At 51.4% G+C, this 142,627-nt stretch overlaps 1 protein-coding gene across 2 annotated transcripts; it reads left to right on the top strand.

The window, feature by feature from the left end:
• Window positions 1-94,365: 94,365 nt before the first annotated feature.
• HIVEP3 (HIVEP zinc finger 3) lies at window positions 94,366-140,188 on the top strand (the record flags this gene model as incomplete). Of its 2 annotated transcripts, none has more annotated exons than XM_081144378.1 (6): window positions 94,366-99,459; window positions 102,688-102,833; window positions 125,653-125,828; window positions 132,045-132,131; window positions 136,502-137,355; window positions 138,560-140,188. In XM_081144378.1, 6 exons carry the CDS (start codon window positions 94,384-94,386, stop codon window positions 139,364-139,366), a joined length of 7,146 nt encoding a protein of 2,381 aa, XP_081000504.1. In that variant the 3' UTR covers window positions 139,367-140,188. The 2 variants fall into 2 exon arrangements, with proteins under 2 accessions (XP_081000504.1, XP_081000503.1); XM_081144377.1 differs by having other exon boundaries at window positions 94,384-99,459; window positions 138,563-140,188.
• Window positions 140,189-142,627: the final 2,439 nt, after the last annotated feature.

The following is a 142,627-nucleotide window of genomic DNA, read 5'->3' as shown; positions in this document are numbered from 1 at the left end:
ATGCTCCCGTCCCTTGAGTGATTTTGCATGAGCCTCCAAGACTGTTATAGCAAACACGTATTAATGTTTGTTGGGAGACAGGCCTTATGCTAGACTCTTAGGAAGACTGAGACGAATTTGGAATGGTTTCTGCCCTCAGGGGCTCACAAACTAAGAAGAGAAGTGATACTAATAATTAATAACAACAACAATTACTGCCAATTATTGAGCATTTACCACATGCCAGATACTGTGTTGTGTTTTATATACATTACTTTGTTTAATTATTTCAACAATTTCATGAATTACTAAAACCACTGTCCCATTTTACATTTGAGGAAACAGATGCAGATGGGTTAGGTAACTTACCTAAATTCACACAACTCTGATGTTATAGAGATGAGAATGAACCTGAGAAAGAAAATGTATATACAAAGAACTCTATAGTAAGGTAAAAACTACTGTGTGTGTATCCTACTAGAGGGGCAAGGACAGGCTTCTTGGGGTTCAGGAAGAGGAGGGAAGCAGGATGACGGCAGTGGTGGTGATGGCGATGGTGATGCTGCTGCTGCTGCTGTTGATGGTAACAATGACCATGGTGATGGTGCTCATGGTGGTGATAATGTTGATGATGGCGATGATGGTGATAATCCTCTGGTGCCCATTTGTTGAGCTTCTACTTTATGCCAGGCTCTGTCATGAGTGCTTTCCATTGTCTTGTTTCATCATCTTAACAACTTTCCAATGTCAGGAGCATCATCTCTCTTTTACTCATGAGGGCCCTGAGTTGGAAAAAGGCCAAGTGACCTTCCCAAGGGCTCACATCCAGTCTGAGCTGGGCTTGACCTCAAGCAGGCCTCGTTGTAGAACCACCGCTCTTCCTCCTACCAGGGTCCCTAACCTGTGGTCCATGGGGCAGGCATCTCAGAGATGCGTAATAAATACCTACTGAATGAATATTGAATGAATGGATTCCCAAGGGGTCAAAACCGTCAGCCCAGAAGACACAAATAACATGTCTCAAATGAGTATGTGTAACCATTATTTAAATATATGTGGTGGTGCTGTGATTACTAAAATATAAGTTAATTGTAAAGCATTATGTTCATGTGGCTTTTGTCTTGTTGTTTATTTTCCCAATGAGAAGATACTAAGTGTACAGTTACCATTAGGAGGAGTTTTAAGAAATATTTTCACACAAAAAGGAGCCCTTGTGCGGAATATTGTGGGAAGCACCATGCCACCTTGCACAGCATATATAAGATGCTCCGCCTGGTGCCTGGCACAGATCACTCAGAAGGAGGAAACCACCGGGCTGGGCGTTGAGAGCCAGTGGCATTTGTCCTGACTCTACAAGCAACTATCTTGCTAGACAAGTGCTGTCATTCTCAGTGACTTTATCTCTGTAAGAGCTGACAGTAGCACCTAATGGCTTTTCCAAATGGCTATTGAATGCTTGCATGAACGAATGGATAGTGAGAGAAAGAATGAGTGAGTTATGGTGAACAGTGCTCAGGGGACACCAAGGAGTGCTCGAAAGTGACAGTTTCTCAGCTACGCTGCATCTCTGGGGGAGCCTGCCCTTGACCCTGTGTTCACCATGTTGTAGAAGAGGTGCTAATGAGGGCTGGGCTGTGAGGCCACTCTTGCCAAGGCTCTGCTCATCATTTGTGGAAGCATTTTTCAAATTCAAGTGAAGGTTGACAGATGGTGTGGTCTAACATTCTCACTTTCTCTACTTCCCACAGGTCTTCTCCAACACAATCCTCCAAGCTCCTAGAAATCTCTGACACATCTTGACCATGAGACCACAGCTAGCTTTTGACAGGTAAGCTCCCCCATCTCTCCTCACACCACAGGACACAGAGCGATTCCAGCCCAGCCCAGAGATCGCTGGGCCATGTGTGGTCAGGAGGTAGGTGGGGCTGACTTCACCCTCCACAGGAGGTTGGACCCCCACACTTTACTGAGACTCAGGGAAAACCTGCTAAATGTCCAGAGCCTTCAACTGGCATCTCTACAGATGCAGCCTACGGTGATGGGCACCTGTCCTGGAATGGAAGCCAGGGAACTGGTTCTGACCCTGGTCTGCCTTTACTGCGCAAGAAAATCTCAAGCAAGAATCTCCCTTTCTGTGTCTCTGTTTCCAGTGAGGGAGTGGGACTCTGAACTGGCAGGCCTTCAGCAGGCTGTTCCAGCTCTGGTCAAGGCCATGGCATGGGGGAGGGGTGGTGGGAACAGAAGCAATCTGCCACTTCCCCAGGACTCATCTCCTGGGTGATTGCTTCATGGATCTCACATCTGTGGGGAGCCTGGGCTGGGCTGTGTGTATGCCATGTGTGCGCATGTGTGCATTCAGGGGCCCATGTCCCTTCCAGCAAACTCTGCTTAAAGTCAAACTCAGATATGGACAGTCACAGCCCCACACCTGCCCGCTCATGGCTGGGCAGCACACCACGGAACTATAGGCTGCCAGTGCCCAGGCAGGGCAAAGACTGCCTGCACACTGAGACCTGGGAAGGTCCACAGCACAATGTGGGTGTGACAGTCAAGCTAGGTGAGGGCATTGCAGGGTAGGAGACCAGGTTAATCTAACAGCGAGGCCCTCATTTAGAGCAGGAGTGAGTATAGGGCCACAGCTCATGGGCAGATCTGCAGGGCAGGCTGGAGGAGCTGCCTGGGCAATGAGGCCTAGAGGGCATGCGGGGGCCCTTTGCCCAGCAGTTGGAGCTGTCTGGCGGGCCGGAGGCTGCCTCACCACGCTGCCACACTCAGTCCTGAACAAGGCTCAGGTGACACATGCCAGGAAATCAACATCCTGTCCCCAGCCTGCCTCCAGGCCTCTGCCTGAGTCTAGCCAGACTCGGTGCCTGCCCACTGGCCCAGCAGGTCTGGCTTCTGATGGAGGAGAAGGGCCACCCTGAGTGCCTCAAGGTGGTTTGAGGATGGGCATGTGAGTGCCAGCCTACAACTGCTTCCTCAGCTGGAGCCCTGCCCAGGAGGCTCCCAGGCACATAACACTGCTTGGCTGGCTCAGCTGCAAAGCATGCTGGGAACTTGGGGGTCTAGGGACTAGGAGGAAACTAAAAGCAGCTGAGACAACCTAGAGGGATCCTCTGTGACTTGGCCCTGCCCCTCAGCAACCTAATTGCCTCCACACCCAGCTCTCCACTACCCGCAGCCCGGCCCCCGGCCCCCGGCCCCATGAAGGCCCCTGAATGGAGCAGCGTTTCTCCCCTTCTTGTTTCTGCCCACCCTTTTCCTGCAGCCCCTCCTCTGCCCTCCTATCCAGACCAGAGGGCTCTGCTGGACCTTAAATCTCGGTTCTCTGGGGAGCCTCGCTGCCAACCCAGCTGGCCTCAGTACACAGTGCCTGCCACACAGTATGCCCCACCATCACTTTCACCTCCTGGCGCTAGACGTGGGTTTCCATGTTGTCTTCCCACCACAATGACTTTCTTGAAGGCAGGAGCAGCATCTCAGGCAATTTTAGAGTGAGCTGTGGAGTCCCTGGGAGTGAAATGCTATGTGGGGAAACTGAGGCAGGGCCTGGTCGCCTGGACGTACTTGCCTGCTGTGCTCTATCCTCTGTGCTGGGCACTGAGGTACAAAGATGAATACGCTTCCCATCAATGGAGATGACACACAAATAGCCACAGCACAGGAGACCTGTGAGGCAGGAAGGGTCCGCTCTGTTTGGTTTGGTTGTGGGGGTGGTTCAGGAAGCCCATTTGAACTGGGCTTTGAAGAATGAGTAGAAGTTCACCAGGTGAAAGTGGAAGAAGGACAGTCTAGGGTAAGGAGAGAGCAGGTACGAAGGTGGACTGGCCAGGACTCAGGCACAGAGAAGGAGCATGTGGAAGGGAGGCTGCAAGAAGCGGGCAGCCTTCGAGTGTCATTCCTTGGGGCTTGGGTTGGGCCCTATATGAGCAAGGAAAGGAGATAGCTTTGTGGTGCCAAGAGAAGTCTTTGGGCTGAGGGGTGAATCTGGGAGCCAAGAGGAGGTACTTGTGTTAGAAGCTACTGAACCAGAACGGGGGGACGGGGCAGGGCTCCTCGCTGAGGTGTCTGTGGCCCAGAGTCTCAGGAGCTCAGGGGCCCCACTGAGTCCCTTCACATCTCCTGACACAGAGAACCACAGGCACTCTGGGTCCCTGTCCTGTGCTGGGGGTCCCTCTGGTAGAGGGCTGCTTGGCTTGCCCTCAGAACAACTCTTCCCACCACACCCAGCTCTCTTCCTCCCAGGTCCCTGAAGGGCAACAGGCTGCCTCCCCTGGGGCAGCAAACTAAGAATTCCATGTTTACGAGTGCCCCTTCAGCCCTCTCCTCTCTACCAGGTAATAACCAGGTGGCTCCTGCCCTAGAGTTTTCTGTGTGGTGGGTAATCCTTGGTTATTTTGTAGATTTACAGTTTCCTATCTTGGCAGAACTGAAATCACTTTCACATCTGTCATCCCATGGGATAGCAGAAACAGATTCTGGGGCCCCAGGGAGCCAGACTCTAGTGCTGCCCTGTCACCCCCTTGGGGAGCAGTGTAACTGGTCTTAGCCTTAGGGTCTTCGTCTCTAAAATACCTGCTTCCTCAGGTGGTTGCAGATTAAATGCCGGAGCAGGTGCGAAAAGCCAGCTCAGTGCCCACCTTGTAGTTCGCACTCACATCCCACGCTCCTCTGTCAACTTGCATCCCTGTGATGGGCAGCGGTGGCCTAGAAAGGTCTGTGAGTGTTTTGGTGCAAGAGGTGGCGTGAAACGTTAGCATATGTGCCTTAGCAGGAAGGCAGACCAATTGACTTGACTTTCCTTTAAAAAGTTCATCCCGCAGAATGCTGAAACCCCTCTGTTGCTGGCACTGGCAGACAGTGGGGAGCTGACAGGAGTAAGATGGTCCCTTCTGGAGAAGGGACACATAAACAAATGAATACCAACACACTGTGAGAAAGAGTCACAGCGGAAGCACATACGAGACACAAGAGAAGTGGAGAAGAGAGGGGGCCACAAACTCCGTAGGGGGCTGTGATTCAGAGGAGGGGCGTGTGAGCCGCCACCGAAGGATCTGGGGGGGCTGTCAGAGCAGGGGGGCTGCGGGAAGCGAGAGAGGGTGTTCCAGGCAGAGATGTAGCGGTGGGAAGCATCCTGGGGCGGCAGGGCAGCGGCGTTGGCGTTAATAATGACCTGCCAGGCAGAGCGCCCCATCACAGAGGAGCATTCAGGGAAGCCTCTGTATGCAGCCGCCCGCCAGCTCAGGCTGGGCTTAAAAGGAGCATCGGTGAGCTCTGTGAGAAGGCCAGATATACAGCCTCTGGTGCCCAGGCAGCCAGGAGCCTCTAAGGTTTTTCTTGATTGGAGTTGAGGGCTTGTGTTTCCCGCAAATTCATCGTCCTAGAGATGTGATTGCTGCATTTTTGCTGGGGGCTGGGGTAGAGATGACTAAAACTTGGTCTCTGCCCAAGTACAGAAAGGGAGGTAGGCAGACCCTCTAATGCCCATACTACATAGCTACTGATGCTTTAGTGGGGAGGCATCCAAGTGCCATGGGACCATAGAGGAGTGGGCAGCCAGGGGGCAAGGGGCATCGTAAGGAGGGAACCTGGGCCAGATGGTAATAATAAGAATAATTAAGGTGGCTAATGAGCATTGAGGACTTATACGTGCCAGGCATTGCTCTAAGAGCTGTAGATGGATTTTCACTCTACCTGCACAATTCTGTGAAGCAGGTGCTATTGTCCTCTTTTAAAGATGGGGAGAACTGATACACAGAGAGGCTGAGTAATTGTCCCAAGCACACACAGCAGGAAGTAGCTTGGCCAAGCTGAACCCAGGCATTCTGGGCCTCTGAGTCCATGTTTGAATGACCCAGGTAGCCTAAGCACTAAGCCCTCTTTAAGAACTAGAGGCACTGACAGGGTTGGGACTACATCAGTCTTGCTCTAGCACATAGTAGGCACTCATTAAAATTTGTTCGCTAACGAGAATGCACAGATGCGTGGGTGATTTAGGCCCTGAAAGAGTTGAGGCACAAGACAGGGATAGGGATGGGCACTGCAGACAGAAGTTCAGCTGGAGCGAAGGCTCTGGTCTGAGCAGCTGAGGGTGCCTTGAGGCACTGCCAGGTCTGGGGCACGGCAAGGCTGGAGGGGACCAGATAGGGAGAGTTTTGATGGCAGCCTCTCTGGCCAACCCTCCCTGTCCCTGAGGCCTGGTACATGCCTGCCTTCTCCTGCAAGTCTTACCCGCCCACCCTGTTCCAATCAGGAAAGGGATGGTGCTGCGCCCTTTGTGTCCCCGTGCCACTATTTTTTACCCATTCCCTCAAAGGCTCCTGGGGGCTGATCTGGCAACGCTTCTTTCTTCAAGCTCAGGGGGCTGTGGATGGAAAGCTAGAGCTGGGGCTTGGCTCTGTGGCTTCCTAGCAGGGCGCCCTCGGGTAGATCAGTGCACTTTTCTGTACCTCAGTTTCTGTCTCCATAAAGTGAAAATACAAACAACTACAAAATTAGGGGGGCAAGGTTAGGGAAACTCCAGCACAGGACCAGGCTCAGTGAAAAGTAATTCCCAGGCTTATTGCTTTGCTTCTGGGGCCTCTGTTTTCTCCATAAAATGAGGAGTTGGAGAATATTGATCAATGCCAGCCAGCCTTGCCAGGCCAGGACTCCAAGCTGCCACCACCGGTGGACTAGATAAACAAATACATTTGTGCACACATATACACTATATGCCCATGAGCATGTACAATTTAATCATTTTATAAATTTAAAATATATATTAAATTAATTCAATATAAATACATACGGCATCTTTTATTGTGTTTTCTTCTGATTACAAAAGTAATAAATATTTATTGAGAAAATTTTGGAAAGTACAGAAAAAGAATTCACCCACTATTTCCACATCTGTAACTGAAATAGCCTCTAGATATTCAGTGAGGTCCTCTCCCACCATTTTCCTATGCATGTACACAGATTATTTTTAAAATGTATTCGGGATTTTACTCCGCCTTCTGTTTTTTAACTCAAGCTGAGCTCCTGAGCCAGGCCTGGGCAGGGCCGTGGTCCCTGTGCCCGAGAGGACCCGGGCAGCTGCCGCCCGGCTGTTGTGTGCCCGCCCCACCCCTGCCCGGGGCTGGCTGCAGGCCTCTGACCTTCGGATGTTCTGCATCTCTGGCGGGCGCACCTTGTACACTAATTTTAGCTTAGCCGCTCAGGCCCGCCGGCCTGGGGGCCGCATATAATGGACGCCTTATGTAGACAGCTGCCAGCAGTGCAGGAAGAAGCGTCCCACCTTAAAATGTTCCCCGTCGCCCGCCAGTCCTCTGCCCCGAGAACAAGCCGGCTCCCTGTTCCTCCCCCCACCAGGAAGGGGCCGCTGTTGACGTTCATGGCCCAGCAGGCTGGCCCTGGCGGGCAGGTGGCCGCCAAACACATGGGCGATTGCTTCTCTGGACGGGGCCGTGTTTTTACAGGACAGGCTTGGGTTTGAGCTGGAACAGCTGGGAGAGACTTCCCGAGAAATCGCTGGCTAGTGCGCTTGCAGCTGGGCAGCTGGGTGACCGGGAAGTTTGCAGAGCCTTCTGAGACCTCACCTTAACGCTTTACCTTTGCCCGGTGTGGACAAACGTTACACTGTCTTTTGACATCCCATTTTGCCCTGATGACAGCCCTGTGTATCAGGTGACAGCGTTCCCATTTTACAAGCAAGGGAACCGAGGTTGAGATGGGGAAGGAAGCAGTTGGCTCAAGGTTGCCCAGCAAATCCGTGGCAGGGACTTGAACACGAACGTGGTCTCTCTCACTCCATGTCCAGGTCAGCCAGGTTTGTATCCATCGGCTCTGTGTTTCCTTGTCTTTGGTATTGTTTTTCCAAAATGGAGATACTTTCATTTTCACTTTAAAGATCAATGTATTGAAAATAAATACACCTAGTTGATCTGTTTCTAAAGTACAAATCTGATCATGAGAGACTTACTTCAAAATGTGGGAAGTCTCCCTTTGCGCACAGGATGAAGTCCTCACGCATTAGTCTAATGCCCAGCCTTCTCAGCTTGCTACATGCTGGGTGGACCCTCCCCCCCCCCCCCACACACACACATACTCAGCCCTAGTCTAGGCTCCCCCAGCACTTAGGTGGGGCTGGGAAGTTTTCCTTATGAGCTACTTCCTGACCAGACAGTGCCACAAGGCAAGAGCCCCGTGTGCTGCTCATCTCCATGTCCCTGGGGCCTGCAGTGGGCCAGACACAGTGTCCAGGTCAGCAAATGAACTGGTCCTCACCCCACGGCTCTTCACAAGAAACTGGAGCTTCAATCCAGGCTGAGAAGTGAGCTGAGGCCTGCCCAGCAGCTGCCAGCCCAGTAAGGAAGTGGCTGCTTGGCTGACTCCCAGGAGGGGCCTGCAGGGCCAAGTCAGGATACCCTCACCCTGGATGGGCTGGGAGGAGGCAAATGGAAGAACGTCCCCAGATGTGGGCTGAAGACCAACCCCCTCTCCCGTGGCACATCTCCCACCTCTGCCATCCCTCCCCTCCCCAGTCCCATGGTGACAATACGATCTGTGTAGCATGTCCCCAGCTTGACCCAAGTCCGATGCTCTTCAGGAACAACCTGCAAGCATCAAATGCCGCTCTGGGGGAAGAACAGTTCTCTAGGGACTACCTTGGCTTAGTGCGGGCAGGGCCCTGTCTCTCCGACTCCTTATGGGACTCCTCTCTGGGCCACTGCCCCTCGGCCTCCCAGACTCTGCTGCTCTGGATGTCATTGTGGCAGAGGCGAGAACTTTAGAGTTCCATAGTGTCAGCTCCCGCCAGGCCTGCCACTTACTAGCTGGGGTCTCCATCTCTTTGAGCCTCAGTTTCCTCATCTGCAAAATGGGACTAGTGATGCCAACAGGATTGTTGTATCTTAAGGGAAAGTGCTTTTCAAAAAGTATAACAGAGTGGCAGGCACACAGTAGGTGCCTGAATTCCTTCCTCCAGAGGGCTCTCGAGGCCTCAAGAGCCTCCCTGAGAAATGCTGGGATGTCTCGGTGAGGGCGGTGGGCTCTGCGAAGAGGTTCTGCAGCCCATTGCACATGGCACATTTGTCTAGCAGTGACCACTTCTCTGATTCTGACATGTCTTGGGGGTTCAGCCAAGGGCAAAAAGGAGGAGACATAAAACTCCTTATGTTTTCTATTGAAAGCATGTTTTCTATGGAAAAGTAGATTTTTATAATGGAATCGGTTCACTTCACTTTCAGCTTCCTAGGAAAAAGTCTTGTTCATTATGCAAGATATTGCAAAATTTTGTCATTTGCTCATTCATCCTACAAATATCTTCATGGTCTCAAGCACCTACCAGATGTGGCAAGAGATGTACAAGCAGGCCACACAGTGACCTGCCTTTAAAGAGCCTACCGTCTAACCAATAATTATAATTCATCATCAAAAAGTAAGAAGTGACGTGAGCGAGGCACGGTGTTGGGGGAGTGATTGTTTCCTGCAAGGTTTGAGGAAAAGTTTCCGTGAAGAAGGTAGCGCCAAAATGAACCAGTCAGAAAGCATAGTGGGAGAAGACCCTAACAAAAGAAATAGAAGCACAAAATATCTAAGAATAAACTTAGGAGGGTATTGTGAGTTGATCTATAAATTAAATTAAATCCCAATTAAAATCCCAACAAATATATTTAGTTTTTAATATGTGTTTATTGATTTCAGAGAAAGGAAGGGAGAGAGAGAGAGAAAAACATCAATGATGAGAGAGTCATTGATCGGCTGCCTCCTGCACACCCCCCACTGGGCAACCCGCAGCCCGGGCATGTGCCCTGACCAGGAATCGAACCGCGATCTCCTGGATCCTAGGTCGGCGCTCAACTGCTGAGCCACACCAGCCAGGCCAACACATACTTTTAATAAAATGATTATAAAGGACATCTGGAAAAAGAAATGTGGGTGAATAACCTAGAAAAATTCTATGTTGGCAAAGGAACAAGCCTGTGGCCCAATGGACTGGAACAGAGCACCCAGAAGTAGATATAAGCGAGTGTGGTGTTTAGAATTAGAGACAAAAAGGCAGAGGATTTCTAGTGTGTTCTAAAGACAACCAGCGAGCTAGCTATGAGAGAAGAAAAAGAATGAAACTGGATGCATACTTTAGTCCTTACGCCAAAATAAATTCCTCGGTGATGAAAAAGCGTGAAACCATAAAAGTGCTAGAAGAAAAACAATGAGGGAATAGTCATCATATTGTGATGGAGAATACCTACTTACTTATAAAACTAAATCTAGAAATTATGAAAGAAAATGATTTAAAACCTCATGAGCAAAAAACCAACAATCAAGTTTAAAGGGTGACGAGCTGAGGAAAGTATCCCAACATATGTATGATAGGTAGAGAGTCAGTAGCACTAGTATAGAAAAAGTTCATAAGTGAAGCAAAGACAAATTGGCAGTAGAAAAATTGTCAGAAGATGTGGACAATTTGCAAAGGACAAAATACAGGGCATAGTAAGCATACGAGAAAGGCAGTCACCAGTAGTCAAAGGATACGTGTTAAAGGGTCAAGCTGTTCGTTTGGGGGCCTATTTCAAAGAATGGGGATACTTGGGAGCTAAGGAACGGGAGCAGGGACACTCGAGCGCTGTTAGTGGGTTGTAAGTTGATGCACATTTGCTATGGGGTAGATTTAACAAAATGTACTAACATTTTCAAATGTGCATACCTCCCAACTCAGCAGTCCACTTCTAAACAGATACCCTAGGGAAACAATCAAAAAGTGCCTGGGCCTGTACGTGTAAGAAGCAGCAGAGCACCTTGGTTACGAGTGAGGTGTCAGAGGCCAGAAAGACCTGGTTTTAAGCTGTATGACCTTGGAAAAGTTGCCTAACATCTCTAAGCATCAGAGTTCTCATCTTTAATGTGGGCATAATAATATCACCTTCATAGGCTTATGGTGAGGCTTAAATGAGATAATACTTATAAAACTCTTAACAGAAGGCTAGGCCCATAGCAAGTACTGAATAAATGTTAGCTATTCTATTAGTGCCAATAAGGATGTTCATCATAGTATTGTTTAGAATTAGCAAATAGTAGGAAGCAACAAAATGGTCCATTAGTCGGGAACAACTGGTTAAAATTAAAGAAATCTTCACAGAGATACAGCCATCTGGAGACCTGCATCTATGGACATGGAAAGATACCTTTGACATAGTAATGTATGATTTTTTTAAAGGTGTCAAAAGAGTGTGGAAGGCATGTTCCAAATTGCGTAAAAGTATACAACTGTGAATCTAGAACAGGACAGCCGATTCTTATTCACAGCAATATATTCCGTAAGTCCCGACAGGCACCGAGTTAGTGATTACTGAACCATTACTCCTAGTGAAATACAGTGTTAGGTTCCCACGAGCCTCTGGTCACAGCACTCTTGTCAACTGATCAATACATAACCTTGTTTCGTGTGTGTTTCTGTAAAAAATAGCTTATTTAATGTGCATTATTGATTCATTAGCATTGAACTCATGGCCAAGAGCACTGTAACTCGTCCTTAAAGGTAGCCGATCGTACACACAAACTTCTGTGTAAAGCACATCATAGCAAAATCACCTGCAAAAGCACAAAAATGCAGAAAGCATGGCATTAACTAGCTGGTTACAAGGACGCTTGTTTACATAGGACCACCGAAACGAGAAAGCAGCACATCTTTTCTAACCTCAGCTAGGAACGTGTACGTTGGGCTGCTCAAATTTTTTGCTGCTCTACTCATGTCTACAAATGATCCCCAAAGCACTGTGAGCATTGCTTTGGGGGTCAAAAATAAACTTTAGCAAGTAGGTGAATTTGCTAGTACTGAATCCATGAGTGAGGATTGGCTATATCTAAAAAGATGGTCATGTTAATGATAGTGTTCTGAGGGTCAGATTTAAGGTGATTCCTCCCTTCTTCCCTCCACTTATAATGCTTTAACTTTTTATAGTCGACACATATAAGTAAAATCAGCAAAAGCAATCAAGTTCTTTTTATTTTGGAAAGAAAAATTCGTCACCGATGGCAATCCATTGTCAAGATAAAAGTCAAACTCATTATAATAATAAAAAGAGCAAATAATTGCCTGTTACCTGTCACACAGACTTCTCAGCCTTTTATATTATATGTATATATATTAATTCACATACTTCTCACCAAAAGAGATAAGTACTGTTAATGACCTCATTTTACAGGTGAGAAAACTGAGGCAGAGAGGTCAGATAACTTCCCCAAAGGCACAGGTAGTAAGAGGCAGAGGCCAGATTTTAACCCAGACAGTCTGGCTCCAGAATCCATGCTGTTAACCGAAAGCCTGGCACTGGGTCGCAGAGATGTCCAGGAGAACCTGACAAACCCTTGCCTCAAGGCACTTCCAGTCTAGATTGAGGGTGGTGATGGGACACCCCAGGCATTGTGGGCTCATGGAGGGGGAGGCTTCCCAGCCTAGCCCGAGGGCTCAGAGAAGGTGGCACTAGCCCCGCACCCCAGGCTCCCCCAGCCTGGCTCCCCCTCCCTTCTCACCTCCCACCAGGGCATCCCACCCCAGCCACGCAAAACCACCCCCTCTCCTTGAGCCTGCGGTGCCTCTTCCCACATACTGGCCTTCTGCTCATCCCCCAAGGCGCTGCTAAAAATTCCTCTTCTTCCCCAAGCCATCAGCAAGAAGGAGGGCTCCTCCTGATACCCCCTCTCGTTCTAAACTGCATGGCTATTGTCTCTACTCACTTGTCCGTCTACTCCCCTCTGATACACTTGTCCCAGAAACCTTGGAGTCCCCAGCACCCAACACATTCCTCGCACATTTTATCTAGCAAGGAACGCGCGCTGAATGAATAAATGACAAACAAATGGAAATGCCTGAGATTCTGAGACCCCCCAACGATCCAGGCCAACTGGATGTAGCGTGGTTGCTGTGGAGGCTGCCAAGGCTCTGGAGGACTCTGGAGGGCTGAGCTGCCTGGCAAGGAGCCACCGTGACCACAGGATCAGGAGGCAGAGCTGACAGGGCTTCAGGACCAACATTAGCTGGGGTGTAGTTTCTGTGGCTTCTGTAAAACCCCACCCCAGTGGGAAAGACTAAGAAAGGTCCCATTCAGCTTTGCTTGGCATTTCCAAGGGAAAGGATGGGGTCTGGATTGGCCGGGCCAGGGACATCTCTTCTAAAATAGCCTCATGCATATTCAACTGCTCCCTGAAATAGTCCGATGGCTATTTTAAGCAGCTTCTACTCAGATGCCCACACATAATGGCATCTACCTTGAGCGTGCAAACCAGCAAGAAGCAAAGAAAAGGGGACGGGAGGACAATGTGAGGAAGCCTTTGACGGATTCCTGCCACTCCTCCCCCACCCCTTGTGTGCTTTCCTCTCAGGGACTCTCTCGCATGAAACTGAAAGTCCTGGTTACTATGACAACTCACTGGAGGAGTTTTCCCATCTAGTGACCTCACCTACCCGGATCTCAGAAAGCGCAGCTGCACCAGGGCAGCTAGAACCTGGCGCATAATAACGCGAGTCCACAGTGTGAGTGGGCTAGTCTGCTCCTGAGGGTCCCTCGGTGCCCGCTGCCTCGTGGTCTACACGCCATTCTAACAGGTTCCAAGCAGATTAGAAGTGGGGCCTTTGGGAGAGCAGTGAGAGGTGGGACCCTGTTAGCAGTGTCGGGGAGCAGGTTGAGCTTCCAACAGACAATCCAGCGGCAAGGGTAAAGAGAACAACTCTACAAAGGGAACGTTTATTAACAAATAAGCACTAAAATATCAGTATGTACCCTGCTGTGCTGTTTGCTGGGGAAAGAAAGATAGACACAGGTCAGGAAATGACATGTAAAGAAACAACCGTAAGTGTATTTATCTAAGTTCTAACTTTGTTTCCCCCAAAAAGAGTCAAAAAAGAAGTTGAAAGGCGATGTACTAAAGGCTGAAAGTTGGAAAGGCAATGTGATAAGTGCCATGTTGAGGTGAGAACGCGGGATTCACAAAGGAAGGAAGCAGGCCTGCGTGGGGAGGTTGGGGAGGGGAGGCTTGGGCCGAGATAAGAGCTTTCTTGTCAGGCAAGCAGGTGGTGGCCTCTGTCCCAGGTGGCAGGCACAGCACATGCATAGAACGGAGGTAGGAAGGAGCAGGTCCGTTTGGGGAACTGCCACTCGGGGGGCTGGAGCTCGGTGCCCGGGAGGAGGCAGAATGAAGACAGAAGAGGCTGGAGAGGCCTCAGAGCCACGTTTCTAGGGCCTTGGGGGCTCTGCTCCAGCAGGAGACCTCTCTGGGGCTATTGTGAGTTTTGGTAGACATTCCTACACACCCCAGTCACATCTGAAGGTCTCCCTGTGTTATAATATACAACAGTGACTGGGGAAAACTGGGATTAGGTTAGAAGCTTCGTAGTGAGAGGTGTGACTGTAAGAATGAGTTAAAAGTTCATTCCAGCTTTTCAGGAGCTGTATCAGAAAAATAAAACGAACCTGGAGGAGTGACGTGGGAGCCCTGGGCCTCAGCTGGCTCAGCTGCACATCATGAAGAACAGATTGGTTACTTTGAGATGTCTGAATTCACATTCACAATGGTGTCCAGTAGTCATCCAGAGAAGGTGCTGCTTTGTTTTGTCCAGGGCACCCTGAGAAAGGCAGGAGAGGACCTGATGGCTTTTAGAAAGATAGTCATTCAGAAGGATTGGACGAGGTGAAGCTTAAGGCGGTGGGCTCTGCCTCTCTGCGGGGTGCCTGGCAAACAAGGCCAGACCACACATCCTTCTTGTCAGCTTCTTTAAAGGTGTCAGAAACTGTCACCAAGAATCCTGGTGCCCAGAGGAGGCCGCATCTGTCTGTCCTGTTCATCCCCTTTTTTTGCTCCATCTGCATGCAGCTGCATTATTCTCCGTTTGTTTATTTCTTCATTCATTCATTCATTCATTCATTCATTCACTCATTCATTCATTCAGAGCTACAGATTGGGAAATCGTTGGCATAAATGATGGTTTCTTCCCTGAATTTTCAGGGATCTGTGAAATCCCTGAAATTACAGGGGAATGAGTGCATACCCTGTGTTCGTTTTCTGAAGAGATAGCGCATAGCTTTGAGCAGATTCTCAAAGGGCCAGGTGACCCAAAAAGGTTAAGAAGCACTGATAGAGATGAGAATTGTTTTATTTTAAAACAAATGGTTTCACCTTTTGGTAGACAAGCAGGCTGAGGGAATGCCGTTTGAAATTCCCAGTTCCCCATGGAGCTGTCTCAGGTGATGAAGTGGCACCAGGAACTTTGTTAGTGTCCCCAACATCACTCTGCACCTCTCGAGCGCATGTGTGCTTGCAAATGTGCAAGTGCACACTGCTCCTGAGCCAGGCCCAGAGGCCTTCTGAGCATCAAGGGAGGGCAAAATCTCCAACCTAAGACTCCAGTGCTTCTTTCTCTTCCCAGCCACAGTCTCCACAAGTCTCCCTTCCAGCCTGCACTTGGCAGAAAGTAAGAAGCACCCCCTCCCCAGATTGGGGGTTAGAAATCTGGAAGAAATCTTAGCAAGGAGAAAACGTGTGAGCTTCCGTTGCAGAGGTCTGGGTATTGAACAGGCTTTGAAGGGAAGGGGCAGCTAAAGTTTATTGATCAGTTATAAAAGGCTGTATCAACCCTTGTCTGGAAAGCTTCCAAGGGCTTCCTGTCTCTGAGTAAAAGCCAGAGGTCTTATAAATGCCTTCACAGCTGCAATGATGTGGCCACAAATGACTTCTTACACCCCATATCCTCTGACCTTCATACTGTTTCTCCAACTCTGGCCTCAGGGCCTTTGCACTTGCTGTTTCTTCTGCTGGGAAAAATACACACAGGGTTCACTTCCTCACTTCCTTCATGTCTCTACTTGAGTGTCCCTTCTTTGTGAAGCCTTCTCTGGCCCCTATTTAAAATGGCAACATCCTACTCCACCACCCCACTCCCTGCTTTGCTTCTCTTAATAGCACTCCCCACCATCTAATACGCCATTGTCTGTGCATTATTCCCATTGCCTGGAGCAGTGCCCGGCCAATAGGAGATGCTAACTTAGTATCCGTGGAATGAATGAATGGACGCTTACCATGCCCTGAGACACTAGCATCCCATACTGACCCTGTAGTAACTGCAGGGCGGGTTTTATTTTCCCTTTTCACAGATGAAAACCAGAGCCGCATAGCAGCTGGAAACACTTCCTGGGTCCTTGGGGCTCAGAAGCTCCTGCTCGTTGTTTGTCGCCCCCCCCCCCCATTCCTGGAAGGCTTTGATACTGCCTTCCGCAGGGCTCCTTGGGCCAGACGAGAGGCTGGGTTTGCACATGGATCCAGTCAGTTAAGAGTCCACAGCAAACTCCCACGATCCAGCCATGTCCAGGTCAGACAGCACCTGCTGTGCCCTGGAAGCAGGCAATCGCATGCGCTCACCAGAAGCCACTCGAAGGAGAAAAGAAGACAAGTTTATGGGGCTTTTGGTGGATTCCTACTCCTGATCGCCACCCCATATTGTATTTTAAACATCTTCTCACTTTTCTGGAAGAGATGATGTAAACAAGGACCCTGCTCTTTGAAAATATAGCCCCAAACCCAAAAGTAAGCCCAGAGTGCATCAAGATAGCCACGATGTGAGGCAATTTCCATGAACAGGAGCCAGTTCACTCGCTTGTTGCTCTGCCGGAGCCCATGTCCTTTACTGTTATGCACAATTCTAACACATGCCCAGCCTGTGACAGCAGGGGGGTGGGAGGATGGTGACACAGGACGTGGGCTGCATGGACAGAGAGAGAACCAGGCCGCAAATCCCCCAGGTGCCTTGTGCTGGTTATTGAGAATTACAAAGATGAAGACACAGAACATGCCTTTATGGACCTCACAATCCAGCAAGAGATATGAATGGAAAACAGTTAAGTTTCAGTGGAGTTATTTATTCAAACCCTCACCTTGTTCCAACAAGGGTTCAAGGTAGAAACTGGAAATATGACATAGTCACACGCTATAGTTGAGGTGGGGACTCCGCTTACAAAGGAGGGGATGGTCTCTCCTCCCAGGAGAGTCAGGGAGTCTCATGGAGGCGCTGCTGGAGCTGGGCATGGGGGAAGCAGCCTGGCCCCACTTAGTGACTCAGCAGAAGGCCCATGTGGCTGGAGTGTGGGGCAGACGACCGTCCATCCATGATATGTGCTGTGAGCCAGTCCTGCCCCTTGACGAACTTCTAGTACAGAGAAGCAAAGGCTAATGTGTCTACAGCCCCACCCTACTGGCTCCCAGAGGCCTGCTGTCAGCCTCTGGAAAGCCCCCTGCTGACGGAGCAAGTGGCATCTCCTGTGGTGGCTGAGGCAGCAGGCCCCACACACTAGGTCCTCCTGGGTCCCTGACTACAGGCTGCACTGAGCACAGTCCCAGTAGAGGTTCCAGCCCCAGGATAGCACTGGGCACTCAGACCACAGGGAGCAGCAGCAGGGCTCCACACGCACACATCTCGGTGGTTCCTCCGTTCAGAAGGCTGGGGAGCGTCAGGTTTTCAGTGTATGGATGGGACTACAGAGGCTCAGGGACTCCCAGCCTCACTCCCAGGAGGTAGCAGAACCAGGATAGGAATCTGGGGGGAAGGGACAGGGACCCTGCCACACAAGCATGCAGCTGGTAGGGCAAATACCAGCATAGGACCACCCAAGATGCTGCCACTGACAGAAAACATGTGAGTTCTAGAATCAGACTGAGGCCGGTTCAAATCCTGCCTCCACAAGCCATAGCTCTCACCTCCCTGAGTTTCAGGTGTCTCACCAGTTAAATGAGAATCATCATATATTCTTTGCAGGCTTGTTGTGAGAATTAAATATCTACCTAGCAAAGTAAGCAATGACAAGAGCCAGCGCGTGTGGCTTAGTTTGTGGCTGGCTTTACTGTATCATCTCATCTAATCCTCCTGGCAGCCTAGAAAGTAGATAATATCATCTCGTTTTACAGATTTATAAGGAAACCAAGTTAACCAGAGCACTCGTAGCCAGCAGATGATGAAACTGAGCCCTGGCTGCAGAGCCCCAGTTGTTAAATATGAGGCTATAATTACACCACACCTCATTTCACTTATGAACCTTTGGCCCACACAGGCCCGGCCACTTCCCAGGTCTATGGAGGTGACCCCCTGACCCGGCGGGAGGGAAGCACCATGGGACAGTGCAGCAGAGAGTCCCTGGAGATCCAGAGAGGCCGAGTGAGCTTGACCCTGGAGGAAACGATCCACAGCTGTGGCCTCGGGAAGGAAGGGCTGCGAGGTCACAGGCGCCAAGCAGACCCTCATGGCTAAGGTGGCTGGTGGCTTTGCACTAACCAAGTGGTGACCTGGAATCCAGCGGGCTGGGCTTCCCTTTCCCACTTCCTTCCTGTGCCGACTGTCTCTCTGAGTCACCTCCAGGAAGTCGGGGTGGTGAGGTGGAGAGTGAAGAGCCTGGGTCCTCCCTCGCCCTTGCCGTTGCCTCACTGTGTTACCCTCAGCCAACCACTTCCCCTTGCCTGGCTCAGTTTTCACATCTGTTGCTCCGGAGGCCTGGTGAGATCTCCAGAGTCAGGCCACGGGCTTTTTCAGAGGGCAGTGCCTCCTGGGAGAGAGGTCAGGACAGAGGACCACTCAGCTGTCCATCAGGAATTTAATGGTCATTGGGCTCCACGGAAACACCCCTGTGCTCCCACTCAGCCTGCTGTGTTCTTCTATGGGTCCTGAGTGTCACCGTCAGGTGGGGGGACCAGGAGGGTGGTGGAGGGCAGACCCTCTAAGCCCTGGAATGGAGATGGCCACAGAGGCAGCCACCTCCTCCTGCCTCCGTGTCCTAAGCCTCTTCTAACCTAGATCCATCCTCTGCCAGTCTCCTGTGGTGTTTGTTTCTGAACTTTTACTAAGTCTTGGGCCCTGGTGAAGGTCTGGTAGATGCTCCAGCGTCCTCAGTGCAGGTACAATCTTGTGGGAAAACGCACAAGGAATGCACACCTTCTCTCAGCTCCCAGCAGTGTCCATCTTGTGCCCTGGGCCGTGTAATAAGCCTCTCATTCACTCAGCCCCTGAAAAAGCTGCTTGGGCTCTACAAAGTCCCAGGTATGTTTATAAGCCTTATTCTGAGGACCCCATACTCTGAAGCCAATGTGAACTCATTTCTGCAAGATCAGTTCTTAGCAGATCACAGCTCCAGCTCTAAGACACAAAGTCATCTGGGGCTAAGAGGAGTTCCTGTGAGTTGAGAAGAGTTGGTTCCAGGATGTGGGGGTCACCTGGGTCAGTGACCGAGTGGGGTTATAGCATCTCTGTGCTTCCCACCACTCTGGAGATGGTGGGAACACAAAGCGGAGGGATTAGAAGGCACCTGGACTCCACATATAACGTTCTTTACCTACAAGCTGGAGTCCAGCTGGGTCAGGCTGACTTTTGAGCCCCTCCTGCTGTGGCCTCGCCCCCTGTGCCAGCCTCAAAGTACAGGTCCCCCTGTGCCTAGGGCTCCAGCAGCGTCCCATCTCGCTGTGTCATTTCGCGTTTCTCTGACTGCACCAGCACTTCCTCTCCTCTCCCGTCTCTGTCCTCGTAAACTCCCCTCTCAGACGCAGTTTGGATGTCACTTCTTCCAAGATGTCTCACCCGGCCCCTCCTGACTTCCTGGGTGGCACCCCTGTAGACTTTTTTGTTATTTCCTTTTCACCCCACTTTACAGCTCTTTGGGTCCATGTCTGCGCACTTCCTTGAGCACCGGGCTGCGTCTTGGTGGCGTTTGTGTCCCTGGCTGAACCCAGGGCCTAGTAGGTGGTGGGTTCATTTCTGGGGAATGAGTACCCCAGAGCCTGTTACCAAGGTCCAGAGCAGTGTGATGCCAGGGAGAGGCCTGGGAGCTCGGTAAGCGCTTGGCTCTGCCACTAACAGGCCGTGCATCCTTAAGTGCTTCCTGTGCCAGCTGGGCTTGAGATTCTCCTCTGAGGAATGGACTAATTTCCTAGGTCCGTCTAGAGCTGACATTCTGGGAAGTTTATAGGGCTGCTTTTGCAGAGTGCCCAGGTCACCAACCGGAGGACATTCGGTGCGATCCTTTTTTTCATCCACTCACCTAGTCCATCTACCCTCCCACTCAGGGCCAGGCCAGTTTAGGTGCTGGGGGAACAAGGGGGAATCAGGCTGGGTCCCTTCCCTACGGAGGTCATCGCCTCGTTAGGGAGACACCCACCCACGGCACAATGAGCTTGCAGACTGTGGGAGCCAGGGGAGGCCAGCCCTATGACTGCCAATGGTGGTGGTCAGAGAGGGCTTTCTGGTGGGGGTGGCCCTGGAAGACCCCGGGCAGCATATTTTACAGTGAGCACAATGCATCTGAACCATTGGGTGTGGCCAATGGCATGGGCAAAAGATGTGGCCTGGGCCGCTGCAGTGTGTGCTGAGGTATGTTAATCTGTGTGCCTGGGAGTGTCTGTGTGTGAGAGAGAGACCACAGTGGGGCTTGAATGGTAGGAGGGCCTGGGCTGGAGCAAGTTCTATCCCAAGGCCCTTGGGAAAGAGCTTTCCAATTAAAGGCCTGGCTGGTGGGGGCTGGGCTCCCTGGCTTATGTAAGAGCTGGGGAAATGTCGTCTGGGAGAGCATTGGAGGGAGGCCGGATGTGTCTGAGCAGGGCTCCACCATTCCCAGAGGTGAGCTGGGGGCAGATTGGTAAATGAACCGGATTCTCAGATAGTCAGAAAGAACATGAACGCTGGGCAGTCAGCCCACATTAGGAGGAGCAGACACATTCGTTGCAAGATTGTGGCAATTAGATTCCCATGCCAGACACAGGTCTCTCTCCTGGCTCCTCCCTCCCTCAGGTAGTACCAGCTGGAACATCCGCCCATCCTGTTAGGATAGTCCCTGGGGATGAGTGGGAGGGGACAGGCCAGCTCTGCGCGAGGCTGGCCCAGAGGACATGCCGGGTGGACTGTGTCCATGAGGGAATGCAGTGCAAAGGCGCCTTGTCTCCTGTGGCTCACAACCTGACCCCAGGGTCAGGGGGCAGGAGGCATGAAGCCATGTGAACGCAGGCCGAGCACTTTCCTAGTGCTTGCCGGGAGAGAGCACATCGCATCTTAGTTCAACTATGAGTTGCCCTTGGGCCCCCAAGAAACAGCTCTTGAGGCCCATTGATAAAACACAGATTAGTCTCAGCTTGGGGCTGAGAAGGGCTTTAGAGTACGATGGACTTTGAGCCTCACTTTTCTCATCTGTAAAGTGGGGATAATATTAGTACTGCCTCCTAGAATTAGTGTTGTGAGGATTAAGTACACGCGAGATGTTCAGCCTGGAGCTCAGCATGTAGCAAGTGCTCAATAATTGGTAGCTATGATTATTTGTGTAGAAGGCAAGTTTCCACAAGGGGGTCCTTTTTGACCAATTCTCCATATACTATTTGAAAAGATTTGGGGTGCCCTCCAGGGCGTAAGTAAGTGGCAAGAGAATCAGGTGGCACAAAGCAGTTTCTGGGCAGGAGAGTGAGTTGCACCTCCAGCACCAGCAGAAAAGATGACCCTTTTCCCTGGGCTGGGACTGAGACAGCCCTGCGGTCAGTTCAAGGGTCTATGACCTCGGGTCTATAGGCTGAGCCAGACCAAACTGGACTTTAGGATGAGGCTGAGAACCTGTAAATTATATGCCTGGTGTAGCCTCATGCCCCAAATCCTTCCCACTGTTTTGGCACTCTGAGTGACAACCTCTGGAGCTAGAATTTGGGAGAAGGGAATGAGAGGGTATGGACAAGGGGAAACTGGCAAGGGGACAGGGGGATCTTAGCAGCTCAGCCTGAGAGGAATGGCCCAGTTTCAGGCCTCCTCCCCTCAGAGAAATGATGGTGTCCCGGCTGTGGCTGTCCGTGCCTTTGTATGTGCTCTGGGTATGACAGCCAGTGTCTGTTAGAAGGGGGCTCAGCAGCCCTGGTCCATCTCCCTTCATGGCAGGTCCAGACATGGTTGCCATGAACATGAAGCCCAGGGCCCAGCCCACGGAGGGAATGGCTGTGAGGTGAGGCAGATACCAGACTCCGCAGAGTGAGCTGGACCTGAAGTTCAAAGGCAGCAGGACTGGCCACAGGTCAGACCCACAGAGAGATGCCCTGCCCCCCAAGGGCACTGAAATAAGACCACAGCAGGTGAGGAGAGGCAAGCCCAGGGCACCCACAGGGCATGTGGCTTATGGTGAGAAAATTAATTCTAGCCCTAGTTGGAACTGGGTTTCCCACATCCTCCCAGGCCTGGGCAGGATGAGTTCAGTGATGGACAGGGCTGCACCTCCAGCTGCTGAGCCCAGAGCCTGGGGCTGAGTGGAGCTGGGCAGAAAGGGTGTCGGTCCACACAGTGCCAGTAGAGCCACAGCTGGACATTGGTGCCTTGTGGATTGGCCAGGGGTGTAGACTGTCCTCTCATCCCTGCCACCAGTCCCCTTCCCAAATGCATGCAGCCAGGCTCTGGACCACAAGGAGAGGGTGGGAGAGACCAGCAGCTCCCAGTGCAGGTAGAGGCCAAAAAGAGTCCCAACGTCCGTCCTTTCTTCAACAGGAGCCATGGTGCTGTGTAGTGAGTCCTGGACTTGTGTTCTGACCAATGTGTCTAAGTCCAGGCTCTGCCTCCCCTTGCTCTGTAACCCTGGCATGGACCTCGGCCCCTGGAGGCTTCAACTCCCTCACCCACAAACTGGGGTGGGGTTCCAGAAGCCCACACTGTGGTAACTCTAGGACCCACCAGAATTAGATATATGTCAAAGGAGCTAGGGAGCGGCTTTGGGGAGGTAGAAAAAATGGGAGAAAGAATAATATTTACCCAGCTTCAAGTTGTCTCCACAATAAGGGCCTTTAACATTCTCGATGCCTAGTCATGATGTGAGCCCCCTACCCAGGGTCTTTGTGGTCCATCCTGGTAGAGCATATTCTCCCTGGGCCATGGTTGCCATATTGCAAGCACCTAACTCAATGCCTGGAAACCTCACTCCCCCCATCTTTCGTTGCTTCTCTGTCTTGGTTGCCAGAACCTGATCCCAGGAACCCAGCTCTCCCTGGAGATCTGGCCATGGCAGTAGGGAGTGGGGAGCAGGCTCCAGGATGAGCTGGCTCAGGGGCACGCCTGCTGCCCTCGCCTCTCACCTTCTCTTTGAGATTGGGGATGGCTTCTTGGCTGGAGGGCTGTCGTGATCCCAATAGGCACAATCTGAGTAGAGCCTTGGCAGCCCTAGGAACCTGGCCTCAAGGGGTAGGGCAGTAGTCACAGTCACCGTAACCAGGAGACATGGTATGCTTGGGCCCCATGGGGATGGGGCTTCTCTCAAGAGGGTGCTCAGAAGGGTGGGGGATGGGTGGGAGACAGTGGTCTTGCCCTGCCTGCACGATGCCTGTCATGGCTCCAAGGAAGGGGTGAGTGGGTGGAGAAGGTGTGGAGCAGGAGGCCACCCTGGGGGAGAAGAAATGAATGAGGCCACATCTCTAGGCCCGCAGGAATCCTAAGCCCCTGGCCTAGAGCAGCTCAACTGGTTTCCCCCAAGTTGGTAGGAATGAGACCCCTAAGAGAGCGCCAGCCGTGGCCAGGCCTGGCTAAGGAGGGCAAGCTGAGCTGAGGAGCGGGGAGTGCCTGGTGGCCAGCTGCCTAATGTGTTGTCACAATCAGGCCCTGTGAGGGGCCTGCCGGCTCAGCCTCCCTCTGGAGTGGAGCGTCCAGGTCCCAGCGGCCCAGGAGTGCAGCAGATGCAGATGCCTGCCAGGAACAGCTGTGGGATGGCGGGGGGTAGACAACAGGGAATGGCCCTGTGAACCACACTCAATGGAAACCTTCCCCACAGCCGCGTCGCAAAGAGCAACCAAAATATTGCTTCTGAGTAGCAGTTTTCAGAATTGCTCTTTGGAAGATGACACAGTCTGTCCCATTTCCCAGAAAGCACAGCACAGAGGGGCACACCCTACCCTCACCCCAGTAAAGCCAGCAGTCTATTAGATGGGGACTCAGGGTCAAGTTCAGCCTTTGTGGAGACCTGGCCCATCCTTTCAACGTTGTCCAGAGGAGACTGGAAGCCACTTAGACTCATCTGGACACTGGAAACAGACTCCTTGCTTTGGTGACTGTCAGCATCCAGCTGGAGCTGCCATCCCTGGGGACACACCTGACTGCCCAGGGTATGGGGAAGCTGACCCATCAGCCAACCTGTGTCACTGCAGAGTCCACAGCCAATGACCAATATTGGGTGTTAACTGGACCCTGAACTCTAGCTGGGAGGTTCTCACACATTCCTCTCCATTTTCACCTGTGGCCAACACTAAGTCTTAGAAACAAGATGTAGAGAACTACCTTTCTAGAAAGGACTTCTAGATTTGACATGCTCAGCTAATGTTCACTAAGGCCCTCCTGGCCAGCAACACTGCCAGGCTCTTTTGTTGATTTTGTCTCATCACTCCTCACGGCAGCCTGTGAGGTAGACATCGCTGCCTCATTTTATAGGGGAAGAAAGGGAAGCCCAGAGAAGTTTAGACACCAGCTCAACATCACACAGCCAGTACGTGGCAGAGCCAACATCAGAGCCCAGGTCTGTAGCAGCCTCTTCTAGGTTCCTCATTTCCCATACACCACATTGTATTTCTCTGTCATTGTGTGGGCTGGTCATGAGGATTAGACAGGATGACATGTGACACATGTTAGAGCGGTGCAGGGCTCTCCATGCACACTCATGTTCACCACTATCCTTTATTTCTTAGTACTATGGGTTGACCTTGGACCTGAGGGTATTAGGCAGCATTCTTTCCAATGTGAAGGACAGAAACTGGATTCTGTCTGGCTTAGCAAAAGAGAGGGTGGGGGAGGGGAAGATAGAGCTTGAGCTTTGTCTCATGGTCTCATTTTACTGGGATGGATGAGTGGGCGAACATCGGGCATGGCTAGACCCAGGAGGTCATGCAGTGTCGTCAGGTCATCAGACTCTTATTGGCCTTGCACTCTCACCGTTACTCTTGTTTGTTTTGGTCTCAGTCTCATCTGTTGCCTTTGGGCTCCCTCTTCCACACAGCATGACACATGGGCCATAGGGAATGGGGAAGGGCCATGGGCCCCTGGTGGCTCCTGGCCTTCACCGTCCCAGCTAGTGACTCTGGACAGAAAAGCACTTTTCCTCCCAGTTGTTATTGTGAGAAGGATCTCAGGGAGGTGCTCTGATGGGCCCAGCTTGGGTCACATGACTACTCCTGACCCAGTGGACTGCCATGGACAGGGTGGTGGGGTCCTGTGATGGGAAGTCCAGCCAGAATCATGATTGAGGGAGGACAGTTGTCTGAGAAACTCTTACCAGAAGAAAGGGAAGAGAGGATTCCGGATAGACAAAAGCAATGCTGCCCATTACCCTCAGGTTGGAAGAGTGAGCTGAATTAATAATGTGATATAAAAATGCGAGCCGTTCTACACTGGCACTTCCTTTCATTCTTAGAGATTAGGAAACTGAGGCCCAAAGCATTATGTGACCTTGTCATGCTCTCATAATGAATTTCTAAGACACCTGAGGCTGGAGCCTGAGTCCCCCACTCCTTCCACCTCGCCCTGCTCGGGAAAGAAAGTGAAGTCACAGGCACCTTTCCTGCCACCTTCTGTCTCACTCTGGGCCTCTCAGAGAGGGAAAACCTATGGGCCAGCAGCCACTGTGGCAGGTTCTGATCATGGAGCATACACGTCACCCTGATCATGGAGCTGGTGTTTCAGTGCGGGAGCTAGACACCAGACCAAAAAATTACACACAATAAAAGAAGTTATAAGTGTTGACACTTGGGCTCTAAAGACAAAGCATATAGTGCTGAGAGAGTATTCAGGTATACTGAGAGAATACAGAGAGTATATATAGACTCCCCAGGGGGGCAAGGAGAGCTTTTTTAGGTGAGGTACAAGGTGAAATTCAAGTTGGGAGGGGAGTTGAGTGGGTAAGGAAGAGCATTCCAGGCAAAGGATACAGCATGTGCTACTTGTGCCAAAATTGCAAGAATTCTGTGTGCTTAAAAATTGGATGCAGAGGATAGAATCACTAGTAAGGGGATGGGGCGCCGTTGTGCTTTTCCAATAAGTGTGGATTAAAGATGAGCCACTTCCTTTCACCTGTGGGTGTCCACTGGGAATCTCCAAATGGTCTGTGCAATAATCTCCCCACATATCTGACCACGAGAAAGGCTGTGAAAAAGTGACTTGATCTGATCCCAATATGAGGACACTATCCTGGTGGCCTGTGGCCAGGTCAGCCTGGGTTAAGACTAGACCTAAGGACACCCTGTTGATAAGTCATACAGGAAGTCCATCAGTGGTCAGATCTGCTGCAGGCCTTCGGTTGAGGTCCTAGGTACAGACAGGGAGGAAGCCTCAGAGCTGGAGTCTCACCCTCTGTCCCCACTCCCATGCCCATTTGTCTTTTCTCCCTAGTTCCTGCCTGGACAATTCCATGTTCTTGGAATATCTCAGGCTCAAAATCAGCACCCCAAGAGCTCTGGACAGGGGCTAAGTACGCATGCCATTGAACAGGACAGTGTCACGGGGATAGATAAATCCATGTGAGAGCCTTCACTTGTGCCCACGAAACAATGGTACTAGTGAGGGATGGGAAGAGAAGGGGAGGGAATGCCTCCTTTCTCTCTACCCATTGATTTATTTAATGATCATTTAGCAAACATCAGGTATTGGACTAGACACAGGGAACCTGGCCATGCAGGAGACACAGGGAACCTGGCCATGCAGTGCCCGCCCTCCTGATATTGGGCTGGGTGTATTTCTGTGTGGCATTAACTCTCCCAAGGACTTGCTTCTAGCTAAGCCGTGGTCACCTTTGGGGAGGGTGGGCTCCAGCCAGCAGATTTAGGACAAGTGCACTGGCCTGGAATCGGGGGGTGCTGGGTCAGAAATGCAGCTGCGCACTCTTGGGAAAGTGACCCAGGCGCTCTGCACCTGGGTTTCCTTCTCTTAGAAGAAAGGCAACTGCACCCTCTGCACGGGCTGGGGTGAGTGTTCAGGGAGGTGCCACGCCCCTGGCGCCCCAAAGACACCTGGCACGTGGTGGCGTTTGTTCTTAACTCCTCTTTCCTTCCCACCAAGACTTGACCACACAATTTTTGGTCTAGTTTTTCCCAAGCTGAGCATTATATACCCCCTCCCCCAGCTCAGCAACTCATGAGATTTAGACGCACAGCCAAACCTGTGTGTGTTTTTTGTATTTAGGGCGTCCTCAGAAACAACCTGCCAGCTAAGCCTTCAAACCTGGGGAGCTAACAATTGTTTTTAATGCTCAGAGTTAAACTGCACAAAGGTTCATATTTTTGGTTTACTTCGAGCAGTGAGGTAGAGTAGGAGTGACCCTGGGTGTGTGACAAGGATACCGAGGCTGTAGTCTGGTTCCCTGCAAGCCTCAGTTTCCCCCCTGTGAGGTGATGGTGGTAACTCTTTCCTCCCAGGTTACTGGGAGAGCTGAGTGAGGTACAGAAACAATTGTAGACGGACTTTGCTGCACCTCAAAGTGTCTGCCTACCCGAGGCTTCTCAACCTCGTCTCTTAAAGTGCCTACAGACCCCCTTGGGAAACTGGCATTCCCACTGACTCCTTCCACCTGCGACCACACATCTGGCCTCTGGGAACCCCCAGCCGTTCCTGGCCCAGCTGTTTGGCTCCAACTGTCCTGTGGTTAGAGCAGCAGGCCTGCTGTTCTGGGAAGTCTCTTTCTCAGGCTGGGTCCCCAGGGAGGGAGCTGAGCCCCATTTGGTGGGGAGAAGTCAGGGGCTGGGAGGGGATGGGGGTGGGGAGGCCAGCCTGGGAGAAGTTAGGTGAAGGCTGTGTCGTGTTTTCAAATAACTCCATGCTCACAAAGCTAAAACTGTGGTCTGGCCTTATATATTTCATATGTGTGTGTGTTCCCGGTACATTTCCTTCTAATTTTTAGAACTATACGTAACGTCAGGGACATTTAATCCATATGGTTCTGATTCCTTAACACTTAAATCATCCAAATGTTGTTTTGGAGGATCTATTTGCAAATCTCTTTACATAAGCTTTTAACTCCTTCTTTCTCCAGGGCATCAAGGTAGGGTCTCTGGGCGAGGCCTTGTCCTCTGCGGGTTCCCCGCTCCCCACCCCAACTGGCCAGGACTCTTGACCACCTATGCTCTGGGCCCTAGCTGCTCAGGCACTGTTCTTGGGACTGGCGGGCTGGTGGGAGAGGAAGAGAGACGCTGGGGTCCCTATCCCAGCCCCACCTCTTCCTGGCTCTGTGACCAGCCTCTAGTTCACCTCATCAGGCCCTTTTTTCCTCCTCTCTGAAAAGGGATGACAAATGTCTTACAGCGTTGTTAGAGGAACGATACAAGGAAATGTAGAAAGCCTGTAGCCCAGAGAATGCAGTTCGCCTTCCACAGACGGAGCCTTCCTAGGTGCTGCAGGGCAGTGCTGAGAAGTAGGAAGTGACGAAATGCAGGGTCATCAGGTGGAGAAACTGAATCCAGAGAAGCAAAGGGGATCCTGCCCATGGGAAGTGGGGATGCAGCAAGGACGGAGCAGTGACCATAGTGGCCAGGAGGGTGGAGGTGAATGGCCTGCTGTCAGGAGACATGTGGCTCAGCCCTCAGGTGTGACTCTGCATTTGGTGTCCACCCCACGTGTCCACGTGTTCTGGGGAAGTAAGGGACAGCCCCATAGGACCAGACAGGCCATGGAGGGGTGTGCAAGGAAGGCAGCTCTCCCAGATCTCAGGGGGCTGGGTTTCACACCTGAAACCACCCACACTCCTCTGTCAGAGCACATGCTACAAAGGGCCTTCACAGGCTTCCCCACCCCCAGGCACAAGCCCAACTCCTTAGCCTGCAGTTAGGGCCCAGTGACCCCCACCCCTCACACACACACACACACACACACACACACACACACACACAATTCCCACTTTCTCCTCTCCATCCCTTCAGGTCATTCTCAAACATTCAACACTCTTTTAAGCTTTTGTTTCTTCACCTGTTTTCCCTGCCCTGCGATCTTTTCTTGTCTTCTCCATTAATAAACACCTACCCATTGTTCAAAGTTCAACTCAAAAGTCACCTCCTCTGAGAAGCCTGCCTGGGAAGATTTGCCAACAATGGGCCCTTCCTGTGAGCTTGCCTCGTCTTGGTCTTACTGTGTCATACCTATCTGGGATGGACTCTTCAGGACCTGTGTTGGGAGCTGGGGGGAGGGCAGAGATGGAAGGAATCCTATCTTTCCAAGAGGCCCTCCTGTTCTGACTGAGAGAGACCCACTTCTGCCTCACCTGCCTGCCTTCAGAAAGGCAGAGTGGAAAACAAAGATGGCCCTATGGGAATCCATGGCCTTAGATGTGAGAACAACCAGTGAGGAGGGCACAGATGTCCTGTGTGGCACAGCTCCTGGGGGGCCTCCCCATGGCAGGGGCCTATTGGCCAGCTCTGATCTGGGCATCACCAGCCTCTATGCCCAGAGAACAGGATTTGTTTCCCTGACAATTCCAGACGGAGTGAATCCCAGACAGAGCTGCATCTCTGGGACGGAAGAGCAGATGCTCAATCTAAAATTAGTCTGCTGACTGTGACTTCATCGAGGCTGCAGGAACTGATCTGCTTCTTACATCTGTCATTGTGTAGTGGAGGAGCCCCTGCCTCCCTGGAGAGGCTGCGTGGTGAGCTGACAGCCAGCTGAGGTCCAGCACTCTACAGTCTACCTGTAGTGCTTTTCTGCCCTTTACCTGGTCAACTCCTCAGAGATCCCCTGAGAGCCTCGCTGCCCCTCACCCCCTCAGGAGCAGGATCTGTAGGATTTGGGCATGGAAGGCTTCCCCTAGGCAGTTAAATTACCTGTCCAGCATCCTCTCCACCAGTGAGGGTCCAAGCATGTCTGGTGCCCAACTCCAAATCAGGCATCAAGAACACAGGCCCATAGAGTGACACAGGTAGGAGCTAGGGGGTGTCTGGCTGAAGCTGAGGAGAATGGTAGTCAAGGCAAATCTCTTCCCACCTCTTTTTCATTTGCTGTTCCTTCCTCCATTCAGGCATCCCCTAAATCTCCTGTTGCCTGCTCAGGTGGGGTTCTGCTCTTTGGGAGGAGAGGTATCCATTGGAGCCTGCTGTGGGGGCCAAGCCCCCAGCCATAGCCTTCATTTACCTCTCCCAAAACCACAGCTCTCACAATGGCCTATAAGGCCCCAAGTAATATGCCTGACATACTCTCACCTCAGGGCCTTTGCACTGGCTGTAAAGCCCTTTCTCCAATTCTGCATTACTCAGTTCTTCACCTGCTTCAAGTAATTGCTCATACGCCACCTTCTCAATGAGACTGACTCTAACTACCCTATTTAACTTCGTGATCCACCTCCCACCCCTCATCCTTTATCCCCTTACCCTATTCTACCGTGTACTTTCTATCATGTATACTTCCTTCTAAGACATTCTAGAATTCACTTATTTATTGTGTTTCTCACTTATTATCTGTCTCTTCCCTTCAGTGTGTAAGCTTCCCAAGGGCAGGGACTTTTACGCATTTTGTTCAGTGATGTACTTATTCCGAGTCCCCAGAATGGGGCTGCGCTATAGTAGGTGTTCACTCACCGTTTGTTAGAGAATGCCTGTGTTCAGGAGGCTGAGAAGTCCCCAGATCTGTAGCTGGCAAGCTGGAGACCCAGGAGAATTGATGGTGTGGTTCTGCTCTGAGTCCAGAGGCCTGAGAACCAAGAGAGCCAATGGTCTAAGTTCTAGGCTGGAAGCCAGCAGGCCTGAGATTTGGAAAGAGCTGAGGTTTCAGTCCGCATGCAAAGGCTGGAAAAAATACTGTGCCCAGCTCTGCAGTCAGCTGAGGAGTGCCCTCTTGCTCTGCCTTTCTGTTGGATTCCGGCCTTCAGTAGATGGGGTGAGCCCACCACGTTAGCAAGGGCAACTGCTCTACTGTCGACTGACTTGAACGCTGATCTTACCAGAAACACCCTCACAGGCATACTCTAGGATAGTGTTTGGCCAAATACCTGGGTGCCCTATGGCCCAGTCAACATGACGCATAAAATTAACCATCACCCCCTCCTCCCCACCCCCAAACTGCTGTTGACCCTTCACCTCTGAGTCCACACCCAGCCGCCAAATCCACGTGCCCACATTTCCCTCCCCAGGCCCCCGGCTCTTCTTGTCAGCTCCCCTTGGGGACATTGCCTCTGCTCCCCAGCTCCTCTGACCCAGCCCTTTCTAAGTGGTACCCACTGGGTACCCCAGGATGCCTGCTGGGATTTTCATCCAGTCAGAGTCAGGGTGAGGGTGAGGGGCGGGCGCAGGAGGTAAGCAGGAAGGCCTGGGTGACAGCCCTCCGAGGGCTGGTTTTCAGGCTGGAGAAAGCATGGCTGACTGTGTTAAGGGCTCAGAACTTTTGAGGGGTCAGTGGGAGACTCCTCTGCACTCTAGGTGGAGTGACAGAGGCTGCCATAGTCCCCAGCTATGGGAGGCACAGGAGAAAGTCTTCCAGGTGCTCTGTTTGTTGAGCACCTATTTGGTGCCAGGCATACACCCTCAGGTCTCCCCCAGCCCAGTGGGGGGACCAAACGCAAATACTTTCCTATCACTGGGAAATGCTTTGATGATATATGCAAAGAAAGTTAAAGGAACATTGAGAAGGCAGTTTTTAATTCCACTGAGGGTGGGGGTTGGTTATAAATAAATAAGAATAACAGGGCATTTAAGGAGACCTAACAGGAGGAGTTCACTAAGCAGTCCAGGAGAGTTAATAGAGCAGCTGAAGGGAAGGGTGCGCCCAGGGACAGGAGGAGAAGGCGGGGCATTCCAAGTGGAAGGAACAACGTGAGCAAAGGCATGGAAAATTAAAATGCATATTGTGTTTAGGGAACTAGTGAGTGATCCTGCCCAGGCCAGGCCCTCCTTGCAGGAGGACTCCAAAGCCGAAGGATGGACGATTGGCGACCTCACCTCCTGCCCTAAGAGATGAGAAGGGCTGCATGGGAGGGAGCCTGAGCAGGGTGGAGCCAGACCATCTCTAGCTTTCCTTGCTGTTAGATGGAGGCTCCAAAAGGTGGCCTTCAAACCAGGCCCACCCCTCCCCATATTCCTCCCTGTTTCTGTACCTTCTGCATCATTCGTTTTTTATTCACTATTATAGTTATTTTCCAGTGTGCAGATCGTCTCTGGAGCCAGACTGTCAGATGCAATGCCCAGGCCCTGGCATGCCTCACTGGTCTAGCCTCAGGACTCTTACCTGACAGCCCCTTGCCCATCCCCGGCCCATTGCCACATAGGTGGTAGCAACCACTGTTGAATAAAAATCACACAAAGGAAAAAGGTTTTAAGGCCATCCCAGAATTTCCCTCTCCCTCTTGCTGCTCCCAAAAGTCGTTTCTTGCCATACTTATTACTGTTTCCCTTGTCTTAATGTTTATAAGCTCTGATTAAATTCTTATTCCCCCTTCCCTCGCTCTATGAGTTATTGTCAAAGACTAAGTCTTATGCTCAGAGTCTCCCACAAGAGCTTGAGTGGAGTTGGGAGGCTTCCTTTATTGAGCACCTACTGCACACCAGCTTCTGTTCTTGATATTTAAATGCATTTTCTCCTTTAATTTTATTAACTCTCATTTAATCTTCACAAGCCTTCCCTGAGATGTGTTATCCCCCCCCATTTTACAGCTGTAAAAACTGAGGCTCAGAAAAGTTAGGCAGCTAGTAAGAGTCAGAGGCAGGACTCACACCCAGACTATCTCAACCCAAGTCTTAGAAGTTGATGCTATCTGCTGCACCTCCCATTGGCAAGCACAAAGCCATGTGCACAGTAAATATTTGTTGTTATTGATGATCTTGCAAGCCGGTCCCTTGGCTTGGAGGGAACCTGTTCTCACAGCTGCCAGGGCTTGACTAAGCTTCTGATTTCCTGGCATCAAAGGCCCCGCCCTTCCCACCTGGAGCCCATTGGGCTCTGTGGGATCCCCAGAAATGCTGGTAAAAAGCCAGAATGAGGCAGGCACAGGGCTCAGGCTGAGCCAAAGCCTCAGTCTGAAGTGTAGAAATAGAGGATGCTTTTGTCATTTGGGGGAAACTAGTCAGCGGGCTCGAGGCCTCTCAGCCTCTTGCAGTTGTTTACTGGACAGGATGCCAGAGGGGCAGAAGCCTCTCCTTAACATGCTCCAAACACCTATGATGTTGAGTAAGGTGTGGTTGTGGTTGTGCACAGAGCTGCAGAATCTAAAGGGGCAACAGATACGTGAATAAAATGACTGTACACAGTGGGACACAAGCCCAGACAGTCCGCACCAAGTGCTGGAGTTCCATGGAGAAGGAAGCAGCCGGTGCTACCTGGGGGACCAGGGAGGCCTTCATAAGGGAAGCGACCTCTGAGCTGACCTGGAAGGCTAAATGGGAGCCAGCCAAGCAGATAGGAGCCAAGGGAACAGAACAGGGAACTGCATGTGCAAAATGCACTTGGCAGGCTCAGAAACAGTGAGTGACTCGGTATGGTGGGAACATAGGGTGGATAGGGATGGTACAGAGAGAGGGAGGCTTGGATAGGTAAACTGAGGCTCAGTTTAAAAAGGCACTAGTAGAGAGGGTAGCTTAGAGGGCAGGGAACCAGTTGAATTTGTCCTGGAGAGTTCCACCTTTGTGTAGGATGGATTGGAGGGGGAGGGGGACAGGAGACCAAGGAGAAGACAGTTGTAACTGAGAGATGAAGGCCTGGGATGATGAATGCTCCATTAATGAGGACAAGCAGTGTGGCAGGAGCAGGATTCTGGGTCACAATATGGGAACAAAGTAGCAATTGTATTGAGTACCTGCTAGATGTTGGGCGCTCTGTCAAGGGCTCTATGGCAGTATCTTATCAAATCTTCACAGCAGCCCTTTGAGATGAAGAAGTCAGGATGAGTGGCATCGTGGAACGTGCCCAAGGTCGCGCAGTGAGTGTGTGGCTGGGATCTGAACCCAGGTCTGTGGGGCTCTGAGGCTCACACTGTTACGAATAGCATCAGGTTGCAGAGAGTGAAGGATGAAGTGGTGCCGACTGAGTCAGGAAGCCAGAAACATGGCCCTCGACCTGGGGAGAGAGGTTGGGGCTGAATCTCCTGGAGCCCCCCGCCCCCCGCCCAGAGGTGTGCTCCATAAACTGTAAGAGTCCCAGGTCTTTATCTCAGGAGAGAAATGGCTGCCTCTGTGAGAAGTGAGGACTGAAGGTGCATGTGTGCAACAGATCTATTGAGAGAGTACCCACCACACACACACACACACACACACACACACACACTGCATACACAAAAACAGTAAAACAACACAATGCATCTGAGTCCAGGAAATCACAGCCATGGGAGATGGGGTGGAGGGGAGAGGGGTGGTTGGTAAGTAAGGACAAGATTTAAACAAGTAACCTGGAGGGCCCACGGAGTGGGTTGCTCAGCCCCCCTTTGAAAGCTCTCCCCAGAATGCTACGGTAGTGCCCAGTTCCTTAGGAACGACAGTGCGTTCCAAAACTGATCCATAATTTGGTTGTTAGGAGCTAGAAACAAAATTTCACAGAGAGACAGCCTCTTAGATGATAGATCAGATGCCAACCCTGCCCTCTGCTCTAATCTTTCTTAGCCTGTGAAGTCTCTACCACGGGATGTTGGCTTTAGAGCAAAACCAAGCCGTGTGTGTGTGTGTGTGTGTGTGTGTGTGTGTGTGTGGCATTTCCATGGAAACAAGCATTTAGCAATTACCCAATTAGCCTGGGACACCTGGACCACAGTCTCTCTGAAGTGGAGCCCCAGAAGTAGGATGAATCTTACCCCCCACCTTGTGTGCGTGCCCTCTCCCCTGCCCCATGCCCGGTTAAGAGCAGTGTAGCATTCAGCTAGCTGCACTGGGATGTCCTATTTACCTGCCAGTCTCCATCCATGATGCAGCTCCCAGAACACAGGTTTGTGTGTTGCATGTTCTCAGAACTGGGAAGGGGCCTGATTCATATTTGAGGAATGAAGAAATGTAGGAAGGCCCCAGGGCTAAACTCTGAGAATTTCTCAAGACCTGGCCCAGTTATAAGTAGGGGATGGGCTGATAGGATGGAACTGGCACCTGGCACTACCTCTTTCTAACCTGGGGCCCGTCCAGCTACTGGGTGGGAAAGGTGCCCTGGACCTGGGGTAGGGGTGATGGCTCATGAAGCAGAGTCAGGCTGTTAGCGTTGAAGTAGGGCCGCCTGCTTCCACCTGTGTCCCTGAGCTCTGAGAATCGGGTCCTGAGACCTTCTGGCCTCCAGTGAGAATTGGCACCAGCGTTGGGGGCTGAGTCTCAAGGTGGACACAGGTAGCTTTGGTTGTGGAAAGAGCTGGATGAAGGCTCCTGTGCTGATGCTCCTGGCCTGGAGTATGGGCAAAGGTTGATGGGGCCTGTGTGGTTTGAGGGGTCAAGGGCAGGATCTTTGAAGGGTTTAGGGGCATCAGGTGTGATTGTATCTGGCATAATATAGGTGCTTGATAAATTGCACTTCACCCCTTCCCTTCTACCTTGCTGTGGCCAGCTCAGGACTGTGTGTTTGGGGGTTGGAATGGGGATGTGCCAGGTTGCCTGGATGCGGCTGCACATGACTTTGCCAAGAGAAAGGAGGGGGAGACAATCTCAAGCCACAGAAAGTTCCGTCAAAGGAATATTCCGTGGAATGAGCCATCCAGAGAATGTGCCTTGGCCCAGGTTTCTGAGCATTCATTTAACCCTGTCTATCAGAAAATGCCACCTTCCGTCCCAAACCCTAGCCAGGCCTTTGGGGAACCTCAGCCACAGCTCTGAATTGGACCATTCTGCCCCTCCTGTGGTTAGCTGTCTTTCTATTTCCCTCCAGGATCATCCATTCACTTAAACATTTGTAAACTTCTCAGTCCTGGCAGGAAAGAAGGGCCAAGAAAGTTCCTTGCAACTCCCCATCTAGAGAAGGGAGGTCTCTCGCAGCTGATCACAGCTTGGGCAGGAACCATTGAGCTGCTTCTGGCAGCACAGGAAGGTGATTAAATCCTTGGGAAGTTCCATGACCACCCCCTCAAAGCCTGGGAGGAAACTCATCCTGGGGCAAGAGCAGGGTGGTCATCTGAAACTTTGTACAGATGACCAAAAGTCACCCCTCGGGGCATAGGAATTATAATGAGTCACCCACTTTCTCCTGCCTGGGGCTGCTCCCAGCCAGGCACAGTAAGCGGGGCATTTGGGGGCAGGGCAGGAGTGGACTGAGGAGAAAGGACCTGTCCCAAGTTTCACCCAGTCCCAGTTGCCCTAATCAAGAGAAGGACCTATATCAAGAGCAAGTTTGATTTGGGGCATGACAGACAGCAGGGGTAGAGAGGGCATTTCAGACAGAGGAAAAGTCTGTGCGGAGACCCCATGGAATAAAAGCTGGTGCAAGGTTGGGTTGGGGGTGAGGGGACTGGGCAGAAGGCACAGAGGGCTGAGCTGCAAAAGATGCAGCTGCCAGTGGGACCTTGCATTGCCGGATCAGGGAGTGTGGTCCTTCTCTTTGGGGCTTTGTCCGAAAGAGGGTGACCCAATTAGAGCTGGGATTGGGCTCTGGGAGCTGATGGAAGATGGGGGAGAATCGGGTGGTGGCAATCAACAGAACAACTGGAGGCTTGGCAACTGGCCAGAGTGTGCAACTGCACATGAATGTGTAGCTCCTGTCCAGCCACAATCACACCTCCCTTTACTCCTTGCAAGCCCTGGAGCTACGGCTTCCTCCCCCAGCACCTCAGAGTGTGGTGACCCTTCGGAAGTCAGGGTTCATTCCATTGAAGCTAGTGGTCTGGGAGGGGTTTGTTTGCTCTGACCTGGCTTGGGGGTGGGGGTGGAGGGGGTGGGGGGTGGAGGCTCTGCTGGAAGCTGTTGTATGGAGAAGGCACAGAAATCTCCAGGGCCACTAGCCCTGGGCCCTGGGCCCAGATGGCATCTAGTCAGAGGGAACCCACTTCCTGTGACAGGTAGAGCCTTGAATTTGAATCCATCACTTTGGAGCAGAGAAAGCCTGGAGTCTCTAAGAAGCGTTCTTGGAAGCCCTGGTCAGCATAGGGGTTGGTCAACCTATGGGTGGGTGAACTTTCGTGACCTGGAGAGGGAGTGGCATCCTGGGCACTTAGTTTGCCTGCGTCTAGTCCTGACTTTGGCCTCAGGCCCCATAACCTCCTGCGGCTGTTCCAGGCCAGCAGAGGCCATGCCGGGAGTCCACCAAAGCCAGAGTGAGCCCTGGATCTGCAGAGTTGACCTGGACAACTCACCTGGCATGCCTGAGCCTCAGTGTACAGAATCTCTAAAATACAGCTCCTTGTGAGTTCTGGGGGCCTTGGCGGGCATTCTGCTCTCTCAAGAGGCAGGCAGATGGGCGCCTGCGCGGGGGCTGACCCACGTGTGTCCCAGACTGGCCAAGCATGTGTGATTCAGGTCCCAAGACCTGGGATCCAGCGGCTTCTGGTAAAGTCAGCCCACTGGGAAGCCCCGGGTCGCCCCCCACCCCGGGCCGGAGCCTAGGGAGGCCCCGCCAGGCCCGCCGCTCCCCGCCCAGCGCTCGTTAAAGCGGATTCCCGCCTCGGGAGGCGCCGGCTTCCTGGAGCGGAGCTGGCACCCTGGAGCCAGGCGGGCAGCGCGCACTTTGGGGACGACGATGGGCGCCCGCGGGGCCCGGGCGCGGCCGAGGCGGGGCTCCGAGAGGCAGGGCCCCGGCGGCGGCGACCGGGGCTTCCCTGGCTGCCCTCCCCAGAGGCCCGGGAGGAAATGACAGCGAGGGCGCCGAGGCGGGCGCGGTGGGAGGGGCGGCGCGGGGAGTGACACGGCCTGTCACCCGGAGCCGCGGCGCGGACCCTCCCTCCCGCGGCCGCCGTCGGGGATTCCCCGGGCGCAGACCCTCCCGGCCGCCCGCCGCCGCGGCCCGGCCCGCAGTGACCCCGAGCGGCCGGCGCTGAGGCGGGACAGGCCGAGGCCGAGGCCGGGCTGGAGGAGAGGTTCCCGGGGTGCGGGCGCCGGGGTCCCCGCGCCGGGCCACAGGAAACTCTGGGGAGTGAATGGAAAGAAGTGGGTGGTCCGGCCCCTGCGACTTCCCCTGACATCACTGCCCAAATAAGGAGCTTCCAAGCGGCCGCGGGGCGGCCCGGAGCCTCGCCCGCCGCCGGCGCCAGCCCGCCAGCCCGCCCCGCGCCCGCCCCGCGCCCACCCCGCGCCGCGTGGGCCGCCGCGAGCGCCCGGGGCACCGCCGGGCGGAGCCGAGCCGGGCGGAGCCGAGCCGCGAGCGCAGCCGAGGCGCGGAGGCCGGCGCGCAGCCCCGCGCAGCCCAGCCGAGCGCAGCAGCGCCGCCCGCGCCGCAGGTAAGCGGGGAGCCGGCCCCGAGCGCGGGAGCGGCCCGGCGGCGGCAGCCGAGGGGCCGGCGGGAGCGGGGCGGCAGGGAAGGGCTGGGCGCGGCGCGGCGCGGCGCGGGTGCAGGAGCGCGGCGCTTCCAACTCCCGGCGCCCCCGGCCGCCGCCGTAGCCTAGGGGTTGCCCGGTGCACGCGCTCTCCTCCTGCGTTTCCCCGGCACTGCTCGTGTCAGCGTCCTGGGGTGACACTGGGGTTCCCGCGTTCACACTTCTCTCGCACATTCACGCCTAGCACAGCCCCGCTCGCCATTCGCCTGCGCAGCCTCGTGAGCTCGCAGCAGACCCTCACCCCCCGCTTCTCCCGGGCCTCACGCTCTCACGCACCGTGGGACACGAACACCCGTGGGAACTGCTGAATGGGTCTGGCAGCCCTGACCACGCCGCCCCACGGAGGCGGTGGCAGTTTCAGACTGTCAGAGCCACCAACCTTGGGCTCCTTGGGCTTATTGGGAGTGAGTTAAACTAGCATTGCCCTGTCCCCCCCCCCCCCCCCCACTTGCAGAATGGCACCTGGCACTGGGGGGCTGTACCTGGCTGGCTTGGTTGGGAGGGTGTGGTGGCTGGCAGGGAGCTGCTCCCAGCCTCCCAGCCTGGGTGTTTCCAGAGCGGCTGCAACTCCATGGGTATTCCTCCGAGCACCCTCCCCTCCCCTTCCCTTACCCACTGCAGGGTGCTGGACCCCAGACAGGAGTCGCGGGGGCTGCAGAACAAGTTCAGGTGTTGTCAGCCTCAGCATCTTTCGGGGGCTCTGCGCAGTGGCTAGAATTGCTTATATCTGTAAAACATATCATGTATTCATTGACGGTTTGATGAAGGACATGGGAAACTGATAAAGCCAAGTTATGGGCCCATCACTTAGTGGCTCTGGGCAGATTCCTTCATTTCTTTCAGGCTGCATTTTGTCATCTGAAAATGAGGATGCAGATCTTCAGAGGAATGTTGTCAGGGAGACTTGAGATCATATAAGTGAAACTGTTTTGTAAATATAAATCCCGGTGCACATGCCAGTTACTGTGGTTTAGATGCTTCTGTGCGGGTATTTTCCATGGCTTTGCTCTGTGACTTAGGGAGACTGAACACCATTTCTGTCCAGTCATCTGCAAGAAAGGGGGCCTTAATGTGTCCTGCGTGTCTGCTAGCAGATTCCCCAAAGTGTGTTCTGTGGAACATTAGTTCTGAAAGCTGTGCCATGAGTTAAGGTTTCCCTGTTCCAGTAAGTCTGGAAAATTCTGCAAGCTCACTATTATGCTTTTGGCCAATCATAATCGATATTGGCAAATTAAAGGCTCTGAGAAGTACTGCAGTAAAAGAACCTGTTTAACTTAGTCAAACCCAACATTTCCCTAGTTGACGTTCACCCTTTTCAAGTTACACATGCTTGCTCTTCCAGGAAACAGTGCTTCAGGGGCTACCAATGATGTGGTGGTGTAGAGTTGCAACCAAACTTTGAGATTGATGTTGTAATTGCCTTCTTTAATGAAGAGTAAATAGAAGCCCAGAGAAGTCAAGTAACTCACATGAGATCACACGGCTAAAGGGTGACCCGAGGTCACCCAGTAGTTAGTGGTAAAACAGGGACCAGAACCCAGAGTCCTCATACACTGCTCTCACTATAGTCAGTTATATCCAGAAGTTGAGAATTCTCTTCTTGGAACCAGTCTTGCTGCTTTATGTGGACACTCTGCAGAATGAAATTAACAAACATAAGACTTTAAATGATCTATTGTAGAATGAATTAAGTGATGATCAAGTACCTACTATGTGCTGTTTGTTGTGGGGACTTTAGCATGTTCAGTTCCACCAGACGTGGAATCTGTGGTGCAGAGTAATGGTACAGAGTCATCACAGACACATACATGCACACATGTGGATTCCTACACACTCACACATCCACTTCTACACACAAACCCCTCTCTCCCCACACTCTCACACATGCGCACACACTTGCTCGCCTGCTCCTATGCATGCTCATATCTCCTGTTCACACTCACACACATGTCTCTCCTGTTGTGCTCTAGGCTGCAGCCAGGAGGCACTCGTGGCAATGGGCATGTCCGCTTGTCCCCAGGTCCATGGAGCCTGTGCCTGGCCCCAGATCCCAGAGATGAGTATTGAGCATGTGAGAAACCCTTGCAGGGACAGTCTGATGTTTGCATTTCCTCAGTGTTTCCTCATTTCTCCCATTTTCTGCCATAGTTATCCCCCTGCCTTTTTTTGGTCAGCTATTGTTTGGTCACACATGGTGTGACTGCTACAGCTCTGGCTTCTGCAGAGTTCTGTCAGGGCAAGGACTTTGTCTCATTTGTTTGATTGGAATCCCCAGTGCCTAGCAGAGCGCCTGGCACAGAGGAGAGGTTCAGTGAGCATTTAGTGAATGACTGAGTGAGGGAGTGACTGCTGTCTTCTAGGATGGCTGTGACCCAGGCCAGCATCCAGCATCCAAGATGTTTGTGGAGTATCTGCTGGGTCCTCGGCACCTTTCTGGGGATTATAGCAATGAAAGCTATTTAATCCTCTGTTCACGGAGCTTGCATTCCAATGGGAAAAGAGAGCATGAATAGCAACGGACGAGATAATGCTAGTGTCACACACTATGAAGGAACTCAAACAAGGCAGTGTGAACGTTAGGGAGGAGTAGGGGGAGCTAAAGAGGGGGCCCAGGGCGTCCTCTATGAGGAGCTGACATTTATCCTGAGACCTGAATAATGAAAAAGTGCAAAGATTTGAGAAAAGAGTCTTCCCAGCAGAAGAACAGCAAGTATGAAAGCCCTGGGGCATGAAGGAGCTGGGCTCAGGGCACGCGGAGAGGCCGTACCTGCAGTTCACTGCCGAGTCCCTTACCAGTGCCCTTTGCAGGGGGCAATTGCTGAAGTCTGATCTGGGACCTAATTATCTTCATGGTTCAATCCCTAAAGCCAAACTCAATGCATCCTGGATTTGGGGGGCAGGGCTGCCTCTGCTATCTCAGAAGGCTGCCCTTCCCAACTTGTCTGCCCCCCACCCCTATAAACAAGGAAAGGGTTGGACTCCTAAGGCCCCCCCCCAGTTCTACCGTATAGAATGGGGTGCCCTGATTGCAGGAGGTTCGCAGCAATTCAGGTGGTCCATCTGGAGGGGTCGCAAATTAGTTGTGCTGCTTCCATTATTAATAACCATGATGTCATACATCTGTGCGGTTCCTGATCGGCTGCAGAGCACTCTCTCCTATTATCCAGTTCACTCTGTGGACTCATCTGCCAAGTGGGGGAGGGTGTGAGAAGGGGGGACGGTGGAGGTGGAGAGAGCTCAGCCACGGCCACGCAGCTGCAGGCCCCCCCAAGCTGCCTCACCCGAGTCCCTGCTTCCCTGCTACAGGGCAGGGTTCGGGAGAACCTACCTCCTGACACCCTGGGGTGTGAAGTGAGGACCTGCATGTCAGGTGTGTGGTACGTTAGGTGCTTCGTAGCTATTGGTTCACATTTAACAGATGAGGCGCTCAGAGCTAGGAGAAAGCATGGCTTTTTTTTTGGGGGGGGGGTCCACTTTTGAATCTTCAGTCTTCCCAGCCTAGGGCTTGTGAGTACATAGTAGGCTTTGAATGACTATTTTGTTGAATTGACTTGCCTTAAGGTTGCACAGCTAGTAAAGGGCAGAACTAGGACTCAAACCCAGGACATTGGGCTCTAAAGTCTTTTTCATAAACAGCACACTGCACAACATGTTTATGGATGATCAGAATTACTGCTGCTTTGTCGGGAATCCTAGAATTACAGGTCTTGGGTTCTGATGCATGGGATTCTTTATAAATCAATAAATGAATTTCTTAAGAAACATTTTGGAACCTTCTAGAAGAGGGTGTACATGTGAGAAAATGACCTCCTGAGATTTGAGAGCAGTGATTCTTAACCAAGGGCGTCCTTTACTGTCATCTGAAGGCTTTTAACAGATGAGTTTCAAGTTCCACCCCAACTATCTGATTCAGAGCCTCTGGGGATGGCATCTGGGTGTGTGGAAACACACCTGGTGCTAGAAGTTCAGCTGGGGATGAGAAGCCCGGCCAGCTGGATGCCCGGAAAGTCTGGCTGGCCTTCCATCTGCCTCCAGTTTTCATGGAACTGTGGCTCTATCTCCCTTGTCCCAGGCCCACACCAGCCACATGGTAGGAGCACAAGCTGTGGAGCCCCACAAACCTGAGTTTACATTTCCTGCTTTCTAGCATGTACCTTGGCCAAGTTCCTTCAGCTCTCACGAGCCTCAGCTTTCTTGTCTGTAACATGGGAATGCGCACACTTACCTACAGGGTGGCTATATCGATTACAGGTGACCATCTACATCAGATAGCTAAGGAAATACCTGTGCCTGGCACATAGTAGGTGAACAGTAAACAATAGTTTCAGTTGTTATTATGAAAAACGAAAGATATAATAACAACTGCAGTATTTGTGAATTAGCTGCTACTAAATAAAAATGGACCAATTTATGCCAAACACCAGACTTTTGAGAAGAGGGCACACTCCCTTTGTAAACACCAATCCTTGGGCCAAAGGATAGCAGCTCTGCCATTTTCCACACCTTCGTGGCATTACTCTGGCTCTTGTGGAGAGCTGAGGGCTGAATAGAGGCCATAGCCAACATCACTTTCCGTATGTCTGACAGATCCACGAGCTTCGAGAGAGGGGCATGAAGTGTGGAGGCCAGTGTTGAGTTCAGGTTGGGCTCACCTACATCAGTCTGGTCTCCCATTCCTACAGCCAATATATAGGGCAGTTATGGGGGAAACACCTGGCTTGTGGGAGTTGCAGAAAGTTATACTTCTAACCTACTCTGTCATTCATTCATTTATTCATCAACAATGGATTGAGTCCTTCTGTGGGCTCAGCTCTGGGTTAAGCTCAGAGTCTAGCAGATCCAACCACTCAGTAGCTACGTGGTCATGGACAAGCAGCATTTCCTCTCCAGATCTCAATTTTCTCATCTCTAAAATGGGGTTGTTCTGGCGACTTCTCCAGAGGAATATTTTGTGGTCTTAAGGACTCACCCCTTTTTGAGGTGCTGTCTGGGTTTGAGGGTCTCTACCAGAGTGGTCAGGCAGAGAACAAGGGCTTTGGAAACAGCAGAAGCTTTACTCTGCTGCTGGCTCTGCCACACACTTGCTGTGTGATTCGCTGCATCTCTTAACTTCTCTGTTTCCTTTTTCTCACTTAGATAATGTGGTTATGACACCTCCCTTGCAGGGCACTGTGAGTGTTAGGTGAGATGAGAGAGTTCCTGGCTCTCAACGAATGTGACCCCCACTTCCTTTCTGTCTGGCTCTTGGCTCTTCTGTCCTCTACGTTGCTGCGTCACTGTGTCACCTTCACCCATCTCTGCCCAAGCTTCTCAAGTGACCAGAGTGGGCCAGGTAGGAGACAGCCAGATTGGAGCTCAAGGAAATAAGTGCATGCCCCTGGCCAAGAGGAATCAAGAACCAGGGTGCAGAGCTGGGAGTCCTGGGTGTCGTACTGGACCTGCCACTGGGTCACTGTGTGCAGTTGCCAGTTCCCTTCCTCTCTGAATCAGTGTCCTCACTGAGGCCAACCTTCAGGGTCCCCTCCCTGGCTGTCTTCCTGCCCCCAGAAGCCAGCAGGCCTTTGATGTGCAAGTGCTGAGTGGCCACAGTAAGGGAGGGGGCCAGCCGAGTGTGGAGATTTCACTGGCTTTTTCCAGCCTGGGCTCTGCTGGAATTGATTGTGTGGCGAAGCCAGCAGACAGACGCTGGACAAGGAAGGGACTGTGGTTTCTAATTGGCAGAACCGCTCACGGGAGAAGAGGCAGGTGAAGGGGCATTAATGGGATTAGATTAAATTAAATTAAAAGAAGGGCATTTCTCCCATTGTTTTGTTGTTGTTTTTTCCTTCAAGAAGACCCAAGAAGGCTCAAAGCCACCTGCTTCTCCAATGGCTTCCCTCTTATTTGAATTCAACAGTATGTTTGGATATGAAGAGTTTGTTTTAGGTTATTAGGTTGGAGGCAAGAGGTTGCGGAGTAAAACTGAGTGTGCAGGTGTTCATTTCCTGAATATCTGTTGAACACTCACCAGATGTCAAGCACTGTTCTGGGCAGAGGGGTACAGCCGTGTCCTAAACAGACACCAGTCATTCGTCTCCTGGAACTTGTATGCTAGTGGAGGGAGGTGCACCGTGAGCAGAGGAGCATGTGAGTGTGTGACGTGTCCCATGGGGTGAGTGAGTGCCATGGAAGGGAGTAAAGCAGGGTGAGAAGTTAGAGAGTGCTGGGGAAGGATCGGGGTCTCTTCTACGTAGGTTGGTTGGATGAAGTGATAGTTGGTTGAGCAGAACCATGAAGAAAGTATAGAGCTGAGACTAATTAAAGCAGACATTTCTTTCTCTGTGGGGCATGCAGGGATCTATGGAAAGATCTCATTTGAGGCTGAAAAAGTTGCAGCTCAGCCAGGCAGCTCCTGGTTTAGATACAGAATATCAAGTCTAATTCATGATTGTCATTACAGCTGCATTAATAACAATAACAGTGAGCTCCAAAGGGCTCTAAGTGGATTTGGCTTTAAGCCTTCAAAATGCCTGTCCGTGTGACTGTCTCATTTAGCCTTCTAACAAGGTAGAAGGTGTCACCTCCATGTGGCAGGTGTGGAATCAGAATTCTGTACATGGAGTGACAAGCCCAGGACCGTATCCCAAGGGAGGGACAGAGTAGACACTCAAACCCCAGCTCCAGCTGCCATCGGATGCTGCATTTCTCCAAACAGGGTAGCTGGGCCCCCGGCATACCATGTTGCGTACAGTCGAGGATGATATTTATTTCATGAAAACAAAAACAGATCCAAAGAGCCCATCTGGCGAGGCTCAGTGGTTGAGCATTGACCTATGATCCAGGCAATCAAGGTTCGATTCCTGGTCAGGGTCCGTGCCCGGCTCGGGGTTCGGGCTCAGTCCCCAGCAGGAGGCGTGCAGGAGGCAGCCAATCAACGACTCTCTCATCACTGATGTTTCTCTCTCTCTCTCCCTCTCCCTTCCTCTCTCTCTGAAATCAGTAAAAACATATTAAAAAAATACATCCATAGACTAAGGAGTTATGATGTTGAATACGGGATTCTGGATTGGATCTTGGAACAGAAAAAAAGAATCAGTGGAAAAACCAGTGAAATACTGATAAAGTCTGTAGTTTAGTTAATGTACTACACCAGTCACAATTTCTTAGTTTTGACACGTGTACCTTAGTGATGCAAGGTGTTAACATTAAAGGAAGCTGGGTGAACGGTTTGTGAGAACTCTCTTATTTAGCTTTGTGATTTTTCTGTCAATATAAGATTATTCCAAAGTGAAAAGTTCATTAAAAATAAATGAATAAATCCTCACACACTCCAACTAGCTGGCCTCCTCATGGCTACTGAGGGGTCATCAAGTAATTGAATCCCTGCTGCTGCTAGTCACCCCAAGCATACTATCTAGAGGTGCCGTGTGAGAAGGAGCAGAATTATAAACCAATGCTCGTAATCATGCTCAAGAGGGGTGTGCTCTGGGAGGTATCTCCCCGGAGACTGCCCCCAAGTGAATTTCTATATCACCTATATTTTAGGCTGTTCTATGTGATGAAAGGTCACCAACTCATTTTCACCTGATGCTCTAGCAGACAGATGGAAACCAAATTTTATCTGTAAAGCTGCATCATGTGACTGTGTGAATCGTAGTGACTATTGACTATGAAGGAGTGGTATGAGGCAGTGAGAACAGAATGAGAGAACTGGGAAGGCATTAACAGTAATCTGGGTTTCTTTCATGGTAGAAAATATGGAGAGCCAGGGAGGGGTGTCTCCTGGAATGAGGGAAAGAGGCCGGGTCAAGGGATTCCAAGATCTGGTCCCTCCTTGCAGTGATTCCCCATTCACAAAACAAGTGAGCTGGCTTAGGTAAATCTCCGGGGACCCTCTGGCTGAAAACTCCCGAGCCCAGAGCCAGTGATTGGCCCAGGTTCACCACCCAGCTGCTGAGAGACGTGGCTTAGCCTGTCCGGGCGACCGGGCCTCCTAATGATTTCTGGAGGGCTGTGCCACTCATTCCATGCATCGCTTTTGCATATGGGTATCCGGTGTCCCCTTGACATACAGGAGAAACAAAGATGCTCAGATGGACAGGCAGCCATCCTCGTGGTCTGTTAGAAAACATTTAATATTTAAGAGCAGGAGAGCCACTCCAAGACGGCTCTTTATTTTAAGCAGGTGCTGCTCTTGTGAAATAAAGGCAAGCGTTTCTCATGGAGCGTCCCATAGGACGCAAGTGCGCAGGATGGAAAGGTGTTACTATAGGTTGAAATAGAAGTGCTACCGCCAAGTAAATGTGAGAAAGTTTAAAGGCCCTTATACTACAGGACTTCTGGGTTTTTAATATGTGAAAATACATTGGAAATCTCAAAAAAAAAGTATGTGTGTGTGTCTGTGTGTGTAGAGGGAGAGATTGTGTGCAGCTTTCCAATCTTGATTGATTAGAGAATATATACAGATATAAATGAGAGACTATCTATATATATTAATAATATATATGATGCACATATATGGGCATGTATGCATGTATATATATAAAAAGAACAGCCAGAGTAGGGTTCTGTTAGAGTTCTGTAGAAAAACATTTTGGGAAACACTAAAGTGATCTGAGGTCAAAACTGCAAAAAACAAAATGAATGCTAAATTGTGACTCTAAAATTTGTTTCTGCATGTCAGTTTCCCCATGTCGATTTCTCACATTTTTTCCCTAATCTATTCACTTAATTTCTTTTCTCTCAGAAGAAAAATGGTAAATGGCATGCAAATGATCCTTCCCCCTCCCCGTGTGCTGTGCCCATGGGAGACAGAAACTCATGTGACAACTCAGTGGTGGGTCTCTAACCCAGAAACCCACATGTGACATGGGTGTTTTTGGAGCTAAAAAAGAACCTCATTGAAAAATGCCACTAAAGGCCAAAATTCTGCCTTTGTCAAGTGTGGCTTCACATGAGGGCTCTCCCAGCACTTCCATACACACAGGTGTGCCTGTCACCCTGAAAGGTGGGCATCTTTACTGATCCATGTGCGCTGTCAGTGGACTTGCCCAGTTAGGGAAAAATGCCTTTGGATTTGATGATAATTTCTAAATAAGCTGACCTCCACCCCACTCCCTGGCTCTGGCCTGTTCCCGCTCCATGCTGTCTCTGAGAAGAGTCCTGTAAATTGCCCACCTGCCCTTTGAAGCCCTTCACACTGGGCCCCACCTCAGCCTGCACGTTCCCTGACTCCTACCCTCATGCATAAATCCTGCCCCCACCCAATCCTGTTCCTCACCCCTCTGGGCATGTTCCCAAGCACGTGGATATCCCGTCTAAGGTGTAGGGTTCATTCAGTTTTGTGATTGACGCGCTCAGACACCCAGCTTCAGTTTCCTTATCTGGCTGGTGCTCCCCTCTCAGGGTTTTGATTCAATGCTGTGAAGCTTGTGCGGAGCCTACAACAGTGCCTGGTGCTACGTGTTACTTATTATTATTTTTGAGAATTTCGTCAACTAACTAAAACAACAGGCAAGTTTTTAAAAATTGTGCGAAAGATATAAACCGGTAGCTCGCAGAAGTGAGAAAGGCCCATAAATGTGTGACTAATGCTCTAGCTACTAAGAAACAAAGGATTATGAGTAAAAATGCTTATAGATGGTAAAAATGTAAAAAGATGGGGATCTGGTGCTGGCAAGGGCCCAGGGAACTTGCAAGCCTAAATTGGTATCAATGAAAATTATAAATGCACATGCCTACTTTGATCCAGCAATTCCCCAGCTATAGAAAAATGTGTTCACAAAACTAAGTGTATAAAAGGGTGTTTCCTTGCAGCATTATCTGTAGCAGAGAGAAATTAGAAATGACCTCAATGCCCAGCAGTGACAGTGCTTAAAAAACTTACAGTGTGTTTCTGCCGAGGAATACTTTAAGCCATTTAAAAAGAAAGAAGTGAATCGACAGATCCTGACATGGGAGGACATTTATGACACATTCTCAACTGGAAAAAGGTTTTGTGTGTGATATGTTTAATACAATACCATTTTTGTGCAGAAAAAGTAACAATGGAATACGTGTGTGCACATGTAGGTATGTTTCTGTGCTCACGGAATATACAGGGAACTGTTAATGGTAGTTTCTTCTGGAGGGCAGAATTTGGGACAGTGAAGTAGGCTTGTTCACTTTTTACTTTAAATACTTCTGTATTTAAAATACATATATTTTAAACAAAGGAAACAAAAAAGAAAGTCCAAGGCAATGAAGAGCAAAGACTGAGCTCTATAGTACAGGATTATTGAGGAGATTAAATGAGATAATGTTTGACAAGCATCTAACACAGCGCCTGAGGCCTAGTAAGTGCCCAAGAAATGCTTCCATACCCGCCTTCCTGCCTCCGTAGACTCTGTGCCAGCCCCTGCCCCTTCCACGTCCGTCCCAGTGGGCCTCCCCCGTCATCTTCCCAACTGCAATCTCGGGAAACACGCTGTGGAGATTACAGCCCTGTCAGCACACCGGCCTGGAGAAGCCACCCTGCCTCATTTCCCTGCACTTCATGGCATCCTTTCTCCTTAGTGCCCTTCCAAACGCCTGCCATCCTTCACTGGGTGTTGTCAGCCGTGCCTCCTGTCTCCCCAGGGCGCCTCTCCCCACCTGGCAGTGTCACCAGCACATTCCCAGGGGAAATCTTATCATTTGGGTCAGGTCTGCTCACCGGTTTGTTTCCCTTCTGATTCTGCTCATGGCCATGCTTCCCCCCCCCCCCCCCAGCACTCGGGCTTCCCTGGGTCCCCTCCCCCCCGAGCTTCCACCTGGCCTGATGAATTCCATCATGTCTGCTTAAAATCATTTTACTTCCAATTTGCTAATTTAATTCTAGTCTTACAGAATTTTGGCAACCCTGCCAAATTGGGTGCCAGATGCAGATTTAATGAGCATATTTTCAGTCCTTTCTTTCCTGTCTGCATGAAGATGCTGGAGAGAACAGGGCCTGGAGCTAGTTTCCAGGGGGCTCCCTGAACATCCCTCCCTATGTTTGATCCTGAGCCACTGGGCATGACCCTCCAGCCGGGTCTCCGAGTGTCTAACGGGAAGAGCTCCGCTCTGCTCCTCCAGAAGGGAGCTGTTATTGCATCACCCTCCCAGGCCTAGAAACCCCAACCCAATTCCCATCATTTGGACTTCACAGGAAATGTATTTGGAGAAAATTACTTATTTCCTCTGGCCCATGTCTTCCTGAGCCATGTGCAGCTCAACAGATGTTCAGGGATCCGTCTATTTAACAAACACATATTTAGCACTTTCTAGAGTGATTTCTCAAAGTGTGGTCTGTTGACTGCCTGCCATGGAATTATGGTGAGGGGTGGGGCATTTGGGAAAATGCAGATTCCTGGGCCCTGTACCTCAGCTATAGAATCAGGCAGTGGGACAGCGTGGAGCCTGGAATTCCACTGCCCGGGGGATGCTTATACCTCCAGAATTTCTGTGGGTTACCTCATTTCAAATTTATACCAACCCGTTACAGAGACATTTTTACCTCAAAGAGTAAGACTCAAAGTAAGTTAGGTGGGTGGCTCAAGGCTCAGAGTGGTGGGATCAAAGCTGAGACTTTGCTGGAGGCTTTTGATTTGAAGTGTAGGGCTCTTTCCATCTCTGTCATAGCGGCTCAGGCTGAGCACTGTTGTCCATGATCACGATACACCACTCATGCTGGCGCGGGCACGTCTGCTCTGTGAGCCCACACGGGCCACTCCGCAGGCAGGGAAGCGGGGACGGGTGCCCGCCCTGCCAAGGCGTCACGTCTGGAGCACCGTGGAAGCACCAGCCGGGACCCACACCACATCTGAGTCTCCATCCCGTGCCAGGCAGTGCAGAGGGCTGAGTGGGGAATGAATGGAAGCTCCCTCAAGGAGCAAGGGAAGCAAGCGGAGCTCTCTGGCCTCAGCACCAGGGGCCTGGCCTTTGGGCGAGTCACGTTTGTTTTTGAGCCTTGGGCTTGTTATCAGTACAGTGACTCCCAAACTTTTAAAATAGTGGAACATACCCCCATCCTCATTTCCTTTCAGCCAAATAAAATCTTCCACTGAATGGTGACATGTACAAAGAGACAAAAGTGGAGACACCTTGCATGTATGTCTTAGTGCTTCCTAGGAACCACTTTGGAAACATGTCATTTAGCATTTAGCACAGGTCATCCGTGTGCCTCCTCCCCCCACCCTTATCCCCAGTGTGACATAGTGGCTACAGCCTCAGCTTTGGAGTCTGGCACATCAGGGTCCAGTCTGGGCTCTACCACCTTCTGGCTGTGTGACCTTGGGCAAGATGTTTGCCTTCTCTGAGTCTCAGTTTTTTCTCAGGAAAATGGAGATGACAATAGTTAAGTTGAGGTGATGATTAAATAAACTAGTGCATGCAAAATATTTAGCACAGTGCCTGGCGTGTAGAAGGTGAGTTGACTTATTTTCCTTTGACAGAATAGAATATAAAGCATGAGAAATTATGACAGAGATTCCCCTGGGTCCTAAAACATGTCATGAGTGAGTGGTGTGGACAGTGAGACCCAGACATTTGTCTGTCTATATATTTCAGGAAACTTTTTAGCCCCTACGAGGGGCAAGATCTTGTTCTAAGAGGAAAACTCCCTGGCAGGGGCTTTGGGAGGAGGCAGGGATTGGACAGAGCTTCCCTGGTGGCACTCCTAGGGCAGGGACATAGAATAGGCTGGCAGGACTCACCCCAAGCAAAGGCAGGGTGGGGAACAGCTGGGCTTGTGAGAGTGGGACTCTGGCCGCTTCCCTCTGTGGGCTCAGCTGCCACAGGGCAGGGCCTAGTCACATCCTGGAGGCCCAAGGAGGGGATGAAATGAGAGCATCATGGGCTTCCGGCCCAAGGGGGTGCCCATCGGATCCCAGTGCTTGGTAGCAAAAGGTAAGAGAAGGAAGGGTCGGGACACTGTAAGGACCTGCAGCTCAGGGGCAGTGAGGCTGAGGAGAGGAGACTTGCAGCACACCATGGACTGTAGAAGTGAGGGTTCCCAGCCCAGCCTGGCAGTCAGACCCCTGGGGGCAAACCCACACACCTGCGTTCCCCCACCTGGAGCCATGTTTCAGGAGGCGTGCACCCCAAGTCATCAGCAAGCCCTGGAAGGGCCACCTGAGCCTCCTGTGCCCACAGTGAACAGTGACGGGGGAGTGAGTATGCAAGAGCATGTGGCGCACTGAGGAGGGGATGTTTTCCATTTCAGTGCGGTTATTTCTGGCTCTGCTCCTGCAGTCACTGTGGAAACTGCACGTGCCCCGTGCAGTGTGGAAACATGGCGAGTTTTCCAAGGAAGATGTACACTGAGCAGGCAGCCAGGAAACTGCTAGCAGGGCGTGAGTGTCTGCCTGCCTCTCTCCCCACCCACCCCACCTCCCCGTCTCCTCTCTCTCTGCCTTTGTCCTGAAGCTGTATGTGGGGGAGATGTGTTCCCTGCAGCGTGGAAGGCAGAACAGTGGCCTCTGAAAGATGTCCCCATCTTCATGCCCAGGACCTGTGAATACGTGACTTTACGTGGCAGAAAGGAATCAAGGTAGCAGGTGGAATTATGGTTGCCCGTGAGCTGACTGTAAGACGGAGACTATGCGGGATTATCCACTGGAGCCCAGTGCTATCACAGGGGCCCGTAAACGTGGAGGGGGCAAAGGGGACTCGGTGTCAGTGTGTGGTGGGAGGAAGGCTCCGCCACGTGGCTGGCTTTGAAGACGGAGGAAGGGACCGTGAACCAAGGAATGCGGGCTGCCTCTAGAAGCTGGAAAAGGCGAGAAAATACATTCTCCCCTAGAGAGTCCAGAAGAAGTGTGTTACACCTTGATACAGGCCAGTGAGACCCACTTCGGACTTAATAAATGTGTGTTGTTTTAGCCACTCAGTTGGGTGGTAAGTGTTACGGCTGCAGCAGGCAGTACACCGGGAAGGCCGAGGGATACCAGGGAGCGGTCCTCAGAGAGGGGAGAGCAGGCATGTTCTTTATTTTCCTGAGATCCGATGGGTGCTGGTGCCTCGCTCTGGGCCAGCTCCCCACTAGCCAGCTCCCTGTCCCAGCGGGAGTGACTTCTGCTGGTTGGAACTAGTTCTGCCCCAGACTTGTAGGAGCCGTACTCCGCCGTGTGCTAAAAGGACCTCAACACGGGTGCCTAGGGTTCCGCCCTGGCTGTGGCACCTGGCCACACTCATCCTGGGCAGGTCACCTCCCTCCTTCCTCACGTCCATGCTGGAAGTAAAGAGACTCATGTGAAAGCCCGTTGACCATGCTGCTGTCCGGGGTAAGCGTCGCTGCCAGTGTTACTCTTCTGTCCCAGAGATGCAGTCAGGAGTAACAACTCCTCTCCTGCTGTGACATATGTCAGCACCCTGCCTGGGAGCCCTTCTCTTGCTTTACTGGGCACTCCCATATGCCTAGACCTGGGCGAAACCTGGAGGAAACATTGACAACCAGGCTTCGGACATGGGTGAGGTGAATGAGGTGCCCAGAGTGCAAAATTTAAGGAGGTTCCTTCCCCTCAGCATCATACACATGTGGTGAGGGAAATCTAACCCTCTCTCCACTTTACAGATGAGGAAACTGAGGCCTAGAGAGTGGAAATGCCTTGCTCGGGGCACATGGGGAACTAGGGGTGAGCCGGGACCAGAACATAGCTCTCTGGCCTTCAACTCCAGGGCTGGGCCACTTTCCTTCCAATTACATGCAAGAGTAAGTGGCTGAATGAGTTTATTTCTCCAACACATGTTTATTGAGTACCTACTTTATGTTGATAGTGTGTTAGGGGCTGGGCTACAGCTCGGTAACAAGACAGACAGGGCCTGGTCCTCCCCTGAGAATTCATATTCTTTAATCAGAGGCCAAGTAATTATGTACTAGTCCTTTCATTGCCATGGTGACAAGTGGTGTGCAGGGGGTGGTCAGAGGCATGGGCTGTGAAAGCTGTACAGGTTGTGTACCGCACACGTACATGTGAGGTCCTACTGCCCGGCCTCCATTTAAGACTTTATAGTATATTTTGAAAGACAGGGCCAGTGTCCTCCAAGTAATAGCACAAGACCACAGGTAACAACTGGGGAAGCCAGGCTGGAAGAAGGGCCCAGAACGGCAGCCCTGTCTCCTCTTCTAGTGCTCTTGGACCTCAATTTCTGTCCCTCCAGGTAGTATAGTCAGTCTTCATTGGGAGTTTCAGAGGAGGAGCCCTGAAGTCAGAATGGCCTGGGAGACCAGGAGGAATGGGGCCTGGCCCTGTCTTGGGAGGCAGAGCTTCTGTTGTGCTGGACTGGGCTCAAAGGCACGGAGGCCTGTGATGGCAGAGGGGCTGAGACCTTCAGAAATAAAGGAAGCTTGTCTGCCTGCACAATGCCCAGCTCTCGGCATTGCCTGTTATCTGGAATGTCGGGCCTGGAGGGAACCTGTCCTCCAGGAATTAGGCATCTCCCTTCCACCAGTGCACTGTGTGGCTTTGCGCCTTCTATCCCTCTGGGTGCTTCCCCGTGCATGAAGGAAGCACATGGAAGGGCACAGGGATATGGGGCTGCTGTGTTTGACTAATATATCCTGTCTGTTGGGTGAGACAAGCTCCTGTGCAGCTGTGGTGACTTCAGGGGGGCAGTTCCACCTCTCCCATACACTAGCTGGGGACTTGAACAAGCCACTCACCTCCCTGAGCCTCACTTTGTCAAAAATGAGAATGAGAAAGGCCTATCTTACCCAATGTTAAAATTTTAAAAAAAGAGCAGGTGTGCAAGGGTGTTTTAAATCCCTGGCTCATAGAACATAGAAATTGCCACCAAATGAAGGCATTCCTTCAAGGATCAAATGGGCATCTAACATATTCCCAGAGCTGGAGACCCAGACTGGCTTTCAGAAGGAGCTGACAGACAGGAACTGTCTGTTTTTCTTTAATGAGGAAGAATTATTCTGGCTGCTAAATAAATCAACTCCTCAACAGGGAGTCTGAACAGAAGGGGCCCTTAGAGATGGGCATATTCTAGTCTTTGGCTTGACAGATAAGGAAACTGAGGCCTGGAAGGGAACATGATTTGTTCTCAGTCACATGGCTGGAGCTGAGTCAGACCCCAGGTCCCGCTCACCTTCTGCCAGCCCCATAGTTCTGGGAGTTTAACGATTTAAAGGGCGGTAGGGAGAGATGGCCTGGGAAGGAGGCAGGGATGGTCCGTGCACAGAAGGCGAAATGTCCTTCGGATTCCCATCCTCTTGGAACCGCCCAAAGCCTCCGCCTATCTCCAGGTTCCCAGGCCACCAACACCAGGCTGGTCAGGGCCCTGGGGCTGCAGCGCAGAGAGAGACTGCGAGTTCCCTGGGAAAACCTGCCAGGCAAATATACCTGTTGCTTGTCCTGGAAAGTGAGCTCCTGCATGTGGTGATGTCGGGGACCACGCCCTGGGAGGGGGGCCAGTGCTGGGATGTTTATTCGTTGTTATTCATCACCCATCCATCCACGCGCCAAGCAGCACTGGATGTGCTCAGGCCTTACTTGTTGTTCTTGCCCTGAAGGCGCTCGCTGTCTGCTGTCTGCGGGCAGGGTGGACACCAGGAGGCTGGCACAGTGCGGGCTGGCCACTGTTCCAGCAGAGCTCCGGGTGGAGGGTCAGGAGAGAGAGGAGTGCCAGCCAGGTCCCTGGGTGAGGTGGGGCTGGGGCAGAAGGCGGGATTGCCAGAGCTGAGCTTGCAAAGATGGGCAGGAGCTCGCCAGGCAGAGGGGAGGAGGAACTTCCCGAGAGCAGGGACAGCGTGAGCAGGATTTGGAGCCTGGGAGGAAGGCGGCGTGTTCAGTATTGTCAAGCAGTGGAAGGGCAGGGGGTGAGGGAGAGTGTCAGGAGCTGCGTGAGGCTGGCAGGGCACAGTGGTCACAGGGGGAAGAGACGAAGGAGTCTGGATTTCTGGTGGTGGCCAGCAAGCATGGGGAGTGATTATGGAGCACCGTGCTGTGCGCTTTTTCTGTGCCGCGGAAACACCACCGTGTGCAGGTGGTGGGCCCAGGGCAGTGGGGCTGAGAGGAGCTTAAGCCTGAGAGATACTTATGGAGCCAATTCCCTGAGAACCTGGTGACATAAGGAACGTGGGGGATGAGGGAGACAGAGGGCAGCGATGGCTCTTGGACGGCTGGGGATTCCTCGCAGGACTTTCAAGGCCCCCATACTAGGAGTCAGTTTGCCCCACAGCTGTGGGCTGTCCACCTGGGATTCAGCCATGGAACCCTGGCTGGGATGGTCCCAGTCCCTGGCTGACACCCCGGTCTGCTGGTTCTCTCGAGAAGAACCAAGAAGGGCGTGTGGCCGCTCTGGGGCTGTTGATTCATCTTTACCCACACACCTACGGATATTTTCCCCTGTCACCCAGGGGTAGTACATTGAGAGAACTCAGTGTTTATTCACTCCTTTATTGTCACTGGTTATGCTCAAGGCTCTGTGATAGAGATGAATCACACACATCCCAATCCTGTCCTCAAAGATCGTGTGGTTTGTCTGTGATGCCGACAAGCGCCCGTCTGTATTATATCCCACACACAGGGGAGAGAAGGTAAATGCCACAATAAAGAGATCAAATGCTGTAAAGGAGAGATCATTTCTGGCCTGCGAGCGGAGGGCATGGAGGGCTTTGTGGAGGAGGTGGCATGTGAGCTGGGCTCACATGGCGGATGTGGGTGAATTTGGCCACAGGGAAATGGAGAAAAGCATTCCAGACGGAGAGGACTGTAGGGAGGCACGAAAACTCTGAGCAGGGGAGCTTGACACAAGCAGGGCTTTTGTTGGGGAACATTGATGTCAGAAGCAGCCTGGCATATTTGTGAAGGATACCCCAAGTACAGGCTACTTTCCAGGAGGAACCACTTTAGGATTTGGGACAGGGAGGGCCATGGTGAGAACTGAGTGACAAGACAGTGTGCCTGACCTTATGGAGAGAGTGAGCACAGGTGCTCTTGTGTATTGGTCCAGAGAAGGGGCTGGCCACTGGGGCCTTAGCAAGGGATAGAAAAAGAGGACTCCATCCATACTGGTTCACACTTATTGAGGCTTTAGGCCAGGCACTGCTCCAAACACTTTATATGGATTAACTGACTGAGTGTCCCCCACATCCAGGCAGGTGCTCCTGTAATTCCCACTTCACAAATCAGTTCACTGAGGCCCAGAGATAATAGGTGAGTAACCTGCCCTGGTCACATAGCTAAGAAGTGAAAGAGTTAGGAATCAAACCCAGGACCCTGTGCTCTTAAATCCCACCTAAAAATGACCTCCCAAAGGGACTGGGCAGATGAAAGGTGGTCCTGCCAGGTTGGGACCCTTCCTCCCACCCGTCAGACAACCCAGAATGTGGGCTGCCTGCCTCTGAGGCTGACCCAGGAACTCCTCACCCCTGTAAGCTGTGAGGGGCCCCACAGGGCCCGATTTGGTTCACCGATTCCAAACAGCCTACGTATAGGTGGTGACAATGTAAATAACTGATGCAATGGAAACTTTCTATGGAAAAAGGTACCCACTCGAACAGCCACAAAGTCCAAAAAAAGGAACAGCAGAGCAGACCCAGAGGGCTCAGCAGTGAAGAGTTTCCTTTGGCACAGCCCTTTCTGTCTGACTGAGACTGAACTGGGTGGGGGAAGGGCGGCACCAGCCACCAGTGGAGTGGGTTGGAATCCAGACCAGAAGCTTGTCTGGGTCCCTGGAGGGCTCTGGGCCACCAGCTTCCCCTCTGACCTAAGGGGGAAGCCATGTGGGGGCAGAAAACAGCTCTCCCTCCAAACACACACCCAGTTTCACAGTCTCAGTAGGACTGATTCCTGCCCTTCCCCTCTGTGGGCAGTGGTTGAGGTTCAGTAGTCCTGGGGTCTCCAGGTCTCAACCCACTTTTCTTTGTGTCCTCCCTGTGAATAAGTTGCAACAGTCTTGTTATGGGATCTGGAATCTTTTTATTTTAGATGACAAAATCATTGTAAATGTAAGGAAAGCTAAAGGATCAGAAATAGCCAAGAGAGGAAGAGGGAGAAGGTCATTTTTTGGAAAGCTGGCTCCATATAGATGAATTCTTGCACCAACCTGGGTATGTATGCACTATTGCTCCCATTTTAGGGACCAGGAAACTGAAACTTGAAGTGTTAAATGACTTATGTGAGGCCACCCAGCAACAGAAGCTAGTGGTGCCTGGTTTTATCTAACACCAAAGCCTGGGGCTGTCCACGTCTGTTTTCTAAAGCCGTCATGTCCTCTGCTGTCAGGTGGTGAGTAGACCTGCTCACCTGCCCGTCGCATCAGTGTGACCATGAGATAATATAGGGACAGCATTGGTGAATGGTAGGCACTCAGCAAATGTTGGTTTCCTTCCCTATGCCTCCTTCTGTCTCTACAAACTGGGGACATGTTATGAGCCTTCCTGGGGGGGGGGGGGGAGAACAACCAGAGTTTGGTGCTTCTTGGGAGAAAGGGCCATAATCACTGATTTTCTGACCTATTTCTCTCCTAGATCTATAGCACCCTGAGGCAGAGGCCAGGGCTACTTCCCTTCTGCACCCTGAGGTCTAGCCCACTGGCAGGGAGTGTCTTGTCCAAGGTCACTCAGTTGGAGGCAGCTGGACCTCAAGTGCGGGCCAGTCCGGCGGGCTTCCTATTGCACCCAGCTTCTGGAGACTTCCGCTGAGAGAGGGCCGCCACAAGGCGTGGTCTGGTATAGCAGGAAACCACTCCTCCAGCCCTGCCTGAGCCCTGGCAGCTCTCAGCACCTCGGCCTCTCATGCAGCCCCTGGGGCTGTGTGTGCGCCACCTCTTCCTGCTGCTCTTTAGTCCCTACACTCCTGGCCTGGGTGCCCTCCCGCCGCCCAGTGCCTCTCCCCCTTCCCTGCAGCGCCTGAAAACCATGAAGATTTTTCCTGCCTAATCCCAGGACAGAGTTGATGGGACTGGATATTTCTGCCTATCACTAGATAGAATCCATTACCCTGCACTCGAAGTTCCTCTTTCTCAATTCTCAATACAAATGGAAATGCATCACCATCCTCTATTTTTAAAAACTCTGCGTTTATGGGAAAACATGTCCCAGGTATTCGCAAAGCATGCCCCGTCCGTGCCAAGCCTCTGAGCTCCGTTCGTTGCCTTTCTCTCCACTCACTGTCCTTGTTTGGGACACACTGCTGCGTGGAAGGGAGCAGGTGCTTGTCTGGAGAATACGGCCAGGAACCAGGAAAGATCCAGAAGTGGCTTCCTGGCTGCCCAGCGTGTGAGGCAGCTTTCTCGACCTGAGGTGCAGGCATTTGAAACAAACGCGAGCACCCCACAAAAGTGAGACCCTAAGGCTGATCCCAGGGAGGCAAGAGAGCTCGCAGGCCAACCCCAAAACAGGAGCCAGAAAGAGGAGAGATTGACAGAGGGAGGGTGACTTGGAAGGTCTCCCACCATAACTGAAGAAGAGCACAGGCATTTATTGAGCGCCTCCTGTACGCTGTACCCAGGCTAGATCTCTCACACACTTCGCCTCCTCTGGTCCACACAACAGACCCAGGGAGGGGTGAGGTTCTCCGCTTTTTACTCATGAGAAAAGTGAGGCTCAGAGAAGTGAAGTAATGTAGCTGAGGTCACACAGCTATTGATGGGGGAAACTAGCATCTGAACCTAAGTTCTCTGAAGTCAGGGCTGACTGTGCTGTCCAGGCCGCTGCCCTGGTGTTGAGTCAAGGAGGCATGCCAGTAATCCTCTCCACTTCCCCTCCCAGTTGCGGAGGAGCCCAGTGTGATTCACTGAGATTACTCCGTGTGATTCTGCCATGTGTGTTTACTGTCTTGGATTTTCTTGTTTGTGTGTGTTTTTTATTGATCCACAGACCATGATAGCAGAAGTAAAAATTTAAATAGAAAGATTGGTCCTACAGTTTCCTACCCCAAGCAGATCAAACTCAGCTTATCCATGTGCTGGCCCATCGGCAGATGTCCCGTTCACAGTGGAGGGACAGGCTGCTGGTCAGGAGAGCAGTCAGGGCCTCAGAGCCCGCCTTATCCCCCTTCTCTGGGATCAGGGTGTGGGGCCCACAGGCTTCCTTGCCAGCCCATGGAAAGGCTGTGCTGTGACCCAGTGAGGCGAGCCTCTGAGGGCATCTGGGTTTTTCTTTCACTCCTCATCAGTTGAACTTCCCCTGCAGTGATGACAACCCTAGTGCCCAGGCAGGATGTTGGGCACCCACCTGCTGCCAGCAGAGGACATGCTGGGATGCTTTGGTGTCATGGGGAGGGAAGAGAGGGCAGGACGGGCCTCCCTCCTTGTGGTTTTGGGTGGGGCCTGCAGAGGAGCTGGCCCTGGTGCTTCCTGCCCTGGGAGGGTGCTGCCTTGGAGCTGGGCCCCTCTTGCCCTAGTAGGTCTTCCCTGTTCAGCTGTTTTCGAAAAATAGGACACATTTATATCATTTTTAAATTATAAAAAAATTGTAACAAAACACAAAAGAACAGCAAAGAAATGCGTAAGAAAGAAAATGCATGCTCCAAACCCCACCCACTCTAGCCCCACCCCTCAATGAGCTGACAACTTGGGGTTCATCCTCCAGGTCCTTTGTAGCACTCGAGCTACACAGGCATGTGTGTGTCTGTGATGTTGCTTTTCCCCGCTTTCGCACCATCCCGTTGAGAGGAACTGTGTGCAGCCGCAAAATGTGCCGGCTCTGGAGTCAGACAGGCCGAAGTTCACCGCCTGTCAGGTCTCAGTGAGTCTCATGGGGAGTGGGGCAGCCGCGCCTTCACCCAGCAGGCTGCGAGGAGCAAGGGACGTCACCCAAGAGACGCCGGAGCCCCGTGGCCAGCACATAAAGTCACAATGAATCTCTCTTATTGATGGTATATATGTATTCATTTTGTTTTACTTTTTAAATATATCTTTATTGATTTCAGAGAGGAAAGGAGAGGGAGAGAGAGAGAGATGGAAACATCAGTGATGAGAGAGTCATTGATCGGCTGCCTCCTGCACGCCCCCCGACTAGGGATCGAGCCCGCAACCCGGGCATGTGCCCTGACCGGGAATCGAACCCCGATCTCCTGGATCCTAGGTCGACGCTCAACCGCTGAGCCACGCCCGGCCGGGCTGTATTTATTTTAATTAAGAAAAGTTACTATCCCATTACTGTGCCACGTGGTGGATTTATCATCATTTACTTATTAAACCAGGTTTCCGCTGGTGGGTATTACGTTGTTTCCACGTTCACTGTTAAAATGGTGCGCAGTGGTCGTGTGTGTGCGCGTCTCTGTGTAGGTTTGTGTGAGATGGCGATGTGTTTGTGTGTGTGCCCTTGTAAAGCTGCTGGGTCAACATAAATTTTGGTTGCTCCTTCTGTCTAACATGGGATGGTAGCAATCATTTTCCTCTTTGCCAATCAAATGAAGGAAAGGTAATACTGATTTTCAACACATATCACTTTATTATTAATGAGGCCAAGCATCTTTGCATATCTTTACTGTACATTTTTACCTCTTGAATAATGATCTGTTTATTTCCTTACTTCATTTCATTAGCTATGTGTCTTTTCTTGTTTTTTTGCGGGTGCTTATTACATAATACGGATACTGACCCTGATTCATATATGTTGCAAATATCTTTACATAGTCTGCCATTTGCTTTGTAGCTGTTGATGGGGCCTTTTGCTATATGTAATGCTTAACATTTCTATGTTGTGAAATGTATTAGTCTTTTTCTGTAAGAACAGTGAGTTCCAGTTCAGGCTTTGAAAGTTATTTTCCAACATTAAATTATAATAATATTCTAATAGTTCTGGCATTTTCATGGATTTGCTTATACGTCTTGTTTATATCTTTAATCCAAATAAATTTGTTTGAGTGTGGTGCATGCACTATATTTAAAATAGAATGCTCTGCCCTCTCACTCTGTATCCCATTTTGTCATACCATTTATTTTACCTCCTTGTTTGTCTGGTGCTCATCTCCCCTGGCTAGGTCCACAAAGGCAGGGACCTTTTCTGTTTTGCTTATTGCTGAATTTCCAGTGCCCAGAACAGTGTCTTATACATAGTAGGCACTTAATAAATATTTGTTGAATGAATAGACAGACAGACAGTGGTCACAGCCCTCCTATTTAAATAATTCATTCTTTCTCTGTTAATTTGGAATTCCTGTTTCTTCTGCCATTATTGGTGTATTTAGGTTTTCTTCCTCTTCAGTTTTCACAATTTATAATTTTCTAGAAAACCATCAATTTTCAAATTCATTGACATCAGGTTATGTATCAAATTCTCTTAAACATATATGTGTTTACATTACCTTTGTTAACACTTATTTGTGATTTTGCACTTTGCTGCTGACCAGGTTAGCCAGAGGCTTGTCCATTTTGTTGGTCTGAGAGAACCAGTTTGCACCTTTATGTTTTTATTATTGCAGCTGCTGCACTTTTCTCATTCATGTGTTTTTTTTTTTCAACTTTATTCATTTCTTCCTTCTAGACCATTTTGGTTTATTTCATTCTTTTTCAGCTTCTCCGGTTAAATGCTTCATTCATTGAGTTTCAAACTTTCTTATTTTATCATAAAAGCACTTAAAGTTTGTATTTTCTTCTAAATACAGTTTTGGTTACATTACACAGATTTTCAAAGTAGGGTTCTCACTGTTGGACATTTATACATATTCTACAGTTTCAGCCTTGCTGTCCTTCTTGACTCAGAGTTATTTAGAAAAACATTTTTATGTTTTCATGGGCATAGGTTACTTTTTTTTATTTTTTGCTACTTGTTAATTTCACATTCTAGTGCCCTGAGAACTGAGCCCATGGTGTATGTGTTGGGATTGGAGACTTCTTGTCATCTATCATGAGGATGTTTGAGAAAAAGGCGTTTTCTCTCTTTCTCGAGTATATATGGAGTTAGGGTTGCTAACTATCTTCAAATCCTTCGTAGTTTTCATTGGAGGTTACTTGTACCATCGAATTGTGAGTAATGTGCTCGACCTTCACTGTTGTTTTGCCTGCTTGTGGTTTTGACAAGGTTTTATTTCACATGTTTTATGGTTCTATTATTCAGGGTGAAGGTAAAGGTTCATGATATTTGTGTCTTCCTAGAGAAATACACCTAGCAATATAAAATGCCCCCATTTTATTCTATTTAACATTTTCGCATTTGGACTGATATTAATATTGACTTTTCTGCATTTTTTGTTTTTGTTGTTACCATTTTGCCTATCATGGCTTTTTGTCATTTCTTTGCTTTTAACCTTTCTTTGTCAATTTATTTTAAGCATGCCACTTGCAAACAGCATATGGTTGGGTTTTTTAGAGCAATTTAATTTATTCGCATTCTTGTCTTTATTGATGTGTTTAGTCTTACTTTATTTATCTCATCTTATGTCCTTTTTTATGATACTTTTTTCATTCCTGTCTAGTTTTCCTTTTCCTAACTCTTGCTGAATTAATTGAATTTTCTTTGTTTCTCCCCTCCCTTCCACACACACGGTGGTTTAAAATGTCTGCAACTTATTTTTCTTCTAGAAATGGTTACCCTTAAGTAAAAAATTAAAGCCCATACTTCTCTATTAATGTCAAGAATTAAATGGTGTCTAATTCCCAACAAGATGAGACCTTTATTATCAACATTTGTTTAGATTTGACTGTACATTTTCCCCTTTTATTGTTCATCACCATTTCCTGTGTATCCCGTCTTGCCCTTTCTTGAATTACTTATTCTGATACAGCTTTTATTTGGTTGGAGTAATTCCTTGAGTAATTTTTTTAAGAAAAGATAGGTGGGTGGCGTACTATTTTTAGTACTTCTCTCTTTGGCTTTGAGACTTGGCTGAGTAACAGATCTCAGGGTTTAACTCTTTTCCCTCAGGGCTCTGTAGTGTTTGCTCTGTTGCCCTCTAGCAGTGGGTGATGCGATGTCAAGTCCAATGTCAATTTGATTCTCAAAGTTTTTGTAGAGACTGTCAGGGACGAAGCTGAGTTTATTGCTTTCTGAGGAGCCTTCTGTCTGGGGGAACAGGCCGGGGTGGGGATTCGCTGAGGATAGGAGGTCCCTAAAATGGAGTGTGTGGGACTGGTGGAAACAGGGAGGAGGACTTTTGAGGCAAAGCAAGAGATTCAATCCATCTTAGGGAACAAACTTATTTTTTTTAATCCTCACTTGAAGATATGTTTATTGATTTTTAGAGAGAGAAGAAGAGAGAGAGGCAGAGAGAGACAAAGGAACATCAATGTGAGAGAGAAACACCCACCCGGTCAGGGTTCGAACCCACAATCTAGGTATGTGCCCTGACCGGGAATCAAACCCGCAACCTTTTGGTGTATGGAATTACGCTCCAACCAGCTGAGCCACCCAGCTGGGGCAGGGCACAAACTATTGATTGAAGAGCTGATGGATCTTCAGGAGGTTTCTGTAATATACAACCAAGCCATCTGCCAGGACTAGAATCTCCTAGAAGAAAGTCATGCTAATGAAGGCAGTGTGGGGGAAGGTGGTTCCTGATCCCGCCTCCACACCCCCACTTTAGCCTCTTTGGAACCTGAGGGATTCACTCTATCCCTGGACTTCAGGAATTCCATCAGCCTGCCCTGCCCTAGCTCCCACTGCCTGTGAGGGAGCTTTCTGGGCGTTTGGCAGGTGGGCCTTTCCCTGCCCTTGTTGGGCGAGGCTGGCTTAGCTCTGATTAGATTTTCTGTCTCTCCCCCTCATCTGCTTTTCCTCAGGCTTGCTGACCAGCTGGTGCTACTATGGGTCTGTTCTTATTTGTACATTTGTCTCTATTTCAGCAGTGAAGGGGGAGAAGAGGTAAACAGATGGGCTCTGTTCGCTGCGCAGAACCTCAGGTGTAACTTTGCCGGGTGGCGGGCATACCACCCCTCCCACTTGCCCGCAGAGGCCAGGTGTGGCGCTCAGGCGATGCTGGCCTGGCTCATGGGTGCGAGAGTGGCAGCTCCCTCCCTCCGCCCCATGCCACCTTCTCCTCGAGCCACACCCCTGGCCTGGCCGCATTACCTCACTGACTAAAACAATTCGGTGACCTCACTCCACCGAGAGACCAAGCCCAGGCTATCTCATATATCAAGTGCTTCCCGGACCCAACTCTCCCCTCACAGGCTGTCACTGCCCCTCACCTCCAGCCGTGTGGACATGCAATTTCTTGGACATTTGGCCAGTTTGGGGTCTCCTGTCTACTTATAGTGCTTCCTTTATTTGAAATATTCTCTTTCTGTCACAAGCTGAGACACCATCCAAACTGACTAGTCTTCTTCCTGCCTTAGCCAGTGACACTGGAATGCATCCCTTTGATCCCTTGCCCCTAACGGGATCCCCTTGAAGGTAGGGACTGAATCTTTGCTGTCTTGTATTTTCAGCAGCTGCCTCCAGGCCTGACCCAAAATAATCTGTTAAACGAATGAAGAACCAAATTAGGTGCTAAAGAGAATTGTTCTGCACTGACTGTGTGTGAGGTTTCATACCAGGCTCTAGGGGTGGGGGGGAGTCAGACTGACCCTGCTAAGCTGTGTGCAGTCCACACAGGTGTAAGACCCCTGGAGTCTCTATGGCCGTGGCACTGTGATTTGTCTTGAAAGCACAACCTCTGTGCTCTTGGTACTCCAGGAAGGAAGGAGTTAAGCCCAGTCTGGGGGAGCTGCGTGAGTCCTGAGGGAGGACAGGCAGGATTTGGCCAGGTAGACGTGGCCGTGGGGGGAGGGAGTAGCATTTTAGCGAAGGCTCAGAGGTGGGAAATTGTGGACCGTGTTTATAGAATAGCATGTCCTGAGAAATCAGGGTTTCTACCCTGGGAGGGATCAAGCACAGACGCTTTTAGTAAGAACTGAGACCTGTTGCAGGATGTGAGATGGGATTGGGGGAGGATGGGAAGCTGTGGAGTGGTGAAGAGCTTGGACCACAGGGTCAGGAAATGCCCGGGACCACGGAGCAAGCTCAGCCACGCTGTGTGGCGGTGCCACGCTGTTCTGGCCTGTGGGTGGGACGTGGCTGGCTGGATTTGGAAGCAGCAAGTGTGGGGCGGGCACCAGAGGGGCTTCCACTTACCTGTACGTCCCTAGGAATCCGCAGTGGGATGTCATTGCCAAAACACTGACTGTTCCCGGGCTCCGTCAGTAAAACGTATGGTGCCCAAGAGAAGGAAGGTGACGATGCCACGGGCCTGTAGGCAGGCTACTCCAGAAACAGGTTATTGATCCACTCTGGGCTAGTGATAATATCCATAGCAATTACCCTGGCCCTTCCATGTCTTAACCAGGCCCTACAGAGGCCTGGTTAAGACCCTCTATAGGTACTAAATTATTAAAACCTTGCCATTCTTATCCCCCTTTTTCAGACACAACAAACCTAAGTCACCTCCCAAAGCCCCAGGGGTAATGAATAGAAGGGCTGGGACTTGAACCCGGGTATCCTGGCCCCAGAAGCCATATTCTTGCCATCACACCACACTGCCCCCAGCAGGCAAACCAGAGTATAGTCCCAAGAGAGCAGTGTGGATGTGACACACCACACACTCAACTAAAACTCAGGCTTTCTAGATCATAAAGCATTTTCCTCCTATTTTTTTATTTGATCCAACAACAACCTCGCAAATTGATTACTAAAAACTGATGCTCACTCATTCGCCCACTCATCCAGTAATGGAGCTCCTGCCCTGAACCAAGCCTCCTTTGGCCTCAAATGCTGTTTTGTTAGTGGTCTGGGGAATACAGTGTGCTCTTATGTCTAGTATTTTATTTAATTCTCACTCATTCCCAAATGTCACTTTTGAAGGTTGTATTAGTTTTCTCTTGCTGTGTAACAAATTACCTCAAACTTAGTGGCTTAAAACAACACTTGTGTGAGTGTACAGTTCTACAAGTCAGAAGTCTGGCATGGAGTGGCTGGATTCTCTGCTTAGGGCTGGAATCCAGGTGTTTCTAGGCTGAGTTCTTGCCTGGTGGCTCTGGGGAAAATTCCCCTTGTCAGGTTGTTGACGGAATCCAGGTTCTGTGGTTGTAGGACTGTGGTTCTTTTTTTTTCTGATTGTCAGCTGGTGGGGGATCAGGTGCTCTCAGCTCCCAGAGGCTGCCCTCAGGTCCTTTCTACATGCCCCTCCATCTTCAAGGCAACAAGTGCACATCAGATTCTTCTCCTGATTCCATCTAATCTCTATGACTTCCTCTCTTGTGACCAGGCAGGGGAAACTCTGCTTTTAAAGGATTTTGTCGATTAGGTCAAGCCCACAGTATAATCTCCCTATTTAAGTTTACCTGTGCCCTATAAGACAACCTAATCATGGGAATAAAATCCCTCATATTTACAGTCCTGGGAGTAATGCAGGGCATGTACCTCAGGGGGAACAGGAAACCTTGAGCCATCTTAGAATCTGCTACTTACTGGGGAAGAAGTGGAGGCTCAGAGAGCTTAGGAGGAGCTGGGTACAAACTGGCCACCGGGCTACCCTATCCTCCTTGGGGAGTATGGGGGTCTAGCGCTGCACTAAGACAAGCAGCTTGAGAGGATGGGGGCCTGGGCGTCCTAGGACCAGGCAGAGATTGCTCTGTCTAAAGAAGTTGACCAAGCAAACTCCTTGACATGTATTTCAATTGTCCCCTGCAGGATTCGAGACACAAACCCAGCAGCCTCGAACTAGTTCATGGAGGAGCCTCAAGAGGTACTGTCCAGGCCAGCTCTCCCTGCCAGAGGGAAGAGCAGAGTGTGAGAGGAGGGCCGCTGCAGCAGGAGTGGACATGAACGCTGGTTTTCAGAGAGAACAGCGTTTTAGTTTTGGTCATCGAAAGTGGTGCCTTCAGCACAGGTAAGAAATGGGCTGTCGCTGAATATTCCAACTGGGGCGCCGTTTGGTTTTTCTTGCATGAGCTTCCATGTGTCCTTCCTCTTCAACATGTATTATTATTGTTATTATTGCCTTTCTTGAGCCTCTGTGAAAGCTGGAAGTTCTAGGGACTTCCTTGGCCAAGAGTAGAGACCTTATTGCGAGCAGTCTTTCACTGTCCCACACTGTCTTCCCCCCAAATGTAGTCCTGTCTCCCCAGTTCCTCAGTTTCCATTCTGTCCCTGGCACAAGTCCCCTTGAGGGACCATAGCCTGCCCACCCACCAGCCCCACTGTGTCCTCCTGCTTCCCAGATCTCCACCTTCTCCTCTGCTCCTCTCTCTACCCCCTCCTGCCCATGAAGGCTCTTGTCCACCCACTCACTGGTCAGAGGAGTGCAGTGGATGCTGAAGACTGAGCACCATCTCTTCAGGGCCCTGCCCTTAGTGAAGAATCAAAAGGATGTCAGGTTCCAGGCCATGGCTGCACCTGGAGAATTCTTTAAAATTCCAGTAGCAGGTCCCCAGTTCTAAAGATACTTATTGAATTGGCCTGAAAGGTGCCCCAGCATTGGGAGGAGGGGGGAGGTGTGCGTAAGAGAGAGAGAGAGGGAGAGATCTTTTTTGTTCTCCAGGTATTGTGTTGTGTTGTGGATTCAGGTTAGACATTCAGGTTGTGGTTCACCTTAGGTGTGTGGTGTTGGAAGTTCATTGTGTTGGGATCATGTCTTGGATGTTTCATCCTGCTGTGGATACATCAGAATCACCCAGGGATTGGGGAAAGTGCCTGGTAAAAAAACAACAACCCATGAACAAACAAACAAAAGGTTGATTCCCTGGCCCACGCATGTTCTTTGAATCAGACTGTCGGGGGTGGGGGAGTGGGGATACAGGGACCTGTATTTTGATTCTGATATAGCCAATGTCTGGGTGTTCTTAGGCCTTTTACTTAGGGCTCTGGAAGTGCTCATCTTATGCTTGGGTCTGTGGGCTCGGCTCTGAGTCCCAGGGGTTGCTTCTCAGCCCGCTGTGCTGTGAGCAGTGCCTCACCCCCTTCCCTCCAAACAAAGGTTTCTCCTGGACAGGAGGGTGGACCTCAGGCAGTTTTCAGGGTTGACATCACTATAGCCTGAACTATGGGGTGGCCAGGCCCAGGCCTCTACCCAGAGCTGGGCCTCACCCCATAAGCCCACTGGACCCAGGCTGTGACCAGGATTCTCAGCAGACTCCGAGGAAAGACTGGCCATTGAGCCTCATTTTGAGAGGGCTGTCTCATGTGGTGCTTAACAGTGAAGGCTCTGGGTCTTCCCAAGATCAAATCCCTGCTCCACCAGTGGCTCAGTCTCTTGGCCTCATCTCTCTTGCTTATAAAATTGGAAAGTTGTGGTACTTACCTCACAGGGCTGCTATGAAATACAGGCAAGGCCCCTAGAATGATGCTGGACACACAGCAAGGGCTCCCCAAACACAAGCAACCCCTCTGACTCACAGGCAGCTCAGCTGCCACCCTGTCCTCTCAGGGGCAGTGCTGTGATGTGTCTGCTGGGCTCTGCCATTGGGTCCCAAGGCATGAGTTCCTGAAAGTCAGGGTGAAGAAGGGGGCTGACACAGCACACGGGCCCTGGTACTTTACAGACAAGACTGCATCCTGCAGAAAACCCAGGAAGCTGGATCTGTTGCCCCTTTTGTGAAAATAAGGAAACAGCACGAAGAGATTCGGTAATTTATAGGTAGTCACACAGCTAGTAAGGAACAGAGCCTCCGGTTACCAAAGACCCAGCACATCTCCTCCACCAGGATGCTCCCTGAAGACCTGAAGTAACCTCTTCGAGGATGACCCCTCCCCCAGGAATGTCTACATTTCAGAGGCATCAGTAATGAATGCATGCCCCTTCCTCGGCATCCTGGGTTGATACCTCAAGGTGCCTCAATTTAGCATTTGTTTCCTTCTGCATGTATCCCAGTTAGCCTATCGTGGGTCTCAGGGCAGAGTCTAGGTTTATTCAGCTAGGGGTGCATTAGGTCATGAACTAGGCTGGAGACAGAAACCTCTGTGGGGTGCAAGCAGAGATATGGGAGAGCTGTCATGGGCAGGGCAGAGCGAGGAATCCTCCCCTGGCCTGGCATGTGCCCTCCCTCGCTTCACTCGCAAACTCTCCTTTTGTCCATGTGGGCTCTGCCAGCTGCAGGGAAGAATTTATAGAGGATGGAACTGGCTTCACGGGAAATGAGCTGTCAGTTCCAGCAAGGAGTCTGGTCCCCACCCCTTCCCGTGCTCTCCCTCGGGAATGAAAGTGTCTGTGATTAATGGGATGCTGACTCAGTGCTTCTGAGTGGCCGGGCACTCCCGGCCCACTGCTGGCACAGCTCCGCAGCCACCAGGGAAGGGGCTGGAATCCATGGCATCCGAGTGAGGCGAAGGCTCGGGCCAGGCGGGCAGGTGTGCCAGGCAGGCCTGCCGCGTGCCAGCCCTCCGTGGCATCGCAGTGTCCCCGGTGCTAGGAGGCCCCTCGACACCCTCTGAGATGAGGAGTCAGAGCCCCTCCTTTAGTAGGAACCTGGACTAGGGCTCTTTTCAGAATAAATGCGACTTCCGAATAAGTGACTAGAGGGTGAACCTAATTTGAAAATGGATATGAAAGCATTTTCTCAGCAGCAAAGCTCTCTGCTAGTAGTGTGCAAACTTTTATAGTCTTAGAAGCCATTTTTAAAAGTCAGATCCTACATGGGATGCCAATGATACAAAACAGGTTAAAGTGGCAGTTTATTAACACACATGTATTAATACACATTTATTTTTAAATTAAAATTTTTAATGCCTATTTATTATCACAGTCCATTGATAGAACAATGACTCTGATGCATAAAGGCATTGGAATCTCAGGGTCTAGGTTGGAGGTGGGCAGACGACAACCTGAGGGCCTAACCCGGGCTGCTGCTTGATTATTGTAAATAAAACTTTATTGGAACGCAGCCATGCCATTCATTTACACATTAGTCATGGCTGCTCTCCCACTCCAACGGCAGAGTGGAGTAGTTTCGACAGAGACTGCCCCACAAAGACAGAAATACTTACTACTTGGCCCTTTATAGAAGTTTGCTGGCCTGTGTTCTAGATGCTCTTTGTAGCGCTCTATCTGCTGTAACATCCAGCATTGCTTTTTTGTTTGGGTTTTGTTTTGGGCTGGGTTGCACAGGGTTAAGGAAATTCATCGATAAGAAGCTGTGAATGGTGGCAGATTTTAACAGGTCACCTCACAGCCCAGGATGGTCTTCAGTTCAGCATTATGTGGACATTCGGGAAGGAAAAGGGAATTCTGTTTTGCATCACTGACAGTTTCAAACAACTGCTTGAATTCCTTCTTATTACAACACTCAGACAGGAAATACACAGTCATTTATTGCATTTTTGTGATAATTCATGTAATACGTTATCATATTGCTGAGGGCTTTAGAGTGAGCTTGTTTGTGTGGTTTATGCAAGCATGTGTAGTCCTGAATTTAAACAACAGCATAGAGATACCCAGTAAAGAGCCGCAATCCCTCTAGTTGAAGACATATTTCAATACTGAAGTTCAAGGTCTACCCAGGCTCAGTCCTAGACACAGACCAAGTTAAGAGGGCCGCCCCCATTGGCTGTGCTCATTGTGGTATACTGTGCTATGGACCATGTTTCAAGGTGCAGGTCCGTTTTTCATAGAGGTTTTAACAGAAGTCAAACTGTATTTTTGGAATAAAATTCTCACCTGACACTTGAAGAACCTCTGAAACACTTCCATAGAACACAGTTTGGAAACTGCTCCTTTTGCAAATATTGGTGGTTCTCATTTCTGTGCTTAAGGATAACAGAGGAGCCACAGATGCTGAGAGTTGGGAGGAAGCAGTAAAAGATGGTGGAGGAGAGAAGCCAAGTGACCAGGAGGGGAGGGGGCTCAGTGGTGCAAAAAGTACTCGGGAAACACAGAAAAGCCTCCTTGTGAGTCCCTGCCAAAGCTTAAGGTGTCTCCTAGCTATTGTTGATGACGTAAACACAGCTCTCTGGGGCTCCTCTAATGAGTTCCAGCCATCAGCTTGGAAGAAGAGGTCCAGAAGAACGTGGGGAAGATGTAAAATACTGGAAGAGAAATGGAGTGGGGGTGGAATGAGCATACAAATGGCTTCTAATCAGTATGCAAAGGGCCTTTGAGGCCACTCAGCAGATCAAGGTGGGGGAAGGGGCAGGGGAGAGGAGAGGGATGGCAGAAGGTCAGCTGGGTCAGCGTGCCAAGCCAGCTTTGGACAGGAAGAGGGCACAGGAGCATGGGCAGTGCTTGTGAGTAACCTGTCAGGGCCCAAGCAGGTGGTGACTGGGGTTGGGCATTGGAGGCAAAGCCTACAGAGCCAGGAATAAAACCAAGGAGTCCCTACTCCCAGGCCTCCTGCCCGCCCTCGGTGGGTGCAGGGAAGGGAGGGGCAGGCCTGCTGGCTTTGAGAGGCTGTGGGCTAGAGAAGGCCTCTTGGGGATAAAAAAGCACCAGTTCTTTCTGAGGTTTTGCTGCTCACCCCATAGAAAAAGCATTTTTAGATTTTAAAAGGATGACCTCATTTTTTTTCTTATTTACATAGTCCTGTTTGTTTATATAGTCCTTTAAAAATAGCAAACGTGTGCTAAGCTTAGTGCTCTCTCCCACCGCCAGCAGCAGAGCCACTGTGTGGGGAGAAACACCTTTTTATCTAAGAGAGGGGCAGCCTTGTTTCCCAGGACAGCTGGGAGCAAAACGGGACAGGTAGGAAGTTTCGTGGTTTTTCATGTCGCTTTTCCAAAATAGCCACACTCCTGCCTCCCACTTCCTGCCTGACTAAACTCAGGGTAGATTTTTCTCCTGGAAAAATTCACAGAACTGTGTTCTGTGAATTCTCAGGGAGGCTGGAAGGGATCCGTCAACAAGCAAACATGCTCGACCCCAAAGACCTTGAGCTTGGCACTGGGTTTGCATCCTGGCTCGGCTGCGTACCAGCTGTGTGACCTTGGGTAAGCTGCCTCACCTCTCTGTGCCTCCTCATCTGTAAGATGGAGATAACAACAGTGCCTGCAGTTGCTGTGCAGATGAAATGACGGAATACGTGTAAACGGCTTAGCCCAGTGAGGACACACAACTCTTAATAAATCTCTTAATAAACAACAACTATGTTGCCAATATCCATACCCCAGCTGGACAGTTATACCAACCTCCCAACATCCTTCCTTTCCTACTAGCTTGTCTGCTCCAGCCCATCTCTACGTTGTCCCAGAGTGATAGAAAGACACAAAACAAATCTGACCATGCTGTCCCTGCTTAACATTCATCAGTAGCTTCCAACGCCTATGGCAGGGATCGGCAGAACTTTTTCTCTCAATGGCCAGCTAGTAAATATTTTTAGCTTTGCTGGACATACAGTCTTTCTTGCTGCTACTTACCTCTGCTGCTGTTGTGTGAAAGTAGCATGGACAGTGTGAAAAGAATGGGCGTGGCTGTGTTCCAGTAAAACTTTATGTACGAAAACAGGCAGTGGGCTGGATTTGCAACCCCTGACCTACAGGATGAGGACAACTCCTTAGCTGGGCGCTCCCAGTGCAGCCATTCCCCGTCTCCATCCACCCCCCATCCTCCTCCTGACCCCCTGCTCCTGTGTGGAACGCCTCACGCTGTAATCCTTCGCACATGCTGTTCCTTCTTCCTGGATTTCCCTTCTCTGCCTCCCGCCTGCCCCTCCCCGTGGCTTTAGGAACCTTGGCTCTGGGATCCTGCAGTTCCCTGTCTTTATTTCTCCCCTGATCTTTGCCGTTAGAGAGGGCGCCCCTCCAGGCAGAAATTCTGCCTTTCTCCTTTGCCTGCCACTAGGGCAGGGGTTTAGGTTTTCACAGATGCTCCATAAGCACTTGTTCTTGAACGCGAGAGCTGCGGGAGGGATGGTGGCCCTCGGGGAGCTCTTGGTCTAGTTAGGAAGCGAGAATGTGAGCCAGCCAGGGACTCAGATGGGAGACCACGGTGCGTGTGACTGTTGGGGACCAATGACAAGTGGTGCTTCTGACCTGTATAGAGGAAGGAGAAGGCATTTGAATTGGATCTTGCTTGGTGGGAAAGGGACTTTCAGAGAGAGGACGGAGGTCCGGAAGGCTTTCTGTGCTGGAGAACTGGCAGGAGGGCAGACTCTGTTCTGGGTTCAGGGGGTGAGTGGACAGACCAGCCGGGCGAGTGCTGAGGGCCCTCCTGAGGGAGGCTGATGGGACAGACCTACATCTGGAGAGCAGAGCTAGGGTCTGATCAGGGACTGGGGGGAGAATGAGGGAATTTGGATTTTATCCTGTGAGCCAGAATTTCTCAAAGTGTGGTACACACACACACACACACACACACACACACACACACACACACACGTGCCCTGCAACAGAATTGTCTGGGGTGTTTCTTTAAAATGCAGATCCTGGGGCCCTGTCTCAGACTGGAGGCTAGGAGGCTGCGGGGGTTAAAGCCCTGCTCTGTAGGAATAAAGAAGCCTGCAACGTGGTTGGGGGTGATGATCATAAGTATTCTTCCGATTAATATCACCTGTGGGCATCACAGCCAGGCTGGGCAGAGGTAAGGTAGGAATAAATCCTCTCAAAGAGCAGATGAGGGCATGGCAAGGGACTTGCCCAAGGTCACACTGTGGGTTACTTGCAAATTTGGAATTGCCTAGTGTGGAACAGGCTTCCTCACAATCTCAGGGCCTGGGATGGTCCTGGAGGTCCCACAGAGGGAAGAGGGACAGGTATGGTGAATGTCCCCAGAGCCCAGCATAGCCTGGTACCCAGTGGGGCTTAGTCAGTAAGTGCTGAGCAAATGAGGGCATGGGTAGGGTGGATGGATGGGTGATATGGGGGCAGAGGAGCAGGGTTCCCAGGTCGTTCTGATGTTGCAGCCCTAGGGGTTTAGGAGAACGGTGGTACCAGAGGCAAGGAAGAGAAAAGATGAGTTTGATGCCAATCATATTGAATTTGAGAGGCCAGGGGATGGCCAAGCCAAGATGCCGGCAGCTGGAATGCAGGACTGGGAGCTCGGGACTGGGCTGATGTGTGCAGCTGTGGAAGCTGCTGATAGGACAAGATGAGAAATGCAGAGCGAGACAAGTAGGGGATTAAGAACCGAAGCCAGAGGAATGAGCACAGGCACCTCGGGAGAAAAAGCGCAGGTGAGGGAGAAGAGTGTGCAGAGATGAGAGTGGAGCCAGGATGGGCCGGAGCAGACCAAGAAAAGAGAAATTTAACAGTCAGTCACCCAGGGAGCTCAGTTGGGGCCCCTCTTTAGAATAAAACATGCCAACCTCAAAGAGATTGTGCCCTGGGTAAATAAAAATGTCAATCCAAATAAAAGCAGAATCACGAGTTTCTGTTTGTTTGAGATTGTGCTCCAGCCAGCGTAGCTGCAGGTGTGGGAGAGCCAGTGGGAACGGATCTGCCTGCCCGCCTGTCAGGACAGGCCCGCCGTTCTGTGTCTGCTGGGTTCTGGCTGGCACGCGTCCTGGGATCATTCCGTTGCTCAGAGCCTTCCTCTTCCTCTCCTGTGCTATCTTAGCTCTGTCCCCCCTTCCCTTCCATCTCTCTTTAGTCATTCAACAGATATTTATTATTAGGGATAAAGCTCTGTGCACAGGAGCTCAGCTGAGGCCCCCAAGCCCAGTGGGGCCTACAAGTCACCCACTGGAGAGCTTTCAAAAATATATACATTCCTGGGCTTGCAGATTCAAGGTGCCCAAACACAGGGAGGGGCCAACCAGGCCTGGGTTCTCAAAGCCTCATCTGAGCAACCTCTGTGGCTGCATCTGTGAATCTGCTATTGTGGAGCAGCTCTGGCTGGGCTGGGCTGGGCTGGGCTGGGCTGGGCTGGGCTGGGCTGGGCTGGGCTAGGAAGGCACTGAGGCCCAGGTCTCCCCCATAAGGCCCTAACAATGTAGCATCTGGGTAGCCTCTCAGATGGCCTCCCTGGGGCCTTCAGAGGCTGTCCCATTGATCCTACATGTGCCACCAAACTCATCTGCTTACACACACACACACTATGTCACAGTGATACCAGGACCATCATTACCATCATCTGTCCTCAAAGAGGTGGGTCCTTAAAATCAGCCCACATGCCATCCTCGGTGCCAAACATTCCTGCCTCTTGGAGTTACATTCTAATGGGGGAAATAGACAAACATGCAGGGTGGGGCAAAAGTGGGTTTGCAGTTGTGAGTCTGTGAAACACAGTTTATTCTTGTATTATTATTTATTAATTATTGTAGTATTTGTTTGTATTGCAACTGTAAACTTACTTTTGCCCACCCCTTACTGTCGCCTTATCGCATACTGTGTATTTTGGGAGATAGTAAATATTTGAATATATTATCAATAAAATGCATGTAAAGATAGTCCCTTTTGCTTATGTAAAATGTATAGTATGTGTCAAGATGGCAGTCCAGAAAGAAAAGGCCTCAGGCAGTCAGGAAGGGCCTGACGGAGAAGGTGGCAGACCTGGGGTGAGGGAACGAGAGCAGTTGTGCTATCTGGGGAAGTGTCCAGACAGAGGTGGGATTATGCAGAAGGGACAGCAAGGAGGCCAGCGTGGCTGGAGGGGTGGATGTGGGAGGCTTAGGAGGCTGGAGAAGTGACAGGCAGAGGGTGTGCAGATAATTGAAAAGCCACTGGAGGTCTGAGTGCAGGAGTGCCACGTCTGCTGGATGTTCTAAAAGGTCCACCCTGGCTATGTGCAGAGACCACTGTGCAGGGGCCAAGGCAGCCCCAGAGACCAGCTGAAGCCTGGTGTCATCAGCAGGAGGGCATAGTGTTGCAGACCAGGGTGGTGGCTGAGGAGGTGGTGAGAGGTGGTTGGGTTCTGGGTCCAGTGAAGGCAGAGTTGATGGGACCCTCTGATGGATGGGATGTAAGGTGGAAGAGAAGAGTTTAAGGGGAGAGCCCTGCTGATACACTTACTCAGCTCTCCGGCTAGTCAACCTCTTTCAGCCTCAATTTTCTCATCTGGAAAATGGGGCAGCTGGATAGATAACTTCTAGGACCTCTTTTGGCTTAAAAACTCATTACTTTAGCCGGCCGGTGTGGTTGAGCATCGACCTATGATCCAGGAGATCGCAGTTCGATTCCCCGTCAGGGCACATGCCCAGGTTGCAGGCTCGATCCCCAGTAGGGAGCATGCAGAAGGCAACCGATCGATGACTCTCTCATCATTAATGTTTCTCTCTCTCTCTCTCCCTTCTCTCTAAAATCAATGAAGATGTATATATATATATATATATATATATATATATATATATATATATATATATACTAATTACTTTAGCTTGGTCACTGGTAGCTGGGGGTGGTCAGGGAAGGCTTTGAGGATGTGGGAGGAGAGGAACATCCCAGGCAGAGGGAACGGCAGGAGCACAGGCTGGCAGGCAGGGCTGCGAGGCTTGTGAGTGATACCCGAGGAGCGGTAGGCAGACACCATGGCTAGGGCTCAGGGCCTCGTAGGAGGGTGCCAGGAGCTACAGGGATGGGCACACTACGCCCTTTGGAATCAACCAGCAGGTTCGGGGCCAGAGCATTTTTTGCAAACACTGAAGCCTCAATTTTGAGCATTTTCAGATGGACATGCTCAGGCAGGAAGGAACAAGGCTTGGCTCCTGTCCGGGGAGAGTTAACCTCCTGGCCCAGCATTGCATAACCACAGAGTCTGCTGAGCGCAAGGAGACTCTTCTGTGTGGCAGCCAGAGTGGCAAGCCTGGTGGCTCCGGGCTCTGGCACTGACCTGCAGCGGAACAAACAGCCCTCCCTTCCTAGATAATGGCCCTCATTGAGCATTGTGTCCATGGCCAGTGCCCAGCACAGGGCAGCTCAGCCTGGGTAAGTTTCCTCCCTTGGCTGCTTAGCAAAATATTTACACTACGCCTTTCTAGTAAGACAGTTTCTAGGAACCAGCAGGCAGAGGGACCTGGAGAAAAGCATCCTGCCCCCACATCACCCACATTCCCCCTGCTCCCCTTCCCCCCATGACCCTGCTCCGAGCTTTTGTAAATACTGCCATACACCCAGTGCAAGAGCCTGAGTTGGTCACTGCCCTCTGGGGCTCTTTTGACAACAGGCATTGAGCTAGAAGATGCGTGAAGGTCCGTCTGGCTCCAAAACCAGTGGCACCCTATCTAAGTGAAGAATGTGCTTCATCTTTCTTTGCTGTAGGAGGGTAAAATTTGGCTGGTCTTTACTATCCTACCAAGGGCCTCTGTCTCAGGAAGGCATGTGTGTGATTTGGGGAGGAGCTGAAGATAAGAACTCTGAACCCTACCTAGTTGGATCTCTCCTGCTGCACCCTGACATCAGAATAGATACTGTCCCTCCCTGCATGTGTCTTTCAGTGGGAAGAGAGTCACCCTAGAGAGTGCTGCACTTTAAGGGGTGTCTGGACCCACTATAGAAGACCATTTGAAGAAACTGGGAAAGAGAAGACTGTCCTTAACAGGGGTTGTGCTGGAGAAGTGGGGTCAGAGGTGTGTCCTCAGGACAGAATCAGAACCAGTGAGTGAAAATCACGTGGCTCATCCTTAGGAAGACGCCATAAGCAATGGGCCCTATAGCTACTTCAGACCAAAACACACATACCTTTTGACCCATGATCCCACTTCTGGTCATCTGGCCTATAGAACAATAGCTCCACTCTGTAAAGATATGTGTACAAAGGGCGTTTGCTGCAAAATCCTAGTGGCCAAAAAATTTTCAGATAGAAATCTGAGAACTTAACAGTAGGGAAAGTTTGAAAGTGTTACATCCAAACCATGGCCCATCACTCAGTATTAAAAAGAATGAGACAGTCCCTGTCTCTGTTCGGAAAGGCAGTGAAGTGCAGTGGTTAGGAACATGGGGTCTGGAGACAGACTGCTAGGGTTCAGATCTGGATCCCACCACTTCCAAACTGTGTTATGTAACCTCTCTGACTATTGGTCTTTTTTTGGTAAAGTAGGGATTATAGTAGAGCCAGCCCTAGAGGCTTGATGCATGGGAGGTGCTTATAACTGTGCCTTGTGTATTCTAACTGCTCAAAATATGTTGGCCTTTGGCCTAGAAAGGTTTTCCATGAGAAAAGCAAGGTGTAGAGAAATGTATCTGGGGTGATTCCATTTTTATAGAAACAAAAAATGCCCTGGCTGGCATTGCTCAGTGGTTAGAGCTACGGCCTACACACCTAAGGGTCACAGGCTCTACTCCCAGTCAAGGGCACGTACCTGGGTTGCAGGTTCTGATCCCCTTCCCCAGTCAGGGTGCTTGCGGGAGGCAACCAATCGATGTTTCTCTCTCTCTCCTCTCTCTCTCTTCCTCTCCCCTCCCTTCCACTCTCTCTATAAATCAATGGAAAAAATATCCTCACTTCTTGGGTAAGGATTAAAAAAAAAAAGTGCCTCCCCCCTTATTTTGCAAAATAAGAACAGTGATTGCTGCTGTTCCAGAACATGAGTGGCCTCCTGAGAGCAGCACCCAAGGGAGGCTTGAGACTTGTATAGGAGCTTGTGCCAATGACTTTGGAGGTCCCTTCCAGACCCGGGACTTTGCAGATCTGTCGTCACAATCTCAAAATACATGCTGCTCAAGAGCCCTTCCAGCTCTGCGATCATGGGGTATGAGAGGGAGCCTTAACCAGAGTCTCCATCACTCCTTCAGGTGGAGGAAACGAGGCAGAGCTCTGCCATCCATAAAGGGGGGGCTTGCCCCAGTGCACGGGGATGAGGGGTGGGGGCTTATTTCAAGTGGGGGACACAAAGCACTAGTAGAACATGAAGTTACTTTAGAGGAAAACATGGGTGAAATTCTTTATTTTAATAGTAATTTCTTTAATTCAATAAAACCCTAGAGTTTGCAGTTACACCTGTGATCCTATTGCTTAGGACGAGGTGATATTTTAACAAGTTGATGTAAATTAAAATATTACATAAATAACAGTACAGATGGTATGTGTTTCTGGCAAAACTTGGAATGGTGGTCACCGAATGGCACACCTAATGTCAGCTAATGATGTCAAGTGTGGGGCCCACCTAGGGTCTCAGAAGCCAGCAGAGCCAGCCCAGTGCTGGCACGTTGGAGCCCAAGAAGCATTGAAGGAATGACTTAATGAATGGCTCCCTATTGAAAACAGTGCAGGAGAAATTCCCTTCAGATCTCAGTGCCAAGGAGAGCTTCGCTCTTCCTGAGGAGCAGGTGTGTTTATCATCAGGACACTGAGCCTGTGCGATTAACTGTGTTGTCCTCCTTTCTTTGGCTGCCAGGAAGCTGTACCCTGATCCCAGGGCCCAAAAGGAGCCATGTATGGGGCCTCCTAAACTACTTATCTGTGCTTGTCTAGCCCTCTGGTCTACACCTTCTATCTTCTGTCTTCCCTGGGTTGATGTGTCATTTTTTAATTTGTGTACTTACTTTGTTTTTGTAAACCACCTCAGATCCTCCATGGAATAAAGCAAGTTAAAATTGGTAAAAGACAAAAAGGGAATTAACTAATTAATGAAGAAATCAATCCATGCACACACTGCCTAAGACCAAAGCCTTCTTTCTTGGCTCTACTCAGCCTGTGGCATTTCCTGCCAGAAGCTGCTTCCCAGCTAAAAGGATGCTTGGGTTAGATGGAGAGGGTGGCAGAAAGGTCGGGGTGACTGTTGCCTGCCCTGCACCCCCAGGTCTGATCCAGTCAGGCGCTGGGAACCCCTGCTTCCTGTTGAGCTTTGAGGCCACTTCGGAAACAGGTTTGTCCCTTCAGACTCAGAATGGCAGGCCCAGGGTTGGTAGCCTTGACACTCCTCTTTCCCCACCAGAGAATTAGGTTTGAGCTCTCTCCTCCCCCAAGGGGCATGCTAGTGCAGTCCCCATGTGGGGTTGGTTCCTAACCACTAGTTCTGCTGCTGGCCTCAGTTGCTATGACGAGGCTCTCCCCTCTGACTCCCACACTGCCACACCCCATGGTGTCCTGATGGCCCCTAGCTGCTCGTGATCTTACAGGCATTACAGCCTCAGAACCCATGGGGCCAGGGTGCTCCGAGAAACATCATGAAATGCTGATTTTTTTAAGCACATGACTAAAAACATTATACCAAGTGAAAGAAGCCAGACACAAAAGACCACACATTCTATGATTCCATTTATATAAAATGTCCAGAATAGGCAAATCCATAGAGACAGCAAGTAGTTGTTGCCAGGGACTGGGGGACAGGGAATCTGGCATGACTGAGAATGGGCACCAGGTTTCTTCTCAGAGTGATAAAATGTTCTAGAATTAGATGAGAATAATGATCACTGCACAGCCTTGTCAATATTTTTAAAACCACTTAATTATACATTTAAAAGAGTTAATTTTATGGTATGTGAATTATACTAGACACCATCAAATCTACCAGGTTCCAAAAGTTACGTTTATGAGAGAGATACTCAAAATTTAGAAAATCATATTAATTAACTCTCTAGTTTTGAAAAGTAATATATCCCCTTTTTCCAGAAAGGAATTAAAGTGACTTCTGTAAACTATCCACTAAGTAAGGTTTTTCACAATTAAAACTTCATTCATTCACTCAAACACTCATGAATGCCTGCAGTGGGGCAGGCTCAAAAAACATAAAGGTGGCAAAAACAGCCTCTGCTGTCTAAAACCTGTAGGTGGAGATATGACAGGTGAAACCATTAATATATCATCTGGAGCCCAGTCCTGTGCGCACAGTAAGCGATCAAGAATTGGCAGCTGTCATTGCCACACGAAAGAGGAGCTCTGAGTGGCTTGGGCAGTAAAGCAGGGGTATGATCCCATTTGGGAAAGAGAGATCACTCACTTGGGCCAAAACCTACTGGGAAACCCATTTGGAGAGGACTATCCCATGTTAGAAGGATTTAGAATTCTTGGGAAGGGAGCGGGAGTCCCTGGCAGGGAGTGAGCAGGGCTGTGCCTTGCCTGGCATCCAGGGAGATGACTCAGCCAGTACTCCTGGCTGCCCTCCACCACTCCCTCCATGGGGCAGCCCTGGAGTCCCAGTTTCTAGCTGCTCCAGAGCCTTCCGAGGTTGCATCCTGGGAGGAGGGGCTAGGTTTACCCTGCTGTACTGACAAGGACAACCAGCAGAGGCTAGCCCATTTTTTCAGGCCAAAGAAGAAATGCCATTGGGTTTTCTGAGGTTCTGGGTGAAGGAAAAATGTACAAGGATTTCAGGCTCTCAAGACCCCACCTCTGCCTGTCTTCTCACATGGAGGGTGGGGCTGGGGGCTAACATCTTAGTGCTCTGGAGGGAGGTGCTGTGGGAGGCTGATTCTAGGCCTTGGTGAATTCATTTTTCACGTCAACATATTCCTCCTGGTTCCCTGAGTTCAGGACACCATATTTGCCAGGGCTACGGATGGGGCAGGAACACAGAAATGAGTCAGATCCTGGGTGCAGACCCAGGGAGCAAGGTCTCCTTGAGAAGCCCGCCACTAAGAATGAGAGGCCTGGGCTGCAGAGTCAGCCCGCCCACCTCCCAGCCTGGTCATTGGGCGCGTCCCCAACCTCTCTGAACCTCTGTCTCATCTGCAAAATGAGGCGATAAGGCCCTTCCTAGAGGGCTGTCTTAAACTATTTAATTGTGAAGCAAGTTTCAGACATCGTGTTTACAGTCTGAGGGGGGAGCTGGAGCATGAGCCATAGGTGGTCTCTGCTGGGAGGAACCTGGTCAGTTAGATGAGATGGGGATTGTAAAGGCCTTCAGTGAGCTATAATCACAGCACCCATGCCGGGTGCCAGTATTAGTATTAGTATTAGTATCTGCATAGAGGTTTAACTACATCCCAGAGTAAAGGTTCTGTCTGGGACCTTGGAGGGCCTGGGGAGAAGTTGGCAGGGTGACAAGTAGGATTTGGCTGGACAAAGAAGAGAAGGGGACCAGGCACAAGGACCAAGGGAGTGGTTCAGTCCAGGCCTAAGAGGCAGGAAGGGTGGGGAGGAGTTGGGGCGGAGGTGGGAGGGAGTGGGAAGAAGCAGGCTGGGAGGCTAGAGAGGCGGAGTGTCACGGCCAGGCAGGGAGTGAGGTCAGGGCATGTTCTGGAGAAAAAGCCTGGAAGGTCGAGAAGTGGGTGTCCACATCCACACAGCCCAGTCCTTATTGGAAGTTTCAGTGAGCGCCAGCATCAGGCCTTCTGGGGTGAATGGGCCTGGGGGCACCTGGTGGGCCCAGGTTAGGTAGCAGAAGCATCTAGAATATCAAGGTGGGTAAGGTTCCCAGAGCTCAACTATGGTCAATACGCTCTTTTTCAAATATGGGAGCTGCTATCACAGAGTAGGTTTTACTTCCCCAGATAGCCCAGTGAAGTTGCTACAAAGCCAAGTCTCTTGATCCCCAGGCAAAATTCTAGTGTTTCCTTGATTAATTATGCAGGTGCCACCCATGGAGGATACCTGGGGAGGAGTCAGGAGCCCACACTCTGGAGCCATCTCCCTGCCCTGACTCCCAGCCCCACCCTTTGTTGAATGTGTGTCCCTGGGCAAGTCCTGTGCTCTTCTGTGCCTCAGTTGCCTAATCTGTCAAATGTGCAATGAGTCACAGTGCAATCATTTCCTAACTGCAGAGCACGAGTGTCCAATTCTATCTTCCCTAGGAATTGATAAATGACAGAGAAAGCCTTTTTGAAGGATGACATCATAATATTGGAAAACAAGATAGAACACAGTCTATGGACTGAGGATGTTAGTAAGTCTTAGGAAGAAAGGAAGCCCATGAAATTGTAGCAACAGGGAAATCAGAGCAGAAGCCACTGCAGCCCAGTGCCTGACCCCAGAGGCCTAAGTGATTTCTATCCCAGAAAAGCCAAGCGTACTTCAAGCTGAGAGCCAACAGAACAAGGGACAGAAAGGGGCTGCCAGGTTACAGCCTCTCTTAAAGACCTTTTCCAAAGAGCAAGTACAGTTCAACCCCTCTCACTTTCTACAGGCAGGCAGGCAGGCAGCCAGCGGCAGGCCAAATCCCAGTAAATGCTAAGGAAAGTACCGGGCCAGGATCTGAGAGAGGAGCCCAGCTGAGGGAGGTCCAGACCTCTCAGCCTACTCAGTGTGGGGGCAGGGAGCAAGAGGGAAGCGGGGCAGTTCTGCCTCAGGTGAAGTCTACCACTATGTCCACCAAGGAGTAAGCCCTTCTTGTGGCAGTTGCAGGTGTCCCAGGCCAGCTCCCTCTCCAAAGTCCTTAGAGGAAGAGTCACCATCATAATGCTTCACCCTCACACACAGAGCTGTCCCATGGGATGGTATCATGATTCCACCATCATATTCCAGGCCAAATCTTTCAGAAAAACTTCACAGGATGCCCTATCCAGTTCGTTGTTTCATCAGTATCTTTTTTCTCTTCATGCCACCCAGCTAAAGACTACATTTCCTAATAGCCAGGTGTGGTCTGTGGCTGGTGTGAATCCAAATCATATATACAACGCCCAGTCTTGCCCCCCCCCTTTTTCTTTTCTGCTGACCAGGATGTGGGTGTGATGGTGGAAGATGGGAGCCAAATGCTGTGGATGACAGAAGAGTAAGATCAAAGATACCCACGCAGTGAAGCCACCATATCAGCCCATGGCCACTTACATTCAGACTGTTACACAAGACAAATAAATTTCTGTCTTGTCTAAGCCACTCTTGCAGTTGGGTCCTTGTTACAGGAGCCAGAACCTGTATCTTAACACATATAATAACTTCACAATATAGTTCCTCATTCTTAAATATGTATGGATGACCAGGATCACCAAACATTAGAAGAAAACCAATAGCAGAAAGAGAGGGCCTAGGATAGAAAAAAACAAAAAGAGTTGACTGTGAAGGAAACAATTCAAATATAGGAAAACCCTAAAATAAATTATCATTAGTATCTTCAACAATAATTGAGATTATTTCATTTAATAGAATGAAGTGGTTATGAAGATAGAATAATCAGAGAAAAGAAAATAATTATTGCAAATTAAAAATATGACTCCTGAGAATTTAGTGGGTGAACTGAATGGCACAATGGATATGGATGACAGGTTGGTGATCTAGACATTAAAACTAAGAAAATATTCCAGAATGTAGAATAAAACATCAAGGAGGGAAAAAAGTAATACCCATGGAGGACAGGTTCAGAAGCTTCAGCCCATCAAATAGGAGACCTAGAAGCAGAGACCACAGATAATAGCTGAGAGAGAGGGAGGGGTAGAAATAGGCAAAGATGTAACAAAAGACATTTTCCATCCATTAAAGAAACACACAGATTTGATTTGATTTGATTTGATTTGATTTTTATTTTTAAGTATATCTTTATTGATTTCAGAGAGAGAGGAAAGGAGAGGGAGAGAGAGAGACAGAAACATCAATGATGAGAGTCATTGATCGGCTGCAGCCCACAACCCGGGCATGTGCCCTGACCGGGAATCGAACCCCGATCACCTGGATCCTAGGTCGACGCTCAACCGCTGAGCCACGCCCGGCCGGGCAACACACAGATTTTAAAATTGTAAAAGCACACTAAATTTAGGACAGAATTAGTGAAAAAGGAACTTAGACCCATTTTGTTGAAATTTCAGAACATCAAGGGTAAAAAACAAAAAGCTTTCAGAGAGAATCAGAACTTACATCATAATTTCTCAAGAAACCCGGTAACACAAGAAACCCGGGACAGTGGAACGGTGCCTCCAAACATCTGGAAGATAAAGATTTTCAAATAAGAATTCTATCCCCTCAAACTTTAAAAGCAAAATAAAGACTTTTTAATATAAGAGTTTATAAAATTTTTCACTCAGTCATCTATATTTTCTGGAAGAAAAAAAATACCTCTTGGAGTTCTTTCTGTCAATCAAAAAGGAATCCAAAAAGATGATGACATGGGATTCAAAAAGAAGTAAAAGAAGCCATAAACTCTTTGTAGGAAAATCAATTGGTTGACTTTTTCTGTGTGACAAAACTTCAGTCCTGCGGAATTACATTTCTTTCTCTTGGGTCCATCGTACTAAGTCGTTCCCCAGGGAGTAATATATTCACAATCATGTTGTTTATTAATTTCAATTTTTAGAATTAACCTACAGACTCTATAACTATAATATAGGGGAGAATATAAATGTTCTAAAACTTGACAACGTAAGAGTAATAATATATAAGTAACAAATTTGAAGATGGTCAGGAAAAGGTGGGAAGAGGGAATGTGCACAGATTTCTTCATTACTCAGAGCAGAAAGTGAACAGATACTGTCTAGAGTTGACAGACAAGGGAAGAGCAGTTTAAGTATATCATTCAAAGATGTTGGAGGCAACTGCCTGAGTAACCAAAAATGTATAACGATCAAAAGTGATGAGATGGAGTGGAGGGAAGTTGGGGGAGAGGCTAAATACAAAAAGATCTCTCAGCTTTATGGCAGAGTCAGGTCTGTAAATGAGTGAGGATGGTTTCAAATTCTGGGGCCTGGAAAACAGGTAGACTTTGGGGAAATTAACAATTTTAAAAGAAATGGACTCTAACACCCCACCGCTGTATCTCCTCAGTGCTTGCTGCCACGCAAATACGCCTGTCTGTGACTCCAGGAATCAGATGTGTCATGATTGAGGGAAAGCTCACTCATTCACTAAACAAGTGTTTATGGGGAACTCATTTAATTAAGCACATCTGAAGCCTGATTTGATTCATGTCCTGAGCCTCCCACCATTGTCCTCTGCACAAGGGACCCTCTAACCACACTGAATTACTTGCCTTCTCACACGCTCAGTGTTTCCCCAGCACGGTCGTGCCTTTGCCCACGTTAGTCCCCTTTTCTGCTTGGTGAAGTCCCCTTTGTCCTTAGGAGCCCATCATACCATCTCTAAAGCCCACCATCCGGAACACTCTCTCCCTCCACCAACCTGTACTTGGGACCTGTTTCCATCATGGTGTCGACCACATCTTAGTACCAGTTTTTTGTTTGTATCTCTTTCCTTATAGACGTTGTATTTGTCAAGTGAAAACTCCGTGTCTTTTTTTAAATTGAGGCATAAAAGGCATCCAGTTATGTATATATAGCACAAGGATACACGTAGCATAAGTGTACACATACAAGTTAGACATATGACTCAAATACTTTTTACATAAATCCACCCATATAACATGTATGTAACTAGATCAAGATGAAGAACATTTATGTCACCCCAGAAAGCTCCTGCCTGCCCTTTCCTAGTCAAGTCCCACCTGCCCCACCAGAGCAAACCACTATTCTGATTCCTAAATACCATAAAATTAGTTTTGTCTGTTCTTATACTTCAATTAAGTGGAATCTGTTCTATCGGGTCTGAATTCTATTACTTATTATGTGTGTGAGATCCATCCATATTTTTGTCTGTAGCAGTACTTTGTTCTCTTTTATTGCAATGTAAAAATTCTTGTGTAAATACCCTACCGTTTATTTACCCATTCTATTTATTGTTAGCATTTGAGCTGTTTCCAGCTTTTTGGTGTCGTGAATGAAGCTCCTGTGGACATTCTTGTTTGTGTTTTTTGGCAGTGCATTTCTGTAGAATATGTTCTTAGGAGTGGAATTTTTAAGTCATAGGGTAAATGAGTGTTTAGTTTTGAAGATTTTGCCAATCAAGTGCCCAAAGGGTTGCATCCACCTCCCCACCAACAATGTACAAGAAGACTTCCAGTTGCTCAACTTCCGAGCCAACATTTGATATCATTTTGTTCATTCCCTGTTAGCCATTCTGGTGAATGAGCGGCGTATTTAATTTATATTTTCCTAATGACTACTGGTGTTCAACACCTTTTCATATTCTTATTGACCATTTAGATAACCTCCTCTTTAAAGTACTTATTCAAATCTTTTACCATTTTACAAAATTCTGGTAAAATATACATAACATAAAATTTACTATCTTTAAGTTCAGCGGTGGTATTTTCGCACCTTGTGCAATGTGAATGAATTTCCAGAACTCTTCATCTTGCAAAACTGAAACTCTGTCCTCATTAAATGACTCCCTTTTCCCTTTCCCCCTCCTCCAGCCCCTGGCAACCACCATTCTTTCTGTCTCTGTGAATTTGACTATTCTAGATACCTCATGTCATTGGAATCTTATAGGATTTGTCTTTATGTGACTTGCTTGTTTCACTTAGTCTAATGTCCTCAAGGTTGACCCATGTTGTAGACTATGTCTGAATTTTTCCCCTTTTAAGGCTGGATAATATTCCATTGCATGTGTATATTACATTTTGTTTATCCATTCATCGGTCTGTGAACATTTTGGCTATTGTGAATGCTGCTGCTGTGAGCATGGGTGTACAAATATCTCTTTGAGACTCTGCTTTCAATTCTTTGGAGTATATACCCAGAAGTGAAATTGCTGGATGATACGATAATTCTATTTTTAATTTTTTTTGAGAATCACCACACTGTTTTCCATAGAGGCTATACCATTTTGCATTCCCACCAGCAGTACACAACGGTTCCAGTGTCTCCACATTCTCATCAACACTTATTTTCTGTTTTTTTGGTAGTAGCCATCCTAATGCATGTGAGGTGGTATCTCATGGTTTTGATTTGCATTTCCCTGATGAATAACAATGTTGAGCGTCTTTTCATGTGCTTGTTGGCCGTCTGTATATCTTCTCTGGAGAAATGTCTATTCAAGTCCTTTGCTCATTTTTAACCTGGCTGTTCGGTTTTTGGTTTTGAGTTGTAGGAGTTCTTTATATGTTCTGAATATTAACCCCTTATCATATATGTGACTTGCAAATATCTTCTCCTGTTCTGGAGGTTGCCTTTTTCCTCTATTGATTATGTCTTTTGATGCACAGAAGTTTTCAATTTTGATGAAATCCAGTTTTATCTGTTTTTACTCTGGTTGTATATGCTTTTAGTGTAATATCTAAGAAATCATAGCTAAACCCAATATCATGAAGCTTTTCTCCTATGTTTTCTTCTAAGAGTTTTATAATTTTAGTTCTTATGTTTAGGTCTTAATCCATTTTGAGTTAAGTTTGGCTAAAAGTTAATTGGGTTGTAAGCCTTTTTAAAATTCATTTTTAGGCATATTAATATTCTTTTTTTTTTTTTTAAATATATCTTTATTGATTTCAGAGAGAGGAAAGGAGAGGGGGAGAGAGAGACAGAAACATCAATGATGAGAGAGTCATTGATCAAGCCCTCAACAGGGGCATGTGCCCTGACCGGGAATCGAACCCTGATCACCTGGATCCCAGGCCGACGCTCAACTGCTGAGCCACGCCCGGCCGGGCCATATTAATATTCTTGATGAGTCCTTTGTCGCATATGTATTGCAAATATCTTCTCCCAGTCTGTGGTTTGTCTTTTTATTCTATTATCAGTATCTTCTGATGAGCAGACTTTTATTTTAATAAAGCCCAATTTATCAGTTCTTTCCTTTATGATTAGGGGATTATGCTGTTTGTGAACTGTGTAAGAAATCTGGATGCAACTTCATGAAGCTATGTCCTTGTGTTTCCTTCTACAAGTTTTATTGTTTAATCTTTTGTATTCAGGCTAATCATCCATTTCACATTAATATTTGTGTATGGTGTGAGGTAGGGGCCTAGTTCATTTTTTTCCCCTATGGGTATCTAATTGCTTCAGCACCGTTTATTGAAAAGATTATCATTCCCCCACCTAAGTCAATAACACCTTAATTATAAATCAGGTGACTATATATGTGGGAATCTGTTTCCTTACTCTATTGTTTCCACTGTTGCTGTCTTTAATTTCTCCTTGTTTTGGCACCACACAGTCAACTTTATAGTAAAGTCTGTAATTTATGTCTGTTTTCCTATTATTGGCCTGGCATTGAGAAGGTCCATGTAATGCTTGAGGGCTGAGTGAATAAGTGGAATGAACTTCAAAGTGATCATTATAACTGCTATACCATTACTAGTACAGTTATATCCATCCTGGCACGTGGGCCAGAGTGGTGGAGACCACACGTAATCCCTACTTTAATCATTGTTTACTTTTTGAATACGCTGTATATATCACCTAGTCTCCCTGGCCATTTGTCCTTATATAGTTTATTCTATAGTGTGTGTGTGTGTGTGTGTGTGTGTGTGTGTGTGTGTTATAGTGTGTTCTGTGTATTGCCCTTCATTGTAGACTGAAAAGCCTTAACTACCTAGGAAGCTTATAGGCAGGTGTGCCTTTTATACCATGGTCATTTGTGTAAAACAAAATGTCATCAGAGGCACAGCTAGAGACCTGCTGGGAACTGATGAGAGCACAGGCCACTGCACAAATATGAAGTCAGGTCTTTCTTAGGCAACGCTGATGAGAGACTGGCAGGATGTACATGGCCAGAAGACAAAAGCCTGACCCTGCCCACCTCCCATTTCAGGCTTTGTTCTTTCTTTCTTCAGCTTTTTCACCCACAGGTACTTCCTGGACCATTTAAGATAAGCTGGTAGAGTTAAGTTCAGGTGCTTGCCAAGTCCTCAGGGGTGTTCAGAAGCTTCTTTTTATCTTTATTGGGACCAGGTGAATATAAATAAATGATGAGATAGATAGGTGCATAGGTAACTAGGTTCATAACAGTAGATAACTTAGTAGATTAATAAACTACAAGTATCTGGGTTTCACCAGACCCTTGTTGAGTCGAGACCACAGTCCCTGATCTCAGTTCATTTTCAGTCTCAATGGGAACAAAACTTAAACACTGTCAATATTTTCTAGGTGTAAAAAAAAAAAAAAAAAGCTCTTAACAAGGTCAGCCATGTGATGGAAAGGAAGGCTGCTAGGAAAGATGTTAAGTTGCAGGACTGTGATTTAAATCTGAGCCCTGTCTGTGAGGTTGGCATGGCCCCAGCTGCCTTGAGGGTCTGCACTGCAGAGGTAATCTGATGGCCCAGATTCAGGTTCCAGCTCTACCACTGCCAGCTTTACAATTTTGTGCTTCAGTTTCCTCATCTGCAAAACGAGGATGATAATAGTCCCTGCCCTATAGAGTTACTGTGTAAACACTAAGAGCAGCCCCAACACATATTAAGAGTTCAGTTGTCTGGACTAGACGCACGCATTGGCTTGGACCATCTTTGCCTGAGTTATCACAACCACAAATAATCAGGGCTATGTCTGGGCTTCAGAGTGGAGTTCTGGCTGTAGTATTGCTTAGTCGTGATTGTGAAACGTGTTCCTGCTTTCCTCCAGGATGTCGCTGGAAACTGCCCTGCCCGGGGATGTCAGTTCCACCTTGGTCCCTGGGCTCTCTAATGGGAAGACAAACACCAGCCAAATATAGTTCACCTAGGACTGCCTACCTGTCTCTTTGCTATGAATAGAATTTGCTTTTTGACTAGCATGTAGACATTCCAAGCCCTGGCTGGGTCTCAGGGTTGGGAGGGGGAAGGAAAAGCAGGAATGCAGAAACCACAGACCCAAGGGAAGTGATTTGGGAGCCTCCCAGACGGTGAATAATCCACTACTCATTGTTGGTGGGGAAAAGCATTTGTCAAGAAACTCGGTTCTGAGCAGGGTCACGCAGTGATTTGCACATGGGAAGGAGACTTTGGTGCAAGTGAAAATGGATGTAGTTAACTGGGAAGACTTCCTGGAGGAGCTGGGGTGCTGGGAAGAAAGGCAGAGTCCATCTGGGCCATTCTGACCAAGGTCAGCACTCTTGGGGGTTTTCTAGACAGTGGCCTGCACTTGGGGTTTTCATCTTACCTCTGCCCTTTCTTGTATTATCTGAAGCAATTAGCCTCACCTCTTTGAGCCTCAACCTTCTCATCTGCATAAAGGGGACATGTTTGAGGATTACTATATGAATGTTTAGTATAGTTTGGGCACATGGTAGTTGCTCATTTAAGTATTTTAAAAATATTTTCAGTATTTGACCCAGTGCTGGGTTCAGTGCCAGCCACTGAAAATTCAAAGATGAATGAATCCCAGTCTCTGCCCAGTCCAGGGGGAAACAAGTTTGCTGGGAAGACGCTGATGAGCTGGTTAAGCCACAGACCTGACCCACAGCAGATATCTCCAGCTTGTCAGGGCAGCAGCACATTTTGACCTGTTGCATTAGTGGAAAACTTCTTACCAACATAGGTGATCCATCAGAGCCTAGGTAGTGCCTGTTTTCTATGAGTAGATACAGGCTATAGGATGTGAGGGGCTGGGCACCCAGAAGCCTGATCCAGCCCAGCAGACCACCCCTAGCCACCCTGCAGGGCCACTGTGCCTTCCACCTGCTTTCTGAAGGTCAGCACTGCCCCCAGCTGTTAGATATGTTTGGCACAACTGAGGCTTCACAGTTTGGGGCTTTCTCTTGTTCTAGTGCCTAGGAGGGAACATACAGAAATCCTTGCCTATGCCCTGAACCCACTCTGTTGAAATGTGGGACCCCTGCCAGGACATCTGGACTCAGGAGCCCCAAAGCCCTGGCTGGGGGTGAAGCAGAAACTCAACATCCCTTGTGGTCACACGCCAGCCTCCTGTAGTCTGCATATTTTGTACCTCCCATCTAGACTAGAATCCCTTTCTTTGGAATCTATCTTCATTTTCCCCATCTTTCAAGGACCAGCTCAAACGCATCTTCCTCTGGGAAGCATTCCCTGACTTTTTATAGAATTAGCTTCCAGACTCCTCTGTCTGCCTGACCCCGGAGGAGCAGCAATGTGTAAACACAGGGAGATCAGAGCATGTCAGTTAGATCTGATGCACCAGTAAAAGTGCAGGGTGGAGAGAGGGTGCTGGGAAGGCTGGGAAGGCTGACAATAACAGAGATGAAATGCCACTGGTTGAATTTCCCTGCAGTGGGGAGCTATTGAGAGTTCTTAGCAAAGGAAGAGGTCTGGTAAGGTTGGCAATAGAAGAGATTTCTTTTGCCATAAGAAATGGTGGAGTGGGATGGAGTAGAGTGGGGAGAGGGAAGGTTGGGAACCTAGAGGCAAGGTTATAGGAGGCAGGTAGAAAATTTTCATCAGTTTCCCCAAATGCCAGGCTGTAAAAAGTGTATGTTGGATTTATGTGGGGAATATTGTAAAAATATAGATTCTGGGGCCCCTTTCCCCACATGTGGATCTGGAATGGGGCTAGAGCCCCTGGGTATGTGCTCTAATTCAGTATCAAACCCAAAACCTTTTGGTGTATGCGATGATGCTCCAATCAACTGAACCACCCAGCCAGGGCAAGAGTAATTTTCTTAGTGTTACTTGGTACAGTGATTAGAAATTGCCCTACTAGAGGATTTGAAGAATTAAGTAACAAAATGCTTATGCCAATCTGAATTTTTATAAATATTTATAAAACTTTGCTACAGTTATCTTGAATTCTTTGTAGAACCAAGATGGAGAGGAAACATAAAAGGAGTAAATTTATAGTATATAATTTTTAGCTAATAGATCGAACCACCTGCTCCTCCATGGCATGTCACTAGGTCTGAGGTCCTGCCATCTGTGGGACAATTATTTGAGTCTCTCAGACTTATTGACTTTCCCAAAACTCTGTGAAAGTGCAAAGAGCAACCTCGTCAAGTATTCATCAGAAAATATCTGATGAAAAGCAGGGCAAGGGCATGAAGGGAGCCCGAGGCCAGGATGCTGGGTGCGTAGCATGCTTACAGAAGAGGGAGGAAGGCCAGGGAGACACCGGTCACTGCCCCGGGCCCTCACTCAGGAGTTGACACCTGCGGTGGTTGGGGAATGAACTCCAGCCATAGGGAACCTGGGTGCAGGTACCAGCCCTGCCTCTTAGGAACATGGGACCTGAGCAGGTCACCTTCCCTCTGTGGTCCTCAGTTTCCCCCACTGGAAAGAAGGGTGGCTGGCTGAGATGGAGTCCATGTGACTTCCAGCTTTGAAATGCTGACCTGCTGCTGGGGAGAAGGGCCCTGAGATGCACTTGGAGCCCAGGAAGCCTAGATTGCCTGGCTCCTGGCTAGCCCTGGGAAGGTGCCCGCACTTGGGGCTCCACCCAGAACAACTTTGCCCCACAGCTTGGCAAGGACCCCCATTCTGAGCCACTTCCAGGGTATCCGTGGGGCACTGACTGAACAAGGAAAGGTTGCAAAGCTGGAAGGGCCTGCCAGGGTTCTGATCCTTCCAGCTATTGCTGGGCAGCTGAGGTGGTCATGGCTGTGTTAGACTGTGAGCTCCCACAGGCTAGGGCAGTGGCTTTAGCTCATCATGAAACACCGGCTGGAGAGGTGGGTTAGCAAAGGAGTAGAAGCCCTGAGTGCTGCCCTTCCTGGACACCTTAAGAATCCAGGGCCAGAGAGAGTAACACTTGAGAGTAATCTCCCCCTTAGAGAGCTCATCCTTGAATACCCACCAGCACCTCCTCCTGTGCCACCCAGCCTTTGTCCAGTGGCATCCACGTCCATTATCCTGCAGACCCCACTGCAGCCCAAGGCACAGCTGAGGCAGAAATTGTTGTTATGCATTTTCTAGGTTAGACAACTGATGCTTAGGGAGCTAAAATCCACTCAGAGGCACTCACAGAGCAGATACTAGAGCCCAGGCCTCCCGTCCCTAACACTCCTGGTGTGCCACACAGCCACAGTCCCAGAACCACAGCTGGCATTTGAGTGACCCAACAGCAGTGTGAATGTGGGTGAGGGAGGCATGGGCAGAGCCAGGGACCGTGGGTTCTGCTTGAATCTCCCTGGTAAACCTTTCAGGGACCTCACTGGGTTTCACAGTTGGAGATGCCCAGGCATGGATGCATGGCAGTAACCCTCTCTTCTCTTGTGTGTGTGTATTTCCGTGTGTGTGTTTTTGTCACATAGAAGAGCGTGAATTCCCCTCCGTGGCTATTGATCTCCAACACGGGACTAAAGGGGAGAAGAGGCCGGACGGAGCCACCTGCGGCACCCAGTGTGGCTTCTCTCTGCCGGGACCAGGGATGACTGGGCCATGCACACAGATGTCTCCAGCCTTCAGCAGTTCACATAGCACACAGGGGACTCATGGGGGGCCCCTTGCCACTGCCAACTGAGACAATATGATGGCAACATTGACGTCCTTCATGACGTTTCCACGACAGACATTTAGGCAGAAAGTGCTGACGCATTTTCTGTCTGCAAAATAGAGGGCCATGCCTCACCGATGTGACTAGTTTGAGCTCCGATGACTTGCTCTGAGTCCACTCACAGCCAGTGACACTTGCAAAAAACTCCCACAGCCGTCTTGGGTTTGGCTTCCTCCGCTCTTGACCAATGTGGCCAAAGCCAGACACCTCCTTGGGACACTTGGATTATCCATAAATGAAGCCCGCCCTGACCCTCCCTGAATAGCATCTGAAGTCTCTGTGGAGGTCATGGATCCTGAACAAAGTGTCAAGGGCACCAAGAAGGCTGAGGGAAGTCCCCGGAAGCGGCTGACCAAAGGAGAGGCTGTTCAGACCAGTGTTTCGGCCAGTGCCCCATACCCAGGTGGCAGCACAGCCGCCACCCCCGAGCTCCCCCTCCAAGAGCTCCTAGCCCCGCAGCCCTTCCCAGGCCCCTCATCGGTTCTTAGGGAAGCCTCTCAGGAGAAAACGGGCCAGCAGCAGAAGCCCCCCAAGAGGTCCTCTGTCGAAGCCTCTGTCCACATCTCGCAGCTTCAGCAGCACCCTCTGACACCAGCATTCATGTCACCTAGCAAACCTGAGCACCTCCTGGAGGGGTCCACGTGGCAGCTGGTCGACCCCATGAGACCTGGACCCTCAAGCTCCTTCATCGCCCCTGGGCTCCCTCCTCAGAGTCAGCTCCTCCCTTCCCATACTTCCATCATCCCCCCCGAAGACCTGCCCGGCATCCCCAAAGTCTTTGTGCCCCGTCCCTCCCAGGCCCCCCTGAAGCCCACGGAAGAGGCACACAAGAAGGAGAGGAAGCCCCAGAAACCGGGCAAGTACATCTGCCAGTACTGCAGCCGGCCCTGCGCCAAGCCCAGCGTGCTCCAGAAACACATCCGCTCGCACACGGGCGAGAGGCCCTACCCCTGCGGGCCCTGCGGCTTCTCCTTCAAGACCAAGAGTAACCTCTACAAGCACAGGAAGTCCCACGCCCACCGCATCAAGGCCGGCCTGGCCTCGGGCGTGAGCAGCGAGATGTACCCCCCGGGGCTGGAAATGGAGAGGATCCCGGGGGAAGAGTTCGAGGAGCCCACCGAGGGAGAAAGCACCGATTCGGAAGAGGAAACGGGGACCATGTCCGCTCACCCCGCAGAGCTCTCCCCCAGGCCTAAGCACCCCCTCCTGTCCAGCAGCTTGTACAGCTCTGGGAGCCAGGGTTCCAGCCACGAGCGCTGTTCCTTGTCCCAGTCCAGCTCAGCCCCGTCGCTCGAGGACCCCACTCCGTTCGCCGAACCCCCATCTGAACACTCCCTGAGCCACAAACCCGAGGACACCCACACCATAAAGCAGAAGCTGGCCCTCCGCCTGAGTGAGAGGAAGAAGGTGATCGACGAGCAGGCGTTCCTGAGCCCGGGCAGCAAAGGCAGCACTGAATCGGGGTATTTCTCCCGCTCGGAGAGCGCCGAGCAGCAGGTCAGCCCCCCGAACACCAACGCCAGGTCCTACGCGGAGATCATCTTCGGCAAGTGCGGGCGGATGGGGCAGCGGGCCACCATGCTCACGGCCACCTCCACCCAGCCCCACCTGACCTTGTCCACCGAAGACAAGCCCAGCCTGGTGCCTTTGTCCGTGCCCCGGACGCAGGTCATCGAGCACATCACCAAGCTCATCACCATCAACGAGGCCGTGGTGGACACCAGCGAGATAGACAGCGTGAAGCCCCGGAGGAGCTCGCTGTCGCGGCGCAGCAGCATGGAGTCGCCCAAAGCCAGCCTCTACCGGGAGCCCCTGGCGTCCCACAGTGAGAAGGGGAAGCCTGAACAATCACTGCTGAGCCTCCAGCACCCGCCCAGCACCACCCCCCCTGTGCCTCTGCTGAGAAGCCACTCAATGCCTTCTGCCGCCTGCACCCTCAGCAGCCCCCACCACACCTTCCGCGGTAGCTACTCCTTCGACGACCACGTCACCGACTCGGAAGCCCTGAGCCGCAGCAGTCAAGTGTTTACCTCCCACCCCCGGATGCTAAAGCGCCAGCCGGCCATCGAACTACCTTTGGGAGGGGAGTACAGTGCCGAGGAGCCAGGACCGAGTAGCAAGGACACAGCCCCCAAGCCTCCAGACGAGCCGGAACCCAAGGAAAGCGAGCTCACCAAAAAGACCAAGAAGGGCTTGAAGACGAAAGGGGTGATCTATGAATGTAACATATGTGGTGCTCGGTACAAAAAAAGGGACAACTACGAAGCCCATAAGAAATACTACTGCTCAGAGCTGCAGATCGCAAAGCCCGTCTCCGCAGGTGCTCCCGTGGCTCTGGAAGCCGAGAAGAGTCAGGCCGAGCACGAGCCGTGGTCCCAGATGATGCATTACAAACTGGGGACCACCTTGGAGCTCACTCCGCTGAGGAAGAGGAGGAAAGAGAAGAGCCTTGGCGACGAGGAGGAGCCGCCTGCCTTTGAGTCGACAAAAAGTCAGTTTGGCAGCCCCAGGCCGTCTGATGCTGCTCGGAACCTTCCCCTGGAGTCCACCAAGTCACCAGCAGAACCGAGCAAGTCGGCGCCCTCCCTGGAGGGACCCGCGGGCTTCCCGCCAAGGACTCCCAAGCCAGGGTCCGGTTCAGAATCAGGAAAGGAGAGGAGAACAACATCCAAAGAGATTTCTGTCATCCAGCACACCAGCTCCTTCGAGAAGTCGGACTCTCTGGAGCAGCCCAGCGGCTTGGAAGGGGAAGACAAGTCTCCAGCCCCAGCCCCATTCTCATCACCCCCGCCCGCCCCGCACGGACGCTCGGCTCACTCCCTGCAGCCCAAGTTGGTCCGCCAGCCCAACATTCAGGTCCCCGAGATCCTGGTGACCGAGGAGCCCGACAGGCAGGACACAGAGCCGGAGCCAGCCCCGAAGGAGCCCGAGAAGACAGAGGAGTTCCAGTGGCCCCAGCGCAGCCAGACTCTTGCCCAGCTCCCGGCTGAGAAGCTGCCACCCAAGAAGAAGAGACTGCGCCTGGCGCAGATGGCCCAGTCCTCAGGGGAGTCCAGCTTCGAGTCCTCTGCACCTCTGTCCCGAAGCCCAAGCCAGGAAAGCAGTGTCTCTGTGAGTGGATCTAGCCGCTCCGCCTCCTTTGAGAGGGACGACCACGGAAAAGCCGAGGCCCCCAGGCCCTCGTCCGACACACGCTCGAAACCCTTGGGCACGCACATGCTGACTGTCCCCAGCCACCACTCACACACCCGAGAGATGCGGAGGTCAGCCTCAGAGCAGAGTCCCAACATTTCCCATTCTGCCCACATGACTGAGAGGCGCAGCAAATCATTCGACTGCGGCAGCTTGTCCTTGACAGGCCCTTCTGTACCAGTCCCAGTGGCTCCAGCAGCCCCAGCAGCCCCAGCGGCCCCAGTGGCCCCTCCAGAGAGAAGGAAATGCTTTTTGGTGAGGCAGGCCTCTCTGAGCAGGTTTCCAGAAACAGAGCTGGAGGCCACCCCCATGGGAAGACAGGAGAGTGAGGAGCCAAAGCCCTCATCCAGTAAAACTGTGGCCAAAAGCTCACTGCCCCAGATTTCCTCAGTGGCCACCTCACACACTGGGCACCCAGGAGGCAAGAGCCAGGTGCAGGACAGACCCTCCCTGGGGTCCACTCCGCCCTACACAGAAGCACTGCAGGTGCTCCACCACCCCATTGCCCAGCTCCCCCTGCATGAGAAGCCGTGCCTGCCCCCACCCGTCTCCCTTTTCTCCTTCCAACACCTCTTGCAGCATGAGCCAGGACAGTCTTCAGAATTCTTCTCCACCCAGTCCATGTCTAGCCTCCTCTCCTCACCATACTCCATGCCCCCAATTCCTCCCTCCTTATTTCAAGCACCGCCATTTCCTCTCCAACCTACTGTTTTGCACCCAGGCCAACTCCACCTCCCCCAGCTCATGCCTCACCCAGCCTTCAGGCAGCCCCCTTCGTTTCTCCCCGTGCCATACCCATCCTCCTCAGCACTCTCTTCTGGGTATTTCCTGCCTCTGCAATCCCAGTTTTCCCTTCAGCTCCCTGGTGATGTGGAAAGCCATCTGCCGCAGATCAAAACCAGCCTGGCCCCACTGGCGACAGGAACAGCTGGCCTCTCCCCCGGCACAGAGTACAGCAGTGACATCAAGCGGCCCCCTATACCTACCCCCTCCAGCTGCTCAGTGCCCATATCAGCCCCTCCATTGGCCCTGCCCGCCTGTCCAGATACAATGGTGTCCCTGGTTGTACCTGTCCGAATTCAGACCAACATGCCATCCTATGGGAGCGCCATGTACACCACCCTCTCCCAGATCCTAGTCACCCAGTCCCAAGGCAGCTCAGCAACTGTAGCTCTTCCCAAGTTTGAGGAGCCCACATGCAAAGGGACGACAGTGTGTGGGGCAGATGTGTACGAGGTCGGGCCCAGACCAGCTGGGATGAGTGAAGAGCAGAGCAGAGGTTTCCAGACTCCATACCTGAGAGTGCCTGTGACATTATCTGAAAGAAAAGGCACTTCCCTGTCATCAGAGGGTGTCTTGAGCCTGGAGGGGAGTTCATCGACAGTGGGGGGAAGCAAACGTGTCCTTTCACCAGCTGGCAGCCTTGAACTTACCATGGAAACCCAGCAGCAAAAACGGGTGAAGGAAGAGGAGGCTTCCAAGGCAGATGAAAAACTAGAACTGGTAAAACCATGCAGTGTGGTGCTTACCAGCACTGAGGATGGCAAGAGGCCAGAGAAATCCCCCTTGGGCAGTGAGGGCCAGGGCAGGAGGGAGCTAGAATTGCTGTCCAGTCTGCCCACAGATCTATCTGACGCAAAGGAAATTACTCCCATTCCTCACCCCACACTACCCCATGTGACAGCTCCAGTCTCAGAGGCTTTGAAGGAATGTGGGCAGCCATCTGGTAAACCTCACCGAAGAGGGTTGCCCCCTCTGAGTGTGAAGAAAGAAGATTCCAAGGAACAACCTGACCTTCCTTCACTGGCACCTCCCAGCTCACTTCCTCTGTCAGAAACGTCCCCCAAACCAGCCAAGTCTCAAGAAGGTACGGACTCAAAGAAGGTACTGCAGTTCCCCAGCCTCCACACGACCACTAATGTCAGTTGGTGCTATTTAAACTACATTAAGCCAAATCACATCCAGCATGCAGATAGGAGGTCCTCTGTTTACGCTGGTTGGTGCATAAGTTTGTACAACCCCAACCTTCCGGGGGTTTCCACTAAAGCTGCTTTGTCCCTCCTGAGGTCTAAGCAGAAGGTGAGCAAAGAGACATACACCATGGCCACAGCTCCGCATCCTGAGACAGGAAGGCTCGTGCCATCCAGTTCCCACAAGCCCCGCATGACAGAGGTAAGTTCAGTTCTATTTTTGCTTCTCCCCACTGATTTAAAAAAACAAAAACAAAACAAAACCAAAAAAAAACAACAACACACATACAAAAAATATTTGCTGAGCTTTTAAAGCCACGTTGTCCTCAGGAACCATTTGCAAAGTTAGTGAGAGATGAGTGGCCAGATTTCATCTCTGTCAGCTGGGACTGGTCACCTTACCAGGAAACATTTATTGGGTTCCTTTGTCAATGTGTCCCTCATGCCATACATTTCAGTAAAGTTAGCTTTAAAGTGATCCTGCTTTCCCATTAGCTGCTATTGTGAAATCAAAGACACAATCTCAGCTGGGAAAAAAGCCCCACAATTCTCCAAAAGACTGTTTGGAAAACTTGGCTGATGGGAATGCCTACAGCAGTTTTAGAACTTTATACCGCTCCGTTGTATGTTTCTTCCAGTCCTGTTAGCCTTTTTCTGCTTTTCTTATTCTCTACATCTGCTGTTTTCGTTCTCTGGTACCACTCGGAATCTTCTCATTTCCAGAGATTCTAGAATGTGACAAAACTCCTGAAATAGTCCTTTCTTTTCTGTAAAGCTGGGGTGCAGTATCCCTCTTTACCAGTAGGTGGCAATATCACTCACAGCTTGACCCAACTATGCTGTGTGGTAACACCTGGACCCACTAAGGGCTCACATTTACTCTTCCATTGCCTCTGACCTGAGGCTGCATCAGGAACTATATAAAATTAACAGGTCCCTTAAAGTTCAGGAAGTTTGAAATTTGATAAATGACACCTTCATACCCTGACAAGACCAGCTTAAGGACTCAGGCCATGATGTGTTATGCTGACTGGCATTTGTGGAATAATCACTGGTCTGTTGATTGAGCAGTCTCAGCTGTGCCAGGCACTGTGCTTGGCCCTTGAATCAGTCAATGCTCATCTCTAACTGTGATGTAGCAGAATTATCCCCATTCTGTAGATGAGGGAACTGAGAATTAGAGGGTGAGAGATAGCAAGGTCACATGGTAAATATTTGGCAAACCCAGAATTTGAACCTAGACCTGTCTGACTCCATAAAGTATTTTTTTTTCCTTTCAATTATTTGAGGAAAGAAAACCTTAAAGTGTGTCTTCAGACCAGTAGCTTTGACCAAATCAGGCATGAATCTCCTAAACTAAATTCACATAATAGACAAATGTACAAAACTGTGTTCTATAACTTTCTTATATTCATATCCTCCTCTTTATCACTGAGTGAATTTTGTGCATTGAGTTTGTTCTTAGCTCAGCCAGATAGTCTTCACAGAACCGTTTCCCAAATTTATTCTCTAAATGTCCTTATCAGTCTACAGACATCCCTAAACAAGATTTCCACTTTTGCAATAAACATCATTACTGATTTGCTCTCCAATATCTCTTATTAGCTACAGGTACTCCCCAGATGCTGTTGTAATTATGTTCATATCTATAACTACCTGTGTACCTACTATGTGCCAGGTACAATGCTAAACTTTACTTTTCCCCTCACAACTACCTTGAAAGTTAGGGTACTCTATGGCCATTTTATGGATAAGATGGCAAAGCACAGAGAAGTAGGTAACTTGCACAAGGCCACACAGTAAATGGCAGAACCTGGATTCAAAACTAGATCTCACTCCAAAGCCCTCTCAGATGGTCTGGACTGCTTCTCTGTTTTAATACTAAAAGGCTATTTAATTAAAAGGAAGAGTTAATTTGACTTAATTGGGTTTGACAATTGGTTTAATATTTGAAATTCTTAAAATGAGCTTGAAACCTGCAAACTTTTTCTTGGAATATTCTATTTGATTTATGGCGTATTTCCTGCCAACGTGCAGTGGCCTACAACTCAGATTCCCTGATTCTCAACCAGCTACCTTTCTGCTCAGCCCCAGCACATGCTGTCAGAGCAGGTGTGGTGGCTGGCACGGTGGACTACAATTCTTCCATTGTCCCAGCACCAGGACACATAGTTGCTTCTCCCGCTGGCTGTAAGCAGTGCAGTTTCTCATGATAGTGGCCTGAAGTAGGATGAGAATCTCATTCCCGTCACTGCAGGCTACAGCCGCCAGCCCAGCATCACTGCTCCCTATTCAAGGGTGTTCCCACCCCCAGCTGCCATCAGGGGGTCTAAAGATATGTTTTCTCTTGACAAGGGCTTGGAAAGCCTGCCTGTCCCTTTGTGAGATAAGCCACGGTGTCCCATAAAGCACCTTCTCACTGTATACCACATGACTATAAAATTGTGTTCATTTCACTAATAACAAAATTTATCAAAATACAAATGCTTCCCCCTTTGCAGAAATCAATAACTTAATATAAAATAATAATAGCATTTAGCTCAGAGACTAATTACAGCCACACCTGTTCAAGGTGGCTCACCCAAATTTCATAAGCAAAACTGGAGAGGTCTGAGTCAGTTGTTAGTTGGATGTGAATCACGGAAACCAAGATGTCAAAAGAAGTGTGTGTGATCAGAAGAGGGTGTCCATGTTGGTGATTTAGTCCTGAACCAATCAATTCTGCCTCGGGCGCTGGAGAAAAGCAGCTTTCTTTCCTAATGGAATTGTCAGATCTTACCTACCTAAGAGAAGTTTTGCATGCAATCAAATAAATAAAAGATGTTCTCATCGAGCCAGCGCTCACCACTGAGACCCATGAAGAGAATAGGTTCCCTCAAGTGCACGCCTTGGCTCTGGGAGGTCCTGTTGGTCAGGGCTCTCAGGAAACCTCCTCTCTACTCCCAGCAATGCCATTAATCTGCTGGGTGACATTGACTATCTGATCTATAAAAGAGAATTAGACTAGTTAATCTCCTCAGGCGGAGCCTTCATTTATTTGTTCAACATTCCTAAGTGCCCTCACTGAGGTAAGCTCTGTTTTGGGTGCTGTTATGACCAAGGAGACCAAGATTGAGGACCTGTCCCCAGCAGCTCCCTGATGATGTAAAAGAAACAGCATCTGCAGCTCTCATGGGAACAAGGCCTGGTCTTCCCGTGAAAATAACTTGGTTAGAGACCTAGTCTGAGTCACCCCATGGCCTTGCATGAGAGACTCCACCTCTCTGGGGGTCAGCTCCCTTCTTTCTGTAAAGTGGGGTTACAGCACCTCTTCATGGGGCAGAGTGGAGATTAAATGAGCCGCGATTGAGTGTGAACATGGACGCCATTGGAGGCGTCATTCCAGTTACCGTGTAACCTGTGACGATTTTGCCTTCCTGCGGTGGGCCAGGTTCACCTCCCGTCGCTGGTTTCCCCGGAAGGCCAGAAAGACACAGCTCGAGCGGAGAGGGAAGAAGAGAAGCGCGGGAAGCCAGAGGAGGACGCTCCCGCCTCCAAGAGAGGGGAGCCCACGAGGATCAAAATCTTCGAAGGAGGGTAAGAGTCACGTCTGGTTTGCAATGTCTGCTTCCCGTGGAGAAGAGCCCGCGCCGGCTGGCTGGCTGTGGTGGCCCATCTGTGTTCAGAGGTGGTGAGTGTCTCAGCCGCAGGCCGCACCACAGGGGCCCTGGGGTTCCAGCCGTGCCTTCCAGGAGATGCCACCACTGTGGGATGCACAGGCCACCTCTGTTGAAGAACATGGGGCTGCCTGGTGAGGGGTGGGGACACTGGATGTTGTGGAGTGGCTGGGCTGGGTCTTCCTCCCGGCCCCTCACTCCGTCAGGTGCCGGTGGATTTCCGTCCTGCACTGGGGTCGATAGTGAGTCTGCCAGGTTCTGTCCAGACTACCATTTACCTCGGTGTGTGTTCCCAAAAGTCACCTCTGTCGGCACAAGCAGTCTCCCTGGCACGCCTGGTGTCCCACGGGGCACTCGTGCTCTGCCAACTGGACTGTTTGCAGGGCTGATAGCACATGGCACACACCAGCTGTTTACTCTGGTCTCCGTTCTGACTGGCTAGGGTCCAGGGCGCATTGGTTTGTAAATATTTAGAATCTCATCGCTGGATTTTTACCTGGGTGCTTGTCTTTGGGAACCTAACAATGTAAACACCTCAGAACTCACAGAGGTGGGCCCTCAGGGCTCCAGAAGGGTGCCTTGTCTCGGATTTGCTTTGTGGGAGTTTTGTGCGAGCTGTGTTCTGTGTGGCCACGTGTTTGCTCCCTGGGACATGAGTGTCTGTAAGCAGGTCCCGTGGTGTCTGTCTTAGGGTCCTGTGTCTGTGTCCCCAGTGTTATCAACGCAGCCCTCATCCCACCCGGTTCTAAAGGACAACGGCACGGAGGAAAACCTCCCTCCCAAGGACAACAGTCCCCATCAGCATGAGCTGTCACTGGGGGCCTGCGATTCTCCAGCACCTGTAGGTGCCTAACTCACAAAGCCAGAGTGGGAGGTGCCAGTTCCCCTGTGAGGTTGGGGAGATCAGAAGCTGCCAAGCTGCCCACGACCACCAGTGGGCACCCTCCAGTGGCCCTGACCAGCAGGAACTGTCCGGAGAAGGGATGTTCGGAAGTGAAACTTGGGGAATTGGGTTGTGCCAGTGACAGGGAGGGGGTCAGGGGTGGCAAACACCCCGAAGTGGCAGGAACACCTCCCCTTAGGGGAGAAACATCTGCCCAGAGTTCTAATAGCAGCTCCATTGAGAAACACTAGACCAAAGGGCTTTCAAAACACTGACTGGCCCTCTTGCCTTGGGGTGGACCAGTTTCCTCCCCTGCCATTTGGTTAGAGCGCCCTCGTGTGTCTCTGTTCCTCACACCATTGGGTCCTTTGAAGGCCATGTAGAGATTCATCAACGGGTGCACCTGGACTTGCCTTCTGCCCTCTGCTTCAAAGACTGTCCTTGGGGCCCAGGGGTGCTGATGTGCGTGAAGAGCTTTGCTTCTGCCCTGAGAGGCAACAACCTCCAAAACTCGGGTTCCCCAGGTGGCTCCCTGCTGCCTTATTCCCTGGGGAGCCTGAGATGCGGGAGGGCAGCTGGCAGGAGCCTCTCCCATCCGGCTGGTTCATAGCTCCAGCAACTGGCTGGAGTCTCAGCCACATGGTCTGCCTTCAGCTGAAAGGTGAGAACTACACCTGAGTTCCCTTCTCCTCTTCCTGCAGCCCAGGCATCGATCCTCACTCCTCCCCACCCCATCCCAGCCCCACCGGTCCGTCAAGGTTGTCACTTAGTCCCACCTGCTCTGTTTCAGAATCTCCCTCTTTCAAGGTCCCTCATCTGTGCCCCAAGCAACCCTCCCACTTACCTCTGTTCCACCCAGACAGTCCCCTTCCCCCTCCAGCTGTTTCCTCACCTGCAAAAAGGAATAATAACACACTTTGTGGATCGTTAGAGCATGCTGTGCGACCCGTGTAAAGGCCAGAGTTCGTGGGCATTGGGGTATTTCGTCACTGTTACATCCAGTTCTCCCATCTCCCTCCAGGATAATCTCATTCTGTTCCGTCACCTGTGAAAAATATCCTTACACTCTCAACAGGCCACATCCAGCTTGAGCACTTTGGGAGATTATATAGTGTTGCCAGTCAGACCCTCTTCTCCCGCAGCCCAGCTGTCCTGTCTGGGCCCTGGGTGCCTCCCACCCCCACTTCGGGTGACCCTTCTACATTCATGGGTCTTTTGGAGTTGGTATCAGCCCAGGAGTTTTGGGGAATGTGGAGTGAGAGTGGTTTTGGTTATCATGTAATGGGGAGCACTTCTGGCATTTCATAGGTGGGGCTGGGGATACAACCTTCCATACAACCAACCACAGAACCACTTGTCCCACCCCAAATGCCACCGGTGCCCCCACCCAAAACACTGAGTAAATCCTTCAGACACGCTGTCTGAGCTCACCAAGATTTTGCCTTGGACTCATTCCATTTTTCTTTCTTTTTTTTTTAACACAGTGAGCATTTGTGTTTCTCTTACCTCTGTGTTTCACAACCCTCCCACTTACCTCTGTTCCACCCAGACGGTATGTGTTTGACAAGGGTGTGCAGTGGGGTTCTGTTCCCGGGAGCCACTGAGCGATCTAGACAGCCAGAGGCTGAGAGGAGGAAGGGGACAGTGACTTGTGCACTGGCTCTCAAAGCTTCCATCCTGAAGCTTCTGCTCCCATCCATGGGCCAGAGCAAGCCACAGGGCCTCTCTTACCTCCCAGGGAGTGGGGAAGTGCAGGCCTACTGTGTGCCTGACAGAACCAGAGAGACTTGGTAGACAGCACTGACTACTCCAGTGGGTTTAACATAGAGCTGCAACTTGTTATTTTTACTCAACAGTGTTTTTGAGATGTATCCCTGTTGATCCATGGAGATCTAATTCATAGCAACGAGACACAGAAGTGGAGGCTGTATGGGTCCAACATCCATGAGTCTTTTTATCACTAGTCAACCACTCACTAGTCCCCTTACTCTTCTTGACCTCCAACCCAGCAATTGATCAATTAATCAATTCATCAAGGAGGAGCTATTTATTCAGTGCCTATGGGTGTTCTGTGCCAGAAGATATCATGAGCCAAGGTGGGGAAGCTGCGATTCTGCCCCCAGAGTGCTTGGGGACTGGCTCAGGTCGCAGTACAAGGCTCAGTGCTGAGGTGTGGACTGCTGGTGTTGAGATGCTTATAGCAGGAAGGGACCCACCTGGGTCAGAGAGAGTGTCCTGGAGGCATGGGGCTAGGCCTGGAAGGCTGGGTGAGACTTGGACAGGTGGAGAGGAAAGGTAGGTTGGTCAGCAGCCTGGGTGTAATGAAGACTAATGTACCTGTTCAGTTGGACTGACTTCTGGCCTTGAGTGTTCTCTCTTATCAATGTCATTCATTTCCTTGGCTTCAAACCTCGTCGCTTCACCAAGGACACTAAATCTGGGTCTCTAGCTAGGACCTCAGCCCTGAACTGTAGATCCTTGCTTCTCATGCCTCCTGGGCACCTTTGCCTGGGAGATCCAGGGCACCTCAAACTCAGCATGTGCTGACCAAGCCCTCCAGTTGCCACCAGCAGCATCTCCTTCCACATCTAGATCTCAGATGATGCACCCGGCTCTTCACACTCAAAACCGTAGTGTCATCTTGGATGCTTTCTTCTCCCCTGATCCTTCCCCTTCCAATTAGTCCCCAAATTCTGGTGTCCCCAAATTCTGGTCTGTGACTCAGATGCGGTTTCTCTTCATTCCCTGTGCCACGGCTCTGGCTTCCCTCTCTCCAGGACCCCGTTTGGTGCCACTGAGTGTCTTTGATCGAGGTCCTGCCTGTGCCACACCTCTGCCCCAGAGTCTCTGTGGCTGCCTCACCTCCAGCATCCAGTGAAAACTCAGTCTGATCTTCCTGGCCTCAGTCTGACCTGTGCCTGCTGGGGCCTGTCCATTGCCAAATTCTATTTTCCTTCAGAGGGCAGTGCTCAACTCTCTTCCCTAACTAACCTCCCAGGTCCTCCACACCCCCTCGTTTTAACAACACTGGTGCTGAAATCCATTCCTATCTCTCCTCAGGTCCCCCCTAGACTTAGATCTGAGGGCCGTGCTCCGTATACACTATGTATCAGTTCCCATTTATTGCATTATTTCCCAGCACACACCCTGTCTGCATTCCCGTCACCTCCACACGCAGACAAAGCCTGCATTCTCCAGGCAGCCGCTGGGAGTGCCCCGTCAGGAATGCGCTGCTCTCTCGTCCAGCACCTGTGTGTTGCCTTGGTCATTTAGAAGGGCTCCTTTGTTCAGGAATGTTTTTTTCACACAAAGTTATATTGTTCATCGAGGGTAATGCCTATATTGTCCTAACTCAAGTTCACTCTTCGCAAGAAAAGATGGGAGCTCAGCCCAAAGGGCTGGTGTGGCAGAGGAGGAGACGGGAACTGATAGGAACTACCTGGCTTCCGAAAGTAGTCATCCGAGCCCAGCCAGGGTAGGGGGTACTCAGAAAGGTGGCCAGGGCAGAAGCAGGGGTGGGGTGGGTTTAGAGTGGCAGCCCAGCCTCAATTTAGACCTGGGGAACAGAAGCCCAGCGGTGGGCCGGGCCAATGAGGGTGGGGTAGGGTGATTCATGGGCATGAGGTTGCCTAGGTCTGCCCCCAAGCCCTTCAGGCCTTTAGCAGAGAGATTCGATGCCTGACCTGCCAACTTCAAGACTCAGATGCTGAGCTGAGGGAAAACTGTTGGTGCTCCTGTCAGAGGGCACTGGCTGCCATCTCTTGTCACCCCAACACACTCCAATACCCCACTCCAGCCCCTGCCTCCCTGCTGACCCATTCAGTTCAGCGTATCCAAACTTCTCACCCTTAGAGCACTTCTTTGACAGGGGGCCTATGTCACCAGATTTTCCGTCTTCGCTTTAAAGAAAACTCTGAAGGAATTGGCTGTACTTGCTCACCTCCATGTCTTTCCTCCCTTCCTCCCTCAGACCCATTCCAGGTTGGCCTTTGGTCTCACACACCTCAGAAACTGCTTTTATCACGGTCAAGGGTGACGTCCACCCTGCGGAATTTCGAGGTCAGTGCTCACTTCTGTTCACCTTGACCTGCCGGCAGCACTGAACACAGTTGACCCTGCCCCCTCCCGGTCACACTTTGTCTTCTTGATTTCCAGGGCTGCATCTTTTTTGACTCCCTCTTCCTTTGCTGGCAGTACTTTCTCGAGCTTTTGGTGATTTTGCCTCATCTGATCTCTAAACATTAGGGCCCTCAGGGCTTAGCACCTGCCTCCCCTCTTCTCTGTCTAAACTCACTTCCAGGGGGACCCTACATACCATTTATAGGTGGATGACTCCAGACTCATGTCTCCACTGGACTTTCCAGAGTTCCGTGCCAGGTTTCTGACCATCTGTGTGGTGTCCACTGGGCGTGTGACCACAGCACAGCAGGTGCTGGAGAACCATGTGACTCATCTGGCTCTTGGTCCATTTGTTAAATAAATTATTTTAAGAGTTTACTTAATTCTGCATTGTTCCACTTGAAGGAGCCATATATATATATATATATATATATATATATATATATATATATATATTTTAATCCTCACCTGAGAACATGATTGGAGAGAGAGAGAGAGAGAGAGCGGAACATCAATGTGAGAGAGAAACATTGATCGGTTGCCTCCCATATGTGCCCCAATCAGGGATCTAACCTAAACCTTTTGGTGTATGGGACAATTCTCCAACCGAGCCACGCTAGCTGGGGGCCAGGGAGGTGGAGTTATCCTTTATACTGATCAAAACCTCTGTCCTAAGAGGCTAGCTGTGGAAGGAAGCAGGGAAAATGGGGCTAAGGGGTAGAGCTGGAAGGAGTGTGAGGTCGAGCAGGTGGGTGTTTAAACCGAGAGCTCCTCTGGTGTGTGCACATGCTGCTGGGAATGATTTAGAGCAGGGACAGATGATAACACTGCCCGGTGAGACAGATGGGACAGAGGGCGGAGCAGAGTCACAGAGCAGCTGCCAGGGGGTGGGCTCAAAGCAGTGATGAGAAGGGCAGTTCTACAGGAACAGGAAGAAAGAAAATGCTGCCGTGATGCAAGCAGAATTGATGATTGGGGGAGGCAAGGAGGGTCCTCAGTCCAGGCCACCTATGGGCTCCTGGTCTTCAGCAACAATAGATCTGCAAATGGCTATTTTGAAAACAAGAGCAGGAAATTTCTGTTCCTGGGAAACCACCTAGGTTCTTGGAAAAGTTATTTCTTTATAAAGATTATCCCCTAAATAAAAATTTCAGATGTTAAGTAGTCTAGTTAGGTTGACTCTCTGGACTGGCCTAGCATCTTTCTCCTGAGGACTCAAAGGACTTCCTGGGGAACACCCGCTCCAGACATCAGAGAAAGCTGGTTGTGTCACTAAGAAACCCAAGTCACGGACAGAAAAAAAAAATGCAAAATGGAAAAGAAAAAAGACATTGATCATGGGGCAGACTGAGTATCTGAGTAGCTGGGCCAAGTCCCCAGAGCCCCGAGGACTGGGGGGGAAGACCCAAATGCATCCTATTAAAATTTAAAGGAGGATCCATTTCCCCAGCGGGTGCAGCCTGATTCCTGCAGGCGGTCTGAGCCAGCAGGGGCTAAACCTTGAGAGGAGAGAGTGCAGGAAGTAGAGTCCCCACCCTAGCAAGTGGTGGCCCCCGAGAACTGTAGCTGCAGCCAGGGCATCCTCTGGGCCTGGGCAGCATGTGCCTGAGGCCCAGCTTCCGTCCTGCCCCCGGGAATCAGTCCAGGCATCCAGGAGCAAGCTGGCTTCTCCCTGTCTCTCCTGTAGGAGAAGCAGCCTCTTAGGAAGCCTCTCTCTTTCTTTCTCACTCTCTCTCAGTTTTTATTTTTATAAAAATTACACATGCAGCCCCGCCGGGCGTGGCTCAGCGGTTGAGCGTCGACCTAGGATCCAGGTGATGGCGGTTCAATTCCCGGTCAGGGCACGTGCCCGGGTTGCGGGCTCGATCAATGACTCTCTCATCATTGATGTTTCTATCTCTCTCTCTCCCTCTCCTTTACTCTCTCTGAAATCAATAAAGATATATTTTAAAAAATAATTTAAAAAAAAATTTTTAAATGAAAATTACACATGCACAGAGTTTGAGGATCCATATATTTCCTAAATTTTGTTATGGGAAACAGCAGTGCCCTTTCTCTTTCCCCCACATTTCCTCCTCCCCACTCTCAGAAACCATCCCTTTCATCTCTTTTGGCCGTTTACCTTGTTACCTCCCTATCTCTAAATAATGTGCCTGGGTTGCTCCTTCTTGGCTCTTCAGCTTTAGGCTTTAACGAGCGACACAAGAGCCTTTCACCCTCCCACACCCGCCCCCCTCCCCATCTCCTCTCGCTCTCATTAGAGGGGTACCGTCTACATTTCACAACTAAGTCTCATCATAAACCCTGGCTACGTTTTCTTTCCCATACAACTTTTCTGTTTTCACTGAGAATAATCATTGTGTGTGTGTTCTTGGGAAAGTTATTTCTTTGTAAAGATTATCCCGCAAATAAAGATGTCAGCTGTTTAATAGTCTAGGTAGGTCAACTCTCTGAACTGGCCTGACATCTTTCTCCTGGGTGCCCAAAGGACTTCTGCAAAACTAAGTGAAGTTAGAACACTTATAGAAAGTTAGTTTTCTTGACTTCGCTTAGTTTCCTATATATCTATTGCTAATTTGAACCCCAAATCTCACCTCACTGGCCTCTCCCCTGCTTCGTGAATTCCATCTTGCTGACACAGCCCCCCGAGTCCTTCAGCGGCTCCAGGCTGCACGGCTGCTCCCTGGGCCTGGCCCACAGCTGCCATCCGGGGTCTCCCTTCACCCCGCCCTGGAGACTCTCTCGCCTCCCATGTTGGGTCTCCTCTTTCTGGAAACATCCATCTTCATCTTCCTCCGTTTACTTGTTCATTTTCACAGAGACTGCCCATCAACGTGGTCTTCTTTTGAAAGGGTCCATGAGAGGTGAGTTTTCTGGCAATTCACAGGACTGACAGTGTCCGGAATGTCTTTATTCCATTTCTCAGTGGGTTGAAGTGTAGAATCCAGGTTGGAAATGGTTTTCCGTCGGTTCTGAAGGCAGTGCCCCCTGTCCTAGAGCTGCACCTAGCATCCATTCTGAGCCCCGTTTCGTTACAGGCTCGGGTGGTCTCTCTGCCCCGGCCACGGGAGCCACTGGAGTCTGTAAGCCAGGGCGTCTTTGATGACCGCATGGGGACAGCAGTTCAAAAGGGAGAGAGGTGAACGTTAGCTCCAGATCTGTAACCGGGTAATCCATGGACTGTAAAAACAAAAGCAAAGAAGAAAAATGGCACGTGGGTTGTTGGGCAGATGGAGTGTCTGACAGTGAGATGAGCCCACTGGGATTTATTAGCAGCAAATCACAGAAACACCTTCTCCGTCTTTGGGCATTGTGTGAAGCGAGGACTCCCCCAGGAGGGAGGTGCCGTGGTGTGAGCCCAGAGCTGGGGACCTGGGCAAGTCGCTTTTCCCCTCTGGGTTTATTTCCTCATTTGCTTGGAGGAGGTGGGAAAGGACTTGACCTTGGAGTCCAGGCCCGGAGTCTGAGTCCTGACCTGCCTTTACTGCCTCTGAGATCTGGGGCGCCCCCTGGACCTCGGTTTCTCATCTGCCACGCGGTTTGGGCGGCCCTTCCCTGATGTGACGTGCAGGATCTTTGCCCCTGCTGTCAGCCGATGAGCTGTGTCAGCCCCGCGCTCAGTGCTGGGAAATGCTGCTCAGAGACAGTCAGCGGGAAAGGCCTGGGCAGGGGCGCTGTGTGGGCTGTTGAGGTGGGTCTCTCCCTAAGGAGAAGGTGGCCTCTTCTAAAGGTTGGGGAACCTCATCCAAACTCGTGGGTAGGGTGCCCCTCCTTGGGCAGGGCCTTTGCCCGTGTGCCCAGCCCGAGGTGAGACATCTCAGGGAAGAATTGGGAAGGATTTCCTTTTGGAGCCCAGAGTTGGGTATTGGGTGTTGACTTGTCTGGACACACGGGTGAGGGGGTGAGAAGGGGAAAAAAGATAACAGTCCATAGAGGGTCCCCTGGCCCCTCAGCTTATAATAAGGAACAAGTTGCTCCCTCCCCAGGGTCTGGAGCCTCTTCGAGGAAGGGTCCCAGCTGTGGTCTGTTCCCTCTAAGCATCCGTGGCTCCTTGCTGTCCGCAGGGTGAAGGCCCAGCCCTGACTCTGACACCTTCCAGCCAACCCTGCCCCTGCCCTGCGCCTGCCGGCCTCGGCACCCTCAGTCATGCTCTTTGGCGCTCCTGGGTGTTTTTCTTCACCCTGGAAGCACAGGTGCCTCTCGGGACTGTGGGGAATGTTGAGTAGAGTCAGGCACGTCGAAGCACTTGCCCAGAGCTTGGCACACTCCATCCCACCCCACTGCTAGTCAGAGGGAACGAGTGGCCTCCCTCACTCCCTGCCCTCCATGGAGAGCACCTATCTCAGTGTAGCAGTAGAACCAGACCAGGGTTCAAATCCTGGCTCTGCTACTGATTAGAATGTCACTTAACCTCTCTAGGCTCAGTCTTCTCACCTGGAAAATAAGAATAGTAGTAGTACTTATTTATTAAAGGTGTTTAGAATTAAAGAAAACCATGTTTGTATGTAATGTACCTGGCACAGTGCCTGGCATATAGTAAGGTGACTTCTTATTCTGCCAAGAATTATCAATATTTACTTATATAATTGTCAACAAATTATTCTTTTAAAAAGAAAAAAAAGAAAAGAAAAGAAAAGAAAAGAAAAGAAAAGAAAAGAAAAAAAGAAAAGAAGAAAAGAAAAAAAGAAAAGAAAAGAAACACACACTGAAGAATTCAGGGGTGATGGGACATGGTGTTGGCAACTTGTTCTTAAACAGATCTGAAAAAAAATTTTTTTTTACCATAGTTTCAACTTTTCTGTATGTTGGTGACTTGCAAAATAAAAACTTAAAAACAGAGAAAGAACCAGTTTGGCTGGGAAGAAAGGAGGCCGGGATGCCAGGAATCAAGGAAGGGGTTTAAAAAGCACAGATGCTGTCAGGGGCGATTTCTTAACAAGTGGAGTCGGCCAAGGCCAACAGGGAGCTAAAGGCATCAGACCAAAGGAGCAGGGCCTGAACTCCAAGCAGAATTTTGGGTCTGTGCAGTGGACAGGTGTAATCTGTTACCATGGGTGGCTTACAGACCAAAGGACAGCCCAGCTGGCAAGAGAGTTGGGAGAGGTGTGTCCAGCAGCCAGCAGAAGACAGATTGGGCTAGAGCAGGGCAGCAGGGGCCGGCATGCCAGGCAGGCAGGCTCCCAGGAACATGGTGGCAGCAGACAGGGCCCAACACAGGAGCCAAAATGAGCCTCAGGCATCCAGGGAGAAGCCAGCCTGTGAACGAGGCCTTATGACCCACTGGTGAATGCGGCTGGCAGGCTGGGGCCAAAAGGCGGGCAGCCAGGGACTGAGCAGGTCTTTGGGGGACTGGAGCCAGAAGCAGGCAGGGCAACTCCCCAGGGAAGGTGGCAAGGAGTGAAGGCAGCTGGCAGGGGCCAGGAGGGCAAAGGAGGCTTGTCCACAGGCTGCACTGTTCAGCTTGGGGCAGGGAGGAAAGTGTTGTTGCCCAGTGGGGGCCAGGTTGGGTGCAGGCTGATTCAGAAGGAAGGGGGGTCAGTAAAGAGGAGGAGGCCAGTTCCCACAGACTCTCAGAACGTCAGCAGATCTGGCAGCTTGGCTGCCTCAGTTCCGTCTCTCAGAAGTTTCTGGGACTGCTTAGCTTGCAAGCTCAGGACCAGACTCTAAGAACCGTGATTTTCCTGAGGCTTGTAACCAGCTGGTGGTGGCACTCTGTTGACTCTGGTCTTTTACCATCACAGCGAGTGGTAAAACCCTACCAATGAGGAGAGCAGCTGGGGGCATGCATACTCCGAGGTCAGCTGTAGGGAGGGAGGACCCTGTGGGGCTGAGCAGGAGGCCGTGGCTTGAATGGATCTGGACCAAAGGAACAAAGTTGCTCCTGGGGAGCCAGCCAGAGGTTGAGCAGTGGCACACGAGCTCCACTGGGGCTGGAGGGAGGCAGCAGGGCATGGACTAGAGCCACCTGTCCCCACCACCAGCAGGAGAGCATTCCCCACTTCGACTCCCACAGGGTGTTTTCTGGGGTCTGGTGCTGAAAAGAGCAGAACAGTGACCTATAATGTCCCCTCGCTGGCCCGGGCTCTCTTCCTTCCCCCTTTCAGGGGCTAATTGCACCTTTTGTCTGCCCCATCCTCCTGAAGGACCCCTAAAGGTCGGCCCTTACCCAGGTGGAGAGGCTGTTGCGAATGTGGTGGGACTCTGTCTGCGGTCCAGCAGAAGAGGACAGCATGCTTGCTCCGTCCTTACCAAAGGGGGTGCCCTTCCATCTCTTCTTTGGGCCTCCTGCCCAGCATGCTGGGGAGGGAGGGCCCTCTCTCACTGAAAGCAGCAAGCTGGGCTTCCCCAGGCACCCTGGGTTCAGGCGAGCTCTGGCAGGAGGAGCCCAGCCTCATCTTTCTCTCTACACCAATGATGACACTGAGATGTTTGGATGGGGATTACGCGCTGGGTCTCCACAGGAGGCCCAGAGTGAGAAGGCAGTTGGGGTCCCAGCGCACTCCCATGGCACCTGGGCATGCTCTCAACACACCTATTAATTTGGGGGCAAGGGGACACTGTCTCTCTCCCCTTGAAAAGTGATTGTGTGCACACACACACAGTGCTTCAAATGTTGGGTCATCCTCCCAGGAATTCCTCGCACATCTCATTCCTTCCCTGGACTCCTGGGCACTTGACTGCTACCCGCCTGGCCTGTTTCACAGGTTCTCTGTGTTTGTAGTTATCTGGGTAACAGCTCCCACGGGCTGTGACTCAAATGTTGGGGTGATTTCAGGCAGCACCTAGACAAATGCTCCTTATTTCATTGTCATGTTCTATTTTCATGTGTTAGAAAAATGTAGCCAACACGTGAAACCTGCGATTTCGTGACTGAGTCCTTGGGAGGAGGCAGTGGTGGGGAGGAAACCCAAGCACACTCTCAGGCAGGCCTGTCTCTGAGCTCAGACGCCTGGAGAGCCCAAGGTGTGGGTCTCTGGTATGGGTTCCCGCAGTCAACCTGTCCTTCACAGCCCAGGTCAAATGCCCCCATTCCATGGAGCCCCCTGATCTGCCCACCTGCCACTGCTTGCTAGACACCATGCCTCCTTCCAAACCCTGACATTTATTATTTTCTGTTTGGTTCAGATAATGTCCAGCCTTAGAGTCCACATGCAGGGAAATCTGTTTAATAAAATCTATGTATGGGCCTGGCTGGTGTGGCTAAGTGGTTGAGTGTCAACCCATGAACAAAAGAGGTCACTAATTCGATTCCTAATCAGGGCACATGCCTGGGTTGAGGGCCCAATCCCCAGTGGGGGGTGTGCAGGAGGCAGCCCACCAATGACTCTCTCTCATTGATGTTTCTATCTATCCCTCTCCCTTCCTCTCTCTGTGCCTCAGAGTTTAGTTTCTGCATTTCTAAACAGGGACAACTATCTCCACCTCACAGGCTGTTGTGTAGTCAGGAGGCTGGAGGACACTTCAGCATCACCACCACTCTCAGTAAACACTGAGTATCCGCAAGAAGTGTTAGCAGGTTCTGCTCTCTTTCAGCCGTTTCGAGCTGATTCAGCGTCTCATCTGGACTGCACTCCAGCGGCAGGGTTGCCTCCTTGCCGCCGGTTGCTCTGAAAGACGCTGCAGAGGCTGTAAATAGCAGTTGTAACACTTCCCCAGCTGCTGGAGCATTGCCCACAGGCTTTCTGGAGACACTTCTCTGTTGACTCATTTCTCTGCTGGGCGCTGGGCCTGGTGCAGGGACGTGCGTGGGGAGCAAGTGGTCCTCTGTAATGAGGTCACGCTCAGCCACAGCAGCCACAGCAGCCACAGCCCTGCTTTGGAAGACAGGAGTCTCAGGTCTGTGTGACCTTGGGCAAGGCCCTCACCCTCTCTGGGCTTCTGCCACCTTGTTGACCCTGCAAGGCATCCAGGCTCAGAGGATGAGCACAGGCTCTCCAATGCCTGGGATCTCCTTACTTAACACCTCCCTGTATGGTCTGTTCTGAGGATAGAGCTAGACCCTCTTGATAGCTGCCTCTGTTCTGTCTCTGGAGCCCTCTTTATCAGCTCCCTGCCTGATGGGAAGAGCACTCCTGGCTTTTCTGTGCCCTAGGTGCACTGCTTTCAAGCTGAGGGAGCCTTTTTCTAGCACAGAGAGGGGTGAAAAGAGTTAGTTCCACTCATACCCTCCATTTAGAGGGGCTTGGCCCCACCTGCCTTCTCCCCAGCTGCCCTCATCCTGCACACTCAGAAGGGACCTCTGGTGACCACTGATGGAGATGTGGCCTTCATTCCCTGGACTGAACCCTGTTCCATCTGGCAGTCCCCCTGCCCTACTTCCCACCGCCCACCCCCCATCTGTAGTAACAGCAGCCATTGTCTATGGAGGGTCAGCTGTGCCCCAGGTACAGAACTAAAAACTAAGCAACTCATAGCCATTGGCCCACAGGCATTGATCAGGCACCTAGTGTATACACACATTTCATCAGCTATGACTGTAGACAGCCTTGGTCAGCATCCCCTCTGGCTGCTGTGCCCACAGCCCCAGAGGGGTGCTCCCGGAGCACAGCTCTAACTGAACAGCTTCCCCTCCTCCACTGCCAGCAGGACACAGGCTGGGCTTTTGTGCTGGCATCTGAGGCTCTCCTACCTCAGCCTCAACTTGACCTTCAGCCTCAACTCCTGCTACTTATAATACAGAAATAGTGCCAAGGCGTCCACAATGTAATTCCTGTGAGAAGCGCCTACCGCAGAATAAGCACTCGACAGATGACGGCTGTTTCTATTCCGTGGTGAAAGATTGCACCTCCGACCCTGGCTGACTTTCTTCTTAGTGGCTTTTAGTGCAGAAGAAGACACATGTTCACTTTCCAGGATCTGGTCAGTCCCCACCTGGGCCTCTTCTTCTCTGGGGAAGAAGGAAGTGAGACTGGAAGGACACTAGAGAGAGGAGGCCATGGTCTTGCTCCAGGCTGGCTGCTCCAGCCCCACCTGAGGGCCTCTGCCCGCTGTGGGTCATTTTGTCTTAAGAAAGACAACCTGGAGGGGTATGAGACAGTCAGGGGAGGAATCAGGAATCCATCCTGAGTGAAATTGTTTGAGGACATGGAGACGTTAGGCCTGGAGGAAAGGAGTCTTGGGTAGCGTAGCATCCTTCTTTACAGAGGGCCTGTGGGAGAGGAGTTGCACTGGCCAGAGCTCAGACTGCGGTGGGAACACAGGTTGACAACGTTAGCTTAATAGTCGGAGAGCTATCTGAAAGTGGCAGGAGCTACCTGGGGCACTCTGAGACCCCAGTCCCAGGATCTGCCTAAAAATAACCAAATCAGAGGATGCACAAGGCTCCTCCCACTCAGGAAGTAAGAAGTTGTAAGGAGCTTCCAAGCGTGAATGTTCTGTAACAGTAATTTTCAAATTGCTTTTAAATTCACAAAACTCTCTTTTACACAGTTTAGTTTACATCAGTGCCTACTCTGAGAAAACAGCTCAATGACGGGGTGGGGTCGTGGAGGGGCCCAGAGCCCCACTGCTCCGCTTCTGGCCTCTTCATCCTGAGCACAGTTGGAAAGCTATTGTTCCATAACCTTGCAGGTCACGGCCCACTGCAGGCTGGAGCAACTCCATAGAATGTCACACTTAGGGAGTCCACTCCTCTTTGGCAATTTCACTTCTCTGAACATTAGAGGCCCAGCTCCCTCCCTGATCTTCCTGTCTAGTCGGAAGCAGGGCCGTGGCTGTGCTTTTTTGACCCGAGCTGGCTTCATCCAGCCCAGACTTAGTGCCTGCTTGGTGGTTCTTAGGCATCTGACTTGGTCATTCACTCCACAGCATCTCCACTTGTCTTACCGGCTTCTTTAGACTAAAAAGCACCTCCTGTTTTTAGAGCTGGGCTGGGTCTCAGACCCCTGAGCCGTGCTGTTCTTCTAGAATGAAAAATCACAACATGAAAACCTAGGAAAGGGCCCACATGGCACAAATGCAAGCCTGCGAAATGGACAAGGACCTAGCTTGGTGGTAGGGTGGCGGGAGGAGTGAAAGAAGACTTCCTGACCCGCTTTCTCCTCCCGCATCTGTCGGGGCTCCCAACCTCTTGAATCTGTCTTCTCTTTCTTCTAGATCTCACCTCTGCCCTGCTTGGGCTCCGCACAATTATAACAACTCTCTGGCCCCAAGGTCTCCAGGCCCACACTGTCCCCCATGCTTGTCCAGAGGGGGGCTCCCAAAGCAGGAGTCTCACAAATCAGACCCAGCTCATCCGCACGGACCTGGATGAAAGGCATTTCTTCTGCAAAAACCACCTCAGACCCTCCTGCTGCTCCTCCCTGATCATCCATAGCACTTTGTATATTGTCTCTATGACAGTTTCTCTCTCTGTGTTTTATGATCTTTTAAATACCTGTTACTCACCCTTGAGACACAGGTCAGCATCTTATTTAGCTTTGTATTTCTGACCCTGGCCCAGCCCCAGCCTCAGACCAGGCCTTAGTAAATACTGTTGCGTAAATACCCAGAATACTGCTTAGAACAGGCCCACCACTGGTGCGCCCGGGGCTGTGCTGGTGTTACCCGCGTGCTGTGGAATTCCTGGCACAGCAGGCCTCTCCCTGGGCTGCGTGTTCAATGCCCTCACCCTGGATGTAGTGACATGATGTAATTTATGCAGAGTCCTGACAAAGGAGGGTCTGGGATGTGCCCAGATCTCAGTGTGAGCCTCCCCTGGGACCCACAGGTCAACCTCCCCAGTTCATTTTTCACCAAGTTGTCCTCTTGACAACAGAATATTTTTAGCAAATCTAGAGCTCAGTTGGCTGTGCCACCTAGCACTTGCTTCTCTTCCCACAGGCATCCCAGACAGCAGCATGTCACTATGGCCAGCTGGCCGGCTCACTGTGGCTGGACCGCCCAGGGTGCAGTGACTACAGGGAACCGACCCTGAGCCTCACTTCACAGGACGCTGGCTGTCCCCCAGAGCGGCCTCAGAGCGCCGGGGTGCGCAGCTCATCACACCTTCCCCTCACATTACACTCTTATACCTCGGGTGCATGCCCTGGGGGAGGCTATATTTAGCAACAAGGTCATAATAAATCAGAAATTTGGTAAACCTTTAAAATATCCACATTTGGAGGAGAGGTGAGAGTTTTATGATAAAATATTAATGATATATGGAAAGGTCAATAATACACATGCAGAACATCCTCATAGAATCGCAGATTAGAAAGGTGACTTGGAGGCCACTGAGTTCCTCCCCTCATTTAAGAGAAAAATGCATCTTGGTGGAGAGAAAGGTCATGGGCTTGAAGGGCAGACATGCCCCTGTCCGCTGCATGACTTTGGGAAAATTACTTTGGGATAGAAGTTTAGCTAGCTCAGGGCTGGATCGACCACTCCTATTTTATTTCACTTAAGTAGTGTTTTTTAAAGCAGGCAATTTCAAGCCTCAGTCAGACTTGTGTGGCAGTGAAGCACCTGAACCTTGTAACAGACAACCTGGATTCAAATTCTGGCTCTGTTAACATACTGGCTGTGTGACTTTGGGCAGGTTACTTAACTTCTCTGTGACTCCATTTTCTCTGTGTAAATGAGGATGACTAGAGCCCCTCAATTTAAATGAGGTAATGCGTGTAAAGTCTTTAAAACAGTACTTAACACCCAGGAAGACCTACAGAAGGGAAAGGGCCCTGCCTTCCAGCTCACTACATTCCCCCCTCCGTATGCCTCCTCTGCTTGCTCAGTCATGTTGCCAGCCCACCCCTCTCCAGAGCCTTAACCCTCCAGTTGGTCAGGAATAAATCTATCTATTTATATTTATTGGAATAAACATGGGATATATAAAGAATAAATATATCCATTTTACAGCACTGTTAGAGGAGTAAACAAGCTAACCCACCTAAAGCCTGTTCTAGCAGCATGCTGGACATGTCATGGGCATGAAATACTCATCATTCTCTCCTGCTTTGGGGTCTCCTAGCCTGTTCATCTGGCCTCTTAGTGAGCAGTGCTAGTGACGGGGAGCTCACTACCTCACAGAGCAGCTTCATTGTTGAGTCTGTCATATGCAGAGTCCAAGACCACAACTCACCCATCACCTTGCCTGAAATGCCATTTAGTTGCCACCACATTCTCTCTTCTGAAACCTGGAGCAGAGAGATGTGCTGGCCCCTCTGGGAACTATGCACTGAGTTCCAATGTGCTTCACGGAAGCTGCAGGTTTCATAAATGCCTCCAAAGGGTCTAGAGCCACAACTGGAGTCATCATATGCTGAATACTCATTGTCAGGCAGCTCAGTGTCTCCAGCTGCAGGACTGGATATGCTGCTGAAAGCAGATCATACTGTGTCATACGTAAGAGCGCTGGAGTCGAATTTGGGTCCCAGTTCCTGCTTGTAACTTTCTAGCTGCCTTGTGACTTTGGCCAAGACATTCAAACTCTCTGTTTCTGTTTCCTTCTCTGTTAGATCAGAAGGAAATAACTCCTCCTGATCAAAGGGTTGCTTGAGATTCTGTTTCTTTTCTTTTAAGTCCACAAGCCTGAGAACTGCAGCGTAAGAATGAAAACAGATCCAGAAGATCTGGCAGCTCCACGCCCCTCCTGGCAGCATCACTCATCTCCTGACCCATGCTGGCAGAACAGAAAGCTGCTTCCCGGGCAGGGTCTGGGACCCCTGGTGCCGCGGCCATGGTCAGAAGGCCCAAGCTCCAGCCCTGCTCTCCGGAGCCCCCTTGCTGCATGGCCTCAGGCCTCACAGCCCTAGACCTCAGGCAGTCAAGCTGTCTAGTCTCAAGGCCCTTCTAAGACTTGGAATTTACAGGAACAGCTCTTTTTCTTTAAAAAACAAAACCAAACATTGTTTCCTAGACTGGCTGACACCCATGGCTTGTCAGGGCAGCAGAAGACAGGCAGCTGGTGAGGTCAGAGAAATGGCTCCTATCCTGGGAGTCAGATGCTCCCAGGCCAGCAGTGGGCTGTCCTGCAGCCGCCGAACAGGCAGAGGGTCGATCACTTCTCCTCCTGGGTAAAGGGCAGGCCTGGGAGGCAATACCGCATCCTAGGGGCACCACCATGGTTTTCTGGTTTCCTGCCCTGGCTCTTTTTGGGGCATTTTTCTGCATCTGTCAACACCTGCAGGTCTCACCCAGAACTGGCAGCCTTTCAGGAAGGGCTGAGTGGAGAAGATGCCACTCTTATTTGCCTGTGGTGTTGCAGGCCCCACTTTGGGAATTTGGGAGAAGGAAGGTGCTAAGGAAATTGTGGCCTGCGTCATCTAAAAGTATGTCTGTATCAAGTCCATGCAAGGACAAGGTGCTAAGTGCAAAAATGGATGATCTTGGCCATGTCATTTCAACTCTTTGGGCCTTGGTTCCCTTTTCTGGAAAATGGGGACAGTAGTAAAGGGTTGATGGGAGGACTGAATAGTGTCAGGCATGTGAGACACATGGTATATCTAAGGGCAACAAAGATTGACTGTTTCCAGGGAGGGGAAGTGACTTGCCCAGGGTCACCCAGCAAGTTCAAGAAGAAGCGAGAACTCCAACCCAGGTCTCACGCTGACCTCTACCGGATGAGCAGTCATGCCTACCGGACAGTGAGGAGTGTTCAGCCAGTCTGTCCTGGTTAGGAAGGGCTGGCTTTGTGCCACATCCTTGGGGAACCCACAGCATTGGGTTGAACTCATGTTAAGGGGCAGATGGAGTAGGAACGTTAAGGCTGAAAAGCTGACTACAGCAGATCTGGGGAAAGGAGGCCTTGGCTTGGCTCTTTTCTGTGCAGTGATGACAGTGAGCACTTGCTGGGTATCAGGCCCTGTGCTAGGCCTGGCGTGCACCAGTGAGTGAGGTACCCATGGTCCTGTGAGATGTGAGGTGCCTGGAGACCACCCAGGGAGCTGCTGAGGGGGCAGTTGGGTGTACAGAGAGGTCAGAGCTGGAGGGAAGACTGGGAGCCATCAGTGTCCTAGTGGGAAGTCGGGCCTTTTGCAGGGGAGCTAGTCTGGGAGAAGAAGAGTGGGGGTTGGAGCCTGAGGAGCACCCGCATGGGAAACGGTGGACAAAGGAGGAGCTTGCAAAGGAGACCCCGTCAGGAGAGAAGGGGGTCAGCACCCCATGCAGATTCCTGCAGAAGGTGGCTGAGAAGGGCTGGATAAGGCAGCTGTCCTTTGGATTTAGCAGCCTGTGACCTTGGCAAAGACAGGTCAGCAGGGCAGCTGGGCTGCAGTGGGCTTGGAGTAGGGGTGATGAAGAGGCAGGGACAGCCCTTTCCAGACTTGGGCTGAGAAGGGGAGCGGAAGGGAGTAGCTAGAGTGGGTGGGGTCCCAGGAGGCTTTGGGGTTGGTTGGTTGGTTGGTTGGTTGGTTGGTTGGTTATTGAAGAAAACTGAGTTTGTGTCTGTGATGGTGCAATGTGCCAGAAGAGGGAGGCCTGAAGCTGCTGGGAAGTAGGTGAGGGCCTTATAAGGTGGGGCCTCTGCTCAGGCAGGAGGGGCTGGTCCTGAGCTGCTGGAGGCTGGCCTCCGGCGGGAGGAGGGTCCAGCCCACACTGGACAGTGCCTCATGCCTGTCCCCAGACTGGGCCCCTTAGGAAGCACAAAGTGGTACAGACCCCAGAACCGGCCTTCCAGGAACAAGAAGTCAAAGGCTGTGGGCCGTCCAAGCAGGACTGCCCTTCCCAAGCCAGGGCCCCTCAGTGGCCACCCTCCTCCAGGTGTCGGTGGCATTGACCCTGGCCTCTGCCTCCTCTTCATCACATTCTCTCCTGGTTCCCTACCAGGAAGCCTCAGCTTGGGGGCCGGCTTTTGGTGCCATCTTTCTGCTCACTCATATGCCTGGGTGCCTGCCAGGCCCTCGCACTGTCCTCTTCTTGTTTGCATACTTTCCCTTGCTGTGTGCTGGACACTTCTCCAAGTCTTTCTCGCAGGCATCTCACCCCGAGCAGTAGAGAACCAGCGTCCTGCCTCGCTTCTCCCCCTCCCCCCCCAGAGCCCGCAGATGGTACCATGCGAGCTGGCCAAGTTGAAAACTTGGGTTCTTGGTTTCTCCCTCATTGTCACCCCTGCAGATGGCCGCCAAGGCCTGTGGGTTCTACACCCAGAAGCCTCTCAAATCCCCATCCTGGAACTCGTGCCTCATACTAAGTCTCTCCTCCTCCACACCACCCCCACAGTGCCAGCGACCTCTCTTCTCTTTGGGACTTTATCTTTAAGACAACTTTGATCAAGTCTGAACTTCTTTGCATGGCATTCAAGGCTGATGGCGATCCAGCCTGTCCTGCCTTCCTGACCTCATCTTCTCTCCCCATCAAACACCCCAGGCCTTCCAACACTGCGCCTATGCTCCTGGGGCCCTGCCTGTGGTCCTCCCTTCTGTCATCATCCTCCCGCCCCCCTCCCAACCACCGTGCCCCGCCCAACCAGGCTCCCCCTTGTGCTTCCCTGCTGGTTGTGGACACTTCCCATGGTGTGGAGGCCTCTCCCCTTCCCCACCGAGTCAGGGTACCACATTAAGGCTCAGAGTCCTTTCTCCGTGTGCGAGTCCCCATTTGGGAGGACTGTGGTATAAGCTTGTTCTGGAGGAAGAACTGAGGGGTCTCAGAGCAGCTGCACTGGATGGACTCTGTAGAAGTCAGGGCGGCTGTGGGCCAGTGGGAGGGACCTCATGGCGCCCACTATGGCAGTGGAGTGAAGGAAAGGGGAACACTGAAGGATGCCATCTCGGCTGGATATTGGAGGGGAGGGGATGCCACAGACCCCGGACCCGCCGAGCAGGGCCAAGGGGAGGTGCCCAGGTAGTGGCAGTACCTCCAGTGCAAAGAGGAGACCCAGCCATTCTCACTTCTTTTTTCTGCAGCTGGCAGAAGGGCACCCCATCTCAGACTGGGTCCTGGGGCACAGGAGGACATGGGAATTGAAATCCAGCTGTGGGTAGCTGGTCTGGTCCAGGAAGCCTGCTGCATGAGAGTGAAGTGCTGTCACTGGGAGGCAGATGTCCCACGTGGGCCCATAGGGCACTCTTCATAAGAACAGAGTCATTTCTATTACCCCCCCCCCCCCCCGATAGCCTTCAGTTTGTCCCCTTGAACTCGAGACAATGCTTTGCCCTGAATCAGGGAAAAGCTGGCCCCCTAGCCTGGGGACTGGGCACCTGAACTGACCAGTCAGGGCCTGTCAGGGGGAGAAAGGGTGGCTTAGGCAACTTGTGAGGCATCGGTTGGCCAAAGCTGAGGTGACAAAAAACAAGATCCACCTGCACTCATGGATAGCGGTCCATGCGTGAATGCATGTGTGAGTGTGTGTGTTTGTGGGTATGAGTATGTGGAGTGTGTGTCACTGTGTGAGTGGGGGGATTGGGTGTCTGTGAGGTGAGTGTGTGAGTACGTGTGTGTGAGTGTGAGCATGGGGAGGAGGTGTGTGTATGTGAGTGTGTGTGATGGTGATCACTATGTCACTGCCTGCCAACCCCACCCATAGTCCCCTCTTTCCAGCCCCTTCTGTGCTGTCTCTCAGGGGTAAGCTGATGGCCCCGCAGAGCAGGACTGGGTCCCAGCTGCTATCACTTCCTCACAGTCTCCCAGCCACCTCCCGCCCCTCTGCACCTGCCCCAGAGCTTGAGCTTCACGCCACCGGGCAGGGGCATGCTGTAGGGGTGAGTGGGGACACGGCAAGCCTCTTGCTGGGTTTTGGAGGCAGGCTCAGCAGGCTGCGAGGCCACACCTCCCAAGGCAGCCACCATGGGACCTCCAGGCCTCATGAGTCAGAAGGCTCTTCTGGAATTATGCCAGGATCCCCTCCCTGGACCCTGCACCCCACCCACTCAGGAGACTTGCACAAATATAGCATTAGACCAGGAAGGCATTTTGGTGAAGATGGTATTGAGTGGGCCTCATGGGTTTCCTTTTAAGTGGACATAAGAGCTTTCTGATTCAGGTCCAATAGCTTCAATGGCCCTGAGGCCCAGCAGGTGGGCCGGCTGCCCCTGGAGGCTTCTGAAAGCTGTTAGCACTTCCCACCATGACCCCATGTGATCCCCGGAGGCCAGAATCTGGGTCCTGAGAGCTTTCAGCTCTCTCAGATGAGGTGGGGAGAGAGTACAGGGCTCCTGGTTTCCAAATTCTGAGAACAGAGAAGGATGGCATCCCTCATTCCTCCCCTCACACGAGGGCCTGGGCAGCTTCCTAGCGACTATTTAGCACTCATAGCCTTTGGGGGAAGTGGACAGGCTTTGGGGCAGGCAGGTTCAGATCCCCGTGCTATCCTTTTCTGGCTGTGGGATCCTCAGGCTCTCAGGGGTTCTTCCTTGTGATTGTGGTATAATTCAGGCACAGTGCCCAGCACAGACTGAGCGATCCGTAAACAGTAGCTGCTAGAACCATGGCTTTTACCTTTTGTTTATTTTTTCTCTCTTTGTACTCCGGTGGCCCAGAGTGGCTGTTCTTTGTGGGCAGAAGCCGGTGCCAAGCTGGCTCTGGAACAGAGATCCCTCTGCGAACCTGTGGTTTCACTTCCCGGCAGGAAGTACCAGGGTCTGCTGCCTCTGGGAGGGGAGGAGGGGGCAGCCCCCAGCCTGAGGGGCAGAGCAGATGCAGGGGTCCATGCTGGATCCCCAGGGTGACTTGACCCCATCACCCACCGTGGTTTTCTCTGGTCCCTCGGCCTCGTCTCCCAACGTCTGTCACAGGCTGGATGCAGCTAGGAAGCGCGCACATCCTCTGAGGTGGGGACCTGCCTCTTCTCCTCTGTTTCCTTTACCATGACACCTGTTGCTCATAGGTACAAATCAAACGAAGAGTATGTATATGTGCGAGGCCGCGGCCGAGGGAAATATGTTTGTGAGGAGTGTGGAATTCGCTGCAAGAAGCCCAGCATGCTGAAGAAACACATCCGCACCCACACTGACGTCCGGCCCTATGTGTGCAAGCACTGTCACTTTGCTTTTAAAACCAAAGGTAAGAGACAGTCAGTTGGGCGCTGCCCCTGCCCGCTACAGGGAGCTCCCCTCTGGGAGCCCCAGCACAGAGCTCAGGGGCCCAGACCTCTCGCCTGGGGCCTAGGGCACCCCCACTTCCTGCACTCCCCGGTGGCAGAGCAGCTGGCTCCAGGCTGGGCAGTGGCACCCTTGGCTGCCCCAGCCTATCCTCTCGGCTCCCACAGGGCCCCTGCACCTGGCACTCCCCACCGCCTGGCAGCACTCTTGTACCATCCCTGGTTTTTATTTGCTCTCATCACCTGTTCCTTTGCATGTCTCCTTAGCCCTCTATCCACCGACCTGATGAACTCCAGCATCCACACTTGTCACTGCCACGCTTGCATTTGGAAATCCATTCCACCCCGAGCCACTGAACACACTCGCATAGTCACTTCTCATGCCAGAGTTCGCCCCTGCCTCCACCTCACTTCACCACTCAGACCATGTCCTGCTCTGCCCGGCTTCTCTGCAGCTCTCAGTACAGGGCCCGGCTCTCCCCAACCCGGACTGGCAGCCCTGTTGTTCGGGCCCCAGGCCACAACCCACAGCAGGGTCAGCTCAGGCCCTGGCAGGCAGCTGTGAAAGGAAGAAGGACTGGGTATTGAGGGCAGGCATCCTGCAGCTGTGATAAGAGATGGTGGTGGCCCGGATGCTGCAGCTGCCCAGGACCCCGTGCGGATGAGTAGGGCTGAGTCCATGATCCAGCTCTTCTCTGCTCGTCCACAAGCTCTTCCTGCAGGACCGCAGGGAGCACTGCCACTTCCTCCTTGCAGGCAGAGGTGACTTGGAGAAAGGCCTGGGGCTCTCGACACCCTGGTGGCTTCAGCCTCTTGTGCTTTTCAGATTCTTGGGTCAGGTTCTGGCCAAGAGGACCCTGCTTTCTCCCTTCTGCCAGCCCCACTGGAGCCACATGGATTTCAGTGGCTGAAACTCGAGAGCAGGCTTCCCTTTGCCAACTGTTGACCTTCCTTCTGTTGGTTAAGTTGCTCCCAGCGAGAGGTTGGATAGCAGTTCTGAGGGCCACGAAGCCTTCCTCACCTCCTCCTCCTCTCCTCTCTCGCCCTTCGGTTCTCTGTACTAGTCGGGGTGGTTTATCACATCCCCTGATCACGGCCTCATCTCTGACCAGCCACCTGTCTCTGGTCTCCTAACCCCATTAGCCACCTCCCGCCTCCTCTGCCCTCTCGCCATCACCCTCAATGGAGCTCAAACTTCCCTGCCAAGGCTTGTGTTTGGATGGAGGTGCCTTCTCCCTTCCTTGTCCTCAAGCTCTTCTCTCTTGGTGTCTTATAAAGAGTGTCCCAAAGGGTGCCCGGGGAGGGTGAATAGGCCTGGAGCCCTGTCCCCTGCCCCATGTGCATCCAGCCCGGAGGCCTGGCCAGGTCCAGGGTAGCTCCACCCAGCGGTCCTCAGCCCCAGTCGTGGGCTCCATCCCCCGTATGTCCCCTACGACCCCACTTCCTCTGGCCTCAGGCAGCCAGCTGGGACGTTATGGAGGAGGAAATGGGAACTGACAGTTTAAATAACAGTCTTTGACTCTGAATGTCAAAAATCTCTCATCCAAGCCCCCCTTGAAGGTGCAGAAAGTGGGTCCAGAAAAAACCAGAAGTGACTGTTAAAGGTAGAGCTGTCACAGAACCCAGGCCCCTGCCTCGTGGGCCTCACCCCATCGTGGTCCTCTCAGTGAGCACCTCCCCCTTCTCTGGTCTGAGTGGCAACATCAGGTGGCCCCTGCTCCCAGGTGCGCTCAGGGGCCATACTGTCCTGTTCTCAGTGTGAGGGGCCCAGTCCTGAGAGCACCTCCAGCCCAGGGCCATGCAGAGCTACCACCACCTGGGGAGCTGTCACCCTGCCATGCGAGACCTGAAAAATCCCTTCGGCCCCGGTCCCAGCCAGAGCAGTCTCTGGAGGCATTCGTATTCACCTCCCTCTGCCTTTATGAGAGTAAAGGTCAGGTCTTTTTCTGCCAGGTCTGAGGCAGGCCTGGGCCCTTCACAGGAACATGGTTTTTCTGAGCAATGCCTACATTGGAAGCCATTGAACCTATCTGCAGTCCCTCCCCATGTCCCTGTGAGCAGCAGAGCTCTGGTGTGTTCAGAGCCCGTAACCTGAGCAGAGGGGCTGCAGACCCTCGCATGCCCAGGGGTGGATGTGTGGGTGTGCAGGCTGTGCCCATGCTGCCCTGCAGCCCAGCCCAGGGGGCTGTGCTCTAACCGGTGATCAGGGAATGTGCTGAGCACGCCTCAGATGCTCACGGAGGCTTCCAGAAGACAGCACCTTCCAGAGCCAAAGCAGTGAGTGAAGCAGAAATGGTGGAATCTCAAACTCTGAAACCACAGAGAGGGGCTGGTTGGGCATGGGTTGAAGCAGAGAACGCTCACTCTTGGCTCTCTCTGCACATCGGGGAGTGACAGAGGGGGCAGGATGCCAAGGCTTCTGTTCCTCTTTCGGCCACGTATCTTCCTTCAGCTGTCACTCAGATACCACAGGCCCCTCCTCTCATGATTTGAAGCCCCCCTCAGGCTGCCTCCATCTCCCCCCACCTTTGGACTCTGGCCTAGCTAAGCTGTGGGAGAGCTGAGGCTGGGCCTGGTGGTCCTCAGGGCCGGCCGTCACCACCACCTGACTGCTCCCAGGCCTGGAGAGCCCTCCTTGTCCGTCTCTGTCTGCCTGTCTGTGTCTCCGTCTCTGTGTTAGACGTTGTGGTGGCAGCTCAGGCCCCTGGGCACTAGCTGAAGGGTGTCTCAATGGGTGGGGCTGGGAAAGGCCCGCTGAGATATTCCTGTGGAGGTCTGGGGGGGCTTCTGTTTCCTCTTCTCAAATGACTCCCAGAGGCCAAGGGGGTGGTTTGCACCGATCGCCTCAGGGGACAGAAATGACAGTTGTGGGAAGGCCTCATGTCCATCAGGCTGCAGGGGCAGAGGGAGGACTGTTGCTCAAAGCTGAACCTGGCAGACAGGGTCACCAGCTAATGCTTTTTGTGGAGGATCTGCCTTCCAGACGCCCATCATTTTCACCCACCTGCCTGTCCTCCTTCATTCCTGACTAGGCTTTCTGACTAGGTGGAGGCAACAGGGAGGCTGGGATGACTAGGAGAAGCTGAAGACTCTGCGTGGCAGCCAAGGCTCTGCCCATTGACAGAGAAACGATGTCCAGGCTTAAAAAGACGCCTGTGGCCATTTGGTGCACCTCGGCCAATTCACGGAGGAGACAGGCCCAGGAGCAGAAGTCAAGGAGAGCACTGATAACACTCAGGGCCGCTCCTCCAGAGTTCACTCCTACAACCCGCACAGCCTGTCCAGGCAAAGTTGCCTCCGACTCCCTGCCTCCTCCCTGCAGGCTCCAGGGCAGGAGGAGAGGAAAAGTAGGCCTCCTGAGGATGTCTGGTTCCTTCTCCTGAGAGCCCCTGAGCCCAGATTGAAGGGCAAAGCCATTTGCATCTCAGCACTTCTCTCCTCCACATCCAGGGTGGCACATGGTGGAGTCCTTTGGTCTCAGGAATGAGTGGTTGTATCGGGGGGTGGGGGGTACATGCTATCAGAAGGAAGAAGACCCCACGTGATGGGCGTCTGCCCCCTACCAGGCACCCTCTGCTGCCACTCTACATGCTATCTCATCTGACCAATGACCCTGAGAGGTGGGAATTACTTTAGAGTTGCAGAAACTGGGGCTTGGAAGGTTAAGACACTTGCCCAGGAGCACACAGCTAGCAAGTGGCAGAGCCATCAAGCTCCTAGACCATCATGGTTCCATCGTCCATGTGGAGAAGTAAGGCCCCTGGAGTCCTGAGACCCGGTTCTAGATGGAGTTCTGCACCAACTAGCAGTGTGGCTTCGGCTGGCTGGTCCACTGTGTTGGTTAACAGGAGCCTTCCCATGGCATCCCAGCAGCTGAGACAGTTGATAATCTTGTCTAATGGCATCATCAGCACTGGGACCCAGAGTTAGAGCAAAAGCAAGAAACCCTGGGCCTGGCGGGGGTTGGAGTACATGGTCTGTGAGGTTCCTTCCAAGACTTTGCTTCTGTGATGAGAAGAGCATTTCCCACACGTGGCTGTCGTGCACCCATCATGTGCTCAGGATATAACTTGGTAGAAGAGAGACCCAGACCTCCCAAGCAGAACATGTACAGGAAATAATGTCATAGCCAGAATAAACAGTGTTCACAGTCCACTGTGCTCTGGGGAACTTGCGGGGGGGGGGGGGGGGGTCGGTCCCAGAACCTCTGGAAACAGTTTGTATCTCTGACCTGTGGAACACCCCAGCTGCCTTTACCACCCCTGACGTCCTATTCAGGCTTCACCTGCCCGTGATGTTGGGTAGGGATCATTGCGAACCCTTTGGCTCCAGGATGACTCTGGAAGCTGTGACTGTTCCTGCTTTGGGTAGCAGTAAAAGATCTAGGTTTCTGTCCAGTTACAGGAGGAAAATCAGAGTTGGGAAAGAGACAGTCATGGACTATGACTAAGGGAAGGAAAGAGAAAAGAAACAGTTCCTCTTCCATCCCTGTTACCCTTGACCTCCACACTTCAAGAAATCCCATCTTGCGGATCCCATTACCCTCTCAGCAAAACCCTAAGGTTTCCTTAAGATTCTCAGAATGATTAAGAATCACCCTTTGGTTCATCCATAGGCTCCCTCCCTACTCACCTACCCATCCATCACCTACTCTCCCATTTATCCATTTATCCCATCCTCACATCTAAGAGTTTGTCTTCCTATCCTTACATCTTCCCATTTGTTTTCTCATCCTACCTGTTCCTCCGCTTCTCACATTTGTCCTCCCACCAGTCCATCCTTCCGTCCGTTTTCCCATTGCCTGTGGCCTCCCGCGCGTGTGTGCCCTCAGGCACCCACCCACGGTCCAGCCCGCCGGTTTCCCATTCATTCGTGTCTCTAGCCTTCCGTCCAGTTCTCCACCTTCCCATCTGCATTGGCCAATTTCCCATCTATCCTTTCAGTTATTTTTTCATCTAATATTTTATTCCCATCTACCTATCCATCTGCTTATCTAATCATCCAGTGTCCCATCCGTCCATCTTCTTCCTGTCCTTCCTTTACTCTGTATTTCCTCTCATCCATCCATCCATCCATCCATCCATCCATCCATCCATCCATCCATCCGTCCACCCACGAGTCTTTCTCTATGCATCTGTTAAGTATCCACTCTTCTTTCTTCCATCCATCCATTCAAACTCACCAGTTATTAAGGTTAGCGAGACAGAGCACCTAACTCAGGGAACTTACGGCTTATAGTGTGAACGACCTCATGGAAACGTAGCAGCCCACAGAGCAACAGTGAGCATGTCGCAGTTCGGAGGTGGCTTCTGGGCCCAAAGGGACGCTGTGAGGCCCTGGCCTGCGTCACCCGGGCAGGCTGGCGGCGCCCTGCCTCTCCTTCCTGAGCACTCCTGCCCACAGGGCGCTGTGGCCTGGGAAGTGCTGAGCGCACGTGTCGGGGGCGGGGAGGGGGTGTTGCTACCTTTGTCCCGATTTCACAGAACAGCTGCCCCTGCTCATCGGCTGCGGGGCTGGACTGAGCACTTGAGGCAGAGTTAGCTGCCCCTTGATGATTCCGCGGGCATGGAGTGGGCAGAGCCTTGCCCAGCCTTTTCACCTGTGTCTGCACTGCACAGTGATCTAGGGGAAACTGAGGCCCACAACATTACTTCTCTAAGGAAGTCAGGGCTTGGGCCCCAGCCTCGTGGCTCCCAGTGGGCTGCCTTAGAGGTGTCCTCAACCAGAAGGGCATCCTCAGTCCCCAAACCATCATGTTGGTTAACGGGAGCCCTGCTGTCACCCCAGTACTTGAGATGGCCAAGCCCATATAATCTTGTTTGATGAGTGTCACCAGCTCCTGGGCCCAGAGTTAAATCAAAAGCAGGCAAAGCCTATTGCACGAGATGTCTTTTAATTTCTTTTTTGTTTGTTTCTTTAACCAGCATCTCACTTTCTCATTATACCCTGTGTCCCCTCACAGCCCACCCCACCCCCAGCTCCTGTATGCTGCCTTGAGCGGTGGCTGTGGCTGCACCTCCCAGCTTGAGTACAGGACCCTACCCAGCCCCTGAAGCTGGCAGGGTCTCAGCCGGTCTGAGAGGCCTGGCCTGCCAGCCAGGCGCTGCCGCTGGGTCCCCTGGGCCTGCCCTGGCCCCTGCCCTCCAGCCAAGCCTGAATTTGTTCTTGTTCCTTTCCAGGGAATCTGACTAAGCACATGAAGTCGAAGGCCCACAGCAAAAAGTGCCAAGAGATGGGGGTGCTGGAGGAGCTGGAAGCCGAAGAAGGTAACAAGTCGCCATCTTTCCTTTCCCCTCCTCTCCATGCCCCTGCTGCTCCTCTGCCTGCCCCCCTTACCATCCCCCTCCTTTCTGTCCTCCCCCCCCCCGCCCCTCCTCTCCCTCCCCTCCCTCTTCCATGCCTTCCCCTCCAGTTTTCCTAACTACAGGGCGGCAAAGGTTAAATTCACAGAGTGATCGCCCCATCTCATACACTGAGAGTCTGTGCTGTGCAGCGTAGCTGTTGTGCGTTACGATCTACCACGTGGGTGGAGTGTCTTGTGCTGCAGGGTGCTCAGTGAGTGTGTGTTGAATAAATTAATACATGAGTAATCTTAGTCAATGTTGACAGCACCCACTATATGTCAGGCATGTTCTAAACATATGCCATTGTATCTCAGCAAATTATCCCAGCAGCTCCTCACCGTGACACTGTAAAGTACACACTCTTACAGATTCCACGCCCACACTCCCACCTACACACTCTGGGCAGGGGACTGACCCCTGGGCCTTTTAAAGCTGGAGGCTTCAAGAGAGCCAAAGCCAGAGCTGTCGGCTCCCCCCTCCCATCCCACATCCCAACACCACATCTGGTCGTAGCCCCTCATCAGCAAGAGGCATATTATCAGAGGGGACAATGAGTCTAAGGCAGTGGGTCGGGCAGGACACTGCCCAGCATCAGTATCCAAGGAGAAGGCCATAAGGATTTGGGCAGGTGGACAGGCGGACAGTCCCCCCAACAGGGAGGCCATAGGCATGCCTCCTGCACTTGGCAAACCTTTGACCAGATTCCCTAACATCAGAATCAGAACTTTGTGTGTGTGTGTTTCTGCTTTTGTTTTTCTGATTTGGGGCTGTATTTGCAGTCTTACAAATGAGTTAGATCATATTTTATTTTAGGTGAAATAAATCACCTTTATTGAACAGAATACGATGAACTTGGAGCTGTTCCCCCAAAACAAGGAATGGGGTTACCATACTTATCAAGAATGTATATCAGGCCACTTACAGATGTCTCACTGAGTCCTCATGACTGGTGGTGGAAACTTGTGTTGCCCTTTTTAAGTTGAGGAAAGGAAAGCTCAGACAGGTAAAAGCAATGCCCAAGGTCACACATAAATGTTGGCTCCACACCACCCCAATGCCTGGTGGGCTGGACAGGAGCCTGAGCCCTCCCTGTGTGGGAAGCAAAAGATTATGACTGGCACCACACAAGGGTTCAACTGGGGGACCTTGGGCTGGTCTCTGCCTCTCTCCCAGCCTCATTCTCCCAAGGAGGCCAAAAGGATGACCATACCACCTTTTCTGAGGGTGAAATCAATGCATTCATTACTGAAATAATATCTGAGCACCAGGCCTGTTCCAGGCCCTCTTTTAGGTGCTGGAGATTCTGCAGTGAATAAGCATAGCTCCTGTCCTCAGGAAGTTTACATTCTAGAGGAGAGCTAGGCAATGAAAATGTGAATTGGGCAGGGCCAATGGGTATAAAGCAAAAACTGTTAAGTGAGGGGCTGGGAAGTATGGGGAGGGACCTCTGTTAGGATGATGCGAAGCCACTTGGGGTCTGGGAAGGGCTTTCCTTGTAGAGGGATCAGCAGGTACAGAGCCCCTGAGGACCAGAGTTGGAGGGAGATGAGGTCAGAAAGAGCTGAGGTGGTGAAGGTCAAGGGACGACTTGGCTGTTGGGTGAAGTGACCGTCTGACTTTCCATGACTCTGGCCGTGTGCAGAGGATGGCCGGTAGGGGGCGCCGCTGGAGGCAGTGATCAGGGCTGAGCACAAGTTGGCTTGGACCTGGTGGGCTGAGTGGAGGTGGGGAGAAGTGTCGGATTCCACATACATTCTGCAGGCAGAGTCAATAGCTTTTGCTAACACGCTGGGGGTGAGGTGGGTGGGGGACATGGGAAAAAAGGAGCCAAGGCCGAGTCTGAGGTTTATAGCCTAAGAGATTGGAAGCATGGCGTTGCTGCTTCCCACGAGAGGAGCAAGTCTGTTAGACACCCGGCGGGATCAGAAACACAGCCTGGGAACGACCGCCTCCCGGCGGCCAGGCCGCGCCGCAGCCCGCCCGGTGGCGAGGAGGTTGAGCGCCAGCGCCACCTCGCGGCCGAAGCCCGGGAGCGCCCTCGCGCACTTCATTCCGTCTCCGCGTTCCCAGGGCTGGGAGTCTGCAGGGATTTGTGGAGCCTTAAAGGTGATCCCAGCAGCGGCCCGCAGCTCTCTGAGGGGCGCTAGGAGTGGGTCCCCCGGATAGGGGCATGCCGCAGAGCCCTGCAGGAGCCCACATGTGGGGAGCCTAGCGAACCCTGCGCTGGGCAGAGGACCCTTGACTTCCATCACCCTGCAACGGGTGTCTTGGGCAGACCACCAGCCTGCTCTGAGCCTCAACAAATTCATCCTTAAAGAGGATCCTTAGGAGTCTTCCCTGCTGGATATCAGGAGACCCTGGTCCTGGCTCTCCCTCTGATCTCAACCGCGAGATGCTTGCAGTGCTGGCTGTCTGCTGAGGTCCTGGGTACTTGAGATAATAGCTTAGGGTTATCGAGACCTTACTATGTGTCAGATCCTTGCAATCCTCCCAACAGCTTCATGTGGTGGCTTTTATTATTCTTACCCCTGTTTTACAGATGAGAAAACTGAACACAGAGAGAGAAAGTAAGTTATCCAACATCATATAGCAAGGAAGAGGTGGAGCTGGGATTCAAACCCAGACCACTTTCTGCTTCTTGATGCATAAAATCACTTTTACACTGGCAGTATGACAACGCAGGAGTTGTAGACCTTAGTTCTGACTTGGCCACTACCCCTTGGGTGACCCGGGAGAAGCCCCTCTTGCCCCCCTCTAGGCCTTTATTTCTCCATATGAGGGTGAGGCCAGGTGAACTACTGAGGCTGAAGCAGGCCTCCACTAAAGACTTAGGCAGGGAAGAAAATGCCTGGGGCAAAACTGCAAAGTGTGTTTTGCACCCCTGCTCCCTTCCACGCCCCTGCTCCTTTCCACATCCCTGCTCCCTTCCATATCCCAGTTCCCTTCCCCTCTCTCATCTTCAGCTCCCAGCTGCCAGGAGACTCGGCCCTTGGCTCCATGGCCCTCCCTTCACCTGCTAGCCCCAGCTCCACCCCACAGTTTTTTACCTCCTGAATGCCCACTGTCATTCATTTCATGCATTTTACTGCTGCATATTGAGCTATTTGGAAGCATGAATGCTGCCCTTTCTGACCCCTGGGCATCTTGGCATGATGGGGTTCAGAAGCCCCGTTGCACCGGTGGCCTGAGTCAGCTTGTGTGTCCAGTTCTCTTAGTCAGTAGTGGAATGGGTGCTGGTATGTCTGAGTGAGGTGGTGGGACTGGCGATGAGCCTGAAGATGGGCGAGCGGGACCCAAACCCTCATGAACCTGCCAGGTGAGCCAGATGTTAGTGGAGCTCTCCTTAGAGTCCTGATTGCTGCTCATTTCAGAGATGCCCAAATGAGACCTGTGTCGCATTAGAGGTGACTGAGCTGGTTGGGGCTGCCCTACCAGAAGCCAGACTAGGAGGCTGATATTTCAGAGCTCCAGTCTCCCCCACCCCTCACTGGGAGCAGCTTAGGTTTCTGCAAGCGCAGCAGATCCTCTGGACAGGAGCTGCTAGGATGGGACACTGCTCTAGAAGCCTGAGGCCAGTGTAGCCCAACCCCCAGAGGCTGGGACCTGCACCTGCCCGATGCCATTGTGCCACCAGCAGTAGCCTGGCCATGGTGACAGATGTGTGTTTAGACTAAACGAGACTCAGGGCCGCTGGACTGGGCAGCATGGCTGCTGTGTCCCAGAACAATCATTTCTTCACTGTATTAAGAGTGAGCATAATTACTTGAGCCCTCACTATGCGTTAGGTGTGCATTTACTCTCAAACCCTGTGCGGTGAGACTATCCCGCTCATTTGACAAAGGGGAGACTGAGGCACGGCAAGGTGACTTAGCTTGCTCATAGTGGAACTAGCGCTGAAATACTAATGAAAAAATCAAAGCAACAAAGAGAGGCGTGGTTCACCCCCAGCACTACTACTTACCTTACTTGGGCAAGTGACTTAATCTCTCGCACCTCGGTTTCCTCATCTGTAACATGAAGGTGAGCGTGGGGCCGGCCTCACAGGATGAGGGGAGGCTAAATGAATCCATGCACGCGAAGCCCTGAGAGCCGAAGCTAGCACCTGTAGACACAAGGTGATTTTGTTCACCGTGATTATTTACCAAGTGTTCCAGTGTTTGTCATGTCCCTGGTCCCCTCAGTGATCCTGTGCCGTCGCCACGGCCTCCAGGCTTGTTGGCTGGTGAGGACACTGGGGCTGAGAGAGGAGCCTGGGGCCAGCTGTGACCGGGTCCCCTGTGTTTGCCCCGCAGGAACCAGCGACGACCCGTTCCAGGACTCGGAAGGGCGAGAGGGCTCGGAGGCGGTGGCGGAGCACCAGTTTTCAGACCTGGGGGACTCGGACTCAGACTCGGAGCTGGATGAAGATGAGGAGGAGGAGGAGGAGGAGAGCCAGGACGAGCGGCCAGGACTGGCCCCGGAGGCGCCCCTGCCCTGCGCGCCCGCCTCGCGCTCAGCGGCCCCCTCCCCTGACCGGGGCCCGCAGCCTCCGGAGGCCCCGCGGGGCTGCTCTGCGTCCAGCCAAAGCATCCCATGCCTCCGCCAGCTGGGACCCGCCCTTCCAGGCCCCGCAGACAAGGACACCAGCTCGGCCCTGGGCTCCAAGGCCTTGTCCCCGAGGAGGCCGTGGTCCCCCAGCAAAGAAGCAGGCACCCGCTCACCACTTGCCCACAAACATCCACTAACCAAAAGCGACTCTCCCCAGCGACAGTCACCGGCCCGAGAGCCGCAGGCCTCAGCGCCGAGCCCGCCTGGCTCCCACGGTGGCCCTCTCCCTTGTGGGTCTCCAAGACTCGAGCTGTCTCCTCCCACCCCCTGCCCCTTGGGAAGGGAGCTGCCCCCTCGAATGCATCTTCCCCCCGGACGCGAGGGCACCACAGACCCGGGCCCCCCCAGACACTCGCCCACCAGAAGCTGGTCATCAGTCCAGGCCGAGTCACCATCACGGTCAGTGCTGCCGGGAAAGTGGGCCCTGGCTGGGCCGGACAGCCCCTCGGCCGGCGAGCGCGGCCCACGCTCAGGGCTGGCCCCGCGGGCTCCCTGCCGGCCCGCGCCTCTACCTCACAAGCTGCTCCGCAGAAGCCCCGAGCCCTGCACCTCCGTGTGGGTGAGTTCTCGCCCCGCGTGGCTGGGCCACTCCTCCCCAGGGGGTGGGGGGCTGCAAATTCTCCCCTCCCTCGGGCTCCATGCCTGGAACTAAACACCCCTGCTGGCTCCGTGGTCACTGAGAACTTAGCAAATATTTACAGGCCACCTTCTGTGCGGGTGCCTGAAACCCGTTAATTTAGCCTCAGAAGCAGCAGAGCACAGGCTCGGAGCTGGCCTCACGCCATTCTCCTCCTTCCCCGTCCCCATCCCGTGTTCTCTGAGCAGATGGCAGAACTTAACCAAAATCATCACCTCTTCAACATCACTGTCACCAGCACCCTCAGAGATATCACAGTCAACACCATCCCTGTCACACCCCAGCACCACTGTTGTCCCCATTGCCAGCACCATCTCAGCATCATTACACTGCAGCCTAGCATTGCCGCTACCTCGTCAGCCTGGTCAGTGTCATCACGTCATTGTCAGCACCCACCACTGTTGTCACCACCATCCACCTCTGCACCACCATCACCACCCAGCACCATCCCTCCACCACCATCGCCATCCAGCACTGTCCTGTCACCGATGCTGTTGTAACCCCCAGCACTGACACCATCCTTGTTAACCTACCCTTACCTTCCAGCATCTTCTGTCACCATATTGTCATGACCTAACACCACGCTCCACCACCAGCAGCATCAACACCATCATTCAGAGATTCGCTCTTCTGGAGGAGCATGATGTAGGAGTCTCTCCTTGGTTTTTAATTTTGGGGTCACATTAAAATTCCTAGTGGTGGTGAAGGTCCAGAGCCTCCAATGGGAACTCATGCCCAAGGGTAAAGCTGGGTCAAGACCATTTTAGGAACAAGAGATTCAGTAGAACCAAGATACTGGCCAGGCACGTGGGGCCAGTAGCACCTCATCTCACCAGGGCACCTACCTCCTCTGCAGACGAGCATGCTGGCCAGAGGCATGACACCCATGGGCCTGAGCATGCGCCTGGTCAGTGTCATGTCTGGGATGGCCCATTGCAGGGCCCATTTCAGGGAGGGCCCAGTACAGGCTGTATTCTGGGCAGGGGACTAAAACTCGGTTCTGGCCCCAGTTCAGCCCAGACTTGCTCTGTGATCTCAGGCAAGTCCCCCTCCTCTTCTAGGCCTTGGGGTGGCCATGTGCCCAGCGTGTAACCTGGCCTTACCTTGTCTTGTTTTCTGACCCCAGCAGAAGGCCGAGTCCCGAAGTCCCTCCTGCTCACCTGGCCCTGCTCATCCTGTGTCCTCCCGACCCTTCTCCGCCCTCCACGACTTCCACGGCCACATCCCGGCCCGGACAGAGAACATCTTCAGCCACCTCCCTCTGCACTCGCAGCACTTGGCCCGCGCCCCGTGCCCCTTGATTCCCATCGGTGGGATCCAGATGGTGCAGGCCCGGCCGGGGGCCCACTCAACCCTGCTGCCAGGGCCCACCCAGGCCTGGGTCAGTGGCTTCTCCTGGGGTGGCAGCGACCTGACAGGGGCCCGGGAGGCCCAGGAGCGAGGCCGCTGGAGTCCTACTGAGAGCTCATCAGCCTCCGTGTCCCCTGTGGCCAAGGTCTCCAAGTTCACGCTGTCCTCGGAGCTGGAGGGCAGGGACTACCCCAAGGAGAGGGAAAGGACGAGCGGAGGCCTGGGCAGACCTCCTGACTGGGAGTCCCATATGGCTGTGTCTGCAGAGTCTGCATCCACACACAGCCCCCCCAACCCGCCCGAGACCTCGCCCCGGCCACCCCAGGGCAGCCAGGCAGAGTCCTGGAGCCCCTACGTGGAGTCACCACACACGCTGGCCAAACCCCCCACCTCTGCAGCTCGGCCACTGGACTGCAGCAGCTCCATGGGCTGCCTGGTAGAGGCCTCCACTCCCTTCCCAGCCCAGAGGAGGAACCTTTCTGGGGAACCCAGGACTGGTCAGGGCTCCCCTGAGCCCTCAGGAAGTGGGGGCCCCAGGGCACCTCCACACCAGCCCACCGACAGGGGCCCTCCAAGCACTTAGGCTCCCTCTCACAGCTTCAGCATCTGGCTTCCGGTGTTCGGCAACAGACGCTTCCAGACAGCTTCTCAAATCATCCCGCTCTCCCGGGCTCCCTCTCCTGTCTGTCTGTGTGTCCAAGCAGCTCCTGCTCAGCCCCCATCGGTTGTATCTTCCCATGTATGCAGTTACCTGTGCCTTTTTCTATACCTTTTGTTGCTTGAAAAGAAACAAACAAAAACATACACACACATAAAAAAAACCCACGAGGAGTTTGAGGCTGTGAATATTTTGTGCTTTTTGGAGAAAGAGTGTAGGTGGGGCCTCACGCTCCGCCCATGGGGTCAACAGCCGCCCCCCAAGGCTGGCAAGAGGCAGCCGTTTGCTGAGGGAAAGGGGATGCACTAAGGAAGAGAAAAAGACTTTTAAAAATATATAATTAAATGTAAAAGCAAGCACTCCTATGTACAAATGTGTATGTCCTATTTATTGCCACTTTATCCCACCCCAGCCAGTGGCCCCAGGCAAAGGGGCATAGACACAGGCAGAGAGATCCCACTCAGCCTCCATGGCCAAGCCCAGAAAATGCCAACTTCCTTTTTCCCAAGAAAAAGAAACTCTTTTCTTTTCCTAGGATTTCAACACAAAATTATAGCAGGTAGAAAGTAGTAATGAGCTGGTTGGTTCTCCCAGGGCTCCCAGATGAACAGGTGGTCTGAGTCATGGGCTTTTCCTGGCATTTGACCAGTGGACAACCCCCACCCCCACCTCCAGACCCTGGGCTGGGAAAGGAGCGCCAACCATCCGTCTCCTGGTTCCTGAGCACCTGACCGAGGCCTTACTCTCTGCGCGCCAGCCACAGGCTGCCTGCCTTGTTCTAGAAACTACCTGCAAGGCTGGAGTGGCAGGGCCCAGCCCCTAGGGGTCAAGATCCAAGGTGCGTAGCCTTGCTATTCCAGAGGCTAGATCTTAGGTTTCCTTTCACATTTGGTCCCTGGAGTACAAAGGGCCTTTTTTCCTCTGTGGCTGGGCTTTTCCAGTGCTTGGCACTGGAAATTTGCAGGACTGGCTCCCCCATCCCACCCCCGACACTGTCAGGCCTCCACTACCCTCAGGAAGTACCCAAACCATGACTGGTGGGAACTGCCCAGTCCTGCTCATTGGCCTAAATCCCTTTTTTAAAATTCTATATATATAAACACCTAGAAAGAGAGGCTGCTGTTTGATACTTCCCCGGGCTCCCCAGGTTCTCCTGACCTGGACGGGTTTTAATTGTCCCAAGTCATTTGAATTCTCCAAAGCAATCGGTTCTAGCTAGTGCCTCCATCCTACCCCCATCTCCTCCTTCCCGAAGCTACCCTGCATTTGCTGGGGAGAAAATGTGCTTTGTAAAAGAAGAATATGACCAAAAATTAAAATCCCAAATTGAAATATGGAATTTGAACTCTAACATGTTTACCCTGCTCTGGGAGAGGTAGATTTCCCCCTAACCCTCCAGAAATTATTTTCCTTAGTTTCTACAAGAAGAAGAAAGCATGTATCCCCCACACCCACACCCCAGACTGCTGAGGCCGTCTCCCAGAGCAGGGACCTCCCTGGCCATTCCCTAGTCCTCAGGTAGGCGGTAGGAGTCCTGTCCCCACAGAGGGCCCCTGAGCTGTTGTTTAGATGGACGCCATAAGGTGGAGCGGGTCGAGGCACTTCTGTGAGCTCCCCAGACTCAGCCATAATTCCCTCTTCCTCCAGTTCAGGGCCCTTCTTTGCTGGGCCCCTGCTGGGTTGACAAACTAGTCACTGGTCCAGCCTCCACCCACACCATCTAGTTCATTTTCCTTTGACCTCATCAGAGCTAAGAGTAAAAGGGGAAAGGAGAGAAAGGGTCTCCCTGGGGGCCGCTGGGCTCCAAGGTGCTGGGGGTAAGTTAGCAAGCAGTCCTTGGCTGCCTGACCCAGAGTTTGGGACTCTCACCCACCCTGGGAGAAGGCCAGCAAGCCAGGCCTTGACCATATTGGCACTCTTTCGGCCTGGCAGGAAGTGGGAAGGAACCCGGGCCCCACTCGGCCAAGGCCCAGGCCAGGGCTTTCCTCACCCTCACCTTTCAGTCCTACCCCTGGGGCTGCCCAGGGACTAGACACTTCAAGTGCTGAGGCCTGGGGGCTGGATAAAGGGCACTGCTTCTGCCCAGATTCGAAATGTTCTGGGCACAATCTTCCAGCCCCAGGCCCGCAAAGCTGCAGACTGGGTGCTCTGCTGGACTGGCCCCTGACCTTGGGGCTGGCCATACCCTTCCACCCGGCTCTGCATCCCCGGCTCTCCTGGGCATCATTCCGCCTGTATTTAGACAGCCCACCCACCAAGGTTTCCCTCCTGGGAGGTACAGTGCAGTCATGGACAGTGTGGCCAGCAGGGGAGAGTCCTCATGGTCACTCAGGCCACTGGCACAGGTAGAAGAGACCCAGACCAGGAGTCACTGGAGACCCATTTCTCAATGACAGGGACACAGTGCACAAACAGAATCTGGCCTAAGGGCTACTGCCCCACACAGGTGCTCAGGGGCAAAATCGATGCCACTAGTCTGGGTCATGTGTCACTGGCATTGCTCTAACCCCCTCTGCCAGATTATATTCCCCTGAACACAGAGTCCCAGCCCGCACACACGCCTTCATCATTTGGAAAAAGGCTCTTGCTCCCTGCTATTGCCAGGCCCCCTGCCCTGCTCCCAACCACTTCCACCTTTCCCGTTTGCCTGTGACACTATTGTCCAGGTTAAGGGAGGCAGTGGGAAAAGCAGCGCTGATTGGTGAGCACAGCCACCAATTGCCTGCTCTGTGAAAAGGTGGGGGATGGCCATTCCTTGGCACAGGACTGCTCTGGTCTCGGGGGGTTAACTTGGGGGAGGAACAACCTGCTGAGTTTCAGAGACAACACCTGCTCCCAGGCCCACCCTTCAGGACACCCTTCACCCTCAGCAAGCTCAAGGTCACTCTGAATACTAACCCTGTTCCTCTCTGTGGCACCTTCCCCAGGTGCCCTGCCCGCTGCTTACACTTTGGTCCCACCCACTGAGACCCTCCTGGAGCCTGATGGCAGCGGCCTGCCCACTCTCCCACCTTCCTCACCTGCAACTTCCAGACCCACAAGTCCCTCTGCCTCCCTCTGTGGGGAAAAGTCTGAGAGAATTCTTCCTCTTGCCCCTACTCCATTCCCACCTGGCCCTTTGGGATAGAAACAAGCAATATATCTGAGCTGAATTGCTCTCTAGTCCCTTCTTCAGACAAATCCTTC

This window comes from Miniopterus schreibersii (assembly GCF_964146895.1).
Source record: "Miniopterus schreibersii genome assembly, chromosome: 8".
In the NCBI taxonomy this organism is placed as follows: Eukaryota; Metazoa; Chordata; class Mammalia; order Chiroptera; family Miniopteridae; genus Miniopterus; species Miniopterus schreibersii.
This window is presented reverse-complemented; position numbering and strand designations above follow the sequence as displayed.